The 138,654-nt window shown below is 41.3% G+C and overlaps 1 protein-coding gene and 1 long non-coding RNA gene across 2 annotated transcripts; one reads left to right on the forward strand and one right to left on the reverse strand.

Annotated features, from left to right (window-relative positions):
- Positions 1-15,835: 15,835 nt before the first annotated feature.
- LOC140706878 (uncharacterized) lies at positions 15,836-38,109 on the reverse strand. Its single transcript, XR_012086789.2, has 3 exons — positions 24,865-38,109; positions 22,934-22,988; positions 15,836-17,308 (listed from the first exon to the last, which is right to left on the reverse strand). It is a non-coding gene; the product is annotated as an uncharacterized LOC140706878 (long non-coding RNA).
- A 9,695-nt stretch (positions 38,110-47,804) lies between these two features.
- STUM (stum, mechanosensory transduction mediator homolog) lies at positions 47,805-115,907 on the forward strand. Its single transcript, XM_072990987.2, has 3 exons — positions 47,805-48,147; positions 105,161-105,340; positions 113,739-115,907. Exons 1-3 carry the CDS (start codon positions 47,940-47,942, stop codon positions 113,777-113,779), a joined length of 429 nt encoding a protein of 142 aa, XP_072847088.2. The 5' UTR covers positions 47,805-47,939; the 3' UTR covers positions 113,780-115,907.
- Positions 115,908-138,654: the final 22,747 nt, after the last annotated feature.

Genomic DNA, 138,654 nt, shown 5'->3' on the forward strand with positions numbered 1-138,654 from the left:
TCTAGGACTGGTTCGGTTAACCACAGTTTATGAATTGTTACAATCCAGAATTTGTTCACCTTGTGATGAGTCAGAGATAAGAAGTGGTTAGTTTTTAAACTAGAACTACCAGAATCCTGCATTCCACATGACTAGCTGTTTTTTAAACAATAAACAAGAAGGCATCTCCCATTTCTGTGCAGAGCACCTTGTCGAAGTGCTCACAGGCCCCATTATCCATGACTGAAATGTTGCCCTTTCTTTTTCTAATTTCCTGATTTTCAAAAAGTAGTTGTGTTTCCTTCATGTCAACTAGTAAAGTTTAATTGAACTAGAAATATTCCCTTGTTAGAACACCAGACACAAAAGCATTCGTCTTTGGCTCTTAAGCAACTACACAAGCTACAGTATCTGAGACTAGCTGTCCTCAGTTTCTTCAGTGCTCTGATGAGATGCATTTCATGTTTTCCTGTTGAGTGCATTTATAATTTATTTAATTTAATCTAAATGTAAAGTACTATTTTGTCTGGGGAGCCTAGTACAGCTGTTTCTGAACCAGAATTATTCCACTAGGTTGAACTTAAGTAGTAGTTTATATTACATGCATGACAGCTTCATGGCTTCTTTCTGTTGCTGGCTGAAATGTTGTGTGGCTCCAGTGTATACACAGTAGGCGAGAGCTGATGTAGTATCTTTTTAAAATCTATTCATCTATTGTGTGCGTGGAAGGGTTAAATAAAGCTCTGTTGATTTTCAATAATGGATCTTATTTATATGTCCGGACTAGGGGACCTTTTGAAGCTCCCTTGACTATGGAGGATTTGGGGAAATGCACATATATACATATTATATAGAAATAAAGCTTGTGTGTGTGTGTGTGTGTGTGTGTGTGTGTGTGTGTGTGTGTGTGTGTGTGTGTGTGTGTGTGTGTGTGCGCGCGTGTGTGAGACACAACCAGTGGTGTTTGAAACAGAACTTGAATTTCTGTATTACTTTAAAAAAACACTAGTTGTATTACACATTATTTTGAGGCAGACAGCCACACACCCCATTGTTTCTTTCCTCAGTTCACAGAAGCATGATCCTGCTTAACATATTTTAGGTGTAATACCATCAGTGGCAGATATATGATGTTTCTGCTTCTGTCTAGTAAAACTGATACTGTTCCTTAAAAATATTTATAAAAATTCAAATGATAATCCAAAACAGTTCTTCCTCTGTCTCATTCTTTCTAACCTGAAGCAAGGATGGGCGATACCTTTACTGTATTGCACTACTAAAAAAAACCACAAAACCACAAATATAAGCCAGCTTTTGGCCCTGTACAGGTCTTCCTCAGGATGGTTGCCACAGAGCTGGGGATAGTGTAGAAAAAAACATAAAAGTTTCAAAATCATGACCAGATTTAGTCCCAAAAATCATGGCTAGATCTATGATGAGTTTCAGATTCCACCTCTGGTGGTGCGTATTGGACTGCCTTTCCCAGTCTTTTCAGCCAAAAGGTTGCCAGTCATTCAAAATTATTCCCAGTTGCTTTGGACTATCAACCCTCCCCCTTTGATTGTGGTTTGTGGATGAGACACATAGTTCAACATACCAGGAAACTGCCATGTCTGCTGAAAGTGTTCCCAGAAATCTCTGCTGATTTGCTTTGTGCTGTCAAGTCATTTCCCACTTACGATAATGCTATGAGCTGATGTCCAAAAGATCGTGCCATTAACAGTCCTGCTCAGATATTGCAAATTAAAAGGCACGGTTTATTTTCATTGTCAACTCATGTCATATTCACCGCTTTCCCAGTGAATCTTATCTTATCATATGTCCAAAGCACAATAAGCTCAGGGTAGTCACCACAATAGATTCAGGGTAGGGTTGATTTCCTTCAAACCTATCCATTCTGAAGGAAATCAACCCTAAGTGCTCACTGAAAGGACAGATCCTGAAGCTGAGGCTCCAATATTTTGGCCATCTCATGAGAAGACTCCCTGGAAAAGACCCTGGTGTTGGGAAAGTGTGAAGGCAAGAGGAGAAGGGGACGACAGAGGATGAGATGGTTGGACAGCGTCACCGAAGCTACCAACATGAATTTGACCAAACTCTGGGAGGCAGTGAAAGACAGGAGGGCCTGGCGTGCTCTGGTCCATGGGGTCATGAAGAGTCGGACACAACTAAACGACTAAACAACAAGTCATTTTAAATTCTGGTGAAGGCTTGTGAGAGAAATGTAACAAATAATATCCTGTGTATCATATAAGTGATACATGGCATGGAGTCTCTCAAACTACCAGACAGAGCGTAAAAGATCTAGAGGAAGCGTACAGGGTCAGGATAATGATCTACACAGTCTAACATCCTGTTTCCCACAACATCCAACAGATGACCCTGGAAATATGGACCCAAACCAATGCAATAGTTCTGTTTATGTAGGCAACAGTCCTTCCCTACTTCTGTTCCTTAGAGATAGGATTGACAGGTCTTAGGGTGCTGGCTGAATCTCAGGGATTTGCTATGTTTCCTCAGATCTCTAAGTGAGGAGACAACTCCAGAGTGAGCTGTGCTGAAGGAGAAGAAAGCTTTAATCCTGGGCATCCAGCTCTTAAATCTCAGGCACCCATCACCATTCATTCCCCACTGACACTGGGGCTCACTAACTTTATGTCAAGGCATCGGCAGGAGTGTTATACCTGTGCAATGTCAGCACACCAAAAAGCCAGGAATGAAGAGAGAGGAATGAGCAGAGAGGATTGGACTGCCTATTTCCTAGTAAACTCAGATTTACCCAAATTCTGGGTTCATTTACCCAGTTTTCATTTATGTCCATTTCCAAAATCTGATGGTTTTGTAGCAATTCTGGATACTTCCTAGTGCTCGCCTCCTCATCCCATAAGGACTACTCTCCAGAGCAGTGGTTTCCAACCTTTGGTAACCCAGGTGATCTTGAGCTGCAATTCCCAGATGCCTTCACCACAGCTGAGCTAGCCAGGGTTTTTGGGAGTTGCAGTCCTGGTATACCCAAGATTGGGAATCACTGCTCTAGACTCAGACTGTGGCCCTGAAATCTGAAGAGGATCAAATTTGCTCAGCGGGCAACCCTACCCAGAAGTATGTTGTCTCTGGACCTGAAGACAATATGTAACCATGATCATGAGCAGCCATTGGTAGCTCCATGCTACATTGGGGTCACCAGATGGCTTGTGTCATAAGTTCTGGAATGCTGCAGAGTAAAGTTGTGTAGCTAATTCCAAGCTAGTGCAAGCTGCTTGATTGCTTGAAGGCCTGCTGTGTCTCTGGAAACATAACACTGTTATGTGTGTAGCTTGAGATGAGATCCAACTCTTGAGTCTGCTTAAAAATAGACATGGAAACACAGTCCCTTTTAGACCTCGCCAGCCGTCGCTATCCCCTGTTGTCTCTGTTATAATAAAAAATAACTACTCATAAAATATAAAAATGCCAAATAGGATTGCTTTCCCTCCCTAGCCCTGAGGTCTCTCACCAGATCAAAAATGTTGTTTTATTCCCTGTACTGTAACTATTTTAAAACAGACAGCCTGTTATATTTAAAATGGAAATTGTGGAGGAGAGACAACAACAGAAGCCTTGCAGTGTGGGCTAAGGAGAGAAAAGCATTGTGATGGCTGGAAAGATTCTTCCTGAGATTACCCATTTCACACCTGAGAGGGATTGCAAGGCAAATGGTGTTCTGTCTCAAAAACTGGCACTTTTGCAAAGTCATGTTATGTTCTGTATTTGCAAAGGCACAGGTACATTTTAAAAATGCAAATGGTTAAAAAGGCATCTAAGTGAAAAATATGCACAAATACAGAATGTGGACATGTTTTGAAAAGGACATCCTAGGAAAAGGGCATGATTAAAAGCATATATAATGGAAAATTCATCTGGAAAAAAATGTACAGATACCCATGTGAGAATTAAAAACAAAGTCTCACAATCTGGTATGAAGGTAGGACACAGGAAGGTAAACACTTGCCTGTCTGGTCCTTGCTGCCAACGGCAAACTGCAAAATTATTCTCCTCCTGCTGTGAAAGAGGGCGAGGTAATTTGTGGAGAAGAGAACAGAAGACAATGGAATGAAAGCCATTTTTCTAGCAAGTTATTCAACATCATGGGAACGATCCTTTTACACAAATAATACACATTGTACAAAATGACAATGGCTCTGCTTCATGACAAAGCCTTTTGAGGATTAGGAACATCATTAGGAACATCGCAGGTGTTTGCATTGCTTCATGAAGAGAAAGGACACCAGCTTTGCCCTGAGACATTTTGTGCAAATGACATGGACATTAAGAGGGGGGAAATGCACCCCTGGTCTCACTCTCATCTGCAGGCAAGGAATCTTATGGAGCTTGGACATTCATTACTAAGGTCCTTGTCAAGTTGACTCAGCGTAAACTGACAAGAATGAAGAATTTAGGGAGTGTTTTTCTCAGCCCTAGTGGGACAAGAAGATGGAGATGGGATTTGAAGAAGTCTACCAAAATTGAGATGGACAGTTTTTCACATCCTTTATTAGGGCCAAGTAGATCTGAGAAGACTACATGAGGGCATTTAATGGAGGTTAAGGAATCAGGCAGGTTTTGAAGCAGCAAGATCATTTATCGCCTCATCCCCAAACACAAAGTCCTCAGATCTGATCCTGCACCTCTAATTAATTCTCTCCCTCCACTACAGATAGTTACATGTCAAGAGCACCTACTGATAAGCGGAACTGACTTAACAAACAAAATAAAAAAACTAGTAATGGTAGTGCTCTGAGGAGCATCAAAATTGTATAAGTGTATGTTTGAGCAAGAAGGATGGGGTTGTGCACGACATAGATTTGACTAGTTACAGTTAACTATGTGCAGTTATTCCTCCCACCATAACAAAAGTGCAACCATGTTACAAAAGGACAGGAATATAATAAAGGATAACTTCCTTCTGTGGTTTTTACTTGTAGTTACTTTTATCTTTATGGGGGAGTGGCCTCACTAAATGGTGGAGGGGAACTATCACAAAGCTCAGGCGTCAGCTTTGCTGTGCCTTGCGCTATTCTTTGGCTACTGAGGCAAAAACAAGACAAACAAGAGGAAAGTATGTTTTGCATTCAGGTTTTTTTTTTTAAAAAAAGTTACATGAAAGTAGATTGTTTAATTACCTTGGAGAAACAGGAACACAAAGAGATGCTTTTAAGGCCTTGCAGCCAAAATAGAAACAAACAAATTTGTGGCATGCTTTAAAACTCCAATGCTAACATTTTTATTCAAAGTTATTTTCCAAGTTGTGGTCACTTTGCAGATTATATGACAGCACACACATTTGTCATGTTATCTCCATGAAGCAGAGACTTATGGCTAAGCTTAATGCCATGGAGCATGCAACTTGAAAAATGCATACTACTTAAAAATATCATTTGTGTACACCTACTTGTGGGTAGCTATTACTGTCCCTTGGTGTATTTCAAAAGTAACTAAACTAGCTCTACAACAATTTTAATGCCACAACCCACTGGCCTGTGGTACAAAACACACTCTCTTCTTGCCTCTGTGATTGACACCTCAGTACCTACGAGAACATGACTCAGCATATCAGTCATAATATCCCTCCTCCATATATTCCTCCTCCATTATTTCATGAAACCCCTGTAACTATACAAGTATGTGAGCAGTTATGAAATCCCAAACTGCAGGTGGATGATACCTTTATTAGGATCAAGGGGGGGGGGAGGCAAAGAAGTTCACATATATGGCTAGATGTTTTGAGCCATAGAGTTATGCTCCGATCACACCAGAAAGGGTAGCTTTGCAGGGAGCAATCTCCCTTAAAGTAACACGTCCATCTGCCACGGAATTGCTCCAGCCTAGGCAAAAAAACCTAGCAGCCTTACAGCAGGATTAGGGTCAGACTGGAGTGAATTCCCCATACATTGTGTGATCACTGGGAAATGGAGTGGTCTAAAATGTGATCTGTTTCCCCATGAGGTCACACCCTCAGTCCTAACGTTGAGAGCAGGACCTGATGACTGAGAGAATGATGCAGCTGTCACACACAAAACTTTGGCAAAGCTACTGGGAAAGAGACAAGATGAAGGTTGCTTTTCTTTACATAAATAGATCCAGTTATAGTCCAGATGTATTGTGTTTTATTTTATTTTACTGCTATTCAGCCCTTCTCCCAAATACTGTAAGGAACCTGAGGCTGCTTGGAGTAAATTTATTTCTTGCTAAATTGTAGCAATAATGTAACTCAGGGCTTGACTTGATGGCTAAATTGGAGCAGGCTGGAGTGGGCTAAATAGGTTGCATAGAGCAGTGGCTCTTAACCTTTGTTACTCGGATGTTTTTGAACTGCAACTCCCAGAAACCCCAGCCAGCACAGTTGGTGGTGAAGGCTTCTGGGAGTTGCAGTCCAAAACTCCTGAGTAACCCAAGGTTAAGAACCAGTGGCACAGAGGTGTGATCATTGCATCTACAAGGCATACATATGGCAAGCAACTCTATCTGGTCTACCTCCCTTTCAATCAATCAATCAATCAATCAATCAATCAATCAATCAATCAATCAATCAATCAATCAATCAATCAATCAATCAATCAATCAATCAATCAATCAATCAAGGAAGGAAGGAAGGAAGGAAGGAAGGAAGGAAGGAAGGAAGGAAGGAAGGAAGGAAGGAAGGAAGGAAGGAAGGAAGGAAGGAAGGAAGGATCCCCATCCTTGGCCACCTGATTACTGAGGATGGGTGTGCCACTATAATTCACCCTCATGATTAAAACCCATCAGAGTCCTGGACTTCACTAAAGAATGTTAATGGTGCTTTAGTGGCTTTAGATGTTTCTTCTGAATGAGCAATTGATCCTCAAGAGTGAAGGACTCAGAGTCGAGTGCTCAGCAGAAGTATTTACAGAAAACAGAAACTTGCAGTGAGAACAGAGTAGAAGTTGAGAAACTGTACATGGCAGAAAGTATGTGTTGAGACTTCCTACATAGAACTAGGCAGATTTGGCTCCTACATGCAATTTTGGATAGTTCATTTTTTCTGTCTCTCACTCCACTACATTCTATAAGATTACTACTTAGATTCCCATAGGTGCTTTATAATGTTTACCACCACAACTACTAATATCTTAGAACTGCAGAGCTGGAAGGGACCGTATGGATCATCTAGTCTAGCCGCTGTCAAGGAGGCAATGTGGGGAATCAAACTTTCAACCTCTGGCTCTGCAGCCAGATGCCTAAACTGCAGTGCTATCCAGCAGATCAATTCAATTTATTTACAGCTTCATCTGAATCAGGATTCCTACAGCTTCTGTTAGGGTCGTGTTGCCAAGCCAGCAGTTTCTCTTTTCTTGAGATGGCAAGACCAAAGTCTGAGGGTTAGGTGCATAGAGGGCCCTTCGGTAACTATTCCTAAATGATTTGAGCATGATAGATAAATCCTGGACTTTATCATGTGTGCAAAGTATGGATTTCAACAGCTCTAGCTGCTACTTTAGACCATCTATAGAGAAGTGCTTCTGAATATTTCTAAAATATGTGCCTTAGGTGCCAGCCTGGGAGGGAAAGGCAGCTGAGAACTTCAGAATGAACCCCAAAACTTGAGACTGGCAACTCTAACCATCTCTCATACTCTTTTTCCCCCTCCTTTTTCTCTGCTTTTTCTCACACTTCTCTCCTCTTTTTCATTCTGATTTTACTCTTTCCTTTCCCCCATTGCTCACTCTTCATTCTTTTCTTCTTCTCCCTTTTCTTCCTCACCACCCTTCACATATGAGGCAAGAAAAATGATCTCCCTGCCCCTTTCTGTGTTTGGAGAATTCTGGCCCCTATGGAGAAAATCAGTACCTAGAGTTCTCTAGGGACTCTATGATAGAGTTGCAACATTCCTGTTCTCCAGATCTGGGTATCCACATAATTCAAATTAGAATACATACATGGATTTGCATTAATAGTACATTATACAAATTAGCTAGTCTTATTTACATAATATGCACATTTGTATAACATGCAAATTAAGCACATTAAGTGTTGCATTGTTTTCTATCAATATGATTCAGCCTGGTTGAGATCAGGTAACCACTGATCTGAAAAAGTCAGCATAATAAAACAGATGTTAAACTTGGGAAACCAAGATTTATATCCCTGTGTATCCACAATCAGCCCTTCTCAGTCCAAACTATCTTACAGAATTTCTTATGAGAGAAATGGAGAGATGGGAACTGTGTAAACAACAAAATGCACAGAAGCAAAGTATTTTTTTCCTATCATAGGCTAATAAAGCAACCATGTACATTGGTCACCCATATAAATAAATAAAATAATTATATATAACTATCCATTTATTTCCTGTTTTTCCCCTTCATTTTTAGATATACTGTAGTGCAATTCTTGATATGGCTGGTGTGCAGAACCTCTGAAACTTGCCCAATCCCTGAAAAGACTGCTTGGCTGATCTTGAGTTTTGGCACATCCAAATATGCAAGCTGTCTGGTTCATGCTTAAAAGTTTCTTATCTTTAGTGTGATCTATTTTCTTTTGAATGATCCTTCCATTCACAGATTGATTTTTTTCTCCCATAAGAAGAGTCCAGACAGATCTTTTGATCACCTCAATTTGTCCCGCTTCCTGACCCCTTCCCTGCCTTTTCCCACAGCTGTCATTCAGTGGGCTTCAGTGACTTTCTTTTTGTTGTTCCTGCTAAATATAGGAAGTGACATAGTGAAACAGCAAGGCATCTACCCCTACGCATAATATGGGTTTTGGTACTGTATTCATTGATCCTTTTACTATTCTATACTCACTCTTCTTAGCTTAAATGCTGCCTTTTAATTGTTGTAAGCTATCTTGGGTCCTTTTTAAGGAGAAAGGTGGGTTAAAAATAGTTTAAATAAATAAAAATAAATAATAATACCTTCAATATATCTTCATTATCTAGAATAGTGATGCATCAACAGGGATTTTATTTTAAAATTGAAAACTGTATAGTAGATAAAAACAGAGAAAGCAGAGTTCTCTGTCACTGCTTTCAGTACCACAACCCACCAAATACATCAGAGGAATGCCACCCACAACTCTATTTTGGCGCAGACTAACCATCCACATGGCTAGAGAAGAAGCTATTTGGGAGCATTCCAAATCACACCAAAAAACCTGTAGCCCTACCACTGTGCCAAAAAGGAGTGGGCCAACTCCAAAATCAATCCGAATAGTGAGCTATTGTGCCAGTGTAGATGTGCCCTTTGTTCTTTCTAGTGAGAGTGTCACAAGAGCAGAATTACATTCAGGAGATGCTCTGCCAAAAGAAGTGGGGGGAAGCTATTTTTCACTGATTTTCCCCTTCTACCTTAGGTTCTTTCTGCTCCCTAAAAATCTGCCCCAGAAGCCTGCAGAAGGTTGTAGAACAGTATGGGTTGCTGAGGGCAGATGAACTAGTGGAAACTGTCTCTCCTCCTGCCTCCACTGATGGGAATTTCCATTAGATCCCAGCCCCATCTCTGAACAGAATCTTTCTAATTATGGAAACCCATATTCTGCCTAGAGAATGCCCACTAAAATATATAAAATACAGTATCTGTGAATTAAGTGAACTAGTTCATTCATTTCTATGGATCCAGTCTCTGTAGGATAATGGGTTTAGTCTATTGTTAGGATTTGAGTTCTTTTGTTTCTAGCATTCTTTCATGAAATAAAGACTAAAACTTGTAGAACCGTTTTGGAAATTCCCATTGCTTAGGGTAATGGCAAAAAATTGTGGAACACCAATTGTTCAGCTTAGTTGCAAGAAAGGATAATGATATTCTTTGCTTCTGGTACTGTTTTAAGAAGCCCATTCCACAGTCACACCCCTCTGTTGGTTTTTTAACCATCTAGCCTTTTCATTTCTCTCTTTAAAAACTCTTAATTGACAGTTTGTATTACATCAGTTCAGCTCAGATTAAGCTAGAGAGTCAAAATCTACTTAACACCACTGGGGCATTTTTACTGAATGCTTCATGGATTTGTCAACTTTCACAGCAAGTTGTTTCTAAATCCTGTGTTTCTATGGCAACCATAAAATGGCTGTGAGCTATAAACCACACCAAAGCACTCTCCTGTTGGGCACAGTCTTTTGTACATAGTCTGGCCTCTTTCATGCATTTGCCTCACACAGACATGCCCTTCAAATTAGACGGTGCCCATTCCCAACACCTGTATGGGGACAAAGTCTTGGTTTTCAAGGGGAAATGACTCTTTCTCACTTATAATATACGTCAACACACTTCTGAGTCCTCAGCAAGGAGATGGTAAAAAGATGGAGCCTGGTGGTGCAGTGAAGACTCTGCTCATTACCTGAGTTTGATCCTGAGCAGGTAACCAGCTACAGGTTGACTCAAACTTCCATCCTTCTGAGATCAAAAAATCGAGTACTCAACTCACTGGGTGGGTGGGGTGAATGTGTAGCCTCCATAATTAAACTGTAAACCACCCAGAGAGTATTTTAAGCATTATGGGGCAGTATATAAGCAGACTCCAGGTGCTTGCAGACAGAGTCTATCCAGAATCACAGTGTAGATTTCGAGCCAATAGATCCACCACTGACATAGACAGTGGCAGGAGAAATGCAGGGAACAACAACAGCCACTCTTAGTGGCCTTCATAGACCTTACAAAGGCCTTTGATTTGGTTAGCAGGGACAGCTTTTTAAAAATACTTCCCAAGATTGGATGTCCACCTTGACTCCTTAACATCATCAGGTCCTTTCATGAGGAAATGAAAAGCACTGCAGTTTTTGATGGCTCAACATTAGATCCCTTTGACATCCAAAGCGGAGTGAAAGAGGGCTGTGTCCTCATGCTGACCCTGTTTGGGATCTTTTTTGCTGTCATGCTGAAGCACACTTTTGGAACTGCAACAGAAGGTGTCTATCACTAGATTAGATGGAAAGCTCTTCAATCTCTCTAGATTGAGAGCAAAGACCAAAGTCCAGCTGAAATGCATGTGGGGCTTCCTCTCCACCAATTTTTATTTATTTATTTATTTATTTATTTATTTATTTATTTATTTATTTATTTATTTATTTATTTATTTATTTATTTATTTATTTATTTATTTATTTATTTATTTATATCCCGCCTATCTGGTCTGTTTGACCACTCTGATGATGCAGCTGTTGTCACCCATTCTCCTGAAGACCTCCAACAACTTATGAATCATTTTAGTAACGCCTGCCGAGACTTTGGAATAACAATCAGCCTGAAGAAAACACAAATAATGGGCCAGGGTGTAGACTCACCTCCCTCTCTTACCATCTCCACACAAGAATTGGAGGTTGTTCATGACTTCATATACCTTGGCTCAACGATCTCTGACACCCTCTCCCTAGATGTTGAGCTGGATAAACACATTGGCAAAGCAGGTACCATGTTCTCTAGACTCACAAAGAGAGTAGTGCTTAATATGAAGCTCACAGCATATACCAGGATCCAGGTCTATACAGCCTGTGTTCTGAATACACTCTTGTACTGCAGTGAGTCCTAGACCCTTTGTGCATGGCAGGAGAGGAAGCTGAACATGTTCCATATGCTTTGTTTCTGACACATTTTTGGTATCACCTGGCAGGACAAAGTTCCAAACAGAGAAGTCCTAGAACGAGTTGGAATTTTTAGCATATATACATTACTGAAACAGTGACGTCTATGTTGGCTTGGAAATGTAGTGAGAATGGCTGATGGTAAGATTCCAAAAGATCTCCTGTCTGGAAAATTAGTGCAGGGAAAGCACCCCAGAGGGAGACCACAGCTGCAATACAAGGATATCTGGAAGCGGAATCTGAAGGCCTTAGGAATGGACCCCAACAGATGGGAAACATTGACATTTGAGTGTTCAGCCTGGAGTCAGGCGGTGCAGCACGGCCTCTCCCAATTTGAAGAGACCCTTGTCCAGCAGGTCAAGGCAAAGAGGCAGTCCCGAAACAAGCAAAATCAGGGAGCTGGACAAAGGACAGATTGTCTTCAGTGTGGAAGGGATTGTCACTCTTGAAGTGGCCTTCTCAGCCACACCAGACGCTGTTCCAAGTCCTCCATACAGAGCATGTTACCATAGTCTCTCGAGACTGAAGGATGCCTACAATATGCAGCAAACTTTCTGTTTTTTGCTTTAAAAATCAAAACTCCAAACACTCCAACCCAATTATTGCAGGCCTTTGAGGTTCTGGATTGCAAATATAGCCCTTCCATCTGCTTTCATCTTCCATGGAAAATAAAACTGGAATACTTCTCAGATCATCCAACTTCTCATTAAAAACAGTATTATTTTCCTAACATTCCATCTTGCTCTGTTTTCATGGTTGCCTTTAAAATTCTCTCTGTATCTCTCTTTTTGTAACATATAAACAACATGTCATCGCGGCAAAAATAATCCATAAAGCATTAAAACAGGCCACAAGTGGCGCGAACACAGCAATATAAACTCACTCACAAATAATAGCTTAGCAAATAGGGTGGCAAAATGCAAACGTGCCTGGGATGCTTGTACTGATAGATAAAGGGGCCAAAGCAATTTCCTGTGTGATTGTTTTATTCTACAAAAGGACTTGAGGGGCATGACTTCAGATGGTTTTCTGGTGATGTGGCAAGTTGTGGCATTATGTTTTGGGACAGAGGGAAAAAACCCACCCTAACAATCTTTCTCTTTTGTCACCCTGAAGTACTTTCCGTTTACCTTTTTAAAATGTAAAAAAGCCCCTTACTTTACAGTTTTTTAAAGTAAAAAAAAAAAAAGTAAAGCCCCTAACCCATGCCTCGCTCATTCCCTCTGCAAGCAGAGGTCAGGCGTACCCGCCACCTCCACCCTCCGGGCTGCGCCCTGCAGGGCGGGCACATTTCTTCAAGGCAGCATCTTGGTTCTTTCTGGCTGCTGTCCCTTCTCTGTTTCCCTCCCTCCCTCGCTCCACTGGCAAAGGCCAGGCATACTTGCTGCCACCCCTGCACCGAGCCCTGTGAGGCAGGCACGCTTCTTTGAGGCAGCACCTTGGTCTTGAGCACTCCCCCTTCTCCATTTTCCCCCAGTGGGATTGATGTCCACACATGCAATACTGTTAAGGAATGTTCCAGTCTGTCATCGGAACAAAATGACACAACCCTCCTGGAAAAAGGGGAAATAAACTGCAGTTACATTGTTGGCTGGAAAAATTGTGTGATAATGGCCATGTCTCGTGTCATTGGAAATTTATACAACAGTCTCACTGGGGTACAGCTAGGGAACATTTGCCTCATGTTAACAAGCCCCTTTGAGAAGAACCTATGTAGCCATGAAGACATTAATGAATATTTATCCCTAGAATCCACAGGCAAAATAGGAAATAATAAAATAATAAATAATAAATAATAAAACAAGCTTTTATGGAATGACAGCAGTGACCTCAATTTTGCCCAGTATTTGGTTACTATATATATGCACTGCAACTGTAATAGGAACAGCTCTGGATGCTGTATTGTTATGATTATCTAGTAGATAATTTTAAAAGAGGGGAGGAGGAAGAGGAGTTAGCCATTAAAAGAATTGGGGGAGGAAATGGGAATATTTACTCTCCTCTGTTCTGCTTCTTTTCATATAGAACTGGGAATATTTGATTTAAATAGCAGGGCTCTTTAAAACTGCACTTTTATGTAGAAACCAAATGGGTAGTAGATAAGTACCATCTTATTATTAAAGAAGGTGGTGTTTTGCTATTTTGCAGTTGTACTTACAAGTCTTGAACACCATGTTCTCCTCTGGGCACAGTACTTATGATAGGCATAACATGTGGCTTGTGTTTTGCAAATTTTTCTCCGAAGAATACCTAGGGAAAAGGTAAGCAGATCTGTTGGGGTGACTGGGATCTCTCTCTCTCTCTCTCTCTCTCTCTCTCTCTGGCCAAAAGGTAGGAAATTAAGGGAATAGGTGCAGTGAGAAAAGCAAGCAAATAAAAAAACCCTAAAAATTTGCCAGATGGAACTTCTGATGTAGTTTTTTGTGCATCTATCATTCCATTCTATATGTAGCCTTGGAATCACTACACTACCCAGAATATATCTGTGCATCACTGTAAACAGGTATGTGTACAAAATTGGAATGTTGATTGCAGAGTTTTTAAAGAAAAGGGCCTTTAGGAAGGCTGAATAGAGAGCTTTTATTCAAGTTGCAGATCTAATAGCTAGAACAAGGGCCAAGAAGTAATTTTACTCCAGGTCAGTTTAGTCAGCAGACCCGGATTAATTCTTCAGGGCATATGGCTTACTTTTCAAAATAGCTTCTGGGGGCTTGGGGTGTGTACTCCCAGGGACCAGGCCCTCACATGGCCTTCCCTAGTTTGAATTCCCCCAGGTTACTTGGATTACACTCTGTCAAGGTTCCCCCTACTTACAGTCACCCAGCCACACTGCTCTTGCTCCTCCTTCGAGGACAGTGCCCAGGAAGAGTCATATGTGATGGACACTACTGTATAGGAGTTTGACTGGAACCAGATAATGCCCTCAACATCAGTTCGCCCAGACTTTGAGGTGTCTCCGAGAGTTTTAGCACAATGAGGAAATCCCCTAGACACTGAGAATAAGCGAGCTAATCTGGAGATGTGGCCACCGCCACTCCCACAAACCAACAGTGGAAATGGGTTCCTAGTAGCCGGATGAGACCAGGATTGATTTTAGTACCTCCAACCCTCTCAGTCAAAATGAGACAACTTGCTTGAAATAATTTTGTAGCTTATTTTTTAAAAAGGGAGAGAAGGGAAAAGGAAACAATCCAAAAGGATAAAAAGACAAAAGTTCAAGTAGGTACAAGAAACAAGCTTTTAAAAAGGAGGAGGAAATGTGGACAGACTTACAACATTCAAACAAGAAAACATATCAGAAAAATAACAAAAGCTACCTGGATAGGGAAATAGCATATTTCTGGGCACACACAAAGGGCAGAGTCCCAGCACGGCATCTTAAGATGGTAAATGGACTCCGGATCTAGACTGGAAGGAGTTTGGATCCATCAAAGCCTTGGCTGCCCTCCTGCCAACTCAGCCAATCTTTGGTTCATTGGGAATGTACCATGTCAAGTAATGGAGAAAACCTGGTGTAACTGAATGTGGCTGTACAAATTCTCAGCTCCAAAGTATGCTCTTCCCTCTCCTCCTGTCTGTGCTATTTATCTCTGAGCCAGCCTCAGGAATGTTATGATTTTTGACTGCAACTCTCAAGTTCACCACATTGGCTGGGAGTTTCTGGAAGCACCAAAGTAGTTTTTTGCCAGCTCTATCTCTGGCCCATCTGCCTACCAGTTTTTGCTCTGGGAAACAGAACATTTGACTGCCCTCTCAGTAGTAGCTGAGAATACTTTTCAGGGAACGGTTGCCTGGCACCGACCGTTTTCTCCTCCTGTACCAGCTGATGATATTTTCATTCACCCAAGATTTTTAAATCTTATGTTTCAGATTTATGTATTTAATTTGTGTGACTCTGGTTTGCTTTAAATTTCATGTCATGCTATTTTGCTCTCTTACTGCTTTATACTGTTTGTTTTTCTTGTTCTTTCATGTCTCAGTTGCCTGGAGAGCCCTTGGCCAAGTGGCATAACTGCTATGTGATGGGAAAAAGCAACATTTACTTCTTAAGGAGTAGGAATTCACTGCTAAAATGTACAGTAATAGAATTATGCTACCATGAACAACTAAGGTTCTGGTCATTTCTTCTATAAGTGTACATTCAATTTGAATTCTAGGGAAGCAACCACCCAGGAACAACTACAGTGGTGCCTTGCAAGACGGGCAACCCTGTTTAATGACGAAACCGCATTATGACGATCTTTTTGTGATCGCAATTGCAAACGCAAAACGATGGTCCGAATGTTTTTGTTTTTTTTTTTTGCTTTGCGATGATCGGTTGCCTGCTTCGGGAACCGATTCTTGGAAAATGATGATTTTAAAACAGCTGATCGGCGGTTTCAAAATGGCTGCCGGGTAAAAAAAATGGCTCCCCGCTTTTTTCTGGGACGGATTCCTTGCTGCACGGGCAGCAAAAATGGCCGCGCTATGGAGGATCTTCGCTGGATGGTGAGTTTCAAGCCCACAGAAACCCATTAATTGGGTTTTAATGCATTTCTACGGGCTTCTTAATTTTGCATTATGATGTTTTTGTTCTACAGCGATTTGGCTGGAACGAATTAACGTCGTAATGCGAGGCACCACTGTATACCTGGAAGCCTAAGTAGCACAATTTTTAAAAAACATTATTAGCCGTTATTTGTAAAGTAACTTAAATTTACTAAATGTTGTGCACAGATTAAACCCAAAGCATTTACTGCCTATAGACTTGAAATCTAAAATAGGGAAAAAAGCAAAAGTGGTGGAAGAATTAAACCAGACAAAGTTTATCACTATTTTTAATTGCATAGGTCTTATAATATATTATGTTCACATGAATTTTCTTGAGGCATGACTGTTGCATAGAATATGCTAGAATGATTCATGTGCATGCTGCTACAACCCAACCATATATATTTTCTTATGCTTATGTTATTAAAAGAATAATGACATTTAGGATTTGGGGAAGGCAGGGGAAAGTGCTGCCTTGCTCCCTGCAAACCCCAAATGATAACCTAGAATTTTAACAGCACTAACACAGAACACAAGAACTATCATGAACTACAAAAAAACCCAACACAAAACACCATCTTTACATTGAGCGAGTGATCAATGGTTTAGGTATCTGGCTGCAGAACCAGAAGCTGGGAGTTCAATTCCCCACTGTGCCTCCTTGACGAGGGCTGGACTTGATGATCCATAGGGTCCCTTTTAGCTATGCAGTTCTAAGATGATGATTAACATTGCTTTATTTATTTATTTATTTATTTATTTATTTATTTATTTATTTATTTATTTATTTATTTCAATTTAATTTAATTTAATTTAATTTAATTTATATCCCGCCTATCTGAATCACATAGGACCACTCTAGGCAGCTTACAACATCAGCAATTTACAATAAAATTAAAACAATTTTAAAATAAGGGAAGAGCAAGAACAAAGTGAAACGGAAACTAGGGCAAAGGAAAAGTGGGGAAGGTCAGAAAAACGGGATGGGAGAGTCCAGATAAACAAGATTTACAAATATACTGGATACTTTCTGCATCACCACTGTTATCACAACATTAACAACTTCATATGGCTTGCCAGGAAAAGGATCCCCATTTCTGGAATTTTTCTGTCAACTTGGAAGGCTTTGATGAACATTTTGTACATAATCCCTGAATGTGCCGCTGCTACTGTCTTTGAAGAGGAGAGATGTTTGTGGTTGATCAGGCTTGGTGGTTCTGAAAGAGCCTGGAAATATAATTTAGTTTTTACATTCTTATTGCCCACTTTTTATATCAGGTAACATAATATAACTTTTGCATTAGTTGAATATTGAACACTACAAACCTTCTTTTGGGAGTGTACATTTTATGTATGAAAAAAAGCCCTGAGAACAGGCCCGCAGTTTCTAGTAGAACTTCTATGAAGATAGCTAGAACTAGTTTCTGAGAAAACTACACTATATCTCTCTGTTATTTTCCAGTGTGTAGCACTGGTGTCTAGAATATGTCTTTCTACCCACAGCTGTTACAGTCAAGTTGTCCAGTGGTTTTATTCACATCTGTAATGGGCCTCTGTTGTTTAATAAACTGAACTCTTAACTGCAAGCAACTTTGCAACCCTGCATTTCCTTAGAAAAAGTCAGGACATCAGAAAACCAAATATTGACTCTGGATTACACTGTAGGGTTGTCATGGGATACTCCCCAAAACTGTATAGATGTATATTTTTGGAATACTTTGCATGGCTGCCATGAAGTTATCTGGATTCAAACTAGAGTTTAAGGGTTTTTCATGTTCCCTACATTTCCATCCTTCAATGGGATTAATGTCTTGTTTACTTTACAATGACCAATCACAAAGCAAAGCATGAATGGACGATCTGGAGAGGAAGAAAATCTACTGCCCTGATATGCAGATATTCTCAAACATTCTTAAGCACAAAAGCATGCCTAGTATATAATTTAAATTGATAGGGAAACCAATGATGTGGCCTCTACTATCACACATCCCTCAGCTGCAGTCAAGTGGAATGGCTGAATGGGAGGAGCCAGAAGCATTAGCCTTTTGGACAAACCAGTGGAATAGACTCTGCTGTCTCATCTTCCCAGCTGCAGCCAGGACAGCAGTGCTGTTGGCTAAAGCCGCCTATTAAGGAAGTTATGTTTGATTCAGACCTCTGCACCATTATTCACTCTTTATAGATTTATGGCTAATTAATAAAATGTGTTCTGTGATGCTCAGTTTAATTCATCACGAGAAGCTTCTGTTTATGTGGAATAAAACCTCTGCCTTCAGACTGGAATAAGCTGCCAGGATCACACCATATATCTAATTTTTTGCCAAAATACTCAAGCTGTTAGAATTCACTAGACTATTCTCCCACAGGCATTAAGCTCAAAATAAGAGGCCTACATGCTTGCTACAGCATTGTTTTATTTGCAAACTGATGCCGTGCCCCTGTGTAATCTAACTTGCATTTCTTCGCTCCTGAGCAAACCTCTGAATTTTTCTCATTCCTCTCATGGCTTCAAAAACTTTCATTTTTCTTTGGGACTCAACATTCTCTCAGTTATTCTATATCATTCTTTAAAACATAATGATCAAAACTGGGCACAATATTTCTGTGTAATGCTTTCTTCTGCTCCTAATACTCTGATTTCATGGAGGTTCTGAAACCACCCAAGGTGATGTCCTAAATTAAGTGTGAGAAGGGGGTTCATTTTGTATGTCAATTGAGAACCAGTGGCTATTTCCATCCTTTAATATTCTGAACAAAAGCAGATGGGGTTCATTTGAAAAACAGTCCAAATGCATCTTAGCACTAACAATGGAAGCTGTACATGATCAAATGGCTACTAACCCTGTGGGTGGCAGCATAGTTTTGGTGATTTAAAAAATATCTGTTTCAAAAGTTCAAAAGCATTACTACTGAAACTGAAAGGAGCAAAGCCAGAGAGAGAGATGGATTGATCGATCAAAGATGAAAATGATATAATAGATTTCCATTTTTTGTAGAGAACATGATCTTTAACAAATGAAGGATGTAATCCTGGAATAGCAAAAGGTACATTGGTTGCAGTGGAAGAGATTTGTTAGCAATACACGTTGGCTCTTTAGCAATGTGCTCAGTTTAGTTTTAGGCCAATTGCTAAGCATCCTGCAAATCAGAGATGGAGAACCTTGGGTCTTCAGATGTTTTGGTTGTCTGCTACCAGAAGATCCAGGCAGCAGGGGGATTGTGGGAGCTGGGATTATGGAAATAAGTGATTATGAGTCTTGTATTTCAGATGAACTACAAACAGTAAGAGATAAAGAGAAACCCAGCAATGACATAAACAAAGGGCTTCATACATATGAATCAGTGAAGGAAAGCATGGTTTATTCAATATAAATATAATAATAATTCATCCTTCATTTTTGAAAAAGACCATCTCCATTATATTTAGATACACAATGATTCCACACTATGGCAGGACCCCCTTTTGACAAAGGATGGCAACATTGATTATGTTCAATAATGTGTAGCCCGTGATTAACCCATAATTCTTGTCTCATGTCTTCATTCCAGGGTTGGGAGGGCAAAGAAGTCCTGTTGCCATGAATCAACTTCCAGTTAACCTCACCTGGATGACTGAGAATCTTCACAGATCTAATATAAATGGTTTCTGAATACTGTAGTTTTAAATGAGGCTTCACCTCACTTCCTCCACTGAGTTTTACAAGGGTTTCAGACATAGCCATCCTCCACTTGTAGCCTTCACTTGCTTTTCCACCACTGCTACCATCATTTTTTCTCATTGAAAAAAATAATGTGTTAAGGAGAAAAGAGTGGAGTATCAGCATAGCACTTTCTGGTTGTTAGCAAGATGAAAACTATTTGGAAACTATCTTTGGTGTCATATAGAATGATACAAATTAAAGATAAGTGCCTACTGTTCTTCTGAGAATAAAAAGGTTAACAAATATCTGCTTTCATTAAGGAACTATTTTATAATGAACTGTATAATGAATCTTGATGACCAGGAGTGTGATGACAGTTATTTGAAAGATTTTTTTTGTCAAGGACCTATCTTTGTGTGATAATCTAGGCCTTTTTAATGAAGAATAGCAATATATAATTAAAGATGTTTTAGTATAATTTACTCATCTCCCAATAAGTGTTCTCCAAGTTCTCATATCTGTTCTTGTTTCATTCCACATCTCAAAATTAAACTTTTGAATTAGGATGAACTTTAGATTTATAAGAAATCTTCTTCAACATACCTACAGATGCTGTTTTAAATGGAAAGGGATCCAAGTTTAATATGTGCAGTCAGGTTATGGTAGATAACCTCATTTATTTTAAACAACACTATTTTTAAATGGGTTTAACTTATGCTCCCGCATACAGCCTGACCTGCTATAAAACAATAAAGTGTATATGTATGTATTTTAAACAATAAAAGAAAACTGATTTCTGAGTTGTTTTATGTGTTTCAGAAAATAACTTTAATATGTGAATTGAAATATTCCCTTTCTTTCTCCCTTGAATGTGCCAGTGGGAAGGAGAAAGAGCTATAGAAGCATAACACAGAAGAATCAATGCTTCTAGATTGAAAGCACTCCAATTTCTGTTTTAACAAGTTTCTGTTAAAATAGACTGCTCAATGGCTACAATCATTTCTATGTTGTCATCACTTATAATTTTAATGATGCCTTACCTTTCACAAACAAGAAGAATATTCCCAAAGGGGGGGGGGAACCCCATGGCTAATATTGGCCAAAATTTTGTTGCTTAGCATGGTAAATTGGTGAGATAAATTGACTCACCAAATCTCCATTGAATCAATGGGCCTATTCTAATGCAATTTACTATGCTAATCAACAGGATTTTGGCCTGTATTAGTAGAAGAGTACAAATTAAGCTGAATTTGTGGACACAAAATTATTGCCAAATTACTGTTCTATTACCCTTTTTGTCTGTTACGTCATAATTATTTTACCTAAGGATCAAACGAAACTAAAGGGAATGCATATTCCATAAGACTAACCCCTTTCACAAGGAACTTTTTTCAGAAATCTCTTCCTCAACAATATGGCTTACAAATTAGTCCCGCCAGTTTATCTCCTAACGGCTAATCACAGAAGAAAGCATGTTGAAGAAACAATCCTTCATTCCGACAGATAACTTCAACAAATTCAGGGAGTATCTCAGGGAGAAAATCATATATGCTTTGCCTAGTTTGACCCCTAATCATATATACTAATTGTCTGGGAAGGTGGGCTTTAAGGATTTTAGTGGACGAGGACAAAGTACATGTGCTGTTCCTTCTGAAAGTTCTTCTGTGGGAGTGGGCAATGTCTTCATTTGCTCTTTTTGCAATCCTGTCTTCCCCCATTGGCCAGTGCAACAAAAACTGGTGCTGCTGCCACTTTTGATAAAACATTAGTTTTGATGATATCTTAAAGAAAAAGAAATGATTTTCCCTCCTTGCCTTTCGGGGCGGGGAGGATGCTGTGCCCACCATTGCACAAGGCTCTAGGGCAGCCATTCTCAACATTTTTGGGGGGCCATAATCATAAACACAGTATGAAAGAAATATAGGCCAAATCAGGACTGTATGGGTTGTAGAACAAACCTTATAAGGTGGTGTGTGAAGAATTGTTGCCCAGCCTGTGGCCCCCTTCAAATAAACTTATGTAGATATTGTGGGGGGAGGGATTGTGGCAGAAGTGGCACCAGAAGAACATCAGAGGCCATATTCCATTAGCAGACTGGCTTTGACACTTTTGACTGAAGACACAGGGAACAGAGGCTTGTCTCTCCCAGGAAATTGAAGCAGCCTTCGATTCTATTGAAATGGGCAAAGGATATATAAAAGGGCCAGTGGACTTCTGTATGTGTAAAAGAATCTGGATACTTACAGTTGTGTGGCGTAGGGATAAAGTGATGGGAGACATGGGCTTGAAAAATCACTTGGAGGGGTGGTATTGGTAAAGCCACTGCTTAAATGTCTTACCTTGACAGCCTATTTGGGTCACTCTACGTTGGTTCTGACTTGACAGCATATACAATAACATAGTGTGTATATTCCTAAGTCCTCTATGGGTAAAGGTGTGGCTAGACAGGTTGCGCCAGAGGTCTGGGATCCCACTCACCTGCTGCTGGGGCTATTCAAGCACCTGTCACAGACAGACTTGGGGGCATCAGCCAAGGGTCTTTTCAGGGTGTGACTGGTTTAGCAGACTTCTCCTTGACCAGCATTGCTGGGTGCCAGGATCTTGGTGGGAGACCCTGCAGCTTTCCTGGTGTGGGGGGCAGTCCAAGCACTGAGCCTTCCTGGGCTCTGGCTCACAAACAAAATAATCTTACTCTGTTAACATCCATGTTCTTTTTCTTCAAAGATAAGCAATGTATGAGCCTGGGAATGCCATTAATCTGCATTTTTCTCCAGTTCTACCATCTCTCTCTATCTTTCTATGGGAGAGGGGTACAGAAATTTCTTTGTACATAAATGAAAAATAAAGCAGGATTTTTCATGCAATCTCAGCTGAACTAAGATTTTCATCGAGCATCAGTAAGAGTTAGTCATCATTGGTGGCACTTGCTGAGGCATTTTTAATGAGCTTTCACTCTGCAGTAAATCTCAGCAGAAATCATTAGAAAGGAAAGAAGGGAAAAATTCCTGTTTTGATTTACACAGTAATATTCTCAGGTAAAAACTATTAGACTTAGACAATGTTTCTAAACTAAAAAGCATCACAGAACCACCCTTGACAGCCATGTCCTCTAAGTGCTTTGAACTCCACGTCCTAGAATCTCTAGTATGCTATGGAGGATTCTGGGAGTTCTAGTTTGCCACATTAAAAGACACCAGATGAAGTACAATACCTCTGCTATTTCTGATCATAGGTCTGGGGGCTCTTCTGAACATCAGGGAGGTGACCTGATCAAAAAATGAGATCAAATTAGATTGGCAGGATTTGTTCTTCACAAATCCATGTTGGCTTCTAGTTCTTACTGCATTGTTTGGAAGACATGTTGCATAAAGAGCCAAGAACTATACCTGCAGGGCATAATAGTTGTGAAGAAAGGTTTTTAAGGATAGCTAGGTTTCCCCTCCCTGATCTCCCCACTCATTAATTTAGCCTGATAATTCTAAGGGATGATTTCAATTCCCACTTCCTCCTACCTTTTCCACTTTCTCCTATGTAGCAAGCATAGTTCCTTTAATAATATCTGATTTTCTTTGCTTCTCCCAGTATTATTTTTGCTCCTTAATCACACTTTATGGTAGAGAGAAAGAGATCTATTTTCTACCAAAGAAATTTGCTAGGGTGTGTGTCCATACATGGTTCCCAAGCCCATTACACATGTGGCCCTTCTGGGTGAAAACATTGCACACTCTCAGCATAGGAGCTCAAGGGCACATCAAGGCACATCCAGGAGCGGTGAAGAAGGGGTGGCCTTCTAATGTAATTAGATTGTCACTCCTATCAGCCCTAGCTCCATAGGAAGAGATGATGGGAATTGTAGTCTAACAACACTTACCTTGGAGTCAGCCTCACTGAACAGAGTTGATTTACTTCTGAGAAAAAATGGGCAAGGTTATGATGTAAGCCTCACAGATTAAAATTCCTCTGAGGCACAACTATGTCAAGGCTGAATCTGAAGATATGTCTTTCTTGTCCAGATCTTCCTTTTAGTTATACACCAAGTCACCTTTGACTTCTAGCATCCCTATGAATGAGAGATCTCCAAACATTCTGTCTTCGACTACCCTGCTCAGGTTTTGCAGACTCAAGGCTGTGGCCACAAATCTGACAGTAGCTATGGCAATGTTCAGAAACTAGTGGGAGACCTTTCAGCTTTCTGTGCAACAAAACTCAACCCATTTCATGTTTGGTCTCTCTCTTTTCCTACCGCTTCCAATTTTCCCCAGCATTATTGTCATTTCCAGTAAATCTTGCCTTCTCACGATCTGCCCAAAGTATGACAGCCTCTGTTTCATCATTTTTGCCTCCAGAGATTGTTCAGACTTGATTTGCTGTAGGACCCACTTATACATGTGTTTTTCTGGAAGTCTGGGGTGTCTGCAAAGCTCTCCTCCAAAAAACCATATTTCAAATTAATCAAATTTTTTCCTGTCAGCTTTCTTCACTGTTCAGCTTTCACACCCATATACAGTAACTGGGAATACAACTGTGTGGATAATTTTGACCTTGGTCTCCAGTGACACATCCTCACAATTGATTATCTTTTCTAATTCCTTCTTTGCCGCCCTTCCAAATCTCAGTCTTCTGATTTCTTGACTGCAGTCTTGGTATGTGTTATACTATTATGTACAACAGTGGTCTTCAGCCTTTGAAGACATATGACGCACATTTAAAGGCAGTACAGTAAGAAGTATATTTATTTAGGGTATGCCTTAGATTACATGGCCCATCCTCCTTTGCCCTTAGTTGTGCTAGCTTTGGTTGATGGGAAATGCAGCCCAAGGAAATATGGCAGCCCATATAATTCTCATCCTGGCTTAGAGAAAAATCTCAATGAATTCAGTGAGACTTGCACCTGAGTAAATGCATGAGGGTTATGGCAGTAGATGGATTCATTTTCCATGTATACAAAGGTCTGGTCTGTGTACTTTGCAGTAAATGTCATGCTTGCTTTTATAAATATTTCTCTTTCCTGTCTACAAAACAGAGATTGTTTCCCCTTGGAATCAGGTCTGAAAGATTTTTGCAAGTGATCCTAAGAATGTTTCATAGTCTGGAACAAATCACATCTTATGAATAATGAGACAGAAAACATGAAAAACTTACTTTCTGTTGAAACATTTTCCAGATGGGAAGTCATGGGTAGTCTGTTACAGAGAAACAATAGTCTTATGGCACCTTGAAATACTAGTGCGCTTATTTCATAAGATAAAGTCTGCTTCATTAGCTGCATGAAGTGCCACCTTAACCTGCGGAACACAGAAAACAATGAGATCAGAAGAATTTTGTAATTCCTTTTTTTCAAGAATGGCCACTCCATTGTTAGTTGGAGACTCTCCCAGGAGCTCTGGTGGCCCGTAATTCAAACCAGATGGCCATTGCACCTCCCGATTGCAGGTAAGATGCTATCCCTCCCCTTGCTCAACCCGGGCCACTGTTGCACAGAAAGCTGCAAGGTCCCCCACTGGTTTTTGAACATAGCCATAGCTGCTGTCAGATTTGTGGCCACTCACTGTTTTGTGTAGAGATTGGCCTGTTTTTCCTATGGAGAAAGCAGAAACACATTGCAGTCAGAGATAAGGTCAACTAGCACATTAGCAGATGGTCAGGTGAATGAACTCCTTATGTTGTGGATGGTGTTAGGGCATGTCATTGAGTTTCCAGACTAGATATAGTGACAGGATGTGTATTCTAACCAATGTAGGTCTTACACTGAAATTACAGAAAATACAAACTGAGAGTCTTATAGCACCTTAAAGACTAATATTTTATTTAGCACTTGCATTCATAGCCTGAAGCCCATTTCTTCAAATGCATCCAAAGAAGCCATCCACCAAATAAAACATCTTAGTCTTCAACATGTAAGAAGATTGTTGTTTTTGCTGAAACATACAAGGGAGTACGAACATGAAATCACAGCAGTATCCTCCTGGCAGTTGCAGTGGAGTGAGAGCTTAATCATTATTACATGTACCCCAATTTCCCAAATGATGAGAATGCTGGAGAAGTACAAGTGGTTACTCTGGTTGAATTTGTAGGGACATCGTGAGAGGGTATGTGGTCATATTTTTCTTTTATGTATAAATATATAGGTTGAAAAGGCTCAACACTTCAAGACACACTGCTTCACAGTCAGATGTCTAGGCTAGCAGCCAACAACCATTTTGAATCTTTGCAGAGGGCACATCAATCCCTCTCTCAATCTCTTTCACCCTGATTCTGCATTCTCCACAAATTCTTCCAGTCAGACCTTATTTTTCTGCCTATATACAGTCCACAGTTATCACATTCCCTGGAGGAAGGGACATCTCATTCCCATGTTTACTGGCTGTGGCTGATCTTCATAATGTAATAGAAGCTGGCAGACGGGCCTTATCAAACCAGTCTAATTACTGTAGCAATTTCTTCTTCTCATTGCAGAAACACAGAGTTGGGGCACACCGAGAGCTCATTCATCTTAACCATCCATCCTGGAAGCTTCCCAAGCTGAAAATATTCATTTCAGCAACAGAATGATGTTGCGTACCTTCAGAATGTTTTCTGGAAAAGTCAGAAGCTACCATAAGGGTGCAGTCTCAAATATGGCTTCTGGAAGACATCCAGTGACATTAATGGCACTTACTCCTTGGCAAAAGTATGTAAGATTGCTGACAGTTTATTGTCAGGAAGCTTCTGCAGACTAATAAGTTAATAAAGCTAATTGTGAGATTGCATTCCCTAGCCTTGGCCAGGCTCTAAAGGTGAACTTTTTAAATTGTTTTATATGGCTTTGTAACCAGCCCTGAGATCCTAAATAAATAAACTTGTATGTTCTGTGAAGGATGAAATTACTACTGAGAATGTGTTCTCCATCTCATGTTCTTGGAGTTCCTTTCCTCTCACTATTTTGTACAAAGAAACTTCCACTGCCATCCTCCTGACAGTCTCCCATTGCGCATTTCCTGGCTCAGTGGCTGGAATGGGGAAGTTAATGGGGGCAAGGCACATTTTACTACAGAGTAGGAGAATGGTGGACAACATGTGACAATGCAGTGTTTTGTTTTCTGTAATTAGTTACACTTATTGGCCAAAGGTTCACCAAGTAATTGATGGCTGTAGTAGTTACAATTACAAAGTGTGTTATAATATTAAAACTAACGCTTTACTTCTCATTTTTCAAAAGTTAAAAAAAACTGATCCTTTTTGATTACTTAAAGAAGACATCTGACTGCAGCAACATAAACATGACTGATGTCATCCATGAGATATTCTTCCATCATTTAATGATGCCACACTGCAGCACAATAAACATAACCTAAAGGACACAGCTAAACTGCAAACAATGTTACGTTACCTCATTAAAGTACAATTTTAATGTAATGCAGTTATACCTTTGTTGCTGGCAAAAAGGGAGTAATTACTGTACTGTATAGGGAACTGGTTGATCAGTATCCTTTTGGTGATTTACATATGTGTAAATTAATCTGCACACTCATTGTGATGAACTGGTGCTAACTTCTGAGGTGCTGTTGCATTACAAGGTGGACACCCAATTATGCAATCAGTACTTCACACATTATTGGTGATTTGTCATGGTGAGTTATACAGTTCAAGGTACACAAACATAAATGACCAGCAGGACCTGGGCCATTGTTTATAATGAGTTACTTTCAAGACCTGGGAAGGTCCTACCAAGTTAGTGTGAACGGAGCACAGAGTGATACTTCTTCCTCTGAAGATACCGGCCACAGAGACTGGCGAAACATTAGGAAGAACATGGCCAAAGAGCCCGAAAAACCCACAGCAACCATTAGTGTTGATCCTAAGATCTTACATGAAAAAACACTTATTGTATTGAAGGAAAGGGCCACAATTGAACCTTCTCATTTAAAATCATATGCTGTTTAATTAATTCTGCTTGTGATAGGAATATATACAGTACATAAAGATGCTGCACACATACGTATATAAGGATTATAGATGCTGGTAAAATTAGGTCAAGGGGTGGGGCAAAGAAAATAAATTGGTAATATCTCATGTAACAAGGTGAGCAAATCCTCACAGGAAAGAAAAATAATCAGAAGGAAACCTATAGACTCTACCACAACTCCCCTATAAAATGAATGAGGACATTACTGGCAGAGCCGATGCATCTCTAATGATGCACAAGTTTTCTCTGCAGTAACAGAAATTTCATGAAAACTAATTTTCCAGGGTCTTAAAATTTGTAAGCAAGAATCAGGTGGAATGAAATGCCACTTGGAATAACAGGAGCTTTTAATCCTCAAAAAGAAGAAGAAGGTGTCAGCCAAGGTTATGGGATACAGATTTGCAAGAAAAGAACATTATTATTATTTCTGGATAAGCAAGTTGTCCTTGTGAGGAAGGTTCTTGAGAAGTCTTGCTAGAATTTTTCTCTTGTTTTCTTTTATTTGTTCATTTATTTTTTTAAAAACCCACTAATTGACAGAGTGAGAAAACATATTATTTAAAACATGTTTCATAACTTAAATCTCTGCCACTTTTCATTCAAAATGAAACAAAATAAAGGTCATTGGTGAACTGTTCATTTGTGACAAAATTGAAAGGTTAAAACTATGATGAGAAAGTTAAATGATACAAAGGCAAGTTTTTTGAGGGGCTTTTTAAAAGAGGTTCTTTGCACCACTTCCTGAGAATAAATGCTTTGGTATTCTGGGTGTATATATAATATAAATGTAATAGGAATAGTCCAAATCTAAAACAATGGAGTCCTAACACAGAACAGAGTTAAATAATACAAAGGTTCTGCATTCTTTTTTTTTTTTTTTTCAAAACTGGACAGTAATTTTAGAAATGAGAGGGAAATGACCTGCTAAATTTTTGCATAATTTTTTGAAAGGGAAGGAAAGCAGCAAAGTACAGTGGGGTCTCGACTTACGAACTTAATCCGTATTGGAAGGCAGTTCTCAGGTCGAAAAGTTCTTAAGTCGAATCTGCATTTCCCATAGGAATGCATTGAAAACCATTTAATCCGTATCTGCTCTTTTCATCCATAGAAACTAATGGGAAGTTGCTATTCCGCCTTCTGCCACTAGAGGGGGATATTTTTTCCTTTTTTCCTTTTAACCTAAGATGACTTAGCTTTTAAAAAAAAGGAAAAAAAGAGTTCGTAACTCGAATCTAAGTTCGTAAGTCGAGTCCATATATTCCTATGAGAGCGGTTCGTAAGTTGAAACGTTCGTATGTTGAGCCGTTCATAAGTCGAGACCCCACTGTATTGTCAAAAGCTGTGCTTCTCCATTAGCTGTGGTTAAGAAATTGAGGCTGTGACAAAGCTAAGGTAAACATTTAAGCCATATAGTATTTACCTCAATGCAGCAAGCAATTTTCTGTTACTTATAACAAGTTTTTGAAAGCAGACTGGAAAAACAAGATTCTAGACTTGGTGAGAGATTCTAACAGTAATTATAGCAGAAGTGGCCATGTTAGTCTCTGCAAACGTATCAGCAAAATCAAAATTAAAAAAGACTGAAACATTGTGTTACCTTAAAGACTAATATTTGAATGTCTCCTTTGCTACTTCTTCAGGCATATGAGGTAGAATACAGAGATCAGACATATCAGGCAAAATCCAAACAAAACAAAACAAAACAAAAACATATGGCACCTTAAAGATTAACCATGATATTTTAATGTAAGCTTTTGTGGACACATCCACTTCATCAGTCACTAAGAGACAGGATGAAATGAAATGAAATGTATATGAAATATTATTATCACATTCTAAATATTCATGGGTTACATGCAGTAATTAGGCCTTGGGCCTAATTTTGCCTGATATGCTTTCACAGACTAATACAGCTACCGATTCCAAAACGACAACTATGAGAGATCACACAGTAAAACATTCATGCCAGCCAGGGTCTAAGACAGCGGTATGTGGTTGTGTTTCACACGTGTAATGATTTATGACCTCTGTTTGGTATCAGTTCTTTTGAAGCCTGATTCTCTAAACATTCCAGCAAGAGATATTTTTGTCCCATTTGTATTGGCCTAATAAAGATAATCCCCTTCATGGACTGCTGCCTTGTCGTGGTGAAGGGGCTTGAGTAACTCAGAGAAGTTATGGGCTATGCCGTGCAGGGACACCCAAGATGGACAGGTCATAGTGGAGAGTTCCGAATAAACACGATCCACCTGGAGCAGGAACTGGCAAGCCACTCCAGTATCTTTGCCAAGAATACCCCATGAACAGAAACAAAAGGCTAAAAGATATGATGCTGGAAGATGGGCCCCTCAGGTCGGAAGGCGTCCAACATGTTACTGAGAAAGAGCGGAGGACAAGGACAGGTAGCTCCAGAGCTAATGAAGTGGTTGGGCCAAAGCCGAAAGGACACTCAGCTGTGGACATGCTTGGAAATGAAAGGAAAGTCAGATGCTGCAAAGAAGAATACTGCATAGGAACGTGGAATGTAAGATCTATTAACCTGGGGAAGCTGGAGGTGGTCAAACAGGGGATGGCAAGAATAAATATTGACATCTTGGGCGTCAGTGAACTGAAATGGACAGGAATGAGCAAATTCAATTCAGATGATTATCATATCTACTATTGTGGGCAAGAAGCCCGTAGAAGGAATGGAGTAGCCCTCATAGTCAACAAAAGAGTGGGAAAAGCTGTAACAGGATATAATCTCAAAAAGGATAGAATGATTTTAATATGAATCCAAGGCAGACCTTTCAACATCACAATAATCCAAGTTTATGCACCAACCACCAATGCTGAGGAAACTGAAATTGACCAATTTTATGAAGATGTACAACACCTTCTAGAACTGACACCAAAGAAAGATGTTCTTCTCATTCTAAGGGATTGGAATGCTAAAGTAGGGAGTCAAGAGATAAAAGGAACAACAGGTAAGTTTGGCCTTGGAGTTCAAAACAAATCTGGGCAAAGCCTAATAGAGTTTTGTCAAGAGAACAAGCTGGTCATCATGAACACTCTTTTCCAACAACACAAGAGGCAACTCTACACATGGAAATCACCAGATTGGCAATACCGTAATCAGATTGATTATATGTATTCGCGAAGGTATTCTCTGCAGCCAAAGATGGAGAAGCGCTATACAGTCAGCAAAAACAAGACCTGGAGCTGATTGTGGCTCTGATCATCAGCTTCTCATAGCAAAATTCAAGCGTTCAGTGAAGAGAGTAGGAAAAAACCAGTAGGCTAGTCAAGTATAATTTAAACCCAATTCCTTATAAGTACAAAGTGGAAATGAAGAACAGATTTAAGGAACTAGATTTGGTGGACAGAGTGTCTGAAGAACTTTGGAGAGAGGCTCGTAACATTGTACAGGAAGCAGAAACAAAAACCATCCCAAAGAAAAGGAAATGAAAGATAGCAAAGTGGCCGTCCAACGAGGCATTACAAATAGCAGAGAAGAGAAGAGAAACAAAATGTAAGGCAGATAGGGAAAGTTACAGAAAATTGAATGCAGACTTCCAAAAAATAGCACAGAGAGACAAGAGGGCCTTCTTAAATGAACAATGCAAAAAATAGAGGAAAATAATAGAAAGGGAAAAACCAGAGATCTGTTCAGGAAAATTGGAGATATGAAAGGGACATTTTGTGCAAAGGTGGACATGATAAAGGACAAAAATGGGAGAGACCTCACAGAAGAGGAAGACATCAAGAAGAGGTGGCAAGAATACACAGAGGAATTATACTAGAAAGATCTGGACAACCCTGCTAGTGTGATTGCTGACCTTGAGCCAGATATCCTAGAGAGTGAAGTCAAGTGGGCCTTAGAAAGCTTGGCGGTGATGGCATTCCAGCTGAACTATTTAAAATCTTAAAAGATGATGGTGTTAAGGTGCTACATTCAATATGCCAGCAAGTTTGGAAAATTCAACAATGACCAGAGGACTGGAGAAGATCAGTCTACAATCCATTCTATGGAACAACTGATTGGTTCAAAATTGGGAAAGGCATACGACAAGACTGTATATTGTCCCCCGCCTTATTTAACTTATATGCAGAATACATCATGCGAAAGGCTGGACTGGAGGAATTCCAAACCGGAATTAAGATTGCCGGAAGAAATATCAACAACCTCCAATGTGCAGATGACACCACTCTGATGGCAGAAAGTGAGGAGGAATTAAAGAACCTTGTAATGAGGGTGAAAGAGGAGAGTGCAAAAAACGGTCTGAAACTCAACTTCAAAAAAACTAAGATCATGGCCACTGGTCCCATCACCTCCTGGGAAATAGAAGGGGAAGATATGGAGGCAGTGACAGATTTTACTTTCTTGGGCTCCATGATCACTGCAGATGGTGACAGCAGCCACGAAATTAAAAGACTCCTGCTTCTTGGGAGGAAAGCAATGACAAACCTAGACAGCATCTTAAAAAGCAGAGACATCACCTTGCTGACAAAGGTCCGCATCGTCAAAGTTATGTTTTTTCCTGTCGTGATGTATGGAAGTGAGAGCAGGGCCATAAAGAAAGCTGACCGCCGAAGAACTGATGCCTTTGAATTGTTGTGCTGGAGGAGACTCTTGAGAGTCCACTGGACTACAAAGAGAACAAACCTATCCATTCTAAGGGAAATCAATCCTGAGAGCTCACTGGAGGGACAGATCCTGAAGCTGAGGCTCCAATACTTTGGCCATCTGATGAGAAGAGAAGACTCCCTGGAAAAGACCCTGATGTTGGGAAAGTGTGAAGGCAAGAGGAGAAGGGGACGACAGAGGATAAGATGATTGGACAGTGTCATCGAAGCAACCAAAATGAATTTGACACAGTGGAAGACAGGAGAGCCTGGTGTGCTCTGGTCCATGGGGTCACGAAGAGTCGGACACAACTCAACAACTAAACAACAACAAACAACAAGAAAGATAATACAGTAATATTGGCTTTGGGATGTTTCTTATTATTAGCGTAGTTGATTTTTCCTTTGTGTGATCTGGAAATAAGAAATTAAATTTCCCCTCTTGAATATTGGAAATATTTGGGTTTTAACTTCTCAGAAAAGGGTAAAGGGAAGACTTAGAAAAAGGTCGATTTCTCTTCACTGTTCTGCCAGGCCAGATGTTTGGCCTGACTAAAGATAAGAAGGCCAGGAGGCCACTCGTAGTCATAGGAGCCAGGAAATTGCCTCTGGAAATCATGTATCTCCCAGGACAGTTTTTCAGATAAAACTGTTGCTGTCCCACCTTTTAATCCCATTGAACCATTTTTGTTTTTGTTTTTACACACTTGTTCCACCAAATTCTGATGTAGATTGCAGCTTGGGTGTCAGCTGTTCTTTGACTGGAGAAGACTTTTTCCTGAGGTGATGGCTTAATTTGAACTATATAAGGTTTTGCGCATTCTGAGTAAACACAATTTCTATTGTGATTACTTTAACAACTGTGTATTTCTGTCACGTTGCTGGCTTCTTGTTTGTCTATTTGTTGAATAAAATAATTGGCTGCCATGCTCTTAGCAGTGGTCTTATTTTCCACTTGGGTCATGGGCTACAATGGGTGGAAAAACATCACTACTGTGGCGTCCACCCACGTCATGAATATTCATATGCTCTCTGCATAGACCAATGGGAGTACTGGAGGGGCAGAGTCACGAGATATAAGAGACTCAGCAGGAGGAGGGGGAATTAGAGAGATAGGGAGTTAGAGTTGAAGAGATTGAAAGTTTTTGGAGTTTGGGCAGGAGAGTGATGGCTGAGAGGGATAAAGGAGAATGTTTGTTTAAGAGTTAACAACATTGCTTGTCCTGTCAACGTCTGTAACAATAAACATTTGATTATTTTAAAATGACATATGGCCTGGACATCTATCATTAATAATAGGTAATGCTGATGTAATCAACTGGTGGCAGCTGAGGGGCACATGGCGTGAGCTCTTCATTTGGTGAAACAAGTAGGTGCCACATGGGGATTGTGACAACTCCCTCAGTATAGTGGCTTTTTGCAAAGAGATTGTAGGAGAAAAGGGTTGGAATGATCCTGGTCCTAAAGGCCTGGAGCAGCGCATGGGAAAGTTATTTTTTTTGGACTGTAAGTCCCAGAATCCCCCAGCCAGTAGCCATGCTGGCTGGATGTATTTGGGACTTGTAATCTAAAGATAACTTTCCTTAACTACCACTACTTGTCAACTAGTTGAGAGGAAAAAAGAGGAGAATGCCTAAGTCACTTTTTATTCAAGACAAACCCTCTTGCCTGAAAATTATGTCAACATTGGCTGGAAAGGTGAAGACTGGTGCTATTTCCTCCTTTTACTTTTGTCCCCTTTATCCATGAAAATGTGGGCAAAAATTCATTATGAAATACTCAGACTATAACTGTGTGCAAGGTAAGCAGATGTGAATCATTCTGCAGTAATGTTTCCCCCTACAGAAGTGATAGGACCATTACAGAGCTTTGAAAATTTCCTTTATGAAATATACCTTCTACAGTCATTCATCAAAGAGTGGTTTTAAAAAAGGAATATTTCCAAGCTCAAGGCCCTGCCTTGTACAGTAAAGAGGCTCACTGTTTCTTCTTTTGTTTACAGCTCTGAAAAGAATGAAAACAAAATAGAATATGACTATCTGTAAGGCCTCAGTGGGTGAGATACTGGTTCTGTACTTAAACTAATATATCCTTAAGAAGTAAAAGCTGTGTTTGCACTCATACAGGCTTGCCTTAATCATAATTTGACAAATTAATCATAATTTGGTTTGGTTTTGTAAATAGTCAATTAGGAGATGTCCCAGTTTTTGTTTGCAAACTGTCCAAGGCATGTAGCTCTGAAACCTTAGCGGGTCTGAAACAATAACTGTTGTATGAGGAGGAAATAGCCTTAATATATTAATGATCCTGAGTAGTTTGCTTTCATGTCTGGGATGAGCTGTATGAACCAACCTGATATTTGCCCCATAATGGCAACACTTAGAACATATTCTCAACCCAGAAGAGGCATTTCTTGGAGCAGGAGACCCTAATTTTAGTTTCTCTCTTGAGCGACTAGATTTGTTACTCATAGCTAATATTGTAATAGCCATGTTACTATATATAGATATATAACAAATCTCCCTACTCCCATGTGAACAGAAATAATTAACTTACTGCACTGATTATGGAAATAATAACACCCGTGTAAATAAATGCAGAATACCCTAGCAATGCAATGACTCTATGTTTATATTGATGCAAATGAAGATGGGGGACAGCATGCTGTGATAGGATATGTTAACTCCTGTCAGCAAACATCCCACTTACGAGTTTTCTTAATAGCATTCCTAATTTGCTTTGTATTTTGATCTATTTTGGTCACATCTTTATGTAACACTGCTTTGAAAAGAAGTCAATATGTATATATGAGATTAAAGATCTTGAAGAAGGCCCTAGATCCAGGAAAAAAAGGGAGCAGGGAACTGCAGCTTTTGGAAAATTCCAGGAGTAACAATTGACCCTTAAGTAGGTCACATGCCGCCCTGCCCTTTTCACCTCCAAACATAATTGTTTCAGGCTAGCTTTTCAAACCTGGAAGTACCTTTCTAGACACTTAGAGTTTCAGTTGAGGTGAGTTGTGCTTAAATACTTTTAGGCACTCTATGTGGCTGCCAAGTGTCTTGCAGTAGAAAATCAGCTGCCAGACTCATCAAGGCTGTTCATTCCAGTTTATATAGATGTTGCCCTTTTAGCTGTGATTCTTGTGTCTAGCACTGCCCCACGTTCTTGAGCAATGAGATTACCAGGATTACATTTGTTGTTGTTGTGTTCCATCAGGTTACCTCCATTGTATAGCAACCCTAAGAATTAATGACCTCCTGGACAGCTCTGTTCAGGTCTTGAGAACTAAGGGCTGCGGCTTTCTTTATTGCTTTTTAGCCCATCTCATGTTCAATTTTTCTCCTTTTCTACTCCCTCCAGATTTCCCCAACATGATTGTCATTTTCCTTTTCCAGTGATATAGTTTAATTTCTTTTAAACAAGAAAACATTTGTGATTTATGCTGTCCATATAGTGTCTGTTTATATAGAAGTGCACAAGAAGAGTCTGTTAGGAGCAAATGAAGTGCATGGAAAAGTTTGCTTTTTAAATTTACAACTCTCTCAAACCCTAGCTAGTCTGGCTTGTTCAAATATAGGAAGGATGCATCAAGGTGCCCACATTTTGGACTGTGACCTGACGTTCCTTACTTTTGGAAATGTAGTTTCAACTATAACTTTTTTCTTTAAACTGACCCCTCCGCCACCATCTCTTGTTAGAGTTTTTTGCAATCTTGCATGCAGAGTAGATCTTTGGTCTAGATGGGCGGGGTAGAAATCTAATAAAATAAAATAAATCTTCAGAAGGTTTGGCTGGGAGGGATCCTTCTAGGCTTGGGTGACTGTTGTATTCAGCACTAACCAATATTTCTCTCCTGCCTCAGAATTCAAAGAGAATTCTGCCTCTCTGTCCAACTCTTACCCTCCCTTGAATCTGTTACAAGTCAATAGTCTGTCAAGGCCTGCTGCTCAAAACAGTCCTGTTTTTAGCTTGCTGGTATCTGCTCACTGTAAGTAAATGAAATGTTTTTCCCCTTTCTCCTACTAATGTCTCAGAGTGGGTTATTGAGACTGCCAATGCCAAATGATGAGAAGAAAAAGGGGTGGACTAACTGGGGAGCTTGAAGCTATTTTGGTCTGTGAAACCCTGCACCTCTGCTCTGCATCCAAAAGACTTTAACCAAAAATCAAAACTCTGCAACATCTCTTTGAGAGTAAATAATTGTTAGATGAAATGATTCTAAGACCATGTTGATCCACAGGAATAAAGCAAAATATAAAATGCACAGGTCAGGAATAACTTTGTCAGGATCAAATGAAAATGCACAAGGTATGCATAACCTTGATTTCTCTAGAACTCTTCATCAGACTAAATGGTAACAAATTAGAGGCAGGAGAGATATGGAGATCATATATTTGGTTGGGTGTTTTAAGCCATGGACATCTGCAATGCTTTGTCCCAAGCTGTTAAGCCGGATGAGGGGCAGGATGAATCAGAGATCCATACATCTATTGCACAACATTTGAATTTTGTTATATGAAGACACCTTTGCATAGTGCTATTCCCCGTATTCAGAAGCCACTTGCTTCCAAGTGTCTGGTGACCTTTTCCTTCTCATTTTGGTGCTCTTGATACAAGGATCCCAAAAAATCTCCGATTATCTATGCTGAAAATAAATCCAGTTCTCTGCCATCCCTCAGAAGCTACTGTGCTAGGTTTAGTATAAGTATTTTCAAAATCCTGTGCTGAAAAAGTGTTTGTTTGCACGGTGCTAATGTTATCTGAAATGTGCCTCCTATGACTTCTTGATAATGTAGAATTAGTTCTCTTCCAGGAGTTTGTACACTCAATGTGGCTTTTGCTAAAACTGCCTCCTGGGTTAGTCATAATTCTCTGTAATGGTTTTGAGTGGGTGGGAAAAGAGGAAGATCTCTCCATTTATGCCACAGAGAAATTACACATTTTGTTTCATTAGCATAATATTACCCTATGGCAAGAAACACTTAACCAGCCTTAGGGAGTCCAGCAAGACTGTACAGTTTTCCCTCAGCCATTTATTAATTTGAATGAATATTTAGTGATTGATAAGAGCTTGGCAATAGGTGCTAACAAATAATTAGTAATTAATTGTTTTGTGCAGCAACTAATACATAACTAAGGATGTGATCACACAGGGAAATAGATTGCATTTTGGACCGCTCATGAAGCAGTCTGATGCTATCTGTTTCCCAGTGATCACAAGACACATGGGGAAATGCACTCCAGCCTAACCTTATTCCATACTCAAACTGGACCTTTGTGGCCAGTTATATATTGGGACCACAAAACACAGCATCCTGACCAAAAATCAAAGAACATGAAAGACACTGCAGACTAAAACAACTGGAAAAATCAGCAATAGTTGATCATGCCCTGAAACAAGCTGGACATGAAATCTTATTTCAGAATACAGATGTACTGGACAACACCCACAATAATTATGTTAGACTACACAGGGAAGCCATTGAAATCCACAAACACCAGTACAGCTTCAACAAAAAAAGAAGAAAGTCTAAAAATCAACAAAGCCTGGCTCCCAGCACTGAAAAGTACAACCTGCAAAAGGTCAACGAACTCTACCCAGCCACAAGAACCAGTGATCACTGCACACAAAAGACTAGCTAATGACACCCATCAATCACAGTGACAGAACATCTCCCCCCTTATCACAACAATACACCCGTAACAAAAAAGACCCTTATCACAATAATCACTCAATCTCCTGAAAAGAACAGAAAGCTCAGCTACAAATACTCAACTATCCCGCACACTACACCAGAACACAGATAGCATTCTAACTCTTGTCCTCTGAAGATGCCAGCCACAGAGCCGTTAGGAAGAAAAACCTCCAGAACACGGCCAAACAACCTGAAAAACCTACAACAACCATTGGACCTTTTTTGTTTGATCCTGCTGTAGGGCTACATTTTGGAGGGGATGGGCTGGAATAATTCCCCAACCGACAGAAGGGTCCTTTTAACAGATATTGTTCCTTGCAGAGGGGCTTCTTCTGGTGTGATCAGATGCGTGCCTTTCCTGCCATCTGACTGCATCCTGAGTTGCATAATAGCTTATCCTAAAGAGGCATACGTAACACTACTATTTAATTACTATATTTATATTTTGACTTTCTCCCAATCAACACATTTATATTTCTCCTTTCCCACAATGAGTTCAAGGTGGTGTACACAGCTCTCCTCTTCCCTATCCTTTCCTCACAACCCCAACTTGGTCAGGTATATCAGGCTGAGAAAGAATGAAAAGTTCAAGGGTACTCATTGAATTTCATGCTGCAGTGGGGTTCTCCCAATTTCTTCTGCATTCAGCACTCTGACAACTACACTATACTTCATTCTTTTAATTACCTTTGAAGTTATGTGACTGTGGCCTTACTAAACAGAGGAAGAGAAATGCTGTAACTAATAATACCTAACTATTTTAGTTATTTTTAAGAAACAGGAGAGCAAAGGGCTACTTTTAAAAAATTCTAACCATAATGGCAAATAAATACTTTTTCAGCCGTGAAACTGTATCTTTAACTGATTGTATTTCAAAAGTAAATTTCCAAACTCTGATCATTGTACAGGTCACAAGAGGGACAGGAAGAGTTAGACGTCACACTGACTGTGTTAATCTCATTAAAACTGTGGGTTTTTCTCTCATCTGGATCTTCTAAATTAGTGATTCCCAACCTTTTTTCACTTGCATACCCCTTGGCAACCCACTTCCAGAGTGACGAAGGTTTATGAAGCAGAGAGAATTGAAAGCTTAGCTTGTGAGGGGTCCATTGCCGAGCATGCACTCTGTAGTGGTGTATTCACAATACTGTACATTGTTTAAGGAGGGTCCCCACTCCATTTGTCAAAATAACAAAGCAGAGACATTGCATTTCTTGAGGTTAAATAATGAAGAAAACCCTCTCCACCACTTGTCATAATGTTCAATTAATTTCGCCATGTTTGAATTGTATCTTGGTTTACACTGTTGTCATATGTGCCTTTTTCTGCCTTTTTTCAATTTGTTTCACTAATGTCTTGGTGTATACCCCTGGGGGTACACATACCCCAAGTTGGGAATCATTGCTCTAAATTCATTTCCAACTTTTGCTGCTGAACCTCACTGCTTATTACATGAACACAAATTCAGAAAAAAATATGCACCCCAGAAACTGTCTCGGAGGTCAGTCATACATTAACTGGCATGGAGATTTCCAGGGTGGATTGGTGAGCTGGACAAGCAGGGTTCAGGTTTATGAGTGCCTCCCATCCCACTGGATTAGGACATATCATAAAATTTCTAATAGTCTAAATCATATAATCTGCTGCCTGCATAATCCACCTGTTACTGAAACAATGGATGGATTGTCTGAGCAGAATGCAAGAACTCACAGAAGAATATGTGTCTACCATACAGAATTTGGGGACGCCAGGTGGCACATTCTCTGCTATGAATAGCCGAGAAAGTCATGCACTAGTCTGGGGGTGTTACTGCACTGAACCACTGAATCGAAAGGATTTAGCTTTGCTTTGCTTTGCTTCAAAGCCTGTATTGGGTTTTAAATTGTGATCAGTGCTCACACAGGGACTGTGGAAGATTTCTAGAGTTCAGGGTTAACACTGGGTGCATTGTGATTAGTGTTCCAGCCCACAGGCCGACTTCTTTCTTTCTTTCCTCTAGTCTAGCTTACCATTTATGGTTCATTGTAAAGTGGCTTGTTTTTTAAATACACACATTCCATGGCAATGTGTGTCATTTTGCCTTGCTTTTTCCATTCCCTATCTATCTATATCTATCTATATCTATATCTGTATCTATATATGCACATAGAGCTGATCCAGTAAACACCCTCCACCTGCATTTTCTCCTCTCGCTGATCATCCAGATTTTTTTATTTTTATTTTATTCCTTTTGGGTTTCACCACCCAATTCTCATTCTTCCTCTTCCTCTTGCCAATTGACTCCTGCACTTAATGAATCCAGCTCCACTCCACATGCACTACCTTAGACAGAAACACATGCACAGATGTTATCCACATATACACATGCATTAGGCAAACAAAACGCAGCCCCTCCCTATACGATAAAGTCAGCAAAAGCACCAAGTGCTAGGGTGACTTCACTTCTCTCTCACTCTTTTTATCCCTCATGTGCACAAAACACACTCTTCCCTCTCTTTCATTGCCCCCCCCCATGCTCCCTCTCTTTCCTCATGGCTGGCACTTTGCCTTCTGGTCTTCTCATCGCCTCCTCCTTTACAGACGCCCCCACCCCATCTTTACATATATCCAGAGAGAGAGAGAGATGCCCTTTTGAATACTTCCAACAATAAAAAAGTAGAATCCAACAGGCAAAAAGCCGTTTTGTAAGCAAAGAGTACTGGATGGATTCAAAACAGCATTTTTGTCATACAGGAAACAAAAAAGTAATTCAAATTCATCTGTTTTATAAGTGGAGCAAATTCTGGGATATTTTATGGTGTAGTCAGGCTCTCAGATTTGTTCTACTACATGGAGAGTCTACATGCCAGGGCAGGATGTAAAGGTGTAATAAAATTATTGAGTGGTCATGATATAATGTCAAACATTAATCTGATAATTAAACAACAACCTCTAATGTCTTTAAAACTTTAATATTTTCATATTCACCATTCTCATAGGCATGCTTCAGTCTCGAAAGACTATGGTAACGTGCTCTGTATGGAGGACTTGGAACAGTGTCTAGTGTGGCTGAGAAGGCCAATTCGAGAGGGACAATCCCTTCCACACTGAGGACAAATACAATCTGTCCCCTGTCCAGTTCCCTGATTTTGCTGTTTTCGGGACTGCCTCTTTGCCTCGGCCTGCTGGACAAGGGTCTCTTCAAATTGGGAGAGGCCATGATGCACCGCCTGCCTCCAGGCTGAACGCTCAGCTGTCAGGGTTTCCCATCTGTTGAGATCCATTCCTAAGGCCTTCAGATCCCATTTGCAGATATCCTTGTATCGCAGCTGTGGTCTCCCTCTGGGGCAATTTCCCTACACTAATTCTCCATACAGGAGATTTTTTGGAATCCGACCATCAGCCATTCTCACGACATGCCCAAGCCAACGTAGACGTTGATGTTTCAGTAATGTATATATGCTAAAAATTCCAGCTCGTTCTAGGACTACTCTATTTGGAACTTTGTCCTGCCAGGTGATACCAGAAATGTGTCGGAGGCAACGCATATGGCATATAATAGTATTCACCATTATACAAACCATTTAAATGGATTCATAGCAGATGCTTTGAGAAAGAAGGCCTTGAGTTGAAAGAAAGCCTCAGATGCATTCTGCGTTGCTTGTTACCCAAGATTTGCAAAATTTGTCTTAGATCAACACTTTGTCCTCTGATTAATGGTTGTAATATTCTCCCTGATTTTTTTAAAATCGCCCACACCTTTAGCAACAATTATTGTCACTAATCCATTTCTAGCAACAGACAGCTTCATGTTCTATTAAGCTTTTTCTCAGTAGCACTATGGAGTGAATTATGATCACCAGTATTTGTAAGAAGGTTTTATATTTTGTGGAACTGATAGCTTGTGTTTCAAGTGTCCAAAATCAGAGATTAAAGAAAGCCACAAAGGCACACTTAGTAAAACGACCAGGCATGCTTTCATGTTTAAATCTACCAATCAAATTCCCTCTCCCTTCAAACTGATAATCCATTGCATCAATCAATTTTGACACAACAAAACCCAGAAAAGTAAAATATATACAGTATACCTCTCCAACTGGCTATGTCTGCTATTCAACAATGTCGAACATGTTTCCTTTGTCTGGGCAAATAGTATAGCTTTCATACATTGTTGGCAGTAGAGAAAACCAAAAATTCTAATGGCCTTTGACACTGTTGAACTATTCTGAATATTGAGGAACATTTTTTGTTCACTCTTAGTTTTGCTGTTTGCCTTCAGTGCCTTCTTTCCTGCTTGCTGACATACGCACATTAATAACATACTTCTGTATAGTCTTTTTCTTCTTTTCTACTCCCTCCCAGGTTTTTCATTGCATAATACATAATACATTATGCAGCCTGTGTGCATATCGAGATACCACTACTATTTCTTTCTTTCTTTCTTTCTTTCTTTCTTTCTTTCTTTCTTTCTTTCTTTCTTTCTTTCTTTCTTTCTTTCTTTCTTTCTTTCTTTCTTTCTTTCTTTCTTTCTTTCTTTCTTTCTTTCTTTCTTTCCATTTCTATACTGCTCCATTAGTGCAAACACTCTCTGGGCAATTCATAACATACAATAAAATCATACAATACAAAACCCACAGTGTACAAGACACACAATAAAAATACAATAAAAATCTGGTCACTAGCTAAACCAATAAACCGATCTTTACATAGAATTAAACAAACTAGACATTTAACATTTAAACATCTCAGGTCAAAAGTTCAACACTAACAGAAGGCTTCTCTATATATTTATGTCTTGATTAGCTTCCTAAAAACTGAGAGGGACGGTACCAGGCCAAATCTCTGTAGGAAGCTTCTTCTGGTAGAAAGGGGCTAGGACGAAGAACCTTTAGTTCCTAGTGCCAGCTCTTTTGGCCTCCTTGGTGTCACCATTTTTAACATCAAGAAGTGTGAGGAGTGGGTGGGATGGGTAGCTATTTTGTAGGAGAGACGTTTTTGTTAAATGTTGAGGTCCTAAATTGTTATGGGCTTAATAGCACCTTGAATTGGCCACAGAAACTAACAGAGAGTAAATGAAGACACATCGAGACTGGGGATATGTGTGCTGCTGGGCACCTGTAATCATTCTTGCAGCTGCATTTTGAACCTTTTGAATTTTCTATACTGATTTCAAAGGTGGACCTATGCAGAGAGTGTTACGGTAGTCTATTTTAGCAATTAGCATGAACCACTGTTAGGCATTTCTTATCCAAGTAACGGTTCAGCTTGGCAGTCAACCTAAGTTGATATAAGGCACTCTTGGACACAGTAGATATTTGTGCCCCGATCGAGAAAGCTAGGCCCTAACTGTGAACCCAATCCTTCAGGGGGAGCATAATCTCATCGAGGCCAAGTAAAAATCCCTCTAACTGGTCTGACAATCCTCCCAACAGTAGGATTTCCATCTTATCTGGATTCTGTTTCAGTTTCTTTGCCCTAGTCCAGTCCATTATTGATGCCAGGCAGTACTCAAGGACCTGTACATCATCACTTGCAGATGAAGAAAAAGAGAAACAGAGCTGTGTGTTCATGACAACAAGCTCCAAATCTCCCTATGACTCCCAGCATATTATTTATTGTAACTGAATGTATAGGAATTCCATGGTCCTCCTCAATACAGTGGGGTCTTGACTTAAGAACCGCTCTCATAGGAAAATATTGACTTGACTTACATACTTAGATTTGAGTTAAGAACTGAAAAATAACCACGTGGGAGGCAGGGAAAGTGCAAAATGTGAACTTTCAGTTAACTGTTGGCCAGTGAAAAGGGTGCCTGTCTGCTTCCTCACTCCTCCCAGCGTTTAGAGAGTGGATTGGGAGTCTTCAGACTGCCTGGTACTGCCTGGACTGTATTTTCCCTGCCTTCCCTGAACCTTTCTTGACCTAAGAAAAAAAAGAAACAAAATATCCCCCTCTAGTGGTCGAAGGCAGAATAGCAGCTTCCCATTAGTTTCTATGGACGGAAAAGAGCAGATACGGATCAAATGGTTCTCAATGCATTCCTATGGGAAATGCAGATTTGACCTGAGAACTTTTTGACTTGAGAACCGCCTTCCAATACGGATTAAGTTCTCAAGTCAAGACCCCACTGTAATAGAGACAGTCCACAAAATTTTGTTGCCAGAGAGTGAAGTACAAAATTATCATGCCTTCTCCCATTTCCATATACGCTTATCCCACCAACAATGCTGGGGTTAAGGGTGCCAGGCCCCCTGTAGTTCAAAATCCATGTATAACTCTTATGTCCCCCAAAACTACAAAGCACAAACAGATGATTCACACACAGAAATACACACACACACTGGTTCTCTCTATTGGAGTTTTCTTCCATAGCACTGACAATCGTTTCCATACAGTACCATGTGTAATAAGCCTTAAAGGTGCTTATGACTCTCTGAGGCTGGATTAGAGATGTTGTGTTTGGGGGCAGTTAGACCACTTTGACACCTTAAATGTTGAACTCATGGTGTTCTGTGCTGCTAGGGACACAGTATTTATTTATTTTAAAAATTCTCTGTACAACTAAAACCACGCTGTTCCACCCATGCAATTCAAAGGAGAAATGTAAAGAAGCCGACTGAAAATGCCATTGAATCTTACTTCATCTTTTGTTGCACTTGAGAATAACAACAGGAAGGATACATGCACACACAACCCTATCCTGGAACGCCTTGCTGCCACTCTTAACCCCTTCAGCATTTGCTGGTCCTTCCTGCTCCAGCTCCATAGTTTCTCCCTGCACCAACCCTGCATCTGTTGCTGATCCTCACTTGTGTATCCATAAGGATCTCAACAATTGAGTGACAAATAAAAAGACCAGCTAAAATCCTGTTGTTTGGCATAGTACACCATACTAAAGTCCATTGAATCGATGGGGATTTGCAAGTCAACAACTACATAAGTTAATTCAAATGGGCCTATTCTAGTTGTGATTTTATGGAGGAGTTGACCACCAAATTCCCAAAGATTCAATGGGCTTACTCTAGTGTGACTTATTGTACTAAGCAACAGAACTTCAGCCACTGATTTGTGTCTACTAACCTGAGAGCCACACTAGATGCTAAGGTAGATGTAGATTCTCTGTGGTTAACTGAAAATCTTTCTCAAAATAGGATTTCTTCAGAGATGCATGGCTCAGCTATTGAACTGACAATTTAAGCCTGTTTTGCTTCTAGTTGCCAGCTATAAAACAAAGCATGGCTAAATGCAAGATAGCCAGATGAAGAAAAGGATGTGCTATGAGAAACAGACACCTCTCACCACATGAAGGAGCACCTTTGCCAAAGATGTGCTAAGTGTATAATTTAATTCAACCCTATAGGGGTTCATAAGCATACCTCATTCAGGAACAGATTCTTTCCCCCAGAGAATATTCTAAAAGTCTAGATTAATACTGATACTTAGTACTCAGTTGCCCTGGGATTTTTATCTCCTACAGCTATTTCGAGGTTCAAAATGCACCTGGGTTTTTTAATACCCTAACAAAGCAGGTGTTAAGGGCAGATTTTAGAGCATGATAGTGGAGGCTAGTAAATCTTATATCACGGAGGAGCTGGGTCTACTTCTAATGTTAGTTTGAACTATGTAGGTGCTATCCAGGTGTTGAACTCTATCTGCAAAAATATATTCAGCACCCTAGACAGCTCCTTTAATGTTCAGACTAGAATGTGGAAGACATCAGTCACCAGGCTGTCTTGTGGGTAAAGGGCTACAGAAGGGAGGAAGGATTGTCTGCCTGCAAAAGTAGCTTTTTTAATGTGAAATGACTACATTGGACAGAGCCCAGTGACTCCAGACAGACTCCATCCTCGTCTGTGTATTCAAAATTGGCTCAACAAGTTTAGTGACAAATAAAAACACACTGACTGAAATCCTGTGACTTAGAATGGTAAGTCCCACTAGAACAAGTCCACTGAAACAGCAGGGATTTGGTGAGTCAACTGCCTCCAAGTAAAAACAGAGCTGAGTCTAGCACATCTGTCTTGAGAGTGTGAGACAACTCCTCTAGTATTGACTGGGTTGCTTCTTCTGGGCAGAACATCTTATGGAGACATCACTGGAAATTCTGTATATCCTGCATAAATCCTGTCAGCTTCTCAGTGGCCATGGATAGCTGTGGTTGGCACTTGATTTCAGTAGGAAAGATGAGCTAGAAATATGCAGACCCACCATACACATGCAGATGAGGTACACATTTCTCAAGTGGATAAGAGAGTTACGTAGGAAATTCAATGTATGTGAAAATGCCCTGAGACAATTCTTGTGGGTGTATAATGCAATAAATTCAATGGCTGTGTGGGAGAGAACCAAAAGCAATCATATGTAAAAGTGTAGGTGTGCCAAAAACTATCAGTATTGTGTTTTAAAGTGCCAGCAAAACGCACATATGCCGTGGTGTCCAGAGCAAATAGACTCTTTTGGAACATTTTTATAGTCACCTGCTAAATCCTTTTTTTTCTGTTGTGGCTTGGAAACAAACATGGAATTTGTTTCTAGGCCACAACTTAATTAGTTCCAATGGAGTAGGGAAGGACCAAATTTTGTCATTTTGATCTCATTCATCTCATTTTTTTAAAAAAAAATGTAAAATTTGTATTTGTATTTTTCCCCTTTATCTGTAATTTGCTTTGAAGACATTCCCAGATGTGCGGAAAAAAAATAAATACACCAAAATACTTTCTGGTTTGAGGAGCATCATTTCTTGCACTGAGGACTTGATACAGGGTACACAGATAGAAAGACAGATGTCATAGCATTCATGGAATTGTAGAGCTGGAAGGGATCCCAAGATCATCACATCTGCTACCTTGTCTGTGCCGAAATCCACCATGAGCCCCTTTTTTAAAATTGTTCAGTGAAACAGAGTCCACCAGTTCTAAGAGAATTCATTCCATTGTCAAACAGCACTTACAGTCTGGATGTCATCCCTAATGTTAAACTAAAACGTCCTCTCATGTAGTTCAAATCTATTAGCCAGCTGTTACCCACCCTATGTATTTGTGCATTGAATAATTCAAAACTAGCTATTTTGGCATGTGGGGCAAGTGGCATCATCTCCCACTCACTCTGCCCCTTTGTTTTCCCAACACTCCTCAGTTGATTCACTTCTGCATTTCTGTGCTTTCTAAATTTTGGTGATCTGGAGCAACACTCCAGTTGTTCCTTCACAGTTACAGCCTACATCTTATTTTTCCTGTTTAAATATACACTCCCAGAGGATTCCCATGAGAAGGGAATGATAAAACATTTCTGAGTATGCGACGTAGAAAAGCCTGGAAAGGGGCTTTTGACAGTCAGAGGCGACTTGAGGGCGCATAGCTATTATTAAATACACAACTTTGCCTTTCCCCCTATTATAACTCTCAATCAAGTTTTCCAACCTGGTAGTGTTAGCTATTCCTTCGAGCTTGGGCCAGGTTTAATTGGGAGCCGTACCTTTCCCTGGCCTGAGAGAAGTTCGTTCATTCCTTTTTTTTTACCTCACGGCTGTCCTGTTACTTTTAAAAAAGCAACAACTGGGGAGGGTGTGTGTCATAAAAGGTGAATTAATCTTCCAGTAATCTGACCTTTAGGAGGAAGGAGGGCGAGAGCCTCTGGGATAAGACGAGGAGAGGGGGGGATGCGGGGCCGGGACGGATGGATACAGGTGAAGCATAGATTGCGCGTTTTTGGAGGGGATGGCAGAGCGCATGCGTCGTCTCGCGGGCCAAAAAAAGGAGAGAGAAACCTGGGAGCGCGTGTGACAGAAGCAGAATAAAGTGAGGGAGAGCAAGCGGGGTGGGCGAGCGTGCGCGGGGTTGTCTCTTTAAGCGGCGCCCTCGGGAGCCCGGGCGCGCGTTCCATTGAGCGCCTCTCGCTTCAGAAGCGGAGGCGCCTCCCGAGGCAGACGCGAACTCCCGCGCCTCACTCGAGCCGGGAGCCTCCGGGGTGCGGCCGCTTCAACAGGCGTCATGGACCGCGGGGCGAAGGAAGGAGACTCTGCCGGGCCGGCCGCTGGTGAGGCCGCGAGGGGGGCCGTCGCCTCCGCCGCCTCTTCCTCAGGCGGCGTCGTGGTGCAAGTGCGAGAGAAGAAGGGGCCCCTTCGCGCCGCCATCCCTTACATGCCCTTCCCGGTGGCCGTCATCTGTTTGTTCCTCAACACGTTCGTGCCGGGGTTAGGTAAGCAGCGCCCTCCCTGCCCTCCGGGGGGACCTTCTGGGCGCGGAGCAGTTGCACGCCGGCGCTTGCACGAGAGCGCGTGCCGAGCTGTTGGGGCGGCGGACGGAGAGGTGGATGGAGGCGGGGCGGGGGTTGGGGTGCGGGGAGTCCCTTTCCAGGGGATCGGGGCGAGCGCGCCCGGGCCTCGGGCTGCGAAAGACGGGTGGAGGGCTTGCTCTCAGCCGCATCGGCATGTTGCTCCCGCGCTTTGGGATCCGAGAGAGAGAGACAGAGAGGGAGAGAGAGCTTCCGAGGCGAACGCCCTTGCTCTCATCCCGCGACGGCTACTTTTTTATGGACAAACGACCCATTAATTCCCCGCAACCTGCTGCTGGTGCTGCTCTCGGTTACTTTGGAGATGTGAAAATGGGTCGTGGGTGGGAGGGCGGACGGGTGAACGGGGGATTTCAATCAAATCAGGACAGCTTCTAGGGGCTCCATAAAGGGTGGGGGGTGGGGTTCAGATAGTGCGGCGAAAGCAGAGATCGATATGCGCTCCTTAACATGGATAAACTGTAACCTTAGGGCGGGGGATCTGATGTTCTGCGGTGCAGATTTCCCCACCTCTACTGGAAAGTGAGAAGAGCCTTGTCGGATCAGACAGACCATACCTCTGGCCCCACGTCCTGTCCTCACCTCCCCTTCGGTGGCCAAACAGATGCACCCAGGAAGCCCAAAAGAAATCACACTTCCAGCCCCTTTGAGCACGCCCCCCCTCCCCGAAACTGGCGGAGGCATCCTGCCTCTGAACACTGAAGGTCTGGTTCTCTCTGATTAGTAACCACTGACAGCTCCATGCTTTGTGAATTTGTCTGACCTGCTCTTAAAGCTATTTAAGGTGGCAGCTTCTACCTCCATTGGTAGCATCCAGTTCCATAAACTGATGTACAGTATGTGAACAAGTGTGAATATGTAATTTCTTTTGTCTGTCTTTGATACTACTGCCAGTGTTTCTTTTACAGTAACGGATGTTTTAGAGCATGGTGCCCTGGGGGTAGTAACAGAGGATTAATTCATCCGGAAATCCAAATTTATGTGGGGCATTCATGGATGTATAGGGAGGTACTAATAACTTTGCTTCTACAGTAAAATCACAAACAATGACTAATATTCCTCTCTGTCTTAGAGACCTGTGTGTCCCTTACTGACAGGGTGGGGGACATTTCTGCCCCATTCTGTTGGCTTCCCCTCTTGTTTGTTCACAGAATTCTCATACGGAAAGGTGTGGCTTCTCCAACGATACCTATAAGGTTTTCTGAGGTATCATGAGGGGAAAGGGCCGGGAGAAAAAATTGTTTTTCAATGGATAAAACATCTTGCTTCACAAGGCATGCTCTATATAGATACCCAAAAGGGAATTCTGAAAAGCAGGGGAAGATTGAGAAATCCTGCCTCAGAATTTCTCATAGAAAAGGTTTCTACGGGAAGCGCCACACTGTCTTTCCATTGCATAGCAGGAAAAATTAAGTAAATATAACTCCTCTTGATATGAAGGCAGACTAAGCAGGATACTTTGTCCATTCCACAAAAAGCTCCATCTGTTACATTTCTACCTGTTGTGAAGCTGCGAGTTCAAAAATGGCATCTTAACACTAGGATTTGCTTCCCTCCCCTACAAACCATATGTACTCTTAATAGCCATTGAGTGTGATTTTGTATTTTTCTCTCCAGTGGGATGCATGTTAAGTTTTAAGACTCACACACCTTTGGTAAGATGAAGTGGTGAGATTACATGAGACAATGGTTATGCAATTTGCAGCTGGAAGAAGAGAAAAATATTGTAATATCAGAAAGGATGAAAGAAGCCTGTGAAACAGTCAGCACAATTTTAGAAAAGCCTTACCAAGAGATACTCAACAGAGCTATTGCCAAAATCAAAGTAACTAAGGCGTTTGCAGACTTTGGTATTGTTAAAATGACACACTTTCTTACTGCTAGGCTTTGTTGCTTCCTTGTAAATGGCTTTTTAGGGACAGGACAACTGCTTCGCAAAAGGCTTCAGAACAATGGTCTGTTGAGCTGCTGCTGGATTTCAAGAATATTACACCGACTGAGAAGTTAGCTGCTTTCTTCTTTGCTGTTTAAATGGGAAGGAAGAATAAAATAGGCACTACACCACAACTGTTACTGCTCCTATGCACATCCTGTTAAAAAAGAAAAAAAGAAACTGTTGTTTCCAAAGAGTTCAGATGAATTGATCTCTTGTATTAAAAACAATATTCATGCAGTACCTTAAAGCTAACAAGTTTATTTTAGCAAGAATGTTTCAAAGCTCAAAAGCTTATACAATAATGAGCATTAGTCTTTGTTAGCTATGGGATTCTTTCATTCCTTTGGGAGTATTTGGTTCCCAGATTTTATTTGTTACTGTTATGTGCCATCAAGTCCGTTCTGTCCCATGGCAACCATATGAATTTGTGATTTCCAAATGTCTGTGTTCTTAAAAGTCTTGCATGCCTCTTGTAGACTCAAGGCCATGCCTTCCTTTACTGAGTCAGTCTATCTCATGTTTGATGTTCCTGTTTTCCTGCTGCCTTCAACTTTTCTTAGCATCATTGTCTTTTCCAGGGAGCCGTGTTCTCATTATGTACCTTAGTTTAGTCATTTCTGCATCTAGAAAGAGTTAAGGCACAATTTGACCTAGCACAAAATAAAAATCAATTTTTTAAAAAAAATCAAATTCATTTAAATCACAATTTAAATAAAAAGTTTGATTTTTAAAAAATTAAGTTATGATTTAAATTAATTTGATTTAAATCAAACCCACCCTGATTTTACATTTATCAATTTTCTTGTCAGTTTTCTTCACTGTCTAGCTTTCATATTCATACATAATAATCAGGAATATTATAGTATAGGTTATCTTTACCTTGGTCACCAATCACATGCCCTTTCCCTTTAAAGAACTTTTCTAGTTCCTTCATAGTGTGGCATTAAAATTACTGTGCCATATTGGCAGGTATTATGGTAATCTTCTTCTGTTTTACTGGCTGGTTTGATGATTGAACCAAGATATGCATGCAAAATCTTTAACAACTTCACTTTTTCCATTTTCAATACCAAATTAATATAATATAATTCTTTACTCATAAACAGCATATTATTAACAATAGTAAATTTTATGTGGTAGTCAAAGATGATCCATAGCCAACAATATAAGATTTTTAAAAACTTGCGATATGCCTGTCAGTAAAAATAGCTTATCTGAGTGTTAGTCTTCTTACTCCTTTGTGCCCCAACACCCATTAGGTATGTTTTATCATGCAATCTATAAATAGTGATTCCATCTTTTCTCAAAAGGAGTTCATGGTAGCCTGCACAGTGTCCTTCCCTCTATTTTTATTTAAAACATTTGAGATGGCCTGTTGTTACATGCTGTCAGGTTGATGCTGACCTGGAAGTCCTATAAATTAGATTGGTTAGGGTGAAATAAAGTCGCTAGCCAAGGTCACTGAGGATACCTTATACCTCATTGAGGATTTAAACTTGCATTTATCTGTTCCTAATGTGGATCTGTACTATTGTGCCAATACTGGAATAGTGACACACATTAAATCATGAAGATGTAACACATTGTGAGGTTACATCAACCTTTGTAAACCTGGTGCATTGTTGATAAATCTTTTTTAGCTGATATTACAGACAAATCACAGTATTCAGAACCAAATACTTTTCGCCACACTGAAAATTGAGAGGGTTATATAGTAATGTTACAGTCTCAAATTATGGATGTCCATATTTATTGACTTTACACTTCAAGGAGGTTATTGCAAGAAGGCATGACCTGTTTTTTCAATAGGCTGCTCTGCCCCCAAGGTCAAATAATGCCCATCTCACTAATGTACGGCTGTTGGTGGCAAGTCCCTCTGAGCTGACTGTAGCTGACTTGTAAGAAACTGGACATAGAGTTGCTGTCTTAAAAGCCTCACCTTTTCTAATCTGATACACTTTTTGTTTGCTCTGCAGATGCTCTTAATTGTTGAGAAATGAAATGTTGTTGCTTTATTGAAAATGCTTACAAAGATTCCTTTTTCAAAAACCCTGAATCAGCAATATCTCCATCTTCTCTATAACTTTTCACCTCTCTCTCTCAGCACAATTACAGGAAAGGAAGCAGCAGAATGTCACATTAGTCACATCAGAATTTTCTGCCTCTTGGAGTAAAAGCACATTTATCCTCCATATGCTAATATGGAAATAAATAGAATGTACTTTACTAGATGTCTTTCACTTGTTTTTTAGAGAAACTGGTGGAAATGCCACAATATGAATGTTAAGGCATCTGGGAAAGGGTGCCAAAGGGATCACTCTTGTACAACAGTCTTGCTGTGGAAACTGTAGCAAATTCAAACGTGCTTTGTATTTTTTTTTATTTTTAATGAGAATGTAGGAGTTCTTGATATTCTTTTGCATGGTAGGCTAGCATGGCACCTAGGACAGGAGATGAGATACCCCAGTTTTTGGTTTTCTGTCATCTTTTGATTAAGCCTCTGAAGTCTACTTTTTATGGGCAGAAACAGTCATTATGGAAAACCTGTAATTAGAACTGAAGGCAGGGATAGCGCTGGAAGTTTTGCAAGAGTTTTTACACAATAGTTTTATGTTGTCTTGCCACGAGATTACCCATGTTTGTTCTCTCTGGTTTTCACACAGTATCATTGGAAGGCTGGCTGCAGGTTGTTTTTGTCCAGAAATAAACCATTTGGAAAATTACTGCAATTTCATTTTGATTTCCTCACCCCCTGTGCAAAAATGTGTATTCATGCACTTTGGCATCAACAATGCTGAGTGTGGAACGGTAGGCCAAGGTATATGGCTAGCATCTAATGCACAGCCGCAGGAATGGAAAACCTCTGCAGCTGCTTTTCTGGTATCAAGGTCACATGGCTCTTTTTTAAAAATGCAACAACCAATCTGTATTGCACAAGCATTGTTCATATTTTTCACATCATATCATAGAATTCCCAACAGGGCGAAAGATGGGGTTTAAATAAAGAAAAATACATTGGAAAGATTCTGTTGAAAAGGGAAGGAAGTGGTGGAATTTCAAGCCATTCGTTTCAGAGAGCAATGAACCACTACATTATTAGTAGTTCATCACTTCAGAGTATGGACTAAAAATATGATCGCTTAAGGTTAGGAAGAGATTCATGTGGTGTGACCTTTGTATTGATGTGGCATACAAGCCTGAACAACAACCCTGTTTGGTCCACCTCTTTAAAATAAAGAAGAGCTGCTTCCATCTCATCCTTCCATTCACCACCTCTGATGTCTTTAAAATGCATGCAGTAAGTACAAGGCTGCACATTCCAAACAGACAGAAACTGTAACTTCTGTACTTCATCTCCATACACTGGGCCTAAGATATAGATCACAAACACAGTCTGTGTAGCTGATGGTTCTTCTCACTCCAGTGACAATCTCCATGCCCAACAAACCCCATCTCTAACCACCGTGCTTCAGCTGTTCCTATAGAAGCCCCTCCTTTCCCTTCCTGACTTTTCCGACTTCTGAGCAAGTTCTCAGTTTTCTTTATTTCTTTCAAGAGGTAAAGCACATCTGTACTATCTAGTTCAGCGGTCCCCAACTGTTTTGGGACCGCGGACCGGCTGAGCCTCTGTGGAAGGTGGAGGGACCCTCTGCAGGTGCATGTGGGTGTGTGCGCTCTCCCAGGCGCATGTGCAAAGTGGTGGCGGAGCGCCCACCCGCCCACACTGGCGTGAGCACTCACCCATCCCTTCACGTATGCTTAGGGGCACCTGTATGGGCGTGCGCGTGCCCGCCCACCTCCTTGCGCAGGCACTGGGGTGCATGCATGAAGGGGTGGGGGAGCGCTCACACCAGTGCTGGCACATGTGCATGTGCGCAAAGCAGTTGCGGGGAAGAGTGTGTGCGGGAGGGGTGGGAGGTCTGTCTTTATGGCCTGGTCCGACTTGGGCCATGGACCAGCACCGGGCTGTGGACAACCTCTGACCTAGTTGATTTTTTAAAAAATGTTGCTTCTTCCATCATGGGGCAGCCTCAGTTGAACCAGGCTGATTCAGTGCAGCGGCCTCACTACTCTTTAAATAACCTTAAATAGCTTTTGGTTGGCACTTTCATCCAACCATGACTCTGTTCTGACTCTGCCTGCATTCTTTCTTTGTCCATGACTGTTCTGTGTTGTCTGGAGTTTATCTTTTTCCAAACATTTGCAGTGGTAGTTTTTTTTTTAGTTCCTTCTAATTTGTGAGTAATTCCCTCCCTTTAAAAAAAAATCTAAGCAGCAAAAGACGCTGATGTTGTGAAAGTGTGAAGGCAGGAGGAGAAGGGGACGACAGAGGATGAGGTGGTTGGACAGTGTCATCGAAGTGACCAACATGAATTTGACCCAACTCCAGGAGGCAGTGGAAGACAGGAGAGCCTGGCGTGCTCTGGTCCATGGGGTCATGAAGAGTCACACACGACAACAAGCATAGCACTGCGTCAGTATTGCAGATAGTGTATTTTTCTGTAATTGAAACTTATCTCTCATTTTCTTTGACAATCTACTATTAATCATATATATTATTGTGCAATAGATTGTTGCAAATGCAATAATAAAGACACTTAAAAACCCAAAATGAATGCAGATGTAAGAAAAAAGAAAGAGGAAAAATAAAGAAAATGGCTTAATGTTTATATCGAGAAGCTACAGTCACCAGATGGAAGGCAAGCCACATATCAGTAACAAGTCAGCAAGACTCTGGTGCCTATGTGATACAATTCTACAGCTGAATGGTTTGTTGGTTTGTTTATAATATTTTTTACCCCACCTTTCTCCTTCAAAGAATCCAAGGTGGCTTACATAATTAAAACTGTACTGTATTTAAAAGCCAAAAACAATATGTATACAAATGTTTAAAAAGAATTAAAGAAGGGTTATATTTAAATGTTAAATAAAATCAATATGAAAGCACATTTAAAACAACAGAATACAACAGACTACTTCAAAGGGAAACAGTTTGGAAAGCAAGTGTAATTGCTGATTTCCTGATGGGACAGCATCCTATATCACCTCAAACACATAATCAAGACATTAGTACAGGGAACGCCCCTGCACACACAACAACATGGCCATTCACACAACTAAAATAGGCTTTTTAAAAAGTGTGACATAAAGTGACTGAAAATAAAAAACCTACTGACAGGTATTAAAAAAGAAATGATTCCACTTACGATAAAATTGTGTAGTTGGGAAATTTTGAATTTATTTGCTTCATGCTAAACCCAGAGTAACTGGAGAAGCATATTGCCATGCAGTTGAACCCTATGACAGTGTTTTGTCTTTACAAAAATAAAGCTTCAAAGGAATCCAGTGCTTAAGTGCTAAAGACCAACCACAAAACAAAGCAAGCTAATTTGTAAAATTGGGCAGCCAGAGAATCTCCTCCCATGTTGCCCATTAACAATCAGCCCTTAAGGATTTTACAAGGTGTCTATCTGTGGCAGTAGCAGCTGCCCCTTTTGACCTTATTCTGATAAGCACTGATCAGTATCCTGTTCCAATACTTACAGTAGCAGAACTCCAACCATGGAAGCTGTCAATCTGATGGGAGAGGGGAGCACCTGCATGCAACTTCCTCAGATCACCTTGACATGACATCTATAACTAAATCTCCTTATGAAAGAGATGGCCCTAATTATATTTCCAGTGGTGGACAATGGATAGGTTAGGAAGTTTTGAAGCTTCTCTTATTTATTATTTATTTATTTATTTAATTTATACCCCGCCTATCTGGTCGGTGAGGACCACTCTAGGCGGCTAACAACAATAAAATACAGTAGCAATATAAATAAACAATTCTAATTAGTAAAAACACTACAATACATTACATAGAGTGCAAAACAGAAACAGTAAAGAGGGAAGAAGGAAGTCAAGAGGAATATGATGGAAAGGCCTGCCCAAACATCCATGTCTTCAATTGTTTCTTAAAGATACCCAGCGAGGGAGACCCGCGAATCTCAGGAGGGAGATTGTTCCAGAGGCGAGGAGCCACCGCCGAGAAGGCCCGATTTCTTGTCTTCTCCTTCCGGGCCTCCCTCGGCGTTAGGCTCCTCAACCTCACCTCCTGGCTCGCACGAGTGACATGGGTAGAACTTGGTGGGAGTAGGCGGAAAAGATATCTAGGAGGGAAGGTTGTGATGGAAGCACATGAAGAGACCAGACTGTATTAGATCTGTGGCATCTGGTTCCATTTTAAATAAATAAATTATAATTTTACCTCTTATCTCATTATATGAACTATGATGTATATATTTATTTTATTCATGTCATGAACTCCTTTGAGGACTTTAGCTACAATGTGCAGTATACTAATCTACAAGTGAAAATATATTCCCTGGCAGGAGATAATATCCTACAGGATCTTCCTTTTCTGCCCCATGTGGCTGCTATACAAGGAGACCTCCTCCATTGTGGATACCTCCTTATGACTCTTTGCAGAAGCATCATAAAAGTCTAATAGTTCCTGCTATTTCTGTTGTGTCAGCAGTTTAAATCCTTGGTATCCCAGCTACTGGGATTTGCATGTAGATTGTTGAACTCCTACTTGGCAAAAGAATGAAGAATTTGCAGTCAAGAATGGGAAAATATTTCTTAGGAAATGGTGATAGTTGCCTGATCTCTTGACCACATAACTATAGTGTTGTATTCTGAGTTTCATGTCTTAGTGGAATTCCAGATTAAGAATTCCTTCAATTTTCAGTGAGAAGGCACTATGCAACTATTCTTTTTTTTTCCTTAACAGGTATTTCACACTAAGAAAAAAGGCAGAGGTACCAGTGGAAGAACAGTGGAGGACTACTAGCATAGCTCAGCAACTCTTTGACCTGTATTCCTGACATGTGAGCTGACCATTAGAGGTTATGTTTTCAGCTGTAGCAAGAGTAATTTGACCAGCAGGAAAAGCAACTCTAGTTTAAACTACAATTGAGGTTGATTGTGCATCAGCCCATATCATTGAATCCCAGAAGCTTTGGTGAGGATGCAGTTTTGACATTTCTATTAAGCTAAAACCCAAAGATCTCCTGGCTACAGCAGAGATCCAGAATAGAAAGAAAACTTTCCCTTATTTATGTATTATTTTTCCTCTTTAAATCAAGCCCTTTTGCCTTAGACGTGCTTGTGTCTGACTAAATAAATAAATAAATAAATAAATAATTGTAGTAATAGTAATAGTAATAGTAATAATGATGATGATGATGATGATGATGATGATAATAATAATAATAATAATAATAATAATAATAATAATAATAATAATAATAATAATAATAATAATAATAATAATAATAATAATAATAATAATAATAATAATAATAATAAGCCATCAAGACACTTCTGCTGTATGGCAATCTTTTTCAGGGTTTTCCGGGTAGGTTTATTGTTCCCATCTTCTGGGTAAGTAAGTAAGTAATACTTTATTATGGTCAAAGACCAGTAAAACCAAATCAATATAAAATAGATACATATAATTATAGTTTCGTAAAGTCAGTCATCAATCTGGGAATGCCCTGAGACTGTACAGCTTGTCCATGGCCACACAAGCTGGTTCTACTCACAAGAGAACAGTGAAGAATTGAACTCCCAACCTTTGGGAGTTAGCACCCCACAGCCAGTGAGCTATCCAGCTAGATTCTTTTTTAAAAATGGAATTTACTGTCACTGTATATAGAATAAGCCCATGTTAGCAAAACATAGCCGTTCTGTGGTAAGATACAGAATTTTTTTCAGTGTGTTGCTTACTCCCTTGCTTTCCTTGCTCCTTTGGTTTTAGTAATTTGTTCCCTTCTGTTGTGAGCTGCAGGTAAGAGCCGAGAGAGGAAAACTTGGCTGTGGCCCATAAATGACAGACCATGTACGTTTTAGAGCTACTGTGTGCCAGTAAGCGTAGGTAGCAGATTTGGCTCCCTGGTGTGGTTCTGAGTCAATGCATTACACAAGGCATTTGTCCCTCTGTCACAATACTAGGACCCAGAGTCACTCATTAATTCTGGATATCAGGCAAAAACAAAATTAAAATTAAACAAGACCTCTCTCAAAGGAAGTTGATATGAAGAATGATAAATGGTTAACATATAAAGATCTACTCATAGAGGAAGATGACTGACAACTAAGATTAAGAACAAGAGAAGAAATTAATCAAGTACGTATAATATGCCAGTGGTTTCCGCATAGACAGCTATCAGAAAGAATGAAAATGGATAATAAATTAATAGGAGTGGTTAAGAACCTATGGAACTAGACAAGATAATATGGGGAAGAGAAAACCACCAAATCTCAAAGTAGTACAAACTATGGATCAGGAAGTAATTAAAGAAAATATGATAAAATGGATGTGAGAATTAGGTAGAACAATTCAAATAGAGGATTGGTTAGAGCATGGAATGATAACCAAAAACTCTTAATAAGTACAGATTTGAAAGAAAATTATATGAAAATATTATATAGATGGTATATGACACGAGAGAAATTGGTAAAGGTGAACAAAAATGAGAAAGATAAATGTTGGAGATGTAAAACAATGAAAGGAACACTATATCATAGATGTAAATTTATTAGGAAATTTTGGAAACAAATAGAAAAAATAATCACCATAGATTTAAAAATAAAAATGGAGATGAAACCTGAAACTTATCTCTTAAATATGGTAAAGTTAAATTCGAAACAAGAGACAAAAATTTGTTTATACATATTAGGCGCAGCCCGAATTCAAGTGGCAAAACAGCGGAAAGACAACAAGGAACCTTTGGTGGAGAATTGTTTAATAAAATTACAGGAACTAATATTAATGGACAAACTAACAGATTCATTGAAAGGAAAGAGTAGAATGGAGCATGAATCTCAATAGGGGAAAGTAAAGAGTTATCTTAGACAGAAATGGAAGAATGATTCCAAATCTGTACCAAGTGACTTAGGTTTAAATTAGACACAGAACTGCTCTCAACAAAAGTAAAACCAAAGTAAAGCAGATTGTTAATATGGATATAAAATAAGAATTATGAAGATTGTGAAGAAAATAAATGTCTGGTGGAAAATAAGGAAGTAAAAATGTTAAACATTTACTGTTTTGCGAAAGAGATAATAGAAAGTTATTTTGGTTATGTGCTAATATTGTGATAATTATTTACTTATTTTTATAATATCTTTTTAAAATACAATAAAAGTTAAAAATAAAAAAATAAACAAGACAAAAAAGTTGTGACACCTTAAAGACTAACTGCTATATTTGAAATCCACTTCCTCAGACCACTTCCTCGTTATGTTTTTGCCTGATATGCTTGCACAAACATGGCTACCTCTTCTAAAACCCTCTCAAAGATTTCTTGAATACTCAGAAGTGGTTTACTATTAATTTCTTCTGGGTGAGCTTGTAGCTTGCTCAAGGCCACACAGGCTAGCTCTTTTCTTACAAGAAACATTTAACCCTTGGCTCTGCAGCCAGGTGCTGCAACACAAAGTGCTATCCACAACAATTGAAATTTGTAATGACATCCTGGCCTGACCATCTGAATACAAAACCTTCAGACTCTGACTTAACAAAGACAAGCCTGACAGAGAGTTATATACTCATAGATCTATCTTAGTTCTGCAGTTTCCTCCTGACTGTAATCACCTCCTTTTTATTCATATTTGTCAGTCTCTACAGTATTCACAATAAAAGTTCAAATAAAAAAGAAAAAGAGGAAGAAATGGTACAGGCTTGTCTATCTCACATATAAATCTGTGCTAGCAAATTTGTATTAGCAAACTGCTTCATATGTGCAATAAAACTCCACATAACTCCACATACTGTATACAGTGGTGCCCCGCTTGACAACAATAATCCGTTCCAGGAAAATCGCTGTTAAGTGAAATCGGCGTCAAGTAAAAAAAAAAACCATTGGAATGCATTGAAAACTGATTAATGCGTTCCAGTGGGGGAAATACCTGATTGTCTAGCGAAGATCCTCCATAGGGCGGCCATTTTACGATCCCTGTGTTAAGAAAATAGATCCAGAAAACAGTGGGGAGCCATTTTGCGAACTGCCAATCAGCTGTTTTTAATCGTCGTCCAGTAAAATAACGGTTCCTGAAGCAGGGACCGAAACAATGTAAAGCGAAAAAAACCCATAGAAACATCGTTTTGCGATTTCGTCATCTAACGGGGTCGTCGTCAAGCAGTGCACCACTGTACACTAGAATCAATGGATCAGAGTTATTGACTGAAATCCAGTAGTCAGGGAAACAAGAGTAGGCCCACTCAATCACTGGGGAATTGGTGAGTCAGCTCTCCTATAAGTTCCACTGATTCAATGGGTTGACTTAATATAAGCAGGATGTAACTAAGGCATGCATCACTGTTGTTGTTATTTAGTTGTTAAGTCGTGTCCGACTCTTCGTGACCCAATGGACCAGAGCATGCCAGGCCCTCCTGTCTTCCACTGCCTCCCAGAGTTGGGTCAAATTCATGTTAGTCGCTTCGATGACACTGTCCAGCCATCTTGTCCTCTGTCGTCCCCTTCTCTTGCCTTCACACTTTCCCAACATCAGGGTCTTTTCCAGGGAGTCTTCTCTTCTCATCAGATGGTCAAAGTATTGGAGCCTCAGCTTCAGGATGTGTCCTTTCAGTAAGTACTCAGGATTGATTTCCTTTAGAATGGATAGGTTTGTTCTCTTTGTAGTCCAGCGGACTCTCAAGAGTCTCCTCCAGCACAACAATTCAAAAGCATCAATTCTTCGGTGGTCAGCCTTCGTTATGGTCCAGCTCTCATTTCCATACATTGCTACTGGAAAAACCATAGCTTTGACATGCGAACTTTAATTCCTCCTCACTTTCTACCATCAGAGTGGTATCATCTGCATATCTGAGATTGTTGATATTACTTCCGGCAATCTTAAATCCAGTTTGGGATTCATCCAGTCCTGCCTTTCGCATGATGTATTCTGCATATAAGTTAAATAAGCAGAGAGACAATATACAGCCTTGTCGTACTCCTTTCCCAATTTTGAACCAATCAGTTGTTCCATATCCAGTTCTAACTGTTGCTTCCTGTCCCACGTATAGGTTTCTCAGGAGATATATAATCCAGCATATGTTAGAAATTTGGTCTCTAGTTCCTCTGCCCCTTTGAAATCCAGCTTGTACTTCTGGGAGTTCTTGGTCCACGTACTGCTAAAGCAGTATGATTTTGTGTATAACATTGCTAGGATGTGAAATGAGTGCAATTGTACTGTAGTTGGAGCATTCTTTGGCACTGCCCTTCTTTGGGATTGGAATGTAGACTAGTCTTTTTCAATCCTCTGGCCATGTGTTGACTAGTTGCCACTTACTACAGAATTTCAGCAACTGTCTCCAAGGTTAATGTTACGAAGTAAGAAAGAGGAATGGTGTGACATCTTGAAGACTCACAAGTTTTATTTGGCACAAGGTTTCACCTTGTTTGGGACGTGGTGGCGCTGCGGGCTAAACCGCAGAAGTCTGTGCTGCAGGGTCAGAAGACCAGCAGTCGTAAGATCGAATCCATGCGACGGAGTAAGTGCCCGTCGCTTGTCCCAGCTCCCGCCACCCCAGCAGTTCGAAAGCATGTAAGTGCAAGTAGATAAATAGGTACCACCTTGTTGGGAAGGTAACAGCGTTCTGTGTCTAAGTTGCACTGGCCATGTGACCACGGAAGTTTGTCTTCGGACAAAACACTGGCTCTATGGCTTGGAAACGGGGATGAGCACTGCCCCCTAGAGTCGAACACAACTGGACAAAAATTGTCTTTATCACCTTGTAACCTCCCCACTGGGTTAAAATCTACAAAAGCTTATGCAAAATAACATGTATCAGTGATACATGTTTACAGCTTAAGATAAAATCCAGAAGACCACCCACTGTCATTCACTCACAAGGCACATTTATGCAGTACAGTGGTGCCTCAACTTATGAACACCCCGACATATGACCATTTCGAGTTACGACCAACCCTGGCTGCAAAATTTTGTTTCTACTTGTGATCAGAGCTTCGACTCATGAACAGAAAAAGGCAGGGAATTCAAATTGCTGACCGTTGGTGGCGAAGAGGCTGCTTCTCTGTAGCTCTTTTGCCCCAGCAGTTAGAGAGTGTGGGATTGGAGGAGGCTTCAGAATGCCTGGTAAGGTAAGGTGCTGCTTTTTGCTTTTAAAAAATGTTCTGGGTGGGTTTTGCAGCATGGTTTTAGGCTGGGGAGTTATGTTTCTGTGCTGTGATGGGTCCCCCCCCATTTCCGATGGGTCTTACAGAGTTTGTTTGCTTTTTGATTCCCCCCCCATTTCTGATGGGTCTTGCAGGGTTTGTTTGCTTTTTGCTTTGGGTTTTTTTTTTTTTTTTTTTTTTTTTTTTGCATTTCCAAAGGTCGCATTTCCAATGGATCTTGCAGTGTTTTGTTTGTTTGGTTTTTTGTTGATTTTTTCTTCTGGCAGAATGGATTAATTACATTTCAGTAAATTCCTATGGGAAGTGGTGCTTCAGCTTATGACCATTTCTAGTTACAACCGGAATTCTAGAACCAATTAAGTTTGTAAGTCAAGGCACCACTGTACCTGCAATACATATATGAACAGATTTCATGGAAGAGGACAGTGGAGGAGAAGATAAAAGTAATATTTATTTATTTATTTATTGCATTTATATGCCGCCCATCTAATAAAAACAATTTAAAATATACATAGTTTTACATAGATAAAAACAAGGCAATATAAGATATAAATCATAAGTTTACAATTTTAACAATTAATTTAAAGTAAACAGTTCCAAGATGGCATAGATCAAAAGGAAAAAAAATAAGAGTCACTTAATTGACTGAAGGGAAGGCCTGCTTGAATAGCCAAGTTTTCAACTGGCTTTTGAAAATGCCCAGCGAGGGTGCCAGCCGAATTTCGGTAGGGAGGGTGTTCCACAGCCGAGGGGCCACCGCCGAGAAGGGCCGGTTTCTTGTTTTTTCCTTCCGGGCCTCCCTTGGCGTCAGACCCCTCAGCCATCCCTGCTGGCTATGTCGGGTGATTCGGGTAGATCTTGGTTGGAGAAGACGATCTGCCAGATATTGAGGTAAGTACATAGGAACAGTCCTGCTGGACCAGAGCAAAGAACTGTCTAGGCCAGCATGCTATTTCTGCAGAGATCAGACAATGTCCCTTTTGGAAGCACCTGGGCAGGACGTCAATGCAACTGCATTCCTCAAGAACTGATATGCAGGGGCACATTGCTTTGGGACATAAATAGAATCTACATTCATCCAGACTAACAGCCCCTCATCTCTGAATTCATCCAGACCCAATTTAAAGCTGATCAAGTTTGTAGCCTTCAGTAGCAGTGAACTCCACAATGCAACTACACACTGTCCAAGGAAGTACCTCCTTTTATCTTCTCATTATACAGTGTTATTTTTGACATTTAGACACATGTAACTAACTACAACCAATATGAGCAGTGGTTTTAGACACAAGTAGCTGTGAAAGGGTTGCCATTATGTCAGAATAGTCTTGATGACACACACATAATGACTTAGATCAGCTTGTTCCTGAAGGGTTTTGGATACTGTAGGAAGACATTCAGGGCAATGTACCTGAATTAATATGATAATATTGAGAATATATCTTGCTTCCTTAGCTATAGGAAAGAAAGATCCTAACAGGTGTCTCGGATGACCAAGTTCACACAATTATTTTTATACCAATATTGAAAAACGTATTATAATATTTACTTTGCAGTCTTAAGTTTGTGTAGTGATTTCAAAATTCCTCCTACTGTGTTTTGTTCGGCATAACCTCTTTAGTACATTGGATGCAGATTCTGTAGTACTTTGGTTACCTGTGTCTAAAAATGTGAAAATCTAGAAATGAATAAAGATATTAATTTTATTATGGAGTGCCATTGAAGACACATTTGGAAAAGCTGGAAGCTGGAAGACACATTTGGATTTAATTGAAACAGATGCATTATAAAGATTATAGTGAAGGTGAAAGAGATGATGGTATGGAAAGAAAAGTTTTATTATGCCTTGATTTCTTTTAAAAAGGCAATGATTTACACAATCTGACACAGTTTTGCATAGTCATCACCACCATGCTATTATTTCCATTTTAGACAGGAACAACTCTTAGTGAAAAGGTTTTGGAAGTCTTACAAATAAAATGTGCCAAAGGTAAAGGCAATAAAAATAAATGGATTGTGTCTGTAAGAAGGTTGTATATATTCATATATCAGTAATTGATTTCTGGCAGCATTGAGGCCAAAAGAGGGCCACTGCAAGGAGGTATCCGTATGATTAACAAAAGTCCAAAGTTTGCAGGAGTAGAAAAATCTGGGGAAAAGAAACTGGGAAAGTAGTCTCCATCAACTGAATAATAATAATGATCAACATCTTTGAACTGCAGAGCTGGAAGGGACCCTATGAATCTTTGTGTCCAGCCCCAGCTAGTGAGGCTCAGTGGGGAATTTAACTCCCAACCTCTGGCTCTGCAGCCCTATACAGTGGACCCTCGACTTACAGGTGGCTCGACTTACAGACTTTTCGAGCTACAGACTTCTCTGGCTGCAAAATTTAGATTCGACTTGCAGCCTGAGAATCGACTTACAGACCAGAAAAAACCCAAAATGGAACAAAAATAGAATAAAAACCGCTGGTTATGGGATTAATCGGTTTTCAATGCATTGTAGGTCAATGGAGATTCGACCTACAGACTTTTCGACTTGCAGACACCATTCCAATACGGATTAATTCCGTAAGTAGAGGGTCCACTGTACATAAACCACTGAGCTATCCAGCATGAATTAATGCTGGTTTTGTCGAAGTGGAGAAACAAAACAGAGAGAGGAGAAAGGAAGGGTAGCCTGAAAGAAGGCATGGGTAGAATATTTGTTGCAGGTTTCCTGCTGGTCTTGGGGCATAGCTGGACCCAATGTGAAGCACAAACGTCTGCTCCATTCATGGGAACCTAACAGATATCACATGGTAGAAAATGTGTACTCATTACGGAACATGCAGTTGAGTAACAAATAGACATTTCAGTTCCTAGTTGATGTTAAAGAAAGTCATGCAAGGTCGTTTACTTAGTCCTGATCCCCAAAGAAGCCTGAGAGATGAGTCACACTTTCTGCTTATGCTTTTTTCTCTGGAAGGTTTAAAAGCACTGGCAAATAGATTAATATTTGTCCACCAACTTTGCAAAACTAAGGCTGTTCAACCAGAAGTGTTCTGCCATGAAAGCAGTATTACAAATACATTATGAGCAAGTGACAGCTTTTCTGTTTTCCAGGTCTATTTGTATAATTGTTTTTTTAATGTCATTTTCATAGGCATGGCAGATTGCAAAGTACAGTTCCTAGATATTCTGTGATTACTACTAGAAGCATTGTTGAGAGAATGGCGTTGGAATCCTACCTAACAAGTCCTTGCAGAAGGCAGAGCTATCCATGATGTTGCGTATATTTGCCAGGGACTCAGGGCTTGAATATTATGAAGACATATTTGCTAACTTTAAATAAGTCCGTCATCATAGCATGAATTTAAATGTGGTTTGAAACTAAGTATTTAAAATAACTAATTTAAATAAAAAATTAGAATGAATATGTATTTACTAAAAATGTGCATACTTGATTTAACAAAAGGATTGGGATTATTAGAAGAAGAATCAGACTGGTTTTCTTTACTGATTTTACTAACAAAGAGTCTATTAAGCAGAAATGTGTATCCATGCACATACTGTACAGTGGTGGCTTGCATTACAATGTTAATTCATTCCAGCGAAATCGCTGTAGAACAAAAATGTCGTAATGCGAAATATAAAAGCCCATAGAAACGCATTAAAACCCGATCTATGCATTCCTATGGGCTTGAAACTCACCGTCCAGCGAATATCCTCCATAGCACGGCCATTTTCTCTGCCTGTGCAGCAAGGAATCCATCCCAGAAAAGAGCAGAAAGCCATTTTTTTTACCTGGCGGCCATTTTGAAACTGCCGATCAGCTGGCCAAAAATAATCATTTTGCGAGAATCGGTTCCCGAAGCAGGGAACTGATCATCACAAAGCGAAATTCCCCCATTGAAACCATCGTAAAGTGATCGCTTTTGCGATCGCAAAAAAATTGTCGTAATGCGATTTCGTTGTTAAACGGGGCGCTCGTCTTTCGAGGCACCACTGTATTTGTAGCACAGTTGTAAAGCACAAGAAACATGGTTTCCAGTGGTGACTTTTTTAATACAGTTACAATTATAATCAGTATGACCCACCATTCTAGACAAGTGGAAAGTCTGAATAACTGCAGTTTGTGGAAAACATTTTGCATAACATAGCAATGTTATTTTGTAGAAATTTCTCCTTAAAAGTTTAGCAGCTTGCAGCTAATCTCAATGTGAGATGGTTTAAAGAGGAAATACAAATTTGCTTTATTCTGTGTATATGTGGGAAAATATTTAACTGCATTTGTGGAAGTTTCATAAATGGATCTTGTTAATTTGCTATTTTTAAAATACTTCTCAGACCTTTCTTGTTGCTATGACAATTTCATTTTCATAAACATGATTTTATGTTCTTTGTGTGTGCATGTGAGTTTGTGTGTTTAGTTACCTATATGACATACTACAATATAGAGAATTTAGGAAGATGTGTTTGGCATGGAAATGTGACTAGTGATGTGACTCTAGTCCTTGTTGTTACATACAGCACTGATGTTACCTGTCTGTCATGGGTTTGGAGGGAAAGTTCCATCCTATGGGGAGTGGAAGGCGGGACATCAGGAGGAGGGGCTGTACTGTATAAATATGTGATGCCTGTGTGGTGAAGAGTAGATGCTGAGACAGACTGTGAGACACTGGGTTGGGACGAAGCAGCAGCTGGGGAAGAAGAAGCTGTTGTGGGAGTCTGGGTGTCTGACAGGGTACTACTGTGTGTCAGAGTACCAACCTGATAGGTTCAGGTGTCTGTGGGTTAGCCAGAACTGATGGGTTCAGGGTCTGTGCTTTAAGTTAAAGGTTCTAGGTGAACCATACTGTATGCTTGTGTGTGTGAGAATAAGCCACGTTACTTTATTTTATTCACCTGATTGTTTTATTTACCCTGTTTGTATTTAAAATAAACCTTATTCTTTTGTTGTTTAAAAATCCATCCCTGGTCTGTGTGACTTATTATAGGGAATGGTTGGTGGCAGCTTAGTGTAACTGTGTGACATATCCCAGTAGGTCTGGGTTTGTCACATTGATTGGTGTCCAGCGTGTGGGATACGACTGGTCCAGTTGTCCAGCGGTCCAGCAAAGCCTTGGCAAGTGTGCCCAGAGCAAGGGGGGTCTAGTCAGGGACAGTCTGAGGCGCGTAGGTAATCTTCTAGGTGTACCTCACGGGGAGGTGCACTAGTAGAAGAACGTGCCAACTGGGGAGACTTAGATTAAGGTGCTCTGAGGCAGCCTGATTTTGGCGGGAAAACGCTGAGGCAAAACTGCTTAGTAACAGTGAGCTAGCTTGCCAGCTGAGAGGCCCAGCAGAGGGGGGTAGGCTCTGACTCGATACTGTTGCAAGTTAGTGCTGAAGAACAGCAATCTCTAGGGAGAGCTGGTTCTGAGGCAAGAAGGAAAAAAGTGGTCGTTTTATTTTGAGGCTTGACTTTTTAAAGCAGCCTGTTCTGAGGGGGGATTATGCCCTTGACTCGAAGCCAGATAGCAGACATGGGTGAAGTGAAAGACCCCCAGATTGACCAAGGTTCTGAGGATGAATTTGGCTCAGTGCAGGGTGACAGCACAGGAGAGCAGAACCCAGAACTCAGAAAATTGATCCTAGCCCAACAGAATGAACTGAGGGTGAGGGAAATGGAAATCAGAAGAAAAGAAAGAGCTGAAATCTGTCAGGCAGAGGCAGATGCCAAGAAAAGGGGAATGGCCATGAGGATAAAAGAGATGGAACTGAAACACCAAATTAGACTGGTACAATTGGAATTGAAGTTCCTAAATAAGTTTATTAACAATTTATCAGTGGAAGAAATGTCAAAGAAGGAAAAGTATGAGGCTCAGGTCAGACAAAGTGAGCAAGATCTTGAAAAATATAATCAGCAAAAAGACATTAAATTAAAAGAAATCAGAGATAAGGCTGAAGAAAAAGTGAAAGAGATAAAAGCTAGGGCTGAGGAAGAAATTTTACAGATCAGGGCTGAGTTTGAGGCTAAGCAAAAGGAGCTAGAAAGGAAACCAAAATCTGTGGCAGCAGCCGCAGAAATCGCAGATTTTATTTCCCAAATAAGAAAGCCCTTGGGTGAGGGGAAATCTGTAGGTAAACCCAAAGAAACCTACAGCAAGTACTCTCAGGGACCAGGGAGAAGCCAGCAAGGGGGAGGGGCCCATGGTGAAGGGAAGCCCTCAGACATGAAACCAAGACATCAGGTTTTGGAGGGAAAACCAAAACAAGATGAGAGAGAATCAAAATACACCAGAAAATGCTATTTCTGTCAGGGAAAGGGTCATCTAATCTCAGAGTGTGAGAAATTGAAGCAGCTAAAAGGAATGGTGCCTCAGAATTCTAGTGGGACCAAGCCAAAAGCTGTGTTCTGTGTCCAGAAAGAGCAAGGCTCAGTGTCACAGAGGGAGCCTGTTGCCATGGCTACTCAGGCTGGAACAGCTACCTATGCTGAGCAGGCTGAGGAAAATGGTCCTCTTGTGGAGGTAAAGCGCTGCTTGCTGATAAAAACAGATTCTCAGTTGTTTGAGACAGCAGGGGTGGACGTAGGAATACTTGACCGGCAGTATAGGGGGCTGCGGGACACTTGTTCCCAGGTAACCCTGTGCCATCCAGATATTATTCCTCGGGAGTTTATAATCCCAAATGAGAGCATAAAGGTGGCAGGGATTGAGGGGCAGGTAATCTCTCTGCCAGTAGCAGAGGTACCTGTCAACTTTCAAGGCTGGAAGGGAGATTGGCGGATAGCGATTTCATCGACTCTGCCAGCAGCCGTGCTCGTGGGAAATGACCTGGCTGAACATGTGAAACGGGTGCTAGTGATTACACGCTCACAAGCCACCACAGGGACAGTTCAGGGGGGTGATGATGAGCCAAAGACGGAGGCAGAGGGGAGTTCAGAAGCTGTGGTGGAAACCTTAACCACAGACAGCAGATTTGGACAGGAGCAAAAGGCAGACGCCACTCTCCAAAAGTGTTTTGAACAGGTGACTGACGCCCAGCTAACACCTGAAACCCCAGTGAGATTTCTGGAGAAAAAGGGGATTTTATATAGAGAGACCCTGAGGAATATCTCAAAAGGGGGAGATGGGATCAGAAGTCAGCTGGTGGTACCTGAAAAGTATCGCCCCATGATCTTACAAAGGGGTCACTCTGAAATGTTTGCTGCACACTTAGGGGTGAAAGGGCCCCTTGATTTGATCAAGCAAGATTGGGAGCAGATCACCCAGGATGACCCACAAGACGTTGTGACTTACATAGACACCTTGATGAATGACCTAAGGAGAAATCTAGAGCTGGCAGCAGAAAACCTGCAAGCTCAGAAGGTCAGACAGAAAACATGGTATGACCACAAAGCTAGAGAGAGGCACTTTGACCCAGGGGAGGAAGTGCTTTGGCTTAGGCCCTGCAGAGAGAACAAACTGCAGCTCAAATGGGCAGGACCATATAGGGTCATTTCCAAGATGTCAGACCTGAACTACCTAATAGAGCAGGAGGAGAACCAAGCAAGGAGGGTGGTTCATGTGAATGCCCTAAAACCCTACTACAGAGGGGAACAGAGGGTTCTATTTGCTATAAAAGCAGCTGAGAGTGAGGAAGCTGAATTACCCTTCTGGGAGGGTAGAGGGGAAGTAAAATACAACCCAGAGGAGGTAAAGATCAGTCCTGCACTCACCCAAGACCAGCAGCAAGAACTAAAAATGCTGCTTAGTAAATATCAACAGGTGTTTTCCAACAAGCCGGGGATAGTGAAGGGAGTGATGCATCGGATCCATACAGGGGATGCACCCCCGCAGGCAGTATCCCCATACCGAGTAACGGGACCCTATAGGGACAAGGTGCGGAAGGAGCTGGACGAGATGCTTAGGGAGAACATAATCGTCCCCTCTTCTAGTCCTTGGTCCTCTCCGATAGTCCTTGTGGACAAGCCTGATGGGAGCATTAGGTTTTGTGTCGATTACAGGAAATTAAACCGTGTAACCACTCCTGATGCCTACCCAATGCCCAGGCTAGACAACCTGATTGAAACCATAGGGGGTTGTCGGTTCATCTCATCATTGGACCTGGTAAAGGGATATTGGCAATTAAGAATTGATCCCAGGGATCAAGAAAAAACTGCCTTTTGCAGCCCTTTTGGTCTCTATGAGTTTCGAGTCCTGAGCTTTGGTCTCAGAAATGCACCAGCCACATTCCAAAGGCTAATGGACCAGACCTTGGCAGGGCTCAGTGACTTTACAGTGGCCTACATTGATGACATAGGGATCTTCAGTAATACCTGGGAAGATCACCTGATACACCTGGAGTTAGTGCTGCAGAGGTTAAGTGCAGCAGGGCTAACAGTAAAGGCCAGCAAGTGTCAGCTGGGTAGCCCAGAAACAAAATACTTGGGTCACATGGTAGGGGGAGGAGTGATAAAACCCCTGGAGGCCAAAATAGAAGCTGTTCGTGATTGGCCCGGACCCAACGCCAAGAAAAGGGTCGGATCATTTCTTGGGTTGGTGGGCTACTGCAGAAAGTTCATCCCGAGGTTTAGCGAGGTTGCGGCTCCGCTGACCGATCTGACGAGGAAGAAGGCTGATGACCGCATCCCGTGGACCAGCGACTGTGAGGCGGCGTTCCAGAGGTTGAAGGAGGCGTTAATCAACTATCCTGTCCTGCGTGCTCCAGACTTCGACCGGGAGTTCATCATCTACACCGATGCGTCTAACAGCGGGGTAGGAGCAGTTCTGTGCCAGGAGGATGAGAATGGTGACCAGCATCCAGTGTCCTACCTGAGTAGGAAACTTCAAAAAGGTGAGAGACATTTGGCAACCGTGGAGAAGGAGTGTTTGGCCATAGTCTACGCGATCCAGAAGGCCAAGCCTTACATCTGGGGAAGACATTTTGTTCTGTGTACTGACCATTCACCATTGCAATGGTTAAAGACAATGAAAACCCACAATAGCAAACTTATGAGGTGGGCTTTAAACCTACAGGACTATGACTTTGAAGTGAAGGTGGTCAGAGGGTCAGTGAACTGTGTTGCTGACGCCTTATCAAGAAGACCTGAAGAATGAAGACGGCGAAAGAACATGGACTATATGTATATAATGAAGACAAAAAGTTAAAATGTACCTGGTTTTAAATTGGTTTGTATTAATAAAGGTAAAATTGATGTAATGCATATGGTAAATGTTTGAAATGCCTATTTGCTATGTTTAACTTGGAGTGTAAGTATATGTAAGTATTATATGGTATGTATAAATGTTGTTGTGTATTTTATGCAGGTTGTTTTTTGGTGAAAAGCACTTTTAGCTTTCCCCCTACAAAACAACTTTTAAAGAGGGGAGGTGTTACATACAGCACTGATGTTACCTGTCTGTCATGGGTTTGGAGGGAAAGTTCCATCCTATGGGGAGTGGAAGGCGGGACATCAGGAGGAGGGGCTGTACTGTATAAATATGTGATGCCTGTGTGGTGAAGAGTAGATGCTGAGACAGACTGTGAGACACTGGGTTGGGACGAAGCAGCAGCTGGGGAAGAAGAAGCTGTTGTGGGAGTCTGGGTGTCTGACAGGGTACTACTGTGTGTCAGAGTACCAACCTGATAGGTTCAGGTGTCTGTGGGTTAGCCAGAACTGATGGGTTCAGGGTCTGTGCTTTAAGTTAAAGGTTCTAGGTGAACCATACTGTATGCTTGTGTGTGTGAGAATAAGCCACGTTACTTTATTTTATTCACCTGATTGTTTTATTTACCCTGTTTGTATTTAAAATAAACCTTATTCTTTTGTTGTTTAAAAATCCATCCCTGGTCTGTGTGACTTATTATAGGGAATGGTTGGTGGCAGCTTAGTGTAACTGTGTGACATATCCCAGTAGGTCTGGGTTTGTCACACTTGTGACTAGTTATATTTACTTGTACATTTTTAGGGCATTTCTAACCAGCTTTTTGGTCCTGAAATGCTCTCCTGGAAACTTCCAGTAATGTACAATAAACAACTGAAATTTCAAAAAAAAATTTTAAAAAAATAAGCAATCAAAAACAAGAGCAGAATAAAATCACCCCCAAAATGCAAGTTGTTCCTGAGAAAGAGGTAAAATAATAGCTGCCAGAGAAAAAGCCATACAAATTAACCCTGCACAAGTTTGCTCTGAAATGAATCTCCAAAGTGAAGAAACCAGTTGATCTACTACATTAGGGGTAGTAATTTTAGAAGAGGTTGCCATGTTAGTCTATGCTAGCATATCAGGATCAACCCTGAGTGCTCACTGGAAGGACAGATTCTGAAGCTGAGGCTCCAATACTTTGGCCATCTCATGAGAAGAGAAGACTCCCTGGAAAAGACCCTCATGTTGTGAAAGTATATGGGCAAGAGGAGAAGGGGACGACAGAGGATGAGATGGTTGGACAATGTCATTGAAGCTACCAACGTGAATTTGACCCAACTCTGGGAGGCAGTGGAAGACAGGAGGGCCAGGCGTGCTCTGGTCCATGGGGTCACGAAGAGTTGGACATGACTAAATGACTAAACAACAACAACAAGCATATCAGGAAAAGAAAAATTTAAAAAATAGAGAAGACAAAAATGTTGTGGCATCTTAAAGACTAACTACTATGTTTTAATGTGAGCTTTAGTGGGCAAGGAAGTAGAAGTGGATTTGTCCACAAAAGCTCACATTAAAATATAGCAGTTGTGTTTTTTAAAGTTGTCATAATTTTTTTGTCTTTTTTAAATTTTTCTTTTGTTTTTGCCTGATATACATTAAAGATAGGAATCACATGGCATGCAGACCGTATACACTACCAAATCTATTTTTGCTGTTGCCAGGGTGTTCACTGTATTTTTTTTTAAGGACACCACTGTGCCTCTGGAAACTTTCAGTGGGTACAACTTTTCAAACAACAAGGTGAGGCTCTCACTTTCTTATGATCCCACCAACCCTTTTTTTAAAGTAATAATAATCTTAATCCCTGTCAGGGAGGCACAGTGGGGAATCAAACTCTCAACCTCTGGCTCTGCAGCCAGATACTTAAACCAGTGATCAATATTCTGATACAGCTGTTGTGGTTATTAGTGGATCAAGCATATCTGGAAAACGAACATTTGATCTTCCAAGATGATCTGCCTCCATCTTGTGGAGAGAGTTCCACAGTCTGGGCAACACCACTGGGAAGATCCTGCCTTACTTTTGGCCAGTGTTGGGAAAAATGCAGATGTTTCAAAGGAATTGTGAGTGAGAATTTAGGAGCTCCTAAGTCTTTTTTAGGTTATGCTAAGCATAGTAAGAGATTAGTTTGGTCTAAATTTAAGCTTAGAATCTACAAGGAGAGTAGAGTTTTTGCCATGCCAGTCCACAACATTATAGCATGCAGACTAGATTATGTCATTTGCTAATTAGGACAAACTAATACTCAGTAAGTCAAGTTAGCTCTAGAATTATGAAGTCTAAGTAAAAAAACATAAACTCATTAAGGATATAAAATGTGCCTGCATCTTCCTCTTGTATGCATGAATTCTCTATTAACATTTTGACTGTTCTGATGAGTTTTAAATCAAAGTTCAATTGTCCAAGGGAAAAATTCAGAAATACCTGGTTGTACATGTGAAAGAATGATTTAATAAGAACAATGCTGCAGATAAATAATAACTGTCTATAACTTCTAAGGATGTACCATATAAATAAGCAAGATCAGTCATTACTCCACTGTGCATCCTGAGATAATTAACATCCTGAATGAGAAAGTCCAATTTGTCTGACTCCACACAATGATTTTTAATTATCTAACCTTCAGGTGATATGTAGTAGCAAGAGGATAAAATATGGATTTTGAAGAAGACCTTTGGTTTCCCTGTAATTTATAGATTCTTTCATAAGCAGCTTTCCCCATTCGTCGTTTCGTTTAGTCTTTTAGTCGTGTCCGACTCTTCGTGACCCCATGGACCAGAGCACGCCAGGCCCTCCTATCTTCCACTGCCTCCTGGAGTTGTGTCAAATTCATATTGGTTGTTTCACAGACACTGTCCAGCCATCTCATCCTCGGTCGTCCCCTTCTCCTCTTGCTGTCGCACTTTCCTAACATCAAGATTTTTTCCAAGGAGTCTTCTCTTCTCATGAGATGGCCAAAGTACTGGAGCCTCAGCTTCAAGATCTGTCCTTCCAGTGAACACTCAGGATTGATTTCCTTTAGAATTGATAGGTTTGTTCTCCTTGCAGTCCAGGGGATTCTCAAGAGCCTCCTCCAGCACCACAATTCAAAGGCATCAATTCTTCAGCGGTCTGCTTTCTTTATGGTCCAGCTCTCACTTCCATATATCACGACAGGAAAAACCATAGCTTTGACTATTCAGACTTTTGTTGGCAAGGTGATGTCTCTGCTTTTTAAGATGCTGTCAAGATTTGTCATCGATTTCCTCCAAAGAAGCACGCATCATTTAATTTTGTGGCTGCTGTCTCCATCTGCAGTGATGATGGAGCCCAGGAAGATAAAATCTGACACTGCCTCCATATCTTCCCCTTCTATTTCCCAGGAGGTGATGGGACCAGTAGCCATGATCTTAGTTTTTCTGATGTTGAGTTTCAGACCGTTTTTTTGCACTCTCCTCTTTCACCCTCATTACAAGGTTCTTTAATTCCTCCTCACTTTCTGCCATCAGAGTGGTATCATCTGCATATCGGAGGTTGTTGATATTTCTTCTGGCAATCTTAATTCCGGCTTGGGATTCCTCCAGTCCAGCCTTCCGCGTGATGTATTCTGCATATAAGTTAAATAACCCATTCAGCTGGTTTTAAGTAACAAAGGCAGGGGAAAGTTCCCATACAGATGCCCCCTTTGTAAAGAAAAGAAATCAGTGGCTATGTTGTCTTTAATAACAGCCAGAAACTGTGGTTCAGAGAAACTTGACTTCCTTGGATATGTGTTCTGCAAAGAAAACAAAATTGTTCCCAAACTGGAAGAAAGGAATCTAAAATATTGATAAAATGAAAAACATATAAACTATACTACATTTGGATTTTTGCAGGTTTAGTACTACATCGATGATGCCTTAATAGAACCATCACATAATGATCACAAAAGGTGTGTGTGCATGTGGGAATTGTTTTGAGTAGAACTCTGTTCTGGATGAGAATGTGACCCAAGTGGGTGGCGGGGGAGAAACATTTGGTTCTTAAGGAATGTGCAGTGGCATGTGTGGGTGGGAAAGTCATTGCTACAATAATTTGTTAACCACTCAGTCCTCCCAGAGCCAGTGTTAGCTAAATTGTGAAAGTTTCTGTCAACACAATGCAAAAAGGCAGTTGAGAAAACAGGATTCTTCTCCTACAAAGGGAGTATAGTTGATGACAATGCATAATGCTTTACATGCAAAATGTCTCAGATTCAATTCCTGATGCCTCCAGTTAAAAGCATCAAGTTGCAAGGAATGGGAGTGGCCTCTTTCTGCCATGGGCCCTGAGTAGTCACTGTGAAAGCAAACAATACTGGGCTCAGTGGAGGTCCCACTAGATCAGACATTGATTCCATATCTAGAGGCATGTGTCATTGAGGGAGGAAATGTATGTATGTTTATTATAATATGAGATAGCCTCAGTTTACATTTGCAAATTGGTTTGTTTTGTTTTGTAATTGGTCATTTGAGAAATAGCATAACTTGTCTGCATGTTTGACATCTTAGGCACATAGCACTGAAAAAGGCCCATGCCTGAGGGAATAATTTTGTAAGATAAAAATATGCATTTGCATTAATGTGTGCTCTGATCATCGGTTTGAACTCATGTAATGCACCTTTGTTTTCAGTAGGAGATGGGGAACAAACTGAGTACAGTATCCTGCATTTCATCTTGCTTTTGAAATCAGAAATTAAACATTTGTTTATCAACCTGCTGATTGCACTGGAGAATGGGTAGACAATACATGTTGCTACCTCTTAGTGACAAAATTCATTGCAAGTTGTGTTTGCCAAATAAGGAAACAACCCTAAGATTTAAAATCCAAGAACAATGTGCTGCAAAATTTTCTCTCTCTTTCATCTAACACATGTATTTTAATCCTGTAAGGTACTTCACATAGAATGTTTGTTGTAAAATCTTAGCAACCTGAGGCCTCTCCCCAGTGACTGACAGGAGGCTTGCTTAAATTGTGGGTAGATGCTGCCAATTCTTATTTTTGAGTTACAAAGTGGGTGGATTAGTGGGCTTTTTCTGTTGCCAATTATTTTCTATTATAATATGTGAGGTTCCCAACTGAGATCAAGTCTTTGCTGTATTCACAGCCAAAGTTGGTGCTGCAATCCTAATTAGGTTTACAAAGGGGTAAAACCCTGCTGAGCATTTGCTTTTGAGTAAGCATGTATAAGATTGTGTTATGAGCTGGTGGGAAGAAAGCATGAAGTAAATAGTTTGCATGGGCAGGTCCATGTTTTGAGAAGTGTATGTGTGTAGTTAAAGTACACTTATAGCCCTGCAAATATAGGCTTAAAGATGCTAATTGTATGCACACATGAATGTTAATGAGCACTATGGCTCCAGGTGCAATACAAACTGCCATTTCACATCCTGAAGCTGCTGAGGTATAGTTTAATCTGTTAGTAACGTACTGTAAAAGTATCATGTTTTTCTACAATATGAAACTATATGTTTGAGCTAGGCATGGGGGACTTTCAATCCTTCAGATGTTTTAACCTGCAACAACTGCCAGCGAGTATAAAGCGTGCTGCGTGCTGCTTGTATAGATAATGGTAAGGACATTGGGACTGGTGTTCAAAACATCTGGAGTGCCAATGTTTCCCCATCTGTCCTTTAAGCCAGTGGTTCTCAACCTTGGATCCCCAGATATTCTTGGACTACAACCCCCATAAACCCTGGCCAAAGAACTAGTGGTGAAGACTTCTCGGAGTCCGAGAGCCTCTGGGAACCTCAGATTGGGAACCACTGCTTTAAACAAAAGAGAACACATAGTTTTCTTCAAGTCAGTGAAGAACTGATTGTTGTGGAGTGAGTCGATATAGCAGGCTGAGCCTTTCAGCTGTGTGTAATCTGTGGAGGAGTCTTTATGAAAACTGGGTGCCTTTCAAATATGCCCCTATTTTTATCTCATAAATGTTGGCAGAGAGTGATTGAGACATGAGTTTCAGGGCTATGTAGGAAGTCATTTCTCCTTTTCCTAGGTAACATAAAGTAATTTTTTCAAAACGAGCAATAACATACAGTAGTTGTCCATTCAGATAATTGAGAAGGTATCAGCTTTAGATATATATTTTTTTGGGTACAGAAATGTCTTTCACAAATTGTGATTGTCATTAGGCTGGTATCACTGAACCTTTGACCATCCAGTCCTTTTGACCTTCAGCTTCCAGAAGCCTCAGCTAGCATGGCTGGGGTGTTAGAAATTGAAGTTTGAATATTTGGTGAACCTAAGAAGAAGAACCACTGATCTCTAGACAATTGCTGCACCATTGTTTCCTCCTCGGTTAGCTACAAGTCAGACTGAGGTCAACAAATACAGAGCAGAAGGCTGTGTACCCTGTTTGGTGTCCTTCAAATCAGCGGACTTTGTTTTTGCAGCTTATTATAATTTTGCTAGATGTGAATAGAATGATAATGTGCCCAGTTTCAAATTTCTTCATGCGATAAGTTCCTCAATGGTGAAACTGAATAAATGATTTAATCTGAACAGTAGTGTATCTTGGCTACTTCACTTGCCCTGAACCCCAGTGCATTGCCTGTTTTATCCTAATCCTTGAAAGGATCTAAGATGCTCAGCCATGAGGTGCACGATTCTGTGCTCTATATCAAAGTGCTATGAACAGCCTCCTATGTTCTCCACAAATGCCTTCTTAAAAGGTTGTGAGCGTTATCATTAAGCCTAGAGCAGTGGAAAAGACAACAGCCTGTAGAATGCAACCATATTTCACACAGTGGTTATGGAAATTCCATGTTGCTTGCCTTTGTTTTAAAATGGCAGTAGCTCCTACTCATCAAGAGAAAAAAAGAGTTTTCTGTGGCTAACTGTTTGGAGCTCTCTAAAGAATAAGAATGTGTTATTGACTAATAGGGTTGTCCTCAGTTCCTGGGCTGATGTCAAAGATAAGCCTTGATAAATCTGTTTCCTATGATCTTGACGCTTTGGTCTTGGAGGAAGGGGAGCCAAAATGAAAGAACGTTATGGCCTGTGTTGGTGTCCTTACAAATTTCACAGTGTGAGATACAGGTAGCCTATTGATTGATTGACTGAGTGACTGACTGACTGACTGACTGACTGACTGACTGACTGACTGACTTACTTACTTACCACCCCATTAGTGCCAAAGCACTATTCTGGGCAGTTTACAGACAATTAAAACAAACTTAAAGAAGTAAATATAACATAAATAACAAAAAAATAGTCTAAAAACATAAACAATGGTGCATACAATTTTCAAAGAGAGGCAAGACCAGAGGTGAGGCATTCAACCAGTGTCGACAGGAAAGCCATCCTTGAATTGTAGTGTTTTAACTGCCTCCTAAATGAATACAGGGAAGGCAGGCATAGCTCCTCTGGGAGATATTTCCATTTAAATGCCACCGGCAAGAAGGCCCTACCTCTAGTAGATGACTTTTGGGCCTCTCTTGGGATGACTTTTGGGCCTCTCGTGGAGGAGCCTGGCCTAAGAAGATCTGATGGGTCAGGCAGATGAATATGACCTTTGGGCTGCAAGCAGCCCTAGGACACAAATGTGGCCCAACCACCCATGGGCTCTCAAACAACACCCATCCCTCAAAATTCTGTAATTGGGACGGAAGGTTCAAAAATTCCCTTTGTGCCGTGTTTTAAGGGACCTGCAGTACCTATGCCCCATTTAAAAAAAAATATCCACAAGAGTGTCAAAAGGGTGGTGTCAGTTAAAATTCCCCCGGTTTGTTAAAAAAAGAGTTTCAGGGTAAGGATTGTAGGAGCAGGTCTTGCCCTCCAAGGCCTAGGATTGGGCGCATGCCCTCCGCATTCTGGATATTAGAGGAAAAAAGAAGAACTGGAAGGAAGAAAAAGAAAAAAAGCTAATAAATAGAGGAAGAAAAAATAGAGGAAGAAAAAAAGCTAATAAATAATGACACTCAATTACTGATTTTTTTTCTTGAATGGGCATCAAGAAGAGTGATTTTTCTTCTCCTTGATTATGTCATGGAGAGTGCCATACAAATAACTAAAAAGATGCAGGCTGTTCACTAGAATGATGCAAAAGCAATGCTTTTGTATTTGGTAGGAAAAGGAAGCTTAGATAAATATGTGTGTGTGTAGATGCATATGTGCACACATACACACACTCAAACGGAAAGTTATTGAAAGAAAAGGACTGTTTTCCTGACTTGTATGTTTTAAAAACTGGGTTTTAAAGGCACAATTGGGACTTGTTCCCTAGCAACACTGCTCATCTACACCTTGTGAATGATGCCAATGTTGTAAAAATCTGCCATGGAAAATGAAGCAGGTGTGGGTGGGATGGTAAGACGGGGAGGCGAGGGGAAGGAAAAAATAGTATAGTTAAGGAATTACAACAAGTCTTTTAGAGTTCATGAGATATCTGGACAATAGGCAGGAACATTATTGTTACCTGACTAGCTCACCCAAAGAAATTAAATCTGATATGCTCAGCCACTTCATGTATGATAAAAAGGTAAAGGTTCCCCTTGACATTTAGTCCGACTCTAGGGGGCGTGTCCGAATCTCGGGGGCGGTGCTCATCCCTGTTTCCAAGCCATGGAGCCAGTGTTTATTCCAAAGACAGTTTCTGTGGTCATGTGGCCAGTGCGACTAGACACGGAACGCTGTTACCTTCCCACCATGGTGGTACCTATTTATCTACTTTCATTTGCATGCTTTTGAACTGCTAGGTTGGCAGGAGCTGGGACAAGCGACGGGAGCTCACTCCATCGTGTGGATTCGATCTTACGACTGCTGGTCTTCTGACCTTGCAGCACAGAGGCTTCTGCAGTTTAACCCACAGTGCCATCACATCCCTATGTATGATATGATATGATGTATGTATGATAGGTGTTTCCTAATTGTTAGTCATCTGACCACTTTTTCTGCAAGCAGAAACTGCACATTATATGCCACTTAACCAACACAAAAGTAGCACAAAGGCTGCTCCTTGTGGTGAATAGCCAAAGTACATGCCTCAGGTAAGCAGCTGCCATTGACTAACCCTCTTTAACATGATACATCTTTTTGCTATGTTATCTATGAGTTTCGTGCAAACATTTGCTCTCTTAAAATAATGTGATACTAGTATGACTGCAGCTTGGAATGTTGCTTTTTAAAAGTTTTGTTACTTATGCCTTGGGTTCAATAGCATATACCTAAACTAACTGTTTTTCTGTCTGTAAAAATAACCTGGTTCATTGCTTGTTACTCATGTGCTGCCATTACCACTCCCTTCACCTGTATAGATTCAGTAGATAATACTACCATAAAGTTGAAAGAGCAGATGTATCATGTATGACAGAGAGGGGATAAAGCACATGCTTTGCATACAAATTACCCATGTCAGTTCCTAACAACTCCAGGTGGAACAGAAGGATCAATGTAGAGCAATTGCTTTTGTTTTAAGGTCATTCGAGGCAAAGGATCAGGTCACAGGTGATTTAAAAAACTTTGTTTTTCTGAAATTCTTAGAGAGTCTGTGCTGGTCAAGATACACAACATGTGACTACATGGTCCAATGGTGTATAAGAAAGCTTCATATGTTCCTGTGTACACATTCTCCTATTCCTTCTGTAAAAGAGGGTTTTCAGGGTTTTGTACCATTTAAGAAGCCTGTGAAGCTTATTTAATTAGGAGAAAAAGCCATGTGTGCAATGGGAAGTAAAACCTCTTTCGAACTATTTTCATTAGTCATAAGAGGCTGGCAGAGAGAGAGAGGTATCAATGAGGAGTATGTTTTTAAGGTGGCTGACAGATCAGTCTCCTAATATAGCATAAAACTTTTCCAAGCCACTGGTCTCCACCTTCTTGACACTAATGTAACTGGTTGGCTTACATTTCTGGTATGCTGTACACGGGGTTGGAGACTTAAACCACATTTGTCTAGCTGAATTAAAAGTAGAATATGAGAAAAACAATTCGTCAAGGTTTCTGAATTTAGACAGAGAAAAGTTCAAACATAAATAGCAGTGCAAATTTAATATTGGCTCTTGGGAAAGGAATGTGACTTGGCTGCTAATGCTGCAGTATCTGGAAAGTACTGTATAATGTTCTCTTTTTTTGAGGGGATAAAGGTCTTTGCATAGTGGAGGGCAAAATAAAACTGGATGTGATTTAGAAAATTGTTTTGCTTAAAATTAGTTAGAGATGGGCAGGAATTGAATCATGTTGCATCATACAAAGCTGCCAGCAGAACACCACAGGTGTCACATGAACCCTCCCCCCCATCCCCAGGCTGGCTGGCCCCCTCATCATCCATTGTATGCTGCCAGGGTCTTCCTTCTCCAGTGGTGCTCCAGGCTGTTGCTGAAGCTGCCCTTCCCTGCCTCCCCTGGCAGTTGACCACTCTGATGAAGAAATGGGACAGGGATTCTTCCCATGCAGCTGATGAGTGGTTGGCTGCTGGAGGAGGCAGAGAAGGGCAGCCTGAACTCCTGCCTGAACAGCACATCTAGAGAAGGGGGACCCTGGTGGAATGTGATGGATGGTGAATGGGCCAGCTGGCCCAGGGGGTGGGATGAGGGTCTGCAAAGCATCTGTTGTGCCACACTGACAGCTTCATATGACACAGCATAATGTGAGTTCATGACCATCTCTAATCACAATCCTACCTGAAGCCATTTATCATTTAAAGTCAGCAAGCAATTCTGCATCTACCCTAGATAGTAACTCAGTAATTAATTACAATGTGTGACTAAAACTTATGGATGATGAAATTTCCCACATAGAGTAGCAAATCAGAGAGACTCAGCTCAGTTTCTTGGGCAGTTGGAATGTACTTTCTGCCTTCTGCCTCAATCTTCAGAAGAAGCACTATGAGTAGCACCTATTAGTAGTGCCATCTTTCCATATCAGAGTATGTGATATTGTCATACTCACAAAAGGATCCCTGATTAAGTCTGAAGCAACAACAGATTGGGAGGAAAATGGCTGTGATCGGGCATTAACAGGACATTGAAGGTTGGAACTCCACACAAAAACACAGGCAGACTGACCAAGTAGAATCAGATCTTCCTGTTTGGGAAAATATCTGTAAGAGGAATGTAAGTTGAAGTGTGTCTGCTTTTGTTAAAGCAACAAAAGAGTATAACACTCAAATACAAAGGCAGTATGTAGTATTTCAGTTCTGTAAGCAGTCGTACAATGTGAGGGCTACATTTCTACATTTACTTTGTAAGATTCATTTGCATGTTGTTGTACACCAGTGGGGCCTGCTGCCATAGAAACTGAATATTAAGGGGTTTTGTAGTATGTGCAGATATAAATCTTGCACCCGTTTTAGTTTCCTCATTAATCAAGTTTTGTTTGTTCAGTGAAAGTTGAAATTCTTCCAGGAAGTCAAACCAGATATGTTTTTAAATATGCCTGCTACTGTTAATAAAGGTCAGGTTTGTGATGACATTTGCTTTTAAACAAAGAAAAGCACTGATAAGGATCTGTACCCTCCACTTCTCTTGCCTCCCTTTCTCTTACCCAAACAAGAAGTCTTCTGTTTCAGGACAATGAATAATCCAGGCAATATGCATCAATATAAACAAAGTGCAGACAACCTACTCCAGAGCAATTGGGGATAAATATAACTGTAGAAGAAATCTGTATGCTTTGCTCCCTTATTTCTCCCCTTTCTTGATTATGTGCTTTGGTTCTAAATGACCAAAGCAGGGACTAATTATATAAAGGAACAATATGTACAGTATATCATACAGACTTTGGGTATCATTTTTGGCCTTCTATTTGTACTCAGCTTCCGGTATAGAGTGTGCTGTAGGGAGATGTGCACAGCATAAAAGCTAGTAGTAGGAGCAAGCCACTCCAAGACATAGGACAGTACTGATACAGAGATTATAAAATATTGTACCATCCTGTAGGCTAAATCCTGAAAGATAAAAGGTCATTCAATATTATTATGTTATTACTTTCTTTCCTATCTCTTGTAGGGTGGTTCTCCAACCCACTCATTCAAACAAATCCTGAATATAAAGATCCATGAGAGTACCAGTAGGAGTATCTGATTCATTTAGCTATGATAGTCTTGTGAAGATGTTTTATTAATGAAGTGTTGTTTGTATAATTATGTCATAAACCATCCAGAGAGTGCTTTAGCACTATGGGATAGCATACAGTGGACCCTTGACTTACAGACGGCTTGACTTACAGACTTTTTGAGTTACAGACTTCTCTGGCTGCAAAATTTAGGTTTGACTTGCAGACTGAGATTTGACTTAAAGACCAGAAAAAAACCAAAATGGAACAAAAACGGCCTGTTACTGGATTAATCGGTTTTCAATGCACTGTAGGTCAATGGAGATTTGACTTACAGACTTTTTGACTTGAGAACCGCCTTCCAATACGGATTACGTTCTCAAATCAAGACCCCACTGTATTTGAAACAATGACAACAAAAGTCTAGCAGTGGTTCCCAACCTTCGGTCCCCAGATATTCTTGGACCGCAACTCCCAGAAGCCCTCACCACTAGCTGTACTAGCTAGGATTTCTGGGAGTTGTAGTCCAAGAACATCTGGAGAGCCAAGGTTGGGAACCACTGGTAGAGAATAAATTTCTTTGACTATCCTAAAAAGAAAGAAAGAAAAAGAAATCTAGGAAACAGACCGGAAGAATCTCTGATAAGAACAACCGTTGTTTTGTTTGAACATTAATTAAGCACTTTTGTTGTTATTTTTGTGATTGATAGGTAAGTGAGAAAGCATAGTTGCTTGGAAATGTGTGATTTTCTTCTTCGTAGCAATGCTGGAATATGCAGGGGGAGGGAATATACAGATGGATTGCCTTTTGACACCCTTTGTGATGCTCCCTGGAACTATTGTTTTTAGAAAGCTGTAGGCTACCACAGGCTTTACTAAAATTGGGAGAATATCAAGATGGGGCTTGAGAATTTCACAGAGGGTCCTTGCATCTTCCCTTTTGAACTTGAGCACTACCGTAGAGGAACAACTGTGTGAGATTGGGAGAGAGATTCATTGGGAAGAAAGAAATCTAGATAATCCTTGAGTTGCAAGGTGTTGATTCAGAATCACTCATCATAGACTGATTTTTTTCATTCTGTGTTCATCTCAGGCAAGCCTGGGAACAGATCCATTGCATTTTGAGAAAAACTTACAAATCCCAATCTTCTATTTGTCTTGTAAAGTTTATGGACACAACTGGTGGTAAGATGCTTACAGGGTGACTCTGTAATGCAGGAGGAATTAAGTATCTCCTCCAGTTCACATCATGTCAGCAAAGTATGAGAACATTTGTTTGCCAAGAAACACAGAACTGCCTTGAGGCAAATTCCTATACCCCTGCAATTTTATGCTGATCCTGTATCCCTTTCTAACAATGTCTTATCCAGCTTCGCTGTTTTTAAAATATTGATGGTAAGATTGCAGTCCTTAACTGTGAGTGAATGCTTTGCAGTTTTGAAAATCTGGAGCTGCAGTTCCTACCAAAGTGCAGGATTTTTAATAATGTGATCCATACAATGAAATATATGCAACATACTGTCTACCTCCAGAAGCTGACTATGTGCATTCATTCACTAGTACTGATGGTCTTTGTTATTCAATTTGATATCTTTTTCACACTCATGCCGTAGTTTGTCTGGCATATATGTTTGTTCCCACAAGAGGCTGAAATGTTTATTGAGGGATGTAGATAGCTGCATAAATGAAAACAAAAATTAAATAAAAACATAATATCATAGAGACATATTGCAAGGAACTGTGTATGTGTGTAAAAGATGTACTTTTAAAAATGAATTATTTTTCTAGCCACAAGGACTTTGTTAATATGTCATATGAGATGGCTAATTAGTTGAAAAATTCAGCAGTGTTCATACTTACTTTTAAATGTATGAATGGGTATTTCTAAGAATGCCTTTCAATGAGCTAGATGCTAAGATCTTCATTGGAAGCCTCCCTCCAAATCTTTTTACCTTGTGAAACACAATGGGTATTGACTGGAGAGTGGGCTTCATCAAAATGGAATTAATTCTGCAGGATGTTTCACCTGTACTAAATTTCAAAGGCAGATAAAGACCTCATTTACCCAGTTCTATCAACATGTTACCTGGCTAGATAACTCAGTGATTTAGGTAACTGGCTGCCAAAGCACAGGCTGAGTGTTTGATTCCCCACTGTGCCTTCTGCAAGGAGAGCTACCCTGGGTGACTTTGGGCAAGCTGCACAGTCCCAGGGCACACCCGAAAGAAGGGAATGGTAAACTACTCTACATTTTCTCTACATGGAAAAGCATATCAGAATTCACTTTATGAGACATTATTGTTATAGAATCATAGAATAATGACGTAGGAAGGAGTCTATAAGGCCATCGAGTCCAACTCCCTTTGATACAAATAAAGGATATCTACCAGGTGATTGTCGAAATTTCTCTTGAATACCTGCAGTGTTGGAGCACTCACCGCCTCTCAAGGTAATTGGTTCCAGTGCCATACTGGTCTAGCAATTACAAAAATTTTCCTGATATTCAACCAAAATCTGGCTTCCTGTAACTTGAGCCCATTGTTGCCTGTCCTGCACTCTGGAATGATTGAGATCCTGTCCTGCCTCTGTATGACTGCCTTTGAAGTGTTTGAAAAATGCTCCAGTCTTCTTTTCTCAAGGCTAAACATCCCAAGTTCTTTCAGTCTTTCCTCACTGGGCTTGGTTTCCAACCTCCTGATTATCCTTGCTGGTCTCTTCTGTTCTTGTTCCAATTTGTCAGCATCCTTCTTGAAGATGAGACTTAACCAGTGCAGAATAGAGGGGAACTAGTACCTCATGGGATTTGGAGACTATACTTCAGTTAATGCAACCTAAAATTTGCCTTTTTTACATTTGCCTTTCTTGTAGCCACATCGCACTGTTGGCTCATATTCAGCTTGTGATCTACAATGATTCCAAGATCCTTCTCACTCACAGTATTGCTGAGCCAGGTATCCTCCATCTTGTAACCGTGTTTCTGGTTTCTTCTTCCTAGGTGCCACATTTTGCATGTATCTGTGTTGAATTTCATTGTTGTTTCTGCCCAGTGCTCAAGCCTATCTAGATCATTTTGAATTTTGTTTCTGTCTTCCAGAATATTAGCTATTCCAATCAATTTTGTGTCATCCACAAATTTGATTAGCAAGGAGGAAACAGCAATACTTCATTGCTGCTGCACAGAACGTTTCCACTCCTTGCACCAGTCCAGGCGTAGCTAAATGTTTAGTGTTCCTTTAGTAATTTATTTATTTATTTTATTTTTATTTATTTACAATATTTTTCAGCCGCACCATTGCCAGTGGCTTCTGGGCGGCGTACAACATCAAAACCTAAAAACATTAAAAACATTTTAAGAACCAGTATAAAATACCATATATTAAAATATTTCTTAAAACAATTAAAACATTAAAAGTAATTAATTAAAATGCTGGGTGAACAGAAAGGTCTTTGCCTGGCGCCGAAAGGCCAAGAGTGTCGGAGCCAGGCGGATCTCTCTAGGGAGGGTGTTCCAAAGTTGGGGGGCAACAACCGAGAAGGCCCTATTCCGACATGCCATCCCCTTCACCTCTTTCAGGGATGGCACCTTCAGAAGGGCCTCCTGGCCTGATCTTAGAGGACGGGCAGGCACATATGGAAGAAGGCGGTCCTTTAGGTAACCAGGTCCTAAGCCGTTTAGGGCTTTATATGTCAAAGTAAGCACTTTGAATTGGGCCCGAGCAGCAACCGGCAGCCAGTGTAAATTTTTCAGAACCGGCGTGATATGAGTCCGTGCGGCGGCACCACTTACCAGCCGCGCAGCCCGGTTCTGTGCCAGTTGCAGTCGTCGGACCGTCTTCAAAGGCTGCCCCACGTATAGCGCATTGCAGTAATCCAGTCTGGTTGTTACCAGTGCATGAGTGACTGCTGCCAGGCTCCGCTCATCCAGGTAAGGGCGAAGTTGATATATTCTCCGCAGCTGTAAGAAGGCACCCCTGGACACCGAGTCCACCTGGGCTTCCAAGGTCAGACTGGGGTCAAGGAGCACCCCCAAGCTGCGGACCCTATCCTTTAGGGGGAGTGTGATCCCGTCTAAGGTAGGGAGATGACCCTTTAACCTATCTGGCGGGGCACCTACCAGCAGCACTTCAGACTTGTCTGGATTGAGCCTCAGTTTATTGACCCTCATCCAGACCATTATCGAGTCCAGGCACGAGTTCAGAACGGTGACTGCCACACCTGGATTGGTAGAAAATGAGAGGTAGAGCTGGGTGTCGTCAGCATATTGCTGACTCCTCAGCCCAAACCTCCTAACGACCTCCCCCAGCGGTTTCATGTAGATATTGAACAGCATGGGGGACAGTATAGAGCCCTGAGGAACCCCATGACGCAACCGCCATGGGTCAGAGCTACTGTCCCCCAGCACCACCTTCTGGACTCGATCAGCCAGGTAGGAACGGAACCACTGTAAAACAGTGCCTCTGATTCCCATCCCAGCCAGTCTGTCCAGAAGGACACCATGGTCGATGGTGTCGAAAGCCGCTGAGAGGTCCAGGAGAATCAACAGGGACGCATTACCCCTGTCTTTCTCCCGGCAAAGGTCGTCATACAGGGCGACCAAGGCAGTTTCCGTCCCATAACCCGGCCTGAAACCCGATTGAAATGGATCTAGATAATCCGTTTCATCCAGGAGAGCCTGGAGCTGCTCAGCCACCACACGTTCCAACACCTTGCCCAGAAAAGGGAGGTTTGCTATTGGACGATAGTTGTTCACTAGACCTGGATCCAGATTAGGTTTTTTTAGGAGCGGGCGAATCACTGCCTCCTTTAATGGGGCAGGAACCACTCCCTCTCTTAACGAGGAGTTGATGACCTCCAGGATCCAGGTGCAAACTCCCTTGGCAGATTTCTTTATTAGCCATGATGGGCAAGGGTCGAGTTGTGTAGTGGTGGCACGAACCGATCCAAGCACCCTGTCCACATCCTCAGGTCGCAACAACTGAAACTCATCCAATAAATTATGACATAAGTCCGGAGCACTGGACACAACCATGGGCTCTGCATCAACAGTGGAGTCCAAATCTTTGCGAATCTGAGCAATTTTTCCCTCAAAGTGCGTAACAAATTCGTTACAGCGAGCCACTGAGGAATCCAGGACCTCCACCGAACCATTAGGTTGAAGAAGGTCCCGGACCACTCGAAATAGCTCTGCTGGACGACACACCGAGGAAGCGATACGGCTGGAGAAATACTGGCGTTTCGCCAGCCGTATTGCCACAGAGTAGGCCCGATAATGGGCTCTAAGCTGTGTTTGGTCAAAGTCGCAGCGATATTTCCTCCATCTGCGCTCAAGCCGTCTCCCCAACCGTTTCATGGCCAAAAGCTCCTCTGTGTACCATGGAGCCTTATAGGCTCTGCGGGCAGGGAGAGGGCGCCTAGGTGTGATCGTGTCAACCGCCCGGGCCATCTCCTTGTACCACAAGGCGACCTGGGCTTCGACAGGAGCGCCGACCATATCAGCTGGAAACTCCCCTAGAGCATTCAGGAATCCTTCAGGATCCATAAGTCTCCGGGGGCGGATCATTTTAATTGATCCCCCACCCCTGCAGAGGGTAGTAGTGGCTGAGAGTCTAAATTTTACCAGGAAATGGTCCGACCATGACAACGGAGTCAAGGATAAATCCACCACATCCGGACCACCATCCCCCTGTCCCGCAGAGAATACTAGGTCAAGTGTATGGCCTTTCTCATGAGTCGGGCCGATGACATGTTGAGACAGCCCCATGGTTGTCATGGCGGCCATGAAGTCCTGAGCTGCCCCTGATAAAGTGGCCTCAGCATGGAGATTGAGGTCCCCCAGTACCAAAAGTCTGGGGGTCCTCAACACCAGATCCGAGATCACCTCCGTCAGCTCAGGTAGGGAGACTGTTGGTAAGCAGCAGGGTGGGCGGTACACCAGCAGAATCCCTAGTCTGTCTCGCAAGCCCAACACACAGTACAGGCCCTCTAGACCATTTCCCAAGGGGACAGGGAGCCTGGAAAAATGGAAGGAATCCTTATAGACTATTGCCACACCTCCTCCCCGCCCCTCCGGGCGACCCTGGTGTTGGACCAAGTACCCAGGGGGACATAACTGAGATAGAGGAACTCCTCCTTCTTCTCCCACCCAGGTCTCAGTAATGCATGCCAGGTCGGCCCCCTCATCCAAAATTAAGTCATGGATGAGGGCAGTCTTGTTTTTTGCCGACCTGGCATTTACCAACAATACCATGTGGCCCGGGGGGTGGCTGATGTGGTCACCTGGTACCATTTGGCTAGGAGTAGAGCTAGAAAGGGGGATAGGTGTAAGGTATCTAACCTCCTTTCTCCTACTCGGGCATGCTCTACTCCCACCGCCATATCTTCCCCTGCCGTATATTGTCTCTATTGGTTGCCCCAGAGACCCCTCAGACCACCCTGTTTCCCAGCTTGTTCCCCAGCCGGTTCCTTCAGGGAATCTGGCAGCCGCCGAGAGCCCAGCCATAGTCCCACCGTCTCTCACTCAGTGAGCTGTGGAAGGCAGATGAAGTTCGGCTCCCCCGAGTACAGGAATGCTGGTCTGAAAGGGCCCCAGAAGCAGCTCCGGCTTAAAAGCCTTCTTTTCCCCTTGAGCCAGGTGGCTGATGTAGGGAGGGGAGGAGGCAGCCAAGAAGCAACAGGGCTCAATCCTGCAGAGCAAAGGTGACTTAGCCAGTTTCCTCCGCAAAAGGCTGGCAGCCGGCCAACCACAAACCCACCGTCTCTCACTCGGTGAGCTGCGGAAGGCAGATGAAATTCGGCTTCCCCGAGTGCAGGAATGCTGGTCTGAAAGGGCCCCAGAAGCAGCTCCGGCTTAAAAGCCTTCTTTTCCCCTTGAGCCAGGTGGCTGATGTAGGGAGGGGAGGAGGCAGCCAAGAAGCAACAGGGCTCAATCCTGCAGAGCAAAGGTGACTTAGCCAGTTCCCTCCGCAAAAGGCTGGCAGCCGGCCAACCACAAACCCACCGTCTCTCACTCGGTGAGCTGCGGAAGGCAGATGAAGTTCGGCTCCCCCGAGTACAGGAATGCTGGTCTGAAAGGGCCCCAGAAGCAGCTCCGGCTTAAAAGCCTTCTTTTCCCCTTGAGCCAGGTGGCTGATGTAGGGAGGGGAGGAGGCAGCCAAGAAGCAACAGGGCTCAATCCTGCAGAGCAAAGGTGACTTAGCCAGTTCCCTCCGCAAAAGGCTGGCAGCCGGCCAACCACAAACCCACCGTCTCTCACTCGGTGAGCTGCGGAAGGCAGATGAAGTTCGGCTCCCCCGAGTGCAGGAATGTGTAATAATGTGTACTGGCCACCCTATATTCTATATGCTATACTAAAGATGATGAAACTGGAGGTGGTACAGAGTTTACTGAATTTATTTACTGAACTCCTCAGTCCAGTGAAACTAAGGAAGTTCCATCTAATTTAGTTATATTGTAACAGATTGTGTACGTGTGATATTATTGCTACCTTATGCTATTTTTAATGTATTATGTGTTATAGATACATTGGATATGCCCACTTGTCAGTGACCATTATAAAGCTCATCATCATTGTCATCAATTTAATTAGCATTCCCTTTATCCCCTGCTCCAGGTTGCTCATAAAAATGTTGAAGAGCCCTGGGCCCAGGACTGAGCACTGGGGTACCCCACTTGTTACCTCCTCCCAGTTTGAGAAGAAGCCATCAGTCATCACCCTGTATGATTAATGTAGCCAACTGTGTATCCACTTGACAGTTCTTCTATCCAGCCCACCCTATTTAGCTTGCTAATCAGGCTATCATGGGGTAGTTTGTCAAAAATCTTTTTCTGAAGTCAATATATACTATGTCTACAACATTCCCTACATCAAGGACGTTACCTGGTCAAAAATGAGATCACATTAGTCCAGCAGAATTTGTTCTTGACAAATCTGTGTTGGCTTCTAATTATTATTGCATTTGTTGTTTTGTCTGTTGCTGCTGCTACTGCTGTTTCTGCTCCTATCAGCATGTTGTTCTGCAGATCTTTACCATTTCTTCTATTTCTGTACTTTTTTTTTGTTTTTAATGTTCAGCTACTGGAAGTAGTGACACTCAATACTGGAAGAACAACACTCAACATTTTTTGTGTTGTTTTGTTTTTGTTTTTGTCCTGATTTCTTTTCCCCATTGCTTCTTTTTTTTCCCCTGGCTATTCTTTGTCTCCAAGTTAGGGCATTTCCCTGTCTTCTCTCCATTTTACCCCGACCAAGCAGTTCTCCCTCTCTCCCTCTGTCTTTCTGTCCATCATTCTGTCTGTTTCCCCCTCTCTGAGCTGTCTGAAGAATTTGCGAGCCCTGCAGAAATAAGCACCACGTGGATATACCAAGATATCATCTGGAGAAATGAACATCCCAGGCCTTATCTCTAGGGAAAGTGGAGAGGTGGGAAGGGACTTGAGCGCTAGTATGACTGAAGAGGTTAATGCAGGCTACAGACATATTTTAATAATTTCTAATGAATTTTGTAAACAAAATAACCCCAAGGTGCACACATGTAGGGTAACTTTTAGGTGGTTAGATTTTATGACCTTAGAGTTATAACAGAGATAGACCCACATTCTGCTTTACTGTTATGGAAATCGTGTTTTTGCCCAGTTTTCATTTGGATACTTTGTTTAGGATTGTTGGAAACAGGCCAATGCTATTTTAGGCAGTATTAACAAAATTACAGTCTTCAAATACTTGTTCCCTTCTATTTGGCACTGGTTTGGCCTCATGCCAACAAACTGGAACAAGTTTAGAGGAGGGTAGCAAGGATGATCAAGGGACCGGAAACCAAACAATACGAGGAAAGACTGAATGAACTGGGCCTATTTAGACATGAGAAAAGAAGATGGAGGGCAGATATGATATATAATTTTTTCATATGCTTGAAAGATTATCATACAGAGGAGGGGCTAGATGTGTTCTCAATAGAGATGGGGGTATTCATATACGAATACAAATATCCCCCTACAGATACAGATAACAAGGGTCTGGCCCCAGGGCCTGACCACTCACAATTTCACCACTGTTGCGAGCTCCACGGTGCCTTCCTATCACTCTGTTGCTCGTAATGGATTAGGCAGTCCTGGCAGAAGGTGGGATGATGAGTCTCTCTGCCAGGTCACGAGCAACATCTCTGTTGCTCATGACCTGGCTAATCCATCACGAGCAACAGCGATGGGAAGGCACCGTGGAGCTCGCGGCAGTGGCAGAATCATGAGTGGCCAGTTGGGCACCAGGGGGCCGGACCCTCATTATCTATACCTGCAAGGGAGGGGACATTCATATACAAATATGAATACCTCCATCTCTAGTTCTCAATCATCCTAGAGTGCAGGATACATAATAATGGGTTCAAGTTGCAGGAAGCCAAATTCCAGTTGAATATCAGGGGGGAAAAAACTTCCTAACTGTTACAGTACAGCAATGGAACCAATAAGCTCAGGAGCTGGTGAGCCCTTCAGTGCTGGAAGCATTAAAGGGAACATTACACAACCATATGATGTATATGCTTTGATTTGGATTCCTGCATTGAGCAGGGGATTGGACTTGATGGCCTTATTGGTCCCTTTCAACTCTGTACTTTTGTGAAACTCTTGACAGATCATTGCCCAGTGTGGGAAAAGAGATTGTTATATGCTCATGTCTTTCACATTTTCTAATGATGAGTTTCAGCATCTCTCTTTTCCCAACATTGCATGTTGTTTTTAGCTGCCAAGGCACTGGTCTACAAAAAGCAGGAAAATCACTAAAGGATCAGCCTTCAGTGTGATTACCAGTTGTCACAGTTAATTGACTAGAAAAATCTGGATGTCAGAGGAGGTGAAAAATCGTACACTTCAGTTTTGTTGAAGTAATGCAGCTGTATATTGAAGTATTCCTAAAACAACTTTAAAAATCAGACAAAAAACTAGGGTGTGCACTTAAAACCTCCCTGACAACAGATGGAAGATTGCTCCTTTTTGGCTAGTGAAGAAAGGAGAATTTAATGGGAACTGAAAACCAGAAGAGTAATAATATGATTGCAAGCAACACTCCTGGACACAACTTTCTTCTTTAGCTTCATTGATGCATGAATGGCAATGTATGACTGGTATAGATAAAAGAGTTTTCATTGTTTTCATTTAATCTGAACTTTTAGTTAGTCACAGAAGAGTGCATTCAAATATTCTAAGAAGGCTAAATTTTACCAGTAAGAAATGCTCCTGTTCTCATCTTCCCAATGATCACTCTTCTTTAATATGAAAGTTATCTTCAGTATATTGCTACTTAATCATTAAAATTAATCCTAGCACAATAAAACTAAATAATAAAAGCAATGCAATATTCCAGCATAATTATGTGGAAAGATAAAACTATAAAGTTAACAACAACAAAAAAGAAATATAGTAAATTTAGATTGAATTAATTTCAAAAGTCTCTAAAAATGCCTAGACAAACAGGAAGGTTTTGATAGGGTACCAACCAATCGACTGAGCATGTGATATTTATTTACAAAAATACAAAGAAAAAGAAAAGGTTGTATGTTTTTGACTAATTTTGTTCTTGCTATGTGCCATCAAGTTGCTTTTTGCCAGTTATATAGTGTCAGCTGCATATCTTAAACTACTTATGTTTCTTCCATCAGTTTTCATTCTTCGTTCATCTGAATCTAATCTAGCTGTCTGTCTGATATGTTTTGCATACAGATTGAATGTACAGGGAGATAAAATACACCCTTGTCTGAAACCTATGCTTACCAGAAACTATTCAGTTTCTCCATATTCTGACCTAATACTAGTCACTTGTGTAGGGTATGGGTTACACATGAGGACAATGCAGTGTTGAGGTACACCCATTTCTTTTAGAATAACTCATAGCTTCTTATAATCCTCACAGTCAAAAACTTTGGTGTGGTCTATAAAGAATAGACCAATCTTCTGAAATTCTTTGGTACACTCTGATAGATCAAATATGTTTGCAGTATGATTCCTAGTGCCTCTTTCATTTTGGAATTTAGCTTGGATATTAGGAATTTCTTAATTCATACTGGGGAAAAGGCTTTGTTGCAACACTTTGAACATCTCCTTGATTTCATGAAAAATTAATGCAATGGCCCTGTAGTTACTGCACTGCTCGGCATTTCCTTTCTTGAGGACTAAAATGTATGATAAATGTTTCAAATCTGTAGACCATTGCTATGTTTGCTATATTTGTTGGGATATTCTTGTTATCCTTTTAACAGATTCCTTTTCTGTAGCTAGAAATAGTTCTACCTGTATCCCAACTACTGGTGATAAATTTCTTCCACGTGATTTTAGAGCAGCTTTCCTTTCATTTTCTAAAATGCCAGGGTCTTCATTATAGGATTCCTCTTCAAAGGAATCTGTCATCCTTGTATCTCGCCTGTATAGCTCTTCAGTATATTGTTGTATAGCTAATCATAGCATGACAATATGAATCGTAACAAAAGTAGGGACCAAATTTTTAATTTACTAGTATCTTCCACTTAGAGTGCTAAGCTACATTTTAAAATATTGTGATCTTCTGAGTAATGTTAATGTTCTCTCCTTCCATGCATATTGAAAGTAACTGCTCATTTGAGCAATCTGGAAAAGCTGCTAGGGATGAAATGGCCCTTTGGTAAAATTTCTAACAAAACTGCATATGTGGCACTTTTTTAGCATCCCAGAGCCACATGGACAGAATCTTGAGGCCACAGAAATTCCTCCGTATTGATCAACCTGTTAACCTGGTGCCCTCCAAGCATTGCCTCTTAGCAACTATCCAGCCCATATGATCACAAGAGGCATTAGGGCAGACCTGGGCAAAGTGCGGGCTGCTCCTGTCCGGCCTGCGGACAGTTTTGAACATCAAAACCATTTATAGCTTTTTGTCTAAAGTTGATGAGTTGCTTATCTTTAACATACCACAAAAAACCTCTTTAGTATTTGTAAAAATTAACAAGTTTAAAATAAAAACAATCATAACATCACTGTTTCATTTTATTTTTAAGTAAAGTTGGTTTAGCCCCCGGACACAGTTCAGATTTTTCATGTGTCCCCCTTATAGAAATTACTTGCCCACCCCTGCATTATGGAGTAAAGAAGCCAGGGATACTCTCTATCTTTTATTTGACTCTCTAACCTCTGCTTCCTACTGCATCTTGTGTTACACTGATATTCTCAGGATCTGCCTATCAGTTTCATTTTTCTTCTTTTTCTGACCCTCTGAGGAGCAGATATCATTGTTGCTCCTCTCCCGTGGCATGTGTCACTTTAATTAAAATTGGGGTTTGGGCATTTCTGTCTTAAATGCAACTTCCTTAATAAAGGTTAGCTGTTTCTTTTAACTGTTTCTACCTACTTTATTGTGGGACTAACAGCCCATGTGTCTATGCAGCACTTATTCTGGTACTGAGAGAAATCTTAACAGTATATTTCTCCTTCTCTCACCTTGTGAACATTCACAACCAAACCTAGTTTAAAACCTGCACCATACTTGGGGACAGTAAGATTCGGGGGGGGACCAAAACATGGAACTTTGCATGATGTTAGCAAATAGCAACTGATGAGCCAATAGTGACCAGACACATTCATAGGATCATAGAATAATACAGTTGGAAGGAGCCTATAAGGTCATCACGTCCAGTCCCAAGCTCAATGCAGGAATCCAAATTGAGGTATACCTGATAGACAGTTGTCTAATTTTTCTTGAATGCTTCCAGAATTGAAGCACTCACCACCTCCTAAGCCTATTAGTTCCATTGCTGTACTATTCTTACAGTTAGGTCATTTTTCCTGAGATTCAAATGAAATCTGTCTTCCTTGAGACCGTGATTATATGTCCTTTACTCTAGGATGATCAAGAACAGATTCTGCTTCTCCTCTATATGACAGTCTTTCAAATATATGAAAGTTGGTATCTTTTTTGCCCTCCCTCCTCTTTTCCCAAGGCTAAGCATGCCTAGTTCTTTAAGTCTTTCCTCGTAAGGCTTGGCTTCCAGTCCCCTGTTCATCCTTGCTGCCCTCCTCTGAACTTGTTTCAGTTTGAACTTGTTCCATTTTGGGGCCTGTTGCAGCTATCATGAGGGTGAGGTGTGGGCCTGAACATGGTTGGGATCTTGCCTCTCCCTGCTATGCAACCATAGCAACAGATTGGCTGCATGGTTTTATAAGTGACCAACCCTAGCATGAGCTAGAGCGAAGCAGCAAGCTCAGTCAGGGGATGCAGAGAGGCAGAAAACATCTAAAAGATACTGATGTAAAGAGTAGCATCTGCCACCAAGTTACTGTGTTGTCCTCACGTGCAGTGAATACTGTCTTGTCCCTAGTGTTGAAGTAACATTCCGCTGCAGCTGTAAATCTTGCCTTTTCTCTCTGGCAGCAGAATACCTTGGGCTAGCTCTGAATGGTGATTTTTAGAAAAATGTCTTGAACGAAAGAAGAGACAAAATTGTGACTCCACACGGAATATTAGAAATGAGTAATTGTCCCCTGTACATTTCCTCCCCCTAGAATGCTCTATAAACAGGAGAATTCAGAAACTCCTGTATTAACCGAAAAGATACACTCTAACATAAATTCTGTGGTTGAATTGAGATTACATATTTTCATCCCAGTAGTCATCCCTTGTGGCGCAGTGATTAAACGGCTGTGCTGCAGCCAAAACTGTGCTTATGATCTGGGGTCCCATCCCACCTAGCCAGCTCAAGGTTCACTCAGCCTTCCAAGGTCAGTAAAACGAGTATCCAGCTTGCTGGCGGGGCAGGGGCAATGTGTAGGCTGCATAATGAACTTGTAAACCACCCAGAGAGTGCTTTAAGTACTATGCGGCAGTATATAAGCAGCACACTTTTATTACTCCTGATAAGTTTAACAATGCTGGGTTGTTTATCAACATGGGCGTTAGAGAGAGTTACTGTAAGTATTATTCAGATATTTAACCTTTAATTTAATTATCACTATATTTCTTGCATTTTATGTCCCTCTAAGTCCCATTGTTGTTTTTTTCCTTCTTCCTTAAAGAGAGTTGGAAAGGACTCATAAATACATCCAGTCTCTGCCAATGCAGGAAATCTACTGGATGTGATTATGATTCTTGGAGTCCTTTCCAACTCTCTTTAAGGCATCCCTGACAGATGGCTATTCAACCTATTTAATTTGATGCATCTCAGATGGATTTCTGGCACTCAAAAGTATGTGTCATACTAACATTTGTCTTCAAAGTACCATGGGAGTCTTCCATTGATTACAGAAGAAAATATAACCTGAGTCCTGAGCTTGGATGCTGTTGGAGCAACCAAAGTTCTCCTGCTGTTTTACATGGAAGCTGAGAACCACTGGTAGATGTTGAATCAGGTGTGGTGATGCTACTGTCATCCTGGCTGATCTGCCCATCATTCTCACATAATTCCCATGTCCCACCATGGTGCTGTAGCTGTGGCAACTGCCAGCCGTGTCTAGGTGGCAATGATACTTCACTCTCCTTATCTTTCTGTGGAATGCCTCCCTCCAAGGGCTCCTTGGACCCAAGGTGCAATGGGAGAAAGTGTTCAAGGAAATCACCTGTGGCACGGAATAGGTGATTGATCATTGTGCCTTCCATAGATAAGTCGCCTCCACAGAGCTGCTGCCAGTGACTATTCTCCAGAGCACCTCAGGCCCAGCAGTGGAGATGATGGGAATACAGTGGGGTCTTGACTTGAGAACTTAATCCGTATTGGAAGGTGGTTCTCAAGTCTAAAAGTCTGTAGGTCAAGTCTCCATTGACCTACAGTGCATTGAAAACCGATTAATCCCGTAACAGGCCGTTTTTGTTCCATTTTGGTTTTTTTCTGGTCTGTAAGTCAATTCTCAGGCTGCAAGTCAAACCTAAATTTTGCAGCCAGAGAAGTCTGTAACTCAAAAAGTATGTAAGTCAAGCCGTCTGTAAGTCAAGGGTCCACTGTACAACAAAATCATAGCCCCTGCCCTCCATTGCCTGGGGCAGCTGTCTCATCATCCACAGCTATTGGACTGATTTATTAAAGATCATGAAAAATTCTGAGTCTGCTTCTGAGCTAGATCCTGCCAGTGCAAGCATAGCGTACATGTACATCCTAAATCATAATGCAGAGGAATACCATGGAGACTAAAGAGGGCTTTGGGCTACAGAGAGAGAGAGAGAGAGAGAGAGAGAAATAGTCAGCAGCTTATTGTAGCAAGGCATTCATTTTGGGATTCAATGCCTATGAGGCTTTGTTGTCCGTAAAATGTCATTTGAGCTGTTAGTTTCATGAAACAAAGACATTTAGAACACAGAGGGGCTGCTGGGAAGGGATTGCCTTCATAAAGAAACAAATAAGGCAGCATGCATTGGAAATCTAGCTGCTATCATAAATTTCTTGATGTGTGGAATCTGCCAGTTGGATGCTGGCTGTTAGAAAAGGAGTTTATAAACATCATTGTGGATGATAGACAAGGCTCAGGCCTTGCAGAGAATCTGTGCCTTTGTTTTCCTGCTCCTTTTAGCCACCTTTTCTTTCCCAACAAAAGCACCAACATGTGATCAGATGATATATTGTGGCCGGAACTAAATTGTAGATTTTTAAATCACAGCAGACAACTGACAACTTATGTTCCAATTTGGGTGATAGGTCACATGCGTGGCAGGCAATCAGAGATGTGAGTGGCAACTCACTAGGTAGTAATAATTTGTTGCTGTGACTTACACAGATACATGTCAGAAAAAATCAGGAAAAGTCAGTTACACTTATGCCTGTGTAAATCCACAAAAGAATTCTAGCCTGCGACTGAAGACTGCTAATATAAGTGGTCTGTCAAATCTTGATCCTACATATTTTGGGGTTGATATCTTCTTGCCAGATGGAACATGAATATAATTGAAGCAAAAGATCAAAAATTCAAAACATAAAAAGATTTAAGATTAAAAGCCACTGTTGGAACACTCAAACCAGCTTAGACCAATTGAGGAGAAACCAACCCAAATTAAAAGGGGTTGTGGCAAAAAAACAAAAACAAAAAACAATAAGAACATACTGCTGGCGAGAAGGGTTAGATTTGTGGGGTATCTGCTTATTTGTAATGTATCTACCTACTGTTGACCCTCTTTGTGTTTTTGCATGTTAGGGATGGACATTAGGACTATTTAGATAAAACAATAAACCATAGTTTTGGGGAATAAGCCTTGGGCTCATGCTGGTCCCTCCCTTCATGCTTGGTGATCACTTATGATTTGCTGCAAACCACAGAAGCCAAGTTATCTGAACCATGTTTTGTAGTGTTTGTGTGCAGTGGCAAACTCTAGTTCTGCTAGCCATGATTGCAAGCTTCTGTTATACTCAAGAAGAGGAACAAAGGGAAGAGGGACTACCTAAACCCAAGATTTGCATGTGTTAATTTCTTTAATCTAAAACTATTGTTCAGTATTATGTTTTAATATTGCACTGAATGCTTTCCCCCAACTATAGCTGCTCTCCAGCTATGCTAAACTGTAACTGCCATCAACTCCAGCTGCAACCCTGGCATATAGAAGGTGAATATATGGAGGCAGTGATAGAGTCAACTTTGGCTCCATGATCACTGCAGATGGTGACAGCAGCCACAAAATTAAAAGACAGCTGCTTCTTGAGAGGAAAGCGATGACAAACCTAAACAGCATCTTAAAAAGCAGACACATCACCTTGCCGACAAAGTTCCGCATAGTCAAAGCTATGGTTTCTCCTGTAGTGATGTATGGAACCCCTTCATGGATTGCTGCCTTGTCGTGGCGAAGGGGCTTGAGTAACTCAGAAAAGCTATGGGCTATGCCGTGCAGGGACACCCAAGACGGACAGGACATAGTGGAGAGTTCCGACTAAACGCAATCCACCTGGAGTAGGAACTGGCAATGCCACTCCAGTATCTTTGCCAAGAATGCCCCATGATCAGAAACAAAAGGCTAAAAGATATAACGCTGGAAGATGGGCCCCTCAGGTCGGAAGGAGTCCAACATGCTACTGAGGAAGAGTGGAGGACAAGTACAAGTAGCTCCAGAGCTAATGAAGTGGTTGGGCCAAAGCCGAAAGGACGCTCAGCTGTGGACATGCCTGGAAGTGAAAGGAAAATCCAATGCTGCAAAGAAAAATACTGCATAGGAACCTGGAATGTAAGATCTATGAACGTTGGGAAGCTGGAGGTGGTCAAACAGGAGATGGCAAGAATAAACATCGACATCCTGGGCATCAGTGAACTAAAATGGACAGGAATGGGTGAATTCAGCTCAGATGATTATCATATCTACTATTGTGGGCAAGAATCCCGTAGAAGGAATGGAGTAGCCTTCATAGTCAACAAACGAGTGGGAAAAGCTGTAATGGGATACAATCTCAAAAATGATAGAATGATGTCAATACGAATCCAAGGCAGACCTTTCAACATCACAATAATCCAAGTTTATGCACCAACCACCACTGCTGAGGAGACTGAAATTGAACAGTTTTATAAGATTTACAACACCTTCTAGAACTGACACTAAAGAAAGATGTTCTTCTCATTCTAGGGGACTGGAATGCTAAAGTAGGGAGCCAAGAGATAAAGGGTATAACAGGGAAGTTTGGCCTTGGAGTTCAGAACGAAGCAGGACAAAGGCTAATAGAGTTTTGTCAAGAGAATAAGCTGGTCATCACAAACACTCTTTTCCAACAACACAAGAGGCGACTCTATACATGGAAATCACCAGATGGGCAATACCGAAATCAGATTGATTATATTCTCTGCAGCCAAAGATGGAGAAGCTCTATACAGTCAGCAAAAACAAGACCTGGAGCTGACTGCGGCTCTGATCATCAGCTTCTCATAGCAAAATTCAAGCTTAGACTGAAGAGAGTAGGAAAAACCACTGGGCCACTCAGGTATAATCTAAAACAAATCCCCTATGAGTACACAGTGGAAGTAAAGAACAGATTTAAGGAACTAGATTTGGTGGACAGAGTGCCTGAAGAACTTTGGATAGAGGCTCGTAACATTGTCCAGGAGGCAGCAACAAAAACCATCCCAAAGAAAAGGAAATGCAAGAAAGCAAAATGGCTGTCCAACGAGGCCTTAGAAATAGCAGAGAGGAGAAGGGAAGCAAAATGCAAGGGAGATAGGGAAAGTTACAGAAAATTGAATGCAGACTTCCAAAGAATAGCAAGGAGAGACAAGAGGGCCTTCTTAAATGAACAATGCAAAGAAATAGAGGAAAATAACAGAAAAGGAAAAACCAGAGATCTGTTCAGGAAAATTGGAGATATTAGAGGAACATTTTGTGCAAAGGTGGACATGATAAAGGACAAAAATGGGAGGGACCTAACAGAAGCAGAAGACATCAAGAAGAGGTGGCAAGAATACACAGAGGAATTATATCAGAAAGATGTGGATATCCCGGACAACCCAGACAATGTAGTTGCTGACCTTGAGCCAGACATCCTGGAGAGTGAAGTCAAGTGGGCCTTAGAAAGCCTGGCTAAAAACAAGGCCAGTGGAGGTGATGGCATTCCAGTTGAACTATTTAAAATCTTGAAAGATGATGCTGTTAAGGTGCTACATTCAATATGCCAGCAAGTTTGGAAAACCCAACAGTGGCCAGAGGATTGGAAAAGATCAGTCTACATCCCAATCCCAAAGAAAGGCAGTGCCAAAGAATGCTCCAACTACCGCACAATTGCACTCATTTCACACGCTAGCAAGGTTATGCTCAAGATCCTCCAAGGTAGGCTTCAGCAGTATGTGGACCGAGAACTCCCAGAAGTACAAGCTGGATTCCGAAGAGGCAGAGGAACTCGAGACCAAATTGCTAACTTGCGCTGGATTATGGAAAAAGCCACAGAGTTCCAGAAAAACATCTACTTCTGCTTCATTGACTATGCAAAAGCCTTTGACTGTGTGGACCACAACAAACTATGGCAAGTTCTTAAAGAAATGGGAGTGCCTGACCACCTTATCTATCTACTGAGAAACCTATATGTGGGACAGGAAGCAACAGCTAGAACTGGATATGGAACAACTGATTGGTTCAAAATTGGGAAAGGAGTACGACAAGGCTGTATATTGTCTCCCAGCTTATTCAACTTATATGCAGAATACATCATGCGGAAGGCTGGACTGGAGGAATCCCAAGCCGGAATTAAGATTGCCGGAAGAAATATCAACAACCTCCGATATGCAGATGACACCACTCTGATGGCAGAAAGTGAGGAGGAATTAAGGAACCTTGTAATGAGGGTGAAAGAAAAGAGTGCAAAAAATGGTCTGAAACTCAACATCAAAAAAACTAAGATCATGGCCACTGGTCCTATCACCTCCTGGGAAATAGAAGGGGAAGATATGGAGGCAGTGACAGATTTTATTTTCCTGGGCTCCATGATCACTGCAAATGGTGACAGCAGCCACGAAATTAAAAGACGCCTGCTTCTTGGGAGGAAAGCGATGACAAATCTTGACAGCATGTTAAAAAGCAGAGACATCACCTTGCCAACAAAAGTCCGAATAGTCAAAGCTATGGTTTTTCCTGTTGTGATGTATGGAAGTGAGAGCTGGACCATAAAGAAAGCAGACCGCTGACGAATTGATGCCTTTGAATTGTGGTGCTGGAGGAGACTCTTGAGAATCCCCTGGACTGCAAGGAGAACAAGCCTATCAATTCTAAAGGAAATCAACCCTGAGTGCTCACTGGAAGGACAGATCCTGAAGCTGAGGCTCCAGTACTTTGGCCATCTAATGAGAAGAAAAGACTCCCTGGAAAAGACCCTGATGTTGGGAAAGTGTGATGGCCAGAGGAGAAGGGGACGACCAAGGATGAGATGGCTGGACAGTGTCTGCGAAGCAACCAGCATGAATTTGACACAACTCCGGGAGGCAGTAGAAGATAGGAGGGCCTGGCGTGCTCTGGTCCATGGGGTCACGAAGAGTCGGACACGACTAAACGAAACGAAAATGATGTATGGAAGTGAGAGCTGGACCATAAAGAAAGCTGGCCGCCGAAGAATTTATGTTTTTGAATTGTGGTGTTGGAGGAGGCTCTTGAGAGTCCATTGGACTGCAAAGAGATCAAACCTATCATGTGAAGAAAATCAACCCTGAGTGTTCACTGGAAGGACAGAAGCTGAGGCTTCAATACTTTGGCCATCTCATGAGAAGAGAAATCTCCCTGGAAATGACATGTTGGGAAAGAGTAAAGGCAAGAGGGGAAGGGGATGACAGAGGACGAGATGGTTGGAAAGTGTCCTTGAAGCTACCAACATGAATTTGACCCAACTCTGGGAGGCAGTGGAAGACAGGAGGGCCTGGCATGCTCTGGTCTATGGGGTCATGAAGAGTCGGACAGGACTTAACGACTAAACAACAACAACAATTGTCAAAGTGGGTCTACCGTGGGTTATACAAAGGAGTCTAATTTCACATATCTAATCTGGCTCATTATTTAATAAATTGCCCTTTCATTTGGTATTGGTTGGATTGCGGGCAAAGGAATGACAATTCCAGTATATATAGTGCTGTATGAAAAACATGAATAACAGACCAGGAATTTTTTTCCCACGCATGCAGATAGTATTTCTGTGCAGACAGATAAGGGAGATTGATTGTAAACTATTCTGGACTGACAGCATACTCTGCTTTGCTTGCATCACAGAAAGTCTGATTACATAAAATAAGACAATAACTATTGCAATATTTCACCAGTAAGTTTCAACAACCTTTACTTAGAAAGGTAAAGGTTATGGGGAAATTCTTGCATAAAGGGTGAAGTCCCCAGTCTTCTCTTTCCTCTGTCACCTCTCAACTTCAATACAGAATTGCTTTTTAGGGACTTAGCATCTTCCACCCACTCTCTTTCTATGCCAAACTTTAAGCAGCTTCTGTAACTTCAAGAGGCTTGGGAAGGAAGTGGGCGCTGGAAATGAAGGCGATGGCAGAACCAGGGGTTGGGAATATCTTGAAATCAGGAAAATACCCTTAATTGAACATGCATAAGGCTTTAAGTTTTGGACATAGGAAGTGATTGCACAAATTGTCTCTCCAAATTTTTTAGTTCATGAAGTACAGTAGTGGAAATGCTTGAAGATTACCTAGAGGTGCTCCTATTTCTGCCTGCCCTGATGTGGGGGCCTCTATATCCATCAGGAGATTAGGAGGTTGATCAAACATTCTAGATGAAAAGAGAAATAGAATTGTTGTTGTAGGTTTTTCGGGCTGTTTGGCTGTGTTCTGGAGGTTTTTCCTTCCTAACGTTTCACCAGTCTCTGTGGCCGGCATCTTCAGAGAACAGGAGTTAGAACTCTATCTGTGTTCCCACACACTACATCAGAACAAGTTTATGGATAAGTTTATCAAACAGAAAATAGCCTGAAATTGATGGAATTTGGCCTCTTCCAGTCCTAGGATCCTGTAAATAATATCTTTTTTTCCAGTTGCTTTCTCAAATGCTTGCAAGGATCTTCGGAAAAGTAGCAGATGAGCATACTGTATTTGCGTTTGCCTTTGAAAACAAAATGGGTCAATTTCTGAGGTTGTACAGATGACACGTGTTTCGTGTACCTTGATTTTCAATGTTCTAGGTTTGTTTGGCATGCCTGTGACACACTGCCTTCTTCTGAAGTTTTTACTGCGGCTCTTGCTTCCCACAGGGACCTTTGTGTCAGCCTTCACTGTGTTGTGTGGAGCCCGGACTGACCTTCCTGACAGGCACATTTGCTGTGTGTTCTGGCTGAATATTGCAGCAGCTCTGATTCAAATTCTCACAGCAATTGTGATGGTTGGCTGGATCATGAGTATATTTTGGGGAATGGACATGGTCATTCTTGCCAGTAAGTAGAGATAATCTTTTTTTCCCCTTATACAAATACAACTGAATTTTTTGGGGGGGATGAGGGGGGAGTAGCTATGCTATCCAAATTCAGTTGCTCTCTCACATTGACAAGCAATTTGTGCGTGTGTGGTGGAATTTATTTATAGGTTGTCACCTTCTTTCCTGCTCCATTATTGTATATCAGACTGAGGCAGGAGGATTATTTGGTGTACAACCAGTGCCTATGCTGGTAGAGGGATTTGAGATTGTGACAACCCCAGACCTACTGGGATATGCCACAGTTACACTAAGCTGCCACCAACCATTCCCTGTAAGGAGTCACACAGACCAGGAATGGATTTTTAACAAATAAAGGACTAAGGTTTATTTAAATCACACACAGGGAAAATAAAATGATCAAGTGAATAAGATACAGTAACGTGGCTTAGTCTCAATCATACATACACCAGTTTGGTTCACACAGAACACCTTTAAATAAAGCACAGACCCTGAACCTATCAGTTCTGGCTAACCATGCAGACACCTGAACCTATCAGGTTGGTACTGACTGACACACAGTAGTACCCTGTCTGACACACAGACTCCCACACCAGCTTCTTCTCTCAGCTCTCCTCCAGCTCTCCCAGCTCTTCCTAACTTCTCCACACACGCTCCACATATATATACAGTACAGCCCCTCCTCCTGATGTCCCGCCTTCCACTCCCCATAGGATGGAACTTTCCCTCCAAACCCATGACAGACAGGTAACATCAGTGCTGTATGTAACACCTCCCCTCTTTATAAGTTGTTTTGTAGGGGGAAAGCTAAGGTGCTTTTCTCCAAAAAACAACCTGGATCCAAAACATACAAAAACAGTTATACAATAACATACAACACCATACTTACTTATACTTACACTAGGATAACCATATCAATTAGGCATTTAAACATTTACCATTTACCATACATCAGGTTACCTTTATTGATACAAACCGGGCATGTTTAATAAGCAAGTACATTTAACCTTTGGTCACCAAAATATATACATAGTCCATGTTTCTTTCGCCGTCTTCATTCTTCGGGTCTTCTTGACAAGGCGTCAGCAACACAGTTCACTGACCCTCTGACCACCTTCACTTCAAAGTCATAGTCTTGCAGGTTTAAAGCCCACCTCATAAGTTTGCTATTGTGGGTTTTCATTGTCTTTAACCATTGCAGTGGTGAATGGTCAGTGCACAGAACAAAATGTCTTCCCCAGATGTAAGGCTTGGCCTTCTGGATCGCGTAGACTATGGCCAGGCACTCCTTTTCCACGGTTGCCAAATGTCTCTCACCTTTCTGGAGTTTCCTACTCAGGTAGGACACTGGATGCTGGTCACCATTTTCATCCTCCTGGCAAAGAACTGCTCCTACCCCGCTGTTAGACGCATCGGTGTAGATGATGAACTCCCGGTCGAAGTCTGGAGCACGCAGCACTGGATAATTGATGAGCGCCTCCTTCAACCTCCGGAACGCCTCCTCACAGTCACTGGTCCACGGGGTGCGGTCATCAGTCTTCTTCCGCGTCAGATCGGTCAGCGGAGCCGCCATCTCGCTAAACCTTGGAATGAACTTTCTGTAGTAGCCCACCAACCCGAGAAATGATTTGACTTTTTTCTTGGTGTTGGGTCTGGGCCAATCACGAACTGCTTCTATCTTGGCCTCTAGGGGTTTAATCACTCCTCCCCCTACTATGTGACCCAAGTATTTTATTTCTGGGCTACCCAGCTGCAGTTTGTTCTCTTTGCAGGGCCTAGGCCAAAGCACTCCCTCCCCAGGGTTAAAGTGCCTCTCCCTGCCTTCCTGGTCATCCCAAGCTTTCTTTCTGACCTTTTGAGCTTGCAGGGTTTCTGCTGCTAGCTCTAGGTTTCTCTTTAGGTCATTCATCAAGGTGTCTATATATGTCACAACGTCTTGTGGGTCATCCTGGGTGATCTGCTCCCAATTTTGTTTGATTAAATCAAGGGGCCCTTTCACCCTTCTCCCAAACAAGAGTTCAAACGGACTGAACCCGGTACTGGCTTGTGGCACTGATCGATAAGCAAACAAAAGGGATTGTAGCTTCTGGTCCCAATTGTTTGGATTCTCTGCCAAGTAAGCCCTAATCATGCGCATCAGAGTCCCATTGAACTTATCCGTTAACCCATTACTTTCGGGGTGATAGGCAGTGGTTTCCTTGTGTTTAATTCCACAGATTTGCCATAACCGTTTCATGAGCTTCGATGTAAACGATGCGCCCAAATCTGTGATTATTTCTGAGGCGAATCCCATCCTGGACATATACCCCACCAAGGCATCTGCCACCGTGTTAGTTTCAATGTTAGTCAAGGGAATGGCTTCAGGGTACCTTGTGGCATGGTCCACAATGGTGAGAATGAACCTGTTCCCCCTCTTTGTGGCCTTGGGCAAAGGTCCCACAATATCCACCCCTATGCATTTGAACGGAGTGTCAATCACAGGCAAAGGGCACAACTTTGCTTTGGTCCTGTCACGGTTATTCCCCTGCCTCTGACACACATCACATTGTTTACAGAACTCCTTGATCTGCTTCCCTATTTCAGGCCAGTAAAAATTCTGTGTGATTCTCTGCTGTGTTTTGTTCACCCCTAAGTGCGCAGCAAACATGTCAGAGTGCCCCCTTTGTAAGATCATGGGGCAATACTTTTCAGGTACCACTAGCTGACTTCTGATCCCATCTCCCCCTTTTGAGATGTTCCTCAGGGTCTCTCTATATAAAATCCCCTTTTTCTCTCGAAATCTCACTGGGGTTTCAGGTGTTAGCTGGGCGTCTGTCACCTGTTCAAAACACTTTTGGAGAGTGGCGTCTGCCTTTTGCTCTTGGCCAAATCGGCTGTCTGTGGTTAAGGTTTCCACCACAGCTTCTGAACTCCCCTCTGCTTCCGTCTCGGGCTCATCAGTACCCCCCTGAACTGTCCCCGTGGTGGCTTGTGAACGTGTAATCACTAGCACCCGTTGCACATGTTCAGCCAGGTCATTTCCCACGAGCACGGCTGCTGGCAGAGTCGATGAAATCGCTAGCCGCCAAACTCCCCTCCAGCCTTGAAAGCTTACAGGTACCTCAGCTACTGGCAGCGAGATCACCTGTCCCTCAATCCCTGCCACCTTCATGCTCTCATTCGGGATTATATACTCCCTAGGAATAATATCTGGATGGCACAGGGTCACCTGGGAACAAGTATCCCTCAGCCCCCTATACTGATGGTCAAGTATTCCTACGTCCACCCCTGCGGTTTCAAACAACTGCGAATCTGTTCTCACTAGCAAGCAGCGCTTGACCTCCACAAGAGGACCATTTTCCTCAGCCTGATCAGCAGATGTAACTGTTCCAGATTGAGTAGCCATGGCAACAGGCTCCCTCAGTGACAAGGAGCTTTGCTCTTTCTGGACACAGAACACAGCTTTTGGCTTGGTTCCACTCAAATCATGAGGCACATTTCCTTTTAGCTGCTTTAATTTCTCACACTCTGAGATTAGATGGCCCTTTCCTTGACAGAAATAACATTTTCTGCTGTATTTTGAGTCTTTCTCATCTTGTTTTGGTTTTCCCTCCAAAATCTGAGGTCTTTGTTTCGTGTCTGAGGGCTTCCCTTCACCATGGGCCCCTCCCACTTGCTGGTTTTTCCCTGGTCCCTGAGAGTACTTGCTGTAGGTTTCTTTAGGTTTGCCTACAGATTTCCCCTCACCGAAGGGCTTTCTTATTTGGGAAATAAAATCTGCGATCTCGGCCGCCTCTGCCACAGATTTCGGTTTCCTTTCCCTCACCTGGAACTTCAGTTCCCCATGCAGGACTGAATAGAACTGTTCCAGCGCTATCAGGTCTTTGAGCTGCTGGAAGGTCTCTGTTCCCTCCTGAGATAGCCATTTCTCTAGCAGCCTCACCAGTTGGGCCCCCACTTGGGTAAAAGTCTGCTCTGGTTTCTTTGTGAGTGACCTGAATCTTTGCCTCAGCTGTTCCGCATTTATCCCATGTCTGGCAAACACCAATTTTTTAAACTCAGCGAAATCTTTTAGCAGTCCCTCTGGCATCTCTGCATAGACTTCTGCCAGGCTGCCACTGATTAAAGATCGCATAATGGTCATCTTCTCAGTTTCCCTCACTGAGAAGTCCACAAACGCTCTTTCCACGAGGGAAAAGAACACCTCAGGGCAATCTCCCTTGTGGTATACAGGGAATTTCTTCAGGTCAGTTTTAGACAATTGGCCCCCCTCAGAATCTCTATTGTTATTATTATTCTGATTCATCATTTCCAATTTCCTTAACTCAAACGCCATCCTTTCTTTTTCCAGAGCAATTTTCTCTCTCTCTAATCTTTCTTCTTTTTCCATTCTCTCTCTCTCTAATCTTTCCTCCATTTCAAATTGCCTCATCCTCAGTTCATGCTGTTGGGCTAGGCGCATTCTTCTGAGTTCTGAGGTCTGTTCTCCCGTGTTCTCATCCTGCACTGAGCCAAATTCATCCTCAGAACCTTGGTCTACCTGGGGTTCCCTCGCTTCACCCATTTCTGCCATCTGGCTTCGAGTCAAGGGCATAATCCCCCCCCCCAGAACAGGCTGCTTTCAAAAGTCAAGCCTCAAAATAAAGCGACCACTTTTTTTTTCTCTTTTGCCTCAGAACCAGCCTTCTATAGATTGCTGCTGTTCTTCAGCACTAACTTGCAACTGTTGCCAGCCAGAGTCCACCCCCCTCTGCTAGGCCTCTCAGCAGACAAGCTAGATCACTGCTACTTCACTCAGCTTTGCCTCAGCTTTTTCCCGCCAAAACAGGTTGCCTCAGAGCTCCCTAATCTAGTCCCACCAATCTGAGGTCACACGTTCTTCCACTAGCCTACCTCCCCGTGAGGTAAGCCTAGAAGATTACCTACGCGCTCTCAGATTGTCCCTGACTAGACCCCCCTTGCTCTGGGCACACTTGCCAAGGCTTTGCTGGACCGCTGGACAACTGGACCAGTCGTATCCCACACGCTGGACACCAATCAATGTGACAACCCCAGACCTACTGGGATATGCCACAGTTACACTAAGCTGCCACCAACCATTCCCTGTAAGGAGTCACACAGACCAGGAATGGATTTTTAACAAATAAAGGACTAAGGTTTATTTAAATCACACACAGGGAAAATAAAATGATCAAGTGAATAAGATACAGTAACGTGGCTTAGTCTCAATCATACATACACCAGTTTGGTTCACACAGAACACCTTTAAATAAAGCACAGACCCTGAACCTATCAGTTCTGGCTAACCATGCAGACACCTGAACCTATCAGGTTGGTACTGACTGACACACAGTAGTACCCTGTCTGACACACAGACTCCCACACCAGCTTCTTCTCTCAGCTCTCCTCCAGCTCTCCCAGCTCTTCCTAACTTCTCCACACACGCTCCACATATATATACAGTACAGCCCCTCCTCCTGATGTCCCGCCTTCCACTCCCCATAGGATGGAACTTTCCCTCCAAACCCATGACAGACAGGTAACATCAGTGCTGTATGTAACAGAGATGTTACAATTTTTAAAAAAAGTAACATTGCCAATTTTTGCTTGACCTTAAGTAAATGGGTGCAGACGCTAGATTAGAAAAGGCTACCTTAGATATGATATTCCAATAATGAAATACATCTGCTTATTAATTTATAGCATGGTGGTAAATTTCTTCATTTGCAAAAGGTACTGTAATTTTTTACAATATTAGGAGCTGAAAAAAAGCAATCTTTAATTCCGCTTGCTCAGTTCTTGACTGTAGAGTGTCTGGTTTCTGTTTACTTTCTTACCATTCCACAGCAGGACCTCTGTATCTGGGGTGGAGGTGGGGGTTCAATTCCATAATCTACCATGAATACCTGAAACTCCAGATATCAGGGAACCCTTTGTATAACATAAAAGGGGAAGGGATGAAGGCTACAAGGAGGGACTATTTTATGTTGCGTATGCAACACAGGCAAACCATGGATACATGAAACCGGGGATACCGATCTCGCAGTTATGGTGATCCTACTGTATCTATGTAATCCCCACCCTGCCCCCACTCTACTTATGTCAGGACTTCCCAAACTGTGTGCTATGGCTCCAGGGGGAGCTATGAAACCCAGGCAGGGGCACCACGGGAAAAGGGATGAAACATAGAGCTATGAAGACAATAGCTCTATGAACAGGTCCTCCACACAGCCTGCAGAGCTCTACGTCTAATAGGAACAGAAAGTGGAGGCAGTGTGCCTGCCTCACGTTTCCCCATCTCTATGGTCCTCCGTGGAAGTGCTTGCTGGATATCCTCAGGAGTTTCCTGTAACAGGATCTAGAAGGAGGTGGCCCCTCAGGGATTTTTTGGGGGGTGGATGGGGAGGTGGGATGGCTGGGTGGTGGTGGTCAAGATCCTGCTCCTGGTGGGAGAGAGAGCCCTGATGGCCCCTCTGAGCAAGGGAGCTGCAGCCAGTGGCCAGAAAATGGAGGGAATAGTGAGCCCAAAATATCTGGGAACCACTGACTTCTGCGCTTGAATTGTTTCTGATGGTCTTTCCTTTTCTCTTTCCATGTTACTTTCATGCTCTTTAAATGAACAACAAAGTTTCACAAGGTAGGCTTGTTCCTCAACTATGTTTTTTACTTGATCCATTTCTACTTAATGAAAAATTATGATTAATATGTTGATAATCCACTGGACCTAGTCTGCAGTTGGGGCACTTCTCTGTAAAAAAAAAAAGACGTTATTTTTGATGTAATTTGTTTCTGTTTTATTATGTCTTCCTATATATTCCCATCAATATGAAAAAGTTATGCTGGAAACAATAATAATGTGTAAGCTAGGCTTGCACTGTACAAAACTTCATAAAACAATTCCCTGCAATTTAAACAAATATGACAAAACAGCACAAAAATCAATTCTCTACCTTTATTTCAAGAACAATTTGCCAATTTCATGAAATGATTCAGTAAGTGTTGCAGAGTTTTGAATTTTTGGTTAAATTCCTACAGCAGAAGTGTAGGAATTCACAAAGCAGAATTGATTCAAGTTTCCCTGATTAGTCACCCCTATTCTCATTATCTGGCACTTACAGTCTCAATAACTCACTCTGAGATACTTGTAGGATAAATAATAAAAAATATTTAAGTACTTGGAGATCAACAGCAAACTGACAAACATGGCTGCCTTCAACAACAAACTTCACCAGACCACAGAGAGGGGAAAAAGCAATGAACAAAGAGACAGGGCAACCTAATTAAGCCCAACCATTCAAAAGAGACCCAAACTAACTTGCTCCCTGCAGGTATAGCTGCACCCTAAAGGAAAACAGTCTTAGCAGGGCTGCATGCTGAGAAGTTATATGCAAGGAATGTCGAGTTTTGAAGACAATGCTTATACATCCTTCAGGCTCCTTCTTGTACTTCTAATGTGCTGGAGCATGGGCAACTAGCACATAGAAATGCTTTGAGAATTTAAAAGTAAGACATATTACCAGTGTTAATCAAACTTTTCAATCTGGTTCCCCACTGGCCATGGTGAAGTCTGACATATCTGAGTAGCATCCAGTTGGAGAAGGCTTGGGCAAATTAAATAATATTGCTTTGTATTGATGGGCTCTGGTAATAACTAGGTGTACATACTTTCTATGCCCTGTCTAAAAAAAAAAGTACTATGATATTTGGCTTTTGTTTCATGGATAAACCACACAACATTTGCACAGAACTGCTTTTATTTTGTTATGCTTTTGCCCAAGAAAGGGGAAATGAATTCTCAGCCTCTATCCAACTTGTTGACTTGACATGTACAACAAGTACTGTTAATATATTTGAACCAGTATTTTTCAATCCTAGGAGCTAAAAAAAAATAGAGCTAAATTCAGTTGTTACTCCAAACTGAACTAGGCCCATTGAGGCAAGGAAACATAATCATTGACTCCAAATTTCCCATTTATTCAATGGAGCTACCCTAACTGAGATGAAAAAATAGATTTAGGCCATCTTTTTTAAAATACTTAAACAAATGCTGATATTCTCTAGACACTGAATTCCACCTAATGCTGTACTCTCAGTGCGTTTGCAAAATATGTATAATACGACTTGGGTCGGAAAATCAGTTGAAGAAAATTCTTCTCCTTTGTACTCATTATTACTGTCTTCCATCAGCAACTCCATGCAATCTTGTAGTGCTCCAGAGGGCTAAGAGTACTACCAGTATTGTTTTATAAATATTTTGTGCTTGGGTACCAGCAACAAAATAAAATACAAACTTTTGTCTTCCACCTCTCGGGTGGTTCTTAAGATCCCAAGCTATTTCTGATGTTATTTCAGCATTAGGGAGCAGAAAAATAACTCCATGCCTATATCTCTTTTTTGCTGTTTCTTTCTCATCTGTCCAGCGGAGCGGAGATGCAGAGCAGCAGAGAACGACCTTCACTGATCAGTCTGATTGCCTACTCCATGATGGAGATACTGGCACATGGATGTTCAGACTGGCACAGCCAACACACCAGTGTGACAGGCAAGCCATTGGAGGAGCGGGAGGGAGCCACTGGTTAGGCTGATGCTGAGGAGGATGACTACTGAGCAAACATCCAACAGAAGGGCACCTGTTGGCTAGAGATGTTGCTGTTTTCTCCATCTACTGGATGGGGAGCACCAAGAAACATTTCACCACCTTTCTGACTCACTGAGAAAACAGCCCTTGTGTGAATATCAAAGAAACAAAGAGTAATATTTATAGATATATGTACAGAGATGTAAAAGCAAAGAGACAGTATTCAACTATTTCTGTGGTGCAGCAGAGAATGGTTCAAATCATGACTTTTAATGTGTGTGTGTGTGGCTTTTAATGGTGATTGTTGAAGATTGATTTTCTGTGGCCATCTTGAGGTTTTGCTTGCTAATTTTGAAAAACGTCTGCCTTTGTTCAGGTAACTTAGGCTTGGCTCTTTGTGTACCCTGCCGTCTTGCTGAATCTTGAAAAGACCAAGATCCATAATCACTCCGTGATTTTCTGTAAATGCCCCATTTTTGACTGGGGATAGAAAGGGCTGGTTTTACAGGAGTATGAAGTGCAGAATTAGTTTTGTTGTATTTTATGGGGCATGGGAGAGACTTTCCCTTAGTGGGTTCTCAAATGTTCTGTGCCACTTTTTGGAATGTATACATACAACAGATTGTGTTTTGTAACCTGTGTATAGTAAAGCTGTGGCCTCCTTATCTACTTGCTAGTGTATTTGCTCACATACCTAGCTATCGGTGCAACAAATCAACACTTCCAGATTGGACAAACATAAGACTGTGGGTTAAATGGGAGAAAGATATCCATCACACATCTCAATGTTCTACCAGCAGGTCTTTTAGAACCAAGTGAAGGAATGTCCCATCGCTTCAGATGAGAAAGGGAAGCTCCCTTTACTGTCCTAAATTCCATGAACACATGATTTTATTACTGATAACTTCCTGAGTCTCTTGGGTATTTGCTCATTTCTGGCCAAGCCTGATCAGAATCCCTGATCTGTGATTTGTGGGGAGCATAATAAGCCACTTTACAATCAGCATGGTTTAGTACAGTATATAGTGTATCTGTCAGGTTTGGATTGGGGAGACTGGGGAAATTCTGTTCAACCTGTGACGTTGCAAAGTAATTCTATTTTAACCTAGTCTCAACTTCACAGAGTTGCTACTAAGGTAGGGTGAGAGGGATGGAAGCCATGGATCCTGTTTCAGTTCAGGAATCATTAGATACTTTCAAAGAGTGGTGGGATGACCATTTGCAAGGATGCTTTAGATATACTGTAGTTTTGCTTCATTGGCATGAGGATCTGTTCCAACTGCGATTGTACAAATGAAAAGGTAAAGTGGTATTCATTAAGTGGATCTATGTTTTTTCTCTTTAATTTTCCACTGGTTGAAAGGAAGGCTATCAATTGGTGGATAGCCTCCATGCAAGGGAGAGCAATTATTACTTCTTATGGAGTACAGCTCCAAAATATCTATATTCTGGAATTTGGGGAGGGGGAAAATCCTTTCCCTTATCTCTGGAGAATAACGTTGAAGTCAGTCCTCAGTAGGGACAAAGTTACCATTAAACAGAGCTTGGAAATTTGCTGTTTTAGACTGCAGCTCTCAGAATCCCCCAGCCAGTTTTGCCCTTGAGATCAGTACTGACTGCATTGTGTGATTCAGCATGCAACAGATACTATCTATGGAGTTATTAATTTCAGCCAATTCACCTCCAAAGGTTTCAGCTTTTGTGTAGCTATAAAAGAGGAATTTGGCCAAAGAAACATGAGGGGTGCACTCAAAGCTACAAACATTTTTATCCTCTTGCTTTTCAGTATGAGATTAAAACATATTTTTAGTTTTTCCACCAGAACTGATGGGACTGTAAGGTGCTTTGCCTTGCCTAGATTGTGTCCTTGTTAATTTTATACTTATTCATAACTGTGTTGTGCGGTTATTACTTTCTTCTGGATCTGCTGTGTACAGAATGTATCTATCTTCTTACACTGCGGTCAAATATATTTGTAAAAAATAAAGAAAAAAGGAAGTCACCTGCAGCATATAGTAGCAATGAGGTGAGTTTATTTGATTGATAAGTACTATTAATGTTTTTATTAAACAGACATGAGGTCATTAAGAAAAGAAACTAACTTCCCTTAGCATTAAACTATCATTCAGAAATATTGTTCTATTTTTTAAGGTGAGAGGAAAATTGCATTGGTTATGTTTTCAAGACAACCTCTGCTGCCTCCTTTCATGCCAAGTAAACAAGATCATCATGATAAATGGAATTACACTAAATTATGTGAGTTAATTTGTTCCCCAAAGAGCTGTGAAACAGAAATCTTACTGAATATATAGTCTATAAGGAAGTGTTTTCCAGATGTTTTCATTTGAAAATTTTGTACGATGTATCTTATATAGAGGAATAGTCTCAAACTGTTAATGAGCTGGATATATCTGAATGCATGGAGATGAAAGACAGCTTGGCAAAGCATTCTCTGACTTGGGAATAAATACTGTAGTTTCTATGGATGGAAAAGAGCAGATACGGATTAAATGGTTTTCAATGCATTCCTATGGGAAATGCAGATTCAACATAAGAACTTTTCAACTTGAGAACCACCTTCCAATACGGATTAAGTTCTTAAGTAGAGACCCCACTGTATCATAGACAATCAAATGAATAGTATGGTCCACTAAAGCTTGAGAAATATTTTATATTCCCCAGTTCGTAGCCCTCCAGGGCAGGGATAGAAGTAGGATTTAAATTTCTACAGAATTATAAAGTTCTTGTGTCTTATGTTTTATTTCAACAGAAAGTATTTTGTTTTCCACTATTGCCTTTTTGTTGGGTTTTCAGTGTCCAGTTTATGCACCTTTTTCTTTTGGTATTATCATAATTGAACACAAGAGAAAATAGCACAATCCAGTGCTGCTGCAGCTGAATACACTGCTCCCTTTCCAGAGGCCTGAGGATCCAAAAGTAATTGCTACTACATAAATAATCTTCAAAGGCTGGAGAATGCTTTTGGGCTGCCAGTTGGCAATCCCTACCTTTGGGATAACACATATCCCAAAGCTTGTCATCAGGGTTGAAAGGGAAGTTGGGTTAGATGAGGAGTATGAAAGAGAGGAAGACTTACAGAATGCATTTTACTCTCAGTGTTTCTCCATTTAGAAAGTGGAAAACACTTCAATTTTCTGATATTAAAAATAATTTCAAGGAAAGAAGTGAAGGCTGAGGTATGGGAACTGCGTTCTTTCTCATTTCTTGAGTGTTCCAAAGCTATTTCTGTTGACAACAATATTTGTTTATATACCATTATTTTAGTAGAAGTATCCAGACAGAATCATAAAACCATATTAATATAGGTTGTTGTGGGGTTTTCCGGGCTCTTTGGCCGTGTTCTGAAGGTTGTTCTTCCTAATGTTTCGCCCGTCTCTGTGGCCGGCATCTTCAGAAGACAGCACTCTGTGCTCTCAAGATGTCCTCTGAAGATTTTTTTAATCATTTTTTAATTTTTTAACAAGAGGGATGACAGAAAGAAAAAGGGGAGTTGAGGTTAATGGGGAAAAGGAGAAACAATCACATACTAACATCCATTCTATACCTATTGCCATATCAAAATTCCATGTTACTCTGTTTACTCTTGCCTGCCTTCTAGGTTTAAGTTCTCATTTCAATATATGCTATTCATATGCCTGTTGATTCACTCCACTTGTAGAATAAGTCCCATATTTCTGTTGCCTTTTGTAAAGGACAGTCCTTCATTACTTCTGATAAAATGTCCATTTCCACTATTTCTCGTATCTTCTCGATAAGATCTTCTTGTTTCGGTATCGTCGGACTTTTCCAATTTTTGGCATAGAGGAGTCTTGCAGTGACCATATATATAACTATATGTTCTTTTGACTTATCTATGTTGTCAGGTATCATACTCAATAAGAACAGTTCTGGGGTTAATGGCACCTTACAAAGCAATATTTGTTGCAACACAGCATGTACACTTTTCCAATACTGTTTTGCTACTCTACATGACCACCACATATGATAATAGCTTCCCACATGTACTGTACTTCACATTTCCAACACATATTCGAAGATGCCGGCCACAGAGACTGGCGAAACATTAGGAAGAACAACCTTCAGAATACGGCCAGACAGCCCGGAAAACCCACAACAACCATTAGATCCCGGCCGTGAAAGCCTTCATGAATACATATTAATATAATCAGGAAAAATGCAGTTGCAACAAACCACTTCATATAATAATAGCCCGGAAGTGCCATAAGTCTCTGGCAATGGACATAGCAAGACAGAGATTGATTAATTTTAACTGAGTGACTATTCTAGAGTCAAGGGTATAAAATGTTTATCAAGGAACATAACTGCAAAGTGCTTAGGGTATTAAGGAGGGCAGTCACTTGTTGGTGATCCTTCTTTAATTAGCATCTGCTGAAGTCAGAAATGGAAATTTGTGGATTCTAGATGGTTTGTTTTGTCCTAACCTTTATATCTCTTTATATCCAGAATTCACCTGGAACAAAGAATGTAGCTTCTTTCTGTACAAATTATTATAAATCCTTCCTGGCCTTTGATTTTTTTTATACTCGTTTCATCGCTTTTCTCGCCTTGATGTGGGTGCCTTTACAGAGAGGACAAAACAAGGAGAAAGTAATTCTGTGCTACAGAGCAGAACTTTAAAAAAATTAATAATATGAATGGAATGGAATTGTTAGGTGTGCAGCAGCAAAGAAGTTAATAGGATCTTCCTTGGAGGCTTCCAAATAGGCTTTATTTTTATAATTACATTTTATAGACTGCTTAAGAGGTCTCAAAGAAACATATTAAAATATAATAAAATTTAAGCCTTGTATACAATTGCAATTCAGATTTTAGCATGAAAGTACAAAAAGAACTGTAGATATTAGAAATTCAACATTTGTTTGGTTGGTCATATATTTTATGGGGTGGTGATGTTGTTTAAACTATTACACATCAAGGAACAGTGTATTGTTACAGGGTGCTAAATATTGCTGAATATTCTTCTAAGAGACATTAAATCAGAGGTGGACAGTTTATGGACCCCCAGATGTTGTACTGCAACTCTTCTTCATCTGACTATCAGCTCCGCTGACTAGATCTAATGGAAATGGCAGTCGGACACCATCTGGATAGCCATCCATCTTCTCAGCCATCTATTAGATGCATCTCTCTAAAATGTATCTGCATAGCTTATGGCAATATGGTGCTAAGACAGCTACCTCCTCAGTGACCCAAGACAGTGCAGGGGCACAGAGTGTGCTTGCCTTAAAAGGATTTTCAGGGAGCATTTCTTGTCACACAGTTCTAGCAGGCAGGATTAGTCAGGGCACAGTTGCTATGGAAATCTCAAACTCTTTAGGGCTGCCTTGTGTCTTCCAAGACTGCATCCTTTTAATTATGTTTGTGTGTTGGCTGCCTTTATTGCTTTAATGATGTTGGCAAAGATAGCATCATACAAATGGCTTGGTGAATGTATGATTTGCATATGAATGCTATTGTTTTATTACATTGGTTTTTCCTTTTATAACCAATTGTGTTAATTCAGCTACTTGACTGAAGCAGAAAAGGAGTGAAGTGCCTATGAAACAGTTTTGGCAAATATATACTGTATATCAGATTTTAAAGAAATTCTCCTGTCAGACTGAATGTGAGTGTCTGATCAATTTTAAATAGCCATCGACCAGTCTTTCAGCATGTGGTTAGCCCACCTATTTGACTAACACTCCAGAGCTGCTGGAGAAAAATAGAAGTTGATTTTTCTCAAAAGCTCCTGCAGCTAAAAACATGAATTCAGCCCCTTCCCATTTGGCTCCATACAGTTGTCAATGGAACACTATTGTCCAAAACCTATTTACTAAAGCCAGAGCTATCAGTAGATTATTTAGGTAACTTGAGACAGCACTTGCCAGGGAGGGAAATAGATGGGTGCATATGAATTATCCATTGAAACTCTTAAATTGCTGTCTGAGCTCAGTACCTATTCATGTGTTGCATAGCTTTGAAAATGTTAAACTAACTGGATTCTTCATTGGTTCTTGAGAACTAATTGATTAGTGTTACTAAGTGGTTCAACAGTGAAACTGTACTAACATTTTTCTTTAAAGTTACTTTTTAATTTCAAAGATAAGAATGTGGCCCAGACATGACTCTCCGATCAAGCAGGGTTGAAGACTAAACAGTGCTTGTTAGAACTATAGTGAGGTAACAGTGTTATCTTTTTAAAGGCATGGAACTGTGCCTAATTATCCCAAATAGCAACATATAACAGGTAACCTTTGGAGATGTACAGTACCTCCATATTTTATTCAGCAAATTATAATGAAATAATTATGTTTCCGATTGGCCTACTGCTCCTTGTGTCCTTGTTTTATATGGATATGGAGTGTGGTTGACTAATACTGGTGTTCTGGCTGACAGTTTTATGCTTGGTTTCAGTGTTTTCTTGGACCCGTTATTGAAAAGATGACACCAGTAATTTATGTAGGAAAATACATAAATTTTCCTGAAATTTGAAATGAAAAGCAAACTTATTTCACCTTTTCCAGTATATGAAGCTTCCTTGCCTAGAGCTGATTCTTGGCTGCCACAAACAGCAAGGTAAGTATTTAAGCCTTGATTTCGGGAGATAAGGGTATCTTTTTCTTTGAAGGGAAGACTAAATAATCATTGGGGGGGGGGAAATGATTTTTAGGTATTACCACTTTACCTGGTCTTGCTCAGCTGATCAATGGAGGGTGTGATCAGATGGTGCTTTAGCCTGCTGTGTGGACTGCTGTGGGGTGGGTTGGTTTGCTCTTTTTGATAGCAGTCACACAACATAATCACTGGAGCAAACCAAATCATCCCCAAGGCACTCCTACTAGCATCTTTCTGGCCACTGTCAGGGACTTCCACTTTTCTAATGCTGGTGAGATCACTCTGGTTTGGTCCGTTTCCAGCGTGAATGAAATTGGTCAAAAGCAATCCTTCCTCTAATTTGACTACATCATGAAACAGCTTATGAAGGGAACCACTTCATGATATTGGCCCATGGAGAGGCTGAGGAAGTGATTTTTTTAAGTGTGTATTAGGATAGCCTAATATTCACTGCATCACTTTAAAGACCTAAAAAACCAATAGAAAGCAAATGTGTATTTTGCCAGCAGACACATTGACAGCAATCTGAGCTGTGCTGCAATGATACACATTTGCTTTCACTAGTCTTTTGGAACTTTGGTGTGGTGAATATGTGCCACCCTTATACACACACAGTTCCCCTCCTTTCCTCAGTCCCTCCATCAAGTAAAGAAAGTTATTAATTTGCCAATATTGTGAAGTGGCTCTCTTCTTGAGCCGCTTCATAACACCAACAAATTAACAGTAGTCTGCTGCCAACCAAAGAAGGTTGTTTGAAGTCCGTATGCCATTTGGATTCAAGGATCTATCCAAATAGATATATTTGTATAGTGTATCTCCTAGTGATCCTGTTTAACCTGCTCCAGCCTTCTCCTAATGCCACATATAGACAAGCCCGGAGTCAGAGAATAGTGCATAGGACTACATCTTTTACATAAAATTTGTTTATTATATGTTATGGACATGTATGAGCTTTAACAACTGCTTACAATTGTGATGCCAAAGAGTAGAACAATATTGGTGTGATCAGAAGTTCCAATACTGTATATGTATTTAAATTCATATACACAATTCTCTATGTTATTTCTGGATCTACAAGTCTCTTCAATGCAGAATCACTCTTAGAAATTTCACTAAACATATTAAAATTATTTCCCTTGAAAGTATTTTTTGTTATCAGTTTGCTGAAATTGTATGAAACTATATGGTGTTGGTGCCATCATTTGATCTACATTTGATCCATTCCCTATTGCTCTAGCTTCATTGAGCACATTTCTGTTGCAGAGCTTTGCATTTATGGTAAAATTCCTTTTGTTACAGATTCTCAAATCTGAAATACAGATTCTCAGTGTGGTGTTGTGAACAATGATGGACTAGGACTCTGAAGAACAGAGTTTGAATCTCCACTTAGCCATGGAAACTCATGTGGGGAGTGGAACTGGTAAAAACACTCCTTAAATATCTCACTTACCTTGAAAGCCCTATTAGGATTGCTATAAGTTGGTTCTGACTTGAGAGCATAGAACACACAGAGAGAGAAGTACAGAGACTCACAGAGGAGAATAGCTACATGTTCCTCAGAGTGCACCCCTTTCCCATTAACTGGCACATAAAATCAATAACTCTCTCTGAGACATTTGTAGGAGAAAGAATAAAAAACAGCTCTTTGCTTGCAGTTGCTTCAAATTACAGACTTCTGTATGCTGCGTTCTTTACTGCAAAAATGCTTAGTAACCAACTGAACAGAGCAACAGGAAACAAACCACTGCTACAAGGTGAGGAAAGAAAACACTCAGCAGAGAGACAGGGCTTTGTTTGAATTCAAAGTCTGGGAGGAATGATAGGTTAGGGCTGGACAGACGGACAATTAACCCAGCCTAGAAAGTTCCCTCTTAGTCACACAAACTACAAACTGCATGCAAGATTGCAAACAAAACAATAGTTTATAGATATGAAAGGAATATATTTTATATAAATGGCTATTATAAATTCTCTTCTCTCTCTTGTTCTTTTTCTCATGCCTCTTTTTAATGGTTTGTATTCCTTATAAATAATAAATCTAATGGTGGCCTTTTAGACGGTATTTGATCTTGACTAGTTTGATGTCACCTATACGTTCCAGGGCAGTTTTGATATGAGTTTCTGTTATTCTGTTATGATCTCTCCCTCTCCTCCAAGTAAATTATACATGCTACACCTCTCTGATGTATAGCATTAAGCCAGTATCACATGGCGAGTTCCATATTTTATCCAAGCCTGTTATCATGTGAATATTTCAGACTGATTCAAAATTAGCTTTCCCCTCTCCCAGTGTTGAATATGGTTGGCTGGATAGCTCAGTGAGACTATGACTACATAGCAAGGGAAGTGCGAATTAACTCACCTACTCTCAATATAACTCGCCACAGAAACCAGAGCAGCCTTATACAGTGGTGCCCCGTATAGCGAGGTTATACGAAATCTTCGCTAAGCGGGAAGTAAAAAGCCATTGGAACGCATTAAACTTAATTTAATGCGTTCCAAATCGGCCCTAAACTTCCCACTTAGAGAAGTTTCCTGGCCCCGGGCAGCCATTTTCGCGCCCTCCCCTCGCTTGCCGAGGGCGCGAAAACGCCGCGGGGGGCTATTTCGGGTCGTTTTGAAGCCGCAAAACAGCTGTTTTGCGGCTTCAAAACGGACCCGAAATGGCCCCGCGCGGCGTTTTCACGCCCTCGGCAAGCGAGGGGAGGGCGCGAAAACGCCGCGCGGGCGGCCATTTCGGGTTGCCCGCGGCCGTTTTGAAGCCGCAAAACGTTTTGCGGCTTCAAAACGGCCGCGGGCAACCCGAAATGGCCCCGCGCGGCGTTTTCGCGCCCTTGGCAAGCGAGGGGAGGGCGCGAAAACGCCGCGCGGGGCCATTTCGGGTCCTCCCGCGCCCATTTTGGAGCCGCCGATCAGCTGATCGGCGGCTCCAAAATGGCCGCGGGACGCCCAATCGTCGCAAAGCGAGGTGCGCCGATTGGGTGCTCCGTATAGCGATCCCGAAAAAGGGGATCGCTATACGGATTCGTCGTTGTACGGTGCACTCGCTAAGCGAGGCACCACTGTACTTGCAATTCCATTCAAGGTGCCTATAGGTGACACCGTTCAAAGGAACATACTTAAGAAGGCTTTCCTCCCAGTTACAGTGGGGTCTCTACTTAAGAATGTCCCTACTTAAGAACAATCCAACTTAAGAACAGCTCCATTTGCTAAATTTTGCTTCTACTTGAGAACAGAAATCCAAGATAAGAACAGGAAAAAAAACTTTCCTGCTCTTTTTTTAACCTTAGGTCATCTTAGGTTAAAAAAAATTCTCCTCCTAGTGGTAGAGTATGTATTAACCAGCTTTGCATTAGTTCCTATGGGAACTAATGCTTCAATGTACGAACGCACCTCTACATAACAAAAAATCAGCCAGAACGTATTAATTGGTTTTCAGTCCATTCCTATGGGAAATTTTGCTTCAACTTAAGAACACCATTCCAAAATGGATTAAGTTCTTAAGTAGAGGTTCCACTGCAGTTTCTATGGACGGAAAAGAGCAGATACGGATTAAATGGTTTTCAATGCATTCCTATGGGAAATGCAGATTCAACATAAGAACTTTTCAAGTTGAGAACCACCTTCCAATACGGATTAAGTTCTTAAGTAGAGACCCCACTGTACTTCCTTATCTTGCCAGCAGGAGTTCCTGAAGAATGAATGAATAATCAGGACTAATTGGGGCTGTTCAGAAAGAAGAAGTGGCAGCTTGGGGGAACAGAGGCTTTGCAGAGAGGTGGGTACTGGTGCTCCCCCTCTTTTTGTCCCCTTTTCCCTCCTCATTCACCACTCCCTGCGCTCTTTCAGTGCCTCCTCTCTCATGCTCCCTCTCTTTTCCATCAGCTGGCATCTCCTCCTGTTTTTTTCCCCTTCCTTCTCTATAGACAATCCACTACCACCCTATCTGCAGAGGAAAAAGCCCTATCGAATATTTCTGGCAAAAATATTAGTAGCCTCTTCCGAGGAGAGATTAAAGCCAGTTTGCAAGCCAAAAAAGCAGGATTGGGTCAATTTAGCCTTTGCGTCATGTGGGCAGGAAAAAATGACTTTGAGCAAATCCCAAGGTATTCAATTCCTCACTGCGTGTACCAGGAGAAGAGCCAGCCTCTATATCGTTGAGCGAACTGCATAGTCTGAGGGCACCCCCAGAAGAAGGAAGTAGTAAAACACTTCCAAATATCCTATTGACTAAATGGCAAACAATTATTATGTATGTTAAATACAACTCTAGCCCCATCTATTTGTTCAGAAGAGACTGTTGATCATACCTAGACTGTTCTATTTGGCATCCTAGATATCCTTGACAACAGGCCCGCCTGTGTTGAAAATGCTGGTATTGAATGCCAGGTCAGTGAATGGGCCAAAAGACATGTGGGTTTTGGACTTTTGTTTTTGTAACTCACTAGCAATTCCCCCAGCCAGAATTCTGGCACCTGTAACCAAGAGATCCAAGTTCTCAGAAGAGTTCCACACCCACTTAGCAGGCTCAGCATGTTCTTTGCAGCCATTGCAGAGAGACATAGTGAATGGGACTTAGTCAACTCCATGAGAACCACAAGAGGATTGGTGTTTTGTTTGTTTTTTCAGACCCACTATGTGCAGGGAGACTACTAATGAGCAGGGAGACTACTCATCCCACAACCTCTTGCAGTACCTGAGCTATTGTACTAAGATACATGGATAAATAGGCTGAAAAGGAATATGGTTATCAATCTGTGTTTCATGAGCAGATTCCCTCTCCAGCTTGTGGTGGATACGTGTACATATTGCTGCTGGGAAGCCATTAATAGGTGCCAGCCATTTAGTTGGCAGAGAAGCAACTGGATGGATTATCTGGCTCTTCCTCTTTCTTACTTCCCAAAGTCTCAATGGCTTTTGAAACTGACGGTTCCAACATTGCCTGGTTCCTCTCTTAAGGTGCTTAAAACAGCCTGAAGAATGTGTATTCTGGGCCTTCCCTCTTTGCTCACAGAACCCTCAGTACAAACATTGGTAGTGTAACCAGACTCTGTCTCAGGCCTCTAGGCTAGGAAGGCATCCTGCTTGAAATTCTGAATTGCCACTGCCAGTATTGGGGCTAGATGAACTGGAGGTCTGATTCTGGACAAGGCAGCTTTGGGGCCCACAATACATCTAGATGGATGGTTATTCTCTCTAAATTGTTTTACTCCCCACAGCAGGATTTCCTCTGAAATGTCTGTGCCTCAGCAATCTGACTGGCAAGAAACCTATATTTACTTTCCAATGATGTGTCACAAAACAAAACACTTTAAAAGCAAGATGGAGAGAGAGGGAAATTATGCTGTGAAAAAGAGAGGCTTTTCATTACTTGAGGGAGCACATGTTAAAGACATCCTCTGGTTCAACTCTGACTTTCAGTGGATCTCAAAGGATTCAGGGAGAGGTCTATCTTGGAAACTTGTATCTGCAACTTGTACCTTTTTAACTGGAGGTGGAAAAGACTGAACTGAGACCATCCTTCTGCACAGGCCACCCTGATCCTGACACACCATTGAATTATAGCTGGATCAGGGTGTATGCATTTTAAGAGTAATTTTGCATTGTTTGTTATGTACCATCAAGTCACAACCAACTCATAATAACTCCAATAGGGCTTTCATGGAAAGTGAGATATTTAAATAGTGTCTTGGCAGTTCGACACCCCCAGTGAGCTTCCATGGCTGAGCAGGAATTCAAACCCTGTCTCCTCAGTCTTAGTCTGTCACCCTATTCTCTACAACACACTGCGTATATCCCAATATTGCGCATACCTCTTAATAAATACTTCATGAATAAATGTAATAATACTGTCATTGCAAAGCAATACCCCACTCCCATCTCACCCACCCACCCTTTTTAAAAATAAAGGGATTTGTTCCTTCTGTAAAGCTAGTTAGAACATAACACTATTTACACTATCCATGTGTAAATGGCCAAGCTGGCTAAAAGTATAGGTACTTCAGAGTAACACCCCAGATGGGGTTTTTCACATACTCTTACCTGTCAAAAGTAATTAGCAGAGCATTGACCAGCATCAAATCGAGATGTACTGGAAGATTGTTTTAAGTTACAGGCTGACTATCCAGCCAAGCTCCTTTTGGCGATGAGACTCGGCCAGCCCTTGTCACAACAGCGAGAAGCTAGAGCTTCAAACATGTTGTCATGGTTAATAAAGCAAACAGATACTGCCAGCAGAAGTGGCATTTATTGATTGCTGCCTAGTTTATTGCATTGTCAACTTCTCTCTGGTGCAGTCTTACACTGGTGTAGAAATGCTACAACCTGCCTCTCTAACTGCCATATGGCACTGAACCTTTTTGTTGTTGTTGGGTGATATGTGTTCTGCCACTTAACTTACTGCTATACATCTTTGTAAAATTGTTTTTCTTTACAAAATTAAAGATTTGTGCATTCAGTCATCTTTTGCAGCATGGGCAGAGGTTAAAACAGGAACATTTCCCCCCTGAAAGACAAGTAATAGCTACAGAATTCTTACCTGCCAAAAAAGTTGCATCCTGAAAACATAAAAAAATTGTTTCTGATTTCCTCTGTTAGGTTTCCTTCCCCCAAGGTTAAGTCTGAGGAGGCAATGTAATCCTAGCACCATAAAAATCTGTCCAGTATAAACCCTGCCTGCTCTGTTATGGCATAAACTTGATGCTGCAAGTTTGATCTTCTATGTAACAAAACAAATAATCAAAAAAAGTTTTCATTTTGAGAATGGAACCATGTTACTTTCTTGGACAATATCTCCCAGGCAGTGTGAGTTTGCAGGCTGCAGATTCTGGGACCTGTAGTTTTAAAAAATGTATTTCCAAGTTCTGATCATGTTTCATATACAGTTTTTGCTACACTACAGTAAAAGTCGTGTATATAAAAATTTTACAGTCAGTTTTATTGTTAGGAAAAGCCCAGAGAACAATTGATAGCAAACAAATGGGAAATAATTAGCAGGAAGGCAAACAACCAAAAGAATAATCTGTTGAAGTGTAGCTTAACTCTATAAAGAGTCAGAAATGGGTGACTTGCACTGCCCATTGTTCATTCTGTGCACTTTGTACAAGATAATGAAATTCAAAATTTTGCATTCATGGCCAGTGTTCTCACACAACTGCTTTGCTGTCCCTCCAAATACCGTAAGCCCACAATGCAGGAGCCATGGATCACAGCAGAGCCTAAGTTCAGTAACCAAGTACAATTTTGCTGTCGTCCAGTTTTCTTGCAAAGCCTCCTTACCCTGTACAAGATTTCTGGCTTTCTGCCTCTTGCCTGCTTTGGAACCAAACATGGAGGGTTTATTAAAAAGAATGTCATGAGGGAATGTTTTTGGAAATATCGCCAGTTTAGGAAATCAGATCTGGCAGGACTTTTGCTCTTTTGATTGGCTTCAGTTTTAATAAACTGCAACTTAACTGGGTTCATTTAATTTTTCCTGAACAGCACTGGACACTTAATGTTTTTTTTCAAATTTACTAAAGTACCCACTGTGAATGGCTTGCGGGGTTGCCAACAACAGTGCTCATTGTTTTCTCAGCCTGCTGCAAAATTTGTAACCATCTCATTTTAAAAGCTTTGTTGTGGAAAGTACCAAAACAAAACTGATTCATTTGATTCATGGATCAATACATGCTTAAGGGTAATCTCTTGTAGATAACACATTACTTGTAAATGATTCACTGGTTAAAATTGTAACACTAATAGTAAATATGTAGGTTGGGAGGAGGACTCTTTGAAACAGTAACTTTTTTAAAAAAGTAACTTTCTAAGCTCTGTTCTCTCTCTGTTTCTTTTATAGTTCTAATTGTTGACGCTCTGTATTCTGAGACTATGAAGCACTTTTTCCATGTTATTTTTCTAGTTCTATAGAAACGTTCTTCAGAAATATAATAGTCTGAAGTTTCAGTGGGAAGATACTTGGCTGAGGCCCAAGTATCATTCTAGAATGATAGAGTAATAGAATAATTGAGTTGAAAGGGGCTTATAAAGCCTTTGAGTCCAACCCCCTGCTCAAGGCAAAAATCCAAATCAAAGCAGATCTGACAAGATAGCTGTCCAATTTCCTCTTTAATGCCTTCAGTGTTATAGCACTCACTACCTACTGAGCTAATTAGTTCCATTGTCATACTGCTCTAATAGGTAGTTTTTCCCCTGAAATTCAGCTAAAATCTGGCTTCCTGTAGCCTGAGTCCATTATTATGTGTCCTGAACTCTGGGATGATTGAGAACAGATCCTACCCCTCCTCTGTATGATTGCCTTTCAAGTACTGTATTCGAAAAGTTGAAAAGTGCTATCATATCTACCCTCTGTCTTCTTTCCTCAAGGCTAAACTTGCCCAGTCCTTTCAGTCTTTCCTCAGAAGGCTTGGTTTCCAGTCCTCTGATCATCCTTGTTGCCATCCTCCAAATTTGTTCCAGTTTGTTGGCATCCTTCTTAAAATGTGGTGTCCAGAACTAGACACAGTACTTAAGATAGGCCTAACTGCTGCCGAATAGAAGGAGAACTAGCACTTTGCAAGATTTGGAGACTATATTTCTGCTAATGCAGCCTAGAATAGCATTGGCCTTTTTTGCAGTTGTGTCACACTGTTGGCTCATATTCAGCTTGTGATCTACAACAGTTCCAAGATCATTGTCTGTCATAGTATTACTAAGCTAGTGTCCCCCATCTTGTAACTCTGCATTCATTTTTTCCTCCCATGTGTAGTACTTGCAGTTATTCCTGTTAAATTTCATTCTGTAGTTTTCAGCCCAGTGCTCAAATGTACCTGACTTGTCTGTAAACAACACCTGGTACATTTGTGCTGGCAAAAACCCTCTCTCTGGCTCCTACTGAATTGAGTTGCACTTGCAACTCTTCTCCACTCCTGTGCCAGCATTCTGACCACCACCAACCCCTCCTGTGGCTCTTTCCTAGCAGCACATATAAGTATCGTACCCCGTCTAGGGGACTTTTGAGACAGAAATTCAGCTGGGGTTTTAGCTGCTTCACCCTGACCTTTGGGTAAAGCCTCACTGTGCTGTGTGGGTATCCCTGCAGAGGCAAAACTTTCCTTAAATCTCAGCTTTTCCCACTCTTGGGTATGGGAGTCCTCTGAGCTGCAAACTATTAAATGATCAGCAGAGGCAGGACCAGGAAGAAAGGAAGGAATGGGGGTGCTGCGGGCTGGAATGTGACATACTGTACATCCCAACCAACATGAAGAACTCCCAAATCAATCCACAGCACCTGTGTGGGCATTGCTTGTGATTTTTGATGTAATACAAGCTGTTAATAAAATTTCAGCAAAGCCAAAACATTCCTGTTCAGCTTTCCAATGTAGCCACATCCTATATCTACAGTGAGTCTCGTAGTAGTAGTAGTAGTAGTAGTAGTAGTAGTAGTAGTAGTAGTAGTAGTAGTAGTAGTAGTAGTAGTAGTAGTAGTAGTCCTTCAGTCTCAAGAGACTATGGTAACGTGTCGCCCAGGCCATTTTGATGAACAAAGCAAAGTACATTATGGATTTTTCCTGGATTCTGTGAACAAAGGCTGGCAGGAGGCAAATGTTTTTTTTTTCCAGATGGAATTTGCTAATAGCATATTCTACTGCACCTAAAGGCTGCAAGCCAGCTGAAGAACTGTCACAGCTGTGTGGCACATACTTGCGGCCATCCCAACATTTTCTGCTTGAGCAGTCATTTCACTCTGTGTTATGGTAGGACTGGCCTTTCACATTGTTTTAATGAGTTGTTTATAGTGTTTCAATAGGAAAAATAACTAATTTGTTTTTTTAACTATTCATTAAAACAATGCTGTGGTCCAGACCAGGGTACAGGTTTCAAGGGAGGCTACTTGCTGACCACTGCTTGGGAGATAAGTTATCAGGTGTCAACACTTAGGCTTGGATGTTGACATCCAGGGTTTTAATCCACCGGATTCAGCAAACTGCAGAACTGGTACTGGTGAGGTAATTCACACAGATGATGTGAGGGTGTGTGTGACTTCAAGGTTCTTGATGTCTTTAAAAAAAAATAAGAGCTATATCATAGTAAGATTAAAGAAAAAGGGTGAAAATTCCCTGGAATTGGTCAGCAAATTTCTTTGCCACCTTAGATTGCTACAGAAGAAAACTGATTTACAACAGTTGTGCGCATTAAGATTAATAGCCAGAGCCATCTTGGCACACTGCGTGCTGTCCTTAGATGGAAAGAAAAGAGTTTCAGAACCTAATGACTGTGTTTGAGCCAGGGCTTTTGTTGGTTGTTCTCCCAGCTTTGTTTGCCTGGTGCTGTAGCAGCACACTCTTTTATTACTCCCCCAAACGTCTTGTCTTTTCAGAGCTACAGTTTAAAAATAGATCACATGGTACCCGAGCTTCAGCCGGGAAAATAAATAAACAAGCTAGTAAGCTTGAAATATTCTCAGATACTTACTGCGCACTTAGAGATCTGGCTTTGGATCTGCTGGTTCTGCATGTATGTGTGACTCTCTCTGTGTACACACACACACACACACACACACACACACACACACACACACACACACACACACACACACACACACACACACACACACACACACACACAATATACAGTATATACAGTATATCAAGTCACGTGCAGAGGTATTTCATTCATTCCTTGTTCACTCCTCCTCTCTGTCTCCTGGCAGGACCAGTCAACCTGATGCCTTTCAAATGCCTTTGATTGCAATTACCATAATCCCTGCCCCTTACCTATGTTATCTTGCATGTAGTATGCTGTATTCTGTAGGTGGTCACTGGACGATAAATACAGAATTAACTTGAAAGTCTGATTGTTGAGGCAGGCAAGTTACAGTATATCTGAAGAAATCCTGCTATGAGAAGGGGAAAATGAGTTGGTGGTAAGGAATCATCATCATCATCATCATGCAGACCTGGAAGGGACCTTATGGTTCATCAAGTCCAACTCCTGTCAAGGAGGTACAGTGAGGACTTGAAGTCCCAACCTGTAGCTTCGCAACCAGATGCTTAAACCACTAAGCTAACCAGCAATTCTTACTCAGTTCTCTTGATGTATGCAGGCGGATTGGTTATTTGGTTGGTTGATTGACTGACTTTCACTTATATGCCATCTTTCTCTCAATTAAGGGACCCAAGGTGACTCACAAGTTATTAAAACACAAACTGACTAAAACCACAATAAACTGTGACACTAAAAAACATTTTAACTTATAAAAGTATGAAAACAATTAGTTCATATTGTTAAAAACACCTTTAGGACACACCTTAAAAATAACAACAGTGCCCAGCATATCAGATTAAAATAAAATAATCTTAGAACCGCAGAGCTGAAAGGGGCCCTGTGGATCATAGGGTCCAACCCCTGTTAAGGAGGTACAGTGAGGAATTGAACTCCCAACCTCCGACTCCACAACCAGATATCTAAACCACTGAGATATCCAGCAGTAAACTGCCCGATTAATTGTTTAAAAACTGTCTAAAGAAGACGCATGTTTGGAGGCAGGCAATGAGCCTTGGAGAGTGGACTTGGCACAGTGGAAGGTGACCTGGGCAGCAGTTTACATTGTGGAGAATGGAGGCAGCTTGTGGATCTGCCATTGGAATATTGTGTACTCCAATAAAGGTCTCTACAAGAATGATGGTGTGCCTCTGTTTGACTCTGGTCATGAAGTGTGGTTGCAGGATGCCAGGGCTGGTATTTTGGAGTGGTTGTAGTGGCAGTAGTTTGGCAGAAGGCTGAAAAGGCAACAGGGGCCCCGGCCACCTTTAGTGGTGATTTCACACATAGAAGGGTGAGGAAAACAAGCATCTGACCCTCTCCCAGGCAAGCGATCCCCTGCGCAAGGTAGTTGAGGAGTGGAGAACTGCCCAGCTTGGGAGAGACACCACAGTTCCCCATAGTTAGAACTAGGGTTATATCTACCTACCCAAGTGGATTCATGTCCAGGGGGTACATACCCCACTTTGTCTACCATCTCCCTTAGTTACTCAGTCACAGACTGGACATCAGATGAGGGGTGGGTAATCCAGTGCAAATATCTGCTCCTTATGCTGCACCATTGCAAACATAGGCTTTTTCATATCCGTTATCAATCTTTTCCAGTAAAACTATTAATGTTGAATAACATGCATATTTTATTTGGGGAAAGGGAAAATGTCTGGGGCTGTCTCACCTGGATCTGCAAGCAAGGGTCACCCAGTTGAAATGCACACTCTTAGGGACCTGTTTGTGGCCCAGTGAGGCCTGGACACCATGTTGGAGTCGTCTTCCCAGGTACTGTTGTGCTGGGAAGGTGGCTCCAGAAAGGATACAGCGGACTGGCCAATCAGGGATGGCCAGTAAGTCTTGGAGGAGGAGCACTCCTGGCCTGGCAGATCTGATTTTGTAGTTTTCACTCTGGTGATAGGGATAGAAGGAGATCACGTGGATCTTCTCCAGCAGTTTTCTGCAGGACTTCACTCACCCACCCTCCCTGTAATGCATGGGGTGGCTTGTGTGGTGATTTTGAAGGGAAAGCTTATTAATTGTACAACTGACCATATTGTCACTGTTTTGTTGCTGGCAGGGGAGGGTGATTTTATGCATAGCAGCAGGTCTTCAATGAAGGTGATGGGCAGTTGGAGGTATCCAGGGCAAGTGATCTCCGAATGATGAGATCGGAGAGTGGGGAACTGATAGGGCCATGCCTAGTTTGGGAGGGCCATGACAGTTGCCCACAACTGGAAATAGTGCAGGGTGTGTGTGTCTATCCTCACCCTTGTACATTCACACCATGGGAATACATATCCCACTTTGGCTACCAATTCCCTTGGTAACCCAGGAATGTGTTGGGAGAGTGGATTACAGGTGGGTCATTCAATGCAGGGACCTGTTCCTAATGCTGCTGCAATGTTCCCAATGTTGTTCTGCTGCAACCAAGTAGGCATTGGCCTTTTAATATCCATTATCAACCTGTTCAAATAAAATTGTCAATGTTGAATAACATGTGTGTTTTAATTGTGGGAAGGGAAGGCACATGGGGATCTCTCACCTACAATACCCCTAAATTTTGACATGCAGTTCCATTCATGTGTAGATCACAAAGGCATTTGGGTCAAATCATGTTGTCATTTGTTCTTCCCAGTATGGTACTCTTTCCTGAAATCAAAAGAATCAGGACTCTTTCAAGGTTGATGGTGGTGGTTGAAAGTACCTTCAAATATAATCTTGAGAGTTGCAATTTCCCAGGTCAAAAACATGTCCAGACTGTCGTTCTATATAGAGGAACGAAAGGTTACTGCTCTCTTTCTTCCTCTGTGACTACATTTCAGCTTTCAAGAGTCTAAAATATTGCCACACTGAGCTTTTAGCATTTCAGATCAAGTTGACTTAACCCCTGTGTAGTTGTTTCAAGGACAATCTTAAAATAGAAATGTTGTGGAAGCAAATAACTCAAAGCCTTATGGGTTTCCCACATGGAACATTGGAAACATGTTCCAGAATTGTCATTTTAAAAGAGGTAGCTGTGTTAGTCTGTGCTAGCATGTCATCCAAAACAAAAGAAAAATAAAAAAATAAAGAAGACAAGAATGTTGTGGCACCTTAATGACTAACTCTCTATTTTAATATGAGCATTTGTGGACAATCTGAGGAAGTGGACTTGTCTATGAAAGCTCACATTAAATTATAGCAGTTTTTAAGGTGCCACAATATTTTTCCCCTCTTTTTGCCTGATATACAGTGCTTGATGACAGAACTGTGCTGAATCATGGGGAAATGGGGGTGGGTGGCTGGGGAATTCCTGAAACCTAATAGTATCCTATAGTTCCGTGGTGCTGTGATTTCATCACCAAAGAAGGCCATAGAACACCAGAAAATATCTGGGGTTCAGATCACCACACTTCCATTTCTCAGCTGATCTGAGCGCAACAGGATTTGTATTCGCGAAGGCTTTCACGGCCGGGATCTAATGGTTGTTGTGGGTTTTTCGGGCTCTTTGGCCGTGTTCTGAAGGTTGTTCTTCCTAATGTTTCACCAGTCTCTGTGGCCGGCATCTTCACTCTGTGCTGTCCTCTGAAGATGCCGGCCACAGAGACTGGTGAAACATTAGGAAGAACAACCTTCAGAACACGGCCAAAGAGCCCGAAAAACCCACAACAACCACTCAACAGGATTGTTGTAAGGAAAGTCATATACTTGGGTCTTTGGAGGGAAAGTAATTTATAAGAGTGACAAACTGTATATACATATGGTTGAGGGGGAAAAAAGTATTTATGGCTGATAAGGCAAGGTGTGAAAGGTTGTGTGCATGGGTGAAAAGAAGAGTGAGAAAGGAAGGGGGAAGGGAACGGGAGGCAAAAACTGCCTGTCAGAGAGTTTGCATTTCTGTGAAATGGGCTTCTGTTGTAGCAGAAATCAAAGGACTCAGAGAAGTGGTTTTGTGTTTGGGGACCAGACTTCACCTCTGTCTCATCTTTAAGTTCGTGAGCATCTTATTTGGCTAGTATTCTTTTGATGTCAGGTGGATCATAATATCCCACCTGCAGAATGTGCCACAGTTTCCACTATTGAGAGTTCACTCTGTTGAAACAAATGGGGCTGATGCTCAAACACAAGGTGGTAACCAACTGAATGCCTCCTTGTGGAAGCAGTGAAAGAGCCCAACTGCCGCCCATACAATGGGAGAGCAAGAAGAGGAGTCTGCACCTTAACTTTTAGCTTCACAGGTCTGTCTTCTGTGTTTTGTGACCGATTGTGTCCACCATGGAAGATATTTTTTGAATGGGCATTTCCTTTATGGAAGTCATTTTGTAACAAAGACAGTGACACTATCAAAGTCCCATATTAGTTCGAAAAATATGGAGAACACAACAAACTGCAAAATCTTTACATTATGTCTATAGGTAAGCAAAAACAACTGTTTAAAAAGCAATTACTGTATAGGGCTTGAATGCATTCACACAACTCAGGTAAGCCCGGATTTGGCCCAACTCACCACTGGAGGGAGCAGTTTCAAATGCTTACACTGGGGCTGCTGACATAGAGCTGTTGCTTCCTTTGAAATGAATGAGGGAAATCTATTCAGTGCACTTTGCTTTCATAAAAACAGTAACATATTTAAAGAAACCATGCTTAAGGTGCACAGCTGTTCTTTTATGTATTTCTTCATTTCTATTTTTTTCCCTATTCAAAGTCCCAAAGTGGTTTTTAAGGAGTAAGCTAGCCTAATATAATTTTATTTCCACAATAGCACTCATTAACATGTCTGGATATGTAAGTGAGTGATCTTGGATGCAGATATGCTTTTCTGCCACAGAATGAGTGGTGGCAGAGTTCATGAAGAGTAACACTGCTGTAAATAGCTGCACTTAGCTGAGTAGATGTTATGACTTTTGAAATATTTCTTGGATAAGTCTTTCCTGTTACCTCATAAAGTGTGATCGATCACTCATGGTGATGGCGTGATACAAGCTCTTGCCCTCTAACTGTGCTCTGGGTTTTTTTTTACTGTTTGATCTGTTCTCCACTCAAAGAGCTTATGATTGTGACAGCAGTGACAATGTGTTCCGGGTGGTTATCTGGAAATATCTGTGGCTCTGTAGCGCAGGGGACAGGGCCCTCCCAACACCTATCGCTATATGAGATGAAGCAACCCTACCCGCACACCATCAAGAGATACTTAAAACTAGTCAAGCCATTTTTGATATACTGTACTGTAAGTAGAATATTCCACACGCATTTCTCTCTTTCCTTGGCAGAAATATACAATGACTGTGTTAATATCTAAGCAATCAATCAAACCCCTGTTTTGTGACATCAAAAATCTGCTTCCTGGGTCACTACCTCACTCGCTTGAATGGGAGGGCCAGCTCTAGACAAGAAATATGTCCTCATAATATAATGTAAGCTTACAGGATTGGTAGATCAGCAGTTTCTGCTTTTAAGATTTCAGGATGAAAGCCTGAAACAAGGAACAAGACCTTGTAATATCACAGGAGATAACCTTTTGTGTAACAATTGCAATATGTTTCTTCCATTGTAGCCAGCATAACACACACAGACACAATGTGTAGATCATGCTTTAAATGTTCCCCCACATTTAAAAAAACTTTGTAAGGAGAGCAGGGAATTAACTGCATGTGACTTTCATCTCCCGCAGGATAGCATGTGCATACATGTAAACAAGTTTCTACCACTTTATCACTTGGGGGACTATTGATCAATGGCATCCTTCACCTAAACATTTAGTCTACACTTTCACCTTAACATTGTACCATTACTACATTCTGCTGTGTACAGAACTCAAGTTATTTACCACTGTTGTCTTAGCAAATGCATTGAAGAACCATCACATTTTTGAACAATATTAATCTTTAGAGAAGGAACGTGGTGGTCTTACAGGTTAGACTGCAGAAGCCTCTGTGCTGGAAGGTCAGAAGACCTGCAGACGTAAGATCGAATCCACACGACAGAGTGAGCTTCTGTCGCTTGTCTCAACTCCTGCCAACCTAGCAGTTTGAAAGCATGTAAAAGCAAGTAGATAAATAGGTACCACCACGGTGGGAAGGTAACGGCATTCTGTGTCTAGTCACTCTGGCCACGTGACCATGGAAACTGTCTACGGACAAATGCTGGCTCTACAGCTTGGAGATGGGGATGAGCACCACGCCCTAGAGTCCGACACGACTGGACTAAATGTCAAGGGGAACCTTTACCTTTACCTAATCTTTAGAGGAAAAACATTTGTTATTGCATCCAAGAGCTTCTTATGTTATTTAGGCAACAATCATACATACTGTATGTCTCCCTGGCAGTAAGTGCCTCTGACCATAATGAAGTTATCTTCCAAGCAGAGATATAGAATTGCACCAATGGTACTTTAAGTTTATTGTAAAATGAAATGCAGGAAGGCAATGAAAAAATGTGCCAAATTAAATTTTGTCCAACATTTTATTCATTTTTTATGCCAGTGTGATGCAAGTTGGCGTAAATCTTGGTAATGAACTGTTGTAAGTTAAGAGGCTATAGTACATGCCTATGTTAACTTCTTAACTTGCCAGCAATTTGCCACCAAGGTTTGAAGCACATGAGCTAAACCAAAAGGAATTAATAACTGATGAGATTTTGGCCAGTAAAATATTGATGTTATTTCAGCTGCAAAAAATAAAAAAAATCTCTGTTTCCTGTGCTTTATAGTTGCATTCTAAAAAGAATATTTCTTCTCCCCTTGTAGCATGTTGCCTGTGATTCAAAGACAGGGCCAGTCTGCACATTTCTGCACTTGGTGACAGAGAACAGAAAGGGAGAAGAAATAGTGAATGAAGATCAGTTGCCTTTTTACAATCTCCCTGCATACTGCATCTGAAAATGCTAACCAAAATAATTTAAAGTATTCCCCAAAATAGTAGGCTTTGTAATAGCGTAGAATCAGCTAATTCAAAAGTGAAAGCCAGAAAAACCAGCAAATTGTGTGAAGATGTTAAATTTCAATAATCAGAAATACAGTGTCTCAGTATCTATGTTAACCAGTAGAGATGTGCACAAACTACTAAAATGGCAGTTCATCTTCGTTTGTCAAGGTTGACGAACCATGAATTTCTAGATGCTTTACCAACAAACCATGAGTAGATTTGTTAGCAATTTTAAAGACAACCTGTGGGTGTCAAAACAGAGTGCCCCCTGCCCCACAGCCCCCTTCCCACAGCCCCATCGCCTCCCAACCTTGTTCTCATCTGCCACCGCTGCCCACTCTGCCACTGTCTATGCCACTGTCCCCATGCTGCCGCCACCGTTCAAGTTATCTGTGGGCCATAGGCAGGCAGGGCAGGCTCGGCTGCCAGAAGGGAAGCCAGATGTTGTTTGCAGAGGTGGACGAGGACAAGGTAGGAAGGCAATGAGGGGAGTGGGGGGAGGCTGGAGGGGGGCAAGGAACCAGCAGGTTCATAAATTGCCCCTAAATTTATTGCTTTGGGAAAGTTTGGATTGTATGGTTTGGACAAACCCAAACCAATCTGAAGCAACACATTGGCAATTTTTCATGAATTTCATGGTTTCTTTCGGGCTTCGTGCCCATCTCTAGTAATCACCTGTTGCTTTTTACAAATATCTACAATTCCTGT

Source organism: Pogona vitticeps, chromosome 1 (genome assembly GCF_051106095.1).
Source record: "Pogona vitticeps strain Pit_001003342236 chromosome 1, PviZW2.1, whole genome shotgun sequence".
Taxonomy (NCBI): domain Eukaryota; kingdom Metazoa; phylum Chordata; class Lepidosauria; order Squamata; family Agamidae; genus Pogona; species Pogona vitticeps.

Coding starts and splice junctions, on each gene's coding strand:
- STUM (XM_072990987.2), top strand. CDS start 47,940: ATGGACCGCGGGGCGAAGGAAGGAGACTCTGCCGGGCCGGCCGCTGGT. Junction 48,148..105,160: donor CACGTTCGTGCCGGGGTTAG/GTAAGCAGCGCC, acceptor TGCTTCCCACAG/GGACCTTTGTGTCAGCCTTC. Junction 105,341..113,738: donor GGACATGGTCATTCTTGCCA/GTAAGTAGAGAT, acceptor TCATCTGTCCAG/CGGAGCGGAGATGCAGAGCA.